The following is a 139,084-nucleotide window of genomic DNA, read 5'->3' on the forward strand; positions in this document are numbered from 1 at the left end:
CCTCATGCATAGCTTTCAGCATGTACTTACAATAACGGAGATCTTTGCACTTCTCTAAAGCTGATCTCAGCCTAAATGGAGGAGGATGTAGGGGAAATGACCACCAAACACATGATACTAAGTATAAAGTGACCTCACCTATCTGCACCGATGTGGAAAACTTCAGAGCTGCTTTCCTGTGTGTTTGCAGCACAGCCTCCGTGGTCAGGCTCAGCTCTGTGCACGTGCTGCCTCTGTCTCACTGCAAACAGCAGCCCCGCTCTCCCCACTCCAACCAGCTGCTGGGGACCATTCAAGTTGCTCACCGAAGAATCATCCCCATGATACAACCCTACTTCAGCCCACAGGGGTGTGACACACGTGTCCGTGTGAGATCAAGCTGCCTGCATTCCCATTCACGATTGTTCCTGTCTCTGCTGCAGATAATCTTGGCTTGGCCACATCCAGTGGGAGCATCTGGACATGTGACACTGTTCAGGGGCCTTAGTCTGTCTCCCTTCACACAGGGGAGGCTGCAGGAGAGGGCAGGGTTTGAAGAGCAGATGTGGACTGTGGCAGAAATGCCACCGTTGGTGCCCCTCTCCAGAGACCTGTCTCAGCCAGCCTGGGAGGCTGGTGTTTCATTCCTCAGGGTGGAGATCTCCCACCTGGTCTACATGACAAAAGCCTGGCGCCTGGGAGGCGGATGCTCTAGTCACCTGGGCAGGGGGGAAAGACCCGGCCCTGCGCGGGCCCAGGTAGCCAGGGATGCTGGGGAGATTGGTCGGCTTGTGGCCAGTATTGGCAGCTTCGATTGGACCGGGCTGCTGAGGTCAGAGAGGTTATTTAAGGGCTCGGTCCAAGAAGAAGGGGCTGTCAGCCATTAGCCATTAGCCATGCGGTCATCCAGGTGAATCTGAGCCTGGCTCTCTCCTCATCACCGCATGCTCCAAGAGTGCCCTGCCTTCAGAGGATACAACAACTACCTCTGGACGATGAGAGTGAGTAAGCTACTAAAGATCCGATTAGATATTTAGTTTCAGTAACTCAGATGCGTTTAAACGGCTACCTCAGCCACCCTGGTTTGCTCTATGGATTCCTTTGATATTCCTGTAAGATTTCTATGATACTGCTCTACCTTTTACCCTGTTTTCACCCTACCCCCTGTAATCAATAAAGTTCTCCTTTGTGACCGGTGTGGGAGACTTATTGAGGGGTGGGTCTAAATTATGCCAAGGAGGCCCCTTAGGTCTGCGGACTAAGGGAGGCTTTCCTAATAAGCCCCTGACTTGGGAAAGTGCCCCAAGTGCTTGTATTGGGTCTAGGACCCATTGGACGATCAGGCCTGTGTTCTCCAAGGTGCGCAGAGCCAGAAGTGAGTCCAGAGCCTTGGGTGGTGGCAGCGGGACCCCAGGCTAGCGGGTGTGCTCCAGGGAAGGGGTCGGCCGGACGGGAGGCACCCCAGGGAGGCACTCGGAGCCTGGAAGGTGGTCGGGCGCGGGGAGGTGGGTGGCTCAATGCAGGAGCGCCCCCTACTGGCCCGCCACACGGACCATGAATAGCCTCACCCTTGAGAGCACCGTCCATTGGCCTAGAAACTCCCTTGGGCTCCTCTATCTTCAGCCTCTTTCTCCCTGCTAGGTTGCAAATAGACGTCACCCTTGTACCTCTGTGAATATATTTATGGCTGCACATGCCAGAGCAAAGAGCTGCCTCTGCCCCTGGTCACACCGCAAATGCTGAGGCTTGTGGCCACAATGGTTTCCGATAGTGGTTTGGGCACCTGTTTAATGTGGACCTGTGGTTGCCAATGGCACAAAAGCATGATGGCCCTGGGGCTTCCCATGCTCTCTAGCCACCCAGGCAGAAGTTCCCAGGCTTTCAAGAGCCTGATCGTGCGGGTGATCCCCAGTGGCAGTGTCTGTGAGTGGGGGACCATCGCAGCTGTCCCCCAGTGTGGCTGCAGCAATGACCTCTGCTTCTCTGCCTGCCTGTGCCCAGCCGAAATGCAAAGCTCAGACCCTCAGAGGAGCAAGGATTTTCTTCAGGACCAGAGACCTTTGGGCACTTCGGGGAGATGCCCAGCACCCAGTCTAGGTAGGGCCTGAAATGGGGAAGCAGCATGGTGTAGCTCTACACGGCATGGGGCAGGGTTATAGGATCCCACACATGGGACACTGCATTGGCTGCATGGGGCTCCCTGCTCACTGCCCCCAAGAGCCGGGCTATGGTCAGGGCTGTGAAAGCCGTGAACCTACCCCTGAGCCGATGCTCCAGGCAGTGGCTTTGTGGAGCAGCAGCACCGGGGCGACAGAGCCTGCTCCAGCCCGGATACCCGAGCAGCTGGCACTGAGGGGCCCCGCTCCCTCCCTGTGCCCAGAGCAGAGAAGATCCCTCCCCTCTCCTCTGCCCAGAGGTGCTCAGCTCAGCATCAGAGCCTGGGCCCAGGGCAGGACGTGAGCATGGGGCTGGCCCAGCTCCCCCACACAGGGGAAGTGGTGGCCATAGCACCTTGCTACTTGAGAGGTTTTACTAGGGGCCACATATCCCCTGAGCTGGGTCTGAGCCATGGGGGCTCCTGGGGACGCAGGAGGCCTGTGCTGGTGGCCAAGGTTTTCCTCTGTGACTAGGGACAGACATTACACATAAACCGGTTTAAGTTATTAGAAACTGGTTTAAACCTGTAACAGAACAGATGTTCAATGCACATAAACTGGTTTGAAAATGCCTGAAACCAGTTTGAGATAAACCTGGTTGAATGTAGTATCAGACTTAACTGATTTGGCTCAAACTGTTTTATGCAATGTGTGTCCCACACTCCTTGCGGGTTTAAGTTCAGTCAGACTCCCCCAGCATCCCAGCATGCTCTCTGGGCTGGGTGGGGCTCTCTGCTCCACAGCAGGGCTGGCCCCTCCCCTCTGCCCCCTGGCTGCAGCTCCGGCAGAGACTTGCAGGCATCGGCAATACCTGCCTGGTTTCCTCCTGCTCTCCCCCTCCCCTCACCACTCTGTTAAGCAGGGATCCCCTGTCCCCTCTGCCTAACACAGATACACAGCATTAGCTAGCAGACCACATGCTGGCTACGGTCCATGCTGTGGCAGACGGCAGTGTCAGCTTAGGGCTGTTTGGAGCTAATCAGAGCGCAGCTGGTTTAATGTCCCTCCATTCCTTCTTTGTTTAAGAAGAGTTTGAACTAATGAGAGAGGCTGTTTGTTTTCTGATGGGGTGATACATGTTGATAACTGAGCTGATAAATGCTCTGTTATCAAGGGGGGTGGGGAACTGCTCCCTAATCCTGCTGGGCCTGGCCACGCCCCCCTCAGATCCGCCCTGTACAAGGGAAGGGAGGGCTGATCTAGCGCCCCCCAGCTTCTAGCCTGAGCCTCTGCTGCATGTCTGGGATGTCTGTGCAGTTACAAAGTGATTCAGCCAAGCCGGGTTAGGCTAACCTGCAAAGATTGAATCAATTCAGGCTCAAGGTTTTTGAATGTCTGTCCCTAGCCTACGTGGGCACCCATCACATCACAGGAACAGCAGAGAGGAGATGATGTGGGGCTGACCCTGACCTATACCTGACCTGTTCTATTATAAACTGAAAACCAGGTGGCCGGGACACAGCTGTCACAGGGCAGCCCTCCCAGGACTGCAGTTCACAGCCATGTCCTCATCTGAAGCAGAAGGGGAGGGACATATGTTGCTATGAGCTCTTTCCAATAGATGTCCTCTGCAGAGCTATCCTGACACGGCTCTGAGATCAGAGCAGGAGAAGGGAACAGGTTCCTCTTCCCAGCAAACCCAGCCTCGCTCAGGAGATGAGCTCTACATACCTGGGTGGGGACTGGGCCCAGACGCTGGCTCTTAGTCCTGGGGTTCCTGCCTGCCCCTTGCTGCCAGGGACATGTTAGGTCCTATTGCAACTGCGTTCAAATGAGCAGCACTGGTATTCAGTGAGTGTAAACATAGTGTAGCATTCATTTGCGCTGTCAGATGGGTGATCAGACCAGCCACCAGCAGGAACAGCGCAGGGTTAAACACAGATCCAAAGAACGTTTCTGTTGTTGTCTTTTTATCCATTGGAAATGCTTGCACTGGTAGGAGTTTTGGGGATGCCAGGCTAAGCTAAGGCACCACAAATGACCTTGGGAGTAGCCTGCATCACTGCTCTGAGTGAGCTGCTAGAAGACACAGGGAGCACAAATCTGATTCAGAGTGAGAAACAGGAGCTGAGCAGGCCAAGGCGGAAACAGGATTCACTTGTACAGCAGAGATAACAAAAGGCAGCTGCACTGAGTGGGGATGAGCTGGAGATACCCAGATGCAGCAGGGAGTGAGTTGTAGAAGCCTGAAATCAGCAGGGCATGAGTGTTACGTGCAGGCCCTTGGCATGGGGACTGCAGTTGGCAAGGGATGAGTGGCGAGGGTCTGGACTTGGCAGAGAGTGAAAAGGGACAGAGACAGAAATACGTTGCTCTGATCCTTACACCCAAGATGTTCTGGATGGGATCCCACATGCTCAGACGTGCTGTGGTGCTTTGCACACAACTTGAGGCTTCCTGATTTTGATTCTTGCTGCTCTTGGCCTGTCTTAGGGCCTCCAGTGGTGTTGGGGGTGTTGGAACATAATGGCTGTTCACCAGCCCTGGGACATGGGTGATCAGACAGCTTGCAGAGCCCAGGAGGCTCAGTTCTGCAATGCTGCCGATGGGGAAGATCCCACCTTGACCAGAGGACTGGCTTAGATGACCTTGTGAGGTCCTATGAGACTAGGCTCCTACGTAACGGAGCCCAAGGCAGGGTGCAAAGTGCTGATCTCACTGCAGCCTGTCCACAGCACAAAGCCCTACGCCAGATCAATGCCTTTATTTCAATCCACCTTGCTCATGTTGCAGGAGCGGGGGCAGCTTTGTTCAGTGGCACCCCCTGAGCTCAGCCCTGCTGCTAACTCCAGGGTCATGGGAGTAGCGCCTCAGAAATGCCTGTTTCAGGATGACTCGGGCACATGCCACCTCCATCCATGACTGTTCAAGGGACCTGATTTGTCAAGGCTGATGGGTCTCCTAAAGAAGGAAATGGGGCTTTCCTGCCTCACCCACGAGGGACATGTGACTTCCAGGTGCCTTCTGAAGGTGTTGCTCTTCTTGCCTGGTTTCTCACGCAGGTCGGAGCTTTTACTCTAACGACGTCAGATGCCACCAATGCCTCTCCCCAAAGAGGCTGCAAACACTCATCTCAGGGCAGGGGTTGCACCCATAAGAAATAGGGGGCTTGAATGGCTGGAACACAGAGCAACAGAATGAGCCTTAAAAGCACCGAAGTGATTTAGGAGCATGGGCGCCCCCAGAGTCAATGGGATTCGAGTTGCTATGACACTTGGGCTGTTCCGAGCAGGACAGTGAAGGAGACGTTTTGCGGCACATTAGCTGCTGGTGTAATGAGTGTTAATGTTCACAGGAACTTGATGCACAGTCAGATGCGGGGAGATGTGCTGCAGATCTGTGCACAGCAAGGCGATGAGGTTAAAGAACCTGCCTTGCACTGCAGCTCTGCACTTAGGCGGCAGCCCTTGGGCTGGAGGGGCTGGATACTCATGGCCATCATGTTCCTTGCCAAGTCCCTGCTTTTCTCATCCTTAGGTAAACTCCCCACATGGCTCTCAGCACCGCACTGCTGAGATTGGTGACATGAATATCCTCAGCAGGATCCTAGCACTGGGATCTGAGCTGAATTTCAAAGGCCTTTTTTTGGCCTTGGAGGTAGCCGTAGAGGTGGTTGGTAGGATGCTGCTTTGAGGCTGCCTGGAAAGCAGAAGTATTAGCAGCAAATGCCTTGTGGTCCTGAGATGTGAGGGGCACCTGTGTCAGTCTGAGACCTGCTTGAAGCTGACGATTGCCCTGTTGTGTTTCCACAGTGTTGGGAGTCCAGTTACATCTGTACCAGCCTCAGCGGTTCCTGGTTGTGGAAGTCGGTGGGACAGCAGAGATCCACTGCTCCTCCGGGGAAAGTGTGGAATGGGGAGGAAAAGTGCACAGGTATCTGAGAAGGACGGGTGAGGCCCCCATGCACATTAAGAAGTGTGCAGATAAGAGAAATGAGAGCAGATTTGCTTGCAAGAATCAGGGATCCAGTACAACACTGGAAATCAGGGACATCCAAAGGAAGGAGTCTGGCATTTATTACTGTGCACATGCAGCCACCGGCTCCTTGACTTTTGGGAGTGGAACCAGGGTGATTGTTGCAGGTAACAAACCATTATATCTGAGTGTCTCATTGCTCACATCCCATTAGAAAATGACAAGAAACTGTAAGAATGTAAAAGAGTAAATTGCTGAAAAGAAGCTGTGTAGTGAGCCTAGTAAAATGTGTTCAGTGTTAGCTGCTGGGGGCAGAGAGAGAACAGGCTATGCAGCGTTTACTCACAGGGGAAACCTGGCAAGTGGTGCAGGGAAGTGCTGGGGTCTCTGTGGGGCTGGTCTGTGCAGCCAGGCTGGGAATGTTTCTCCCTCTGAGCAGGGTGAAAATCCCATTCATTCCCCTGGAACAAGGATCCCAGCCCCACGTGTGCAATGACAAGCTTGTGTGTTGCTTGCCAAGCTGCAGAGCTGGAAGGTTGTTGTTCCTTGGGGGCCTTGTGTTCCCAGCTCCCCCTTATATGATGTGTGTCCCCCTTGCCTGGCATCAGAAGCCGTCACCTCTCAGGCAAAGCAGAGATCAGCAGAGAGGAAGGAAGAGTCAAGGAGTGACGGGAACCACTAGCGTGAGCGATGTGTGTGGCAGGAGGTTGGGTGGAGGGGAAGGGGCAGGCAAGCTGAGGGAGACGGTGTGCTCTGCAGGGCTGATGTTGCTCATTGGCAGACCTCCACCCTCCAGTGTCCATCCCCAGAACAAGCCTTGGACACATGCCGTCTCCAGCCTCTTCCTCTGAGGGACAGTACAGGATCCTGGGGGCAGAGAAGGGATTCGGGAATCCCAGAAACTGCAGCCTGAAGAGTTCATGGGGCAAACAGGGCAGTCTCAGCTCCTGATGTTCCTCTGCTCTCCTCTTCCTCCCCAGCCCCTCGCAGCGGGTGCAGGCAGGAGGCCATGCATTGTATGGCGGTGGCTCTCCTGGTGCTGGTGATGGTCTCTCTGACCTCCCTCTGGATGTGCGGCTGCTCCAGTCCAGGTAACCCATGAGCCCCAGCCCTCCCACAGTCTGGGGACCTCTTGTGGGAGGGGGCAGTGATGCTGGAAGGTGCAGGACTCAGGCCTGCTGATTTCCTCAGCTCCAGGATGCTGCCTGGGGCAGAAACGAGCCCTGGGTGTGGAGCTGTGTGAGCTGCGCTATGGGGCTGCTCAGCAGGGGCAGTGGGCATCCATTCAGGGATGTGGCCCCTGCAGTTCTGCTGAGGGACGATTTACATCTTGGGTCCCTTTGGCCTCTTCTCCCTGCTCTTTGAGGGGCTGACAGGGTGCTAAGACCTGCCGTCAATCCTGTTACCCACCACGTGCAGAATTCCCAGCCATGCAGTGCCTGGGGTCTGGGCAGCCCTAATGGATGCCTGGTTCATGCAAAGAGGTTGCACAGAAATCCTATTAGCAGATAGGGAAGTGCCACCTGCTGCCATGGCCAGCCTGGCACAGACTCGCTCTGGCTGGGATCTGATGCTGCCCCTGCGGTCACACAGGGTCGGGGAGTTTGTGTCCAGCCACAGTGTGATCCCGGCTCTGCTGAAGGACCTGGACTCAGCCCCCGTGGAAGGGAAACAGGGAAAGTCTCGAGCACAAAGGAATCGGGCCTGGAAACCCCCAGCTGGTCCCTGCCGAGCTGCTGCCTCTTGTTCCCTTCACCACTGCTCCGTGGCGTTCGCTGCTTCTTGCTGCCCGGGGATGATCTGCACCAGACCAGCTCCACAGTGCGACTGCAAGGGTGAACTCTGCCCCCGCTCTAGAGATCAAGAGCAGGAGATCCTGACCTCGGGCACCAGGAGGTGGGAGGTTTCCGGCCACGAGACACAGGCAGTGCAGCCGGGGTGACTGCAGTCTGCGGGGAGACGTTGCAGCCCCTGGTGTGTGCAGGGCCAAGGCCCGGGGGGACCCAGGGTTGTGGGGCAGGATGGTGGGAGCCTGCACACGGCATGCATGCTCCCTGTTCGGCCTCACTGGCAGGTAGTGTAAGGCTGACTTCCTGGCCCAATGGTGCCTGTCCCTGTTGTCTAATAAAAACCATGTCCCATCCCTTGTACTGTTTCCCTCATGATAATTTTTGGTTCTGGCCACAAAACGCCGGGTCCAAGATGTGTGAGCTCCTATATACGATTGCCTGCCTGCCCTCCCACCCTCCTCCCCACACACGCTCACGCAATGAGCAGGTGCTTGGCATCACATGTCTCCCTGATGCACGCACGTGTCCCCACACTTTTTATTTCAAGGCTGAACTTTTGAACACAAAAGTCACGCAGGAGCATTTCTGCCGCCGTGGCTCACAGCTGCATATTCTGTCTGCAACACAAGAGGAGAGATCTCTCATCAGTTGTGGGTAGCGCAGCCCGGAGACCCCGGCTGAGCTCAGCGCCCCACAGTACTTGTTGCTGAATGAGCACCGGATAAGGGATTGCACTGCTACCTTAGGGACGTCCAGACACGGGGAGTGGAAGGGGAAACCGAGGCCAACAGAGGGGCCAGGCCTTAGCTGTGATCCCTCAGCTGCTCAGACCCAGAGCCAGAGAGAAGACTCAGGTGTCCTGCCCTGACTGCCAAGGTTGATGTGTCCCATTAGATCACATGGCCCCATCCATTTACCTGCTTCCTGGGAGTTTTTTCAGACTAGGAAATGGCCTGGCCTGGTTTTCCTTTTGCAATAACCCATGCACGGCACTGTATCCTCCCATGGACATGCAGCCACCTCTGGGGTGGACACAGCAGTTCTGCACTGCAAACCCAGCACAATGCTGATAGCAGTGGGGAAGAGGGGAATCAGTGATTACTACGGCGACTCTGCTGAGTTTCTCGAGAGATGACTTGGAGGTACCAGGCTAGGATCAGCCCAGACCCCAGTTCTGAACATCTTTGTGACACAGCTGGAGAAACAGTTACCTCCGGGCTCTGGCGTGGGCGCACATCACTGCCTGGCATTGCCGCTCTCCCTGCTGGAGAAAGCAAAGCAGGGCCCATTAGCGGGATAGGGATGGGGTCGGGGGCTTGACCCTAGTTCTTGCTGTGGCCCTTACCTGTGTGAGGGCACTTGGTGGAGAGCAGGATGAGCACCTGGATCAGCAGGAGGAGGCATACACAGGGCAGCCCCACCCAGTGCGCGACCCAGCAGGGCCCTGCGGGGAGAGGAGACGCTGAGAGCAGGGCACAGAGCCTGTGGCTGGGAGCGGGCGAGGGGCCATTCCCAGAGGCCGTGGTGAGGGGCAGGGGTGATGCCCAGGGACAGACCTCACCTACCCTTTAATGTGGTGCCCAGGTCTTTGGCCACGACAGTGCTGATATTTCTCCCGGTTCCTTCCTCTCTGGCGGTGCAGGTGCAGTGTGTCCCCGTGTCCCACCTCTCCCTGGGGACCATTGTCAGGCTTCCCATGCCTTCCCCCTCCAGGGCTGCTGAGTCCATCTGCCCAGGAGATCCCTCCCCGAGGTCCCAAACTGCTGCTCTCCAGGCCCGAGTCTGCAGGAAGAGCAAGCAGAGCAGGGGGACGGGGTCTGGGAGCTCAGCATCCTCCAGGGGGGAAGGTGCCAGGATGGCAAGGCTGCGCTGGGGGGCATCTGCACGAGAGGGGGAGCATCAAGGCCAGAGGCCATGGGGGGACACGGGCTGTTCCCCAGAGGGCAGCTCATGCCCACCCATCCCCAAGCAGGAGAGCTGAGATGCCCAGGGCTTTGTCTATCCCAGTTTCAACACCAAACCCCTGACGGGACATGGACCCAGGTATTTTTGTCATGGGTTTCTTGTCTCAGTGCCAGCAGCAGCTGCCTGGGGCACAGGTCAGAGGGAGACCTGTTTTTTTGAGAAGAATGTGGGCAGGGGAGACAGAACCCGCCCCCCCCGGCCGCTGCATTGCTGTGTGCCCCTGGAGAGCTATTGGCCATTGTGCCTCAGTTTCCACAACTGCTGGGAGAGCTGGGAAGGAGCAGCACAGCACAGGAGCCCCCGGTGGACATCTCCTAGGTGGATTCCTTCCCGAATCCCAGGGGTTGACCCTGGGGCCCAGCCCACACGGTATCTGCCTTCCTCCCTCCCTTCCCTCTGGGTGTCTGCATGGGGCATGGGGGGAATCACCAGCCAGGGACGGGGGTGCTCGTTCCCTACGACACCGCAGGCAGAGGGGGACACTGCCTGGTGCAGCCTGAATCATGACCTGAACCTTCACACCAGGCCTTTGAGCCCCACGGGCTGGAGGGGAAGTCTGTGGGACAGGAGCTTGAGGGGAGATTTCTCTTTGATGCCCAGCACCCAGCACGGGGGTCTCAGCGGCTGGGATTGTGCAGTTTGGAAATCCCGGCCGTGTCTTTGAGCTCCCACTCTGAGATGGTTGAAATCCTGGGTCTGTTGAATGAGACCCAGAGCCCAGGTCTCCTGCTCCCACCCCCTGCCCGGGGCACTGCCTGGCCCCTGCTGGCCCTGAGCTCACTCCTAGCCTGGAGCTGATGCTCCAAAAGGGGATTTTTGCCTCCTGGACTGACAATTTGTGACCTGTTGGGAACTCACCGGAGACGATCAGCCTGGTCCTGTTCCTGAAGCTCCCGATTATGTATAAATTGAGGGCACAGTAATACACTCCAGAATCCTCCTCCCGTACATCACTGATGACTAGAGAGACCGTTTTGTTTGTGCTGCTCTCTTTCCTTGAGTATCTTCCTTTTGAAGGTAAATATTTACCAGTCTGTACAACCCACTGCAGACTGCTGTCCTGACGCTCTTTGTACCAGGTTACAAGTTCTTCTTCAGGTGAAACAGTGCAGTTCAGCTCCACGGTCTGTCCTGGGGTTGTCCAGATCTCTGCTGGGCTTTGCTGCAGCCACAGCCCCTCTCGGGAAGCCGCCACTACAGAGGAAAGCGCGGTGTATGCATGGGGGCACCAGTGCAGTCAGCTCCCCCGCTGCAACATCCTCATTCACAGCTTTCACTCAAGTGACACTGGTTTATGAACCAGAAAATGACCTGTGATATTTATGGATTGACAGGATTTGGGGTTAGTGGGAAAAGCACACAGGAAAATGACCCTGATGTAAAGAGAAGTAAGATGCAACATAATATTGGAAGATACATTAATAACAGTTAAAATGCAGCAATATAAATTAGATAGGAAAGAAGGGGGAATTTTACTTTATTGAGACCCTTATTCTCTGTGCATGATGCCACAATGTTCCCTGGCTGAGAGTTGTCAGAGAGGAGCCAAATAGTTTTTTTCTTCCTGAGCTGAGGGCTTCACGTTTTCCCCCAATGCAGAGATCTGCTGCAATCTTATCTGCCAGGAGCAAACACAACCACAAATCTCCCCCATTCACGTCACACAGCCCCTTGCCTGCCCCAGAAGCAGCCCTCACACAAGCCCCAAAGGTCTTTTGGGTTCCTCTCAGTCCTTTCTTTCCATACAATTCCTGTGTCCTGGAGGGAAATGAGAACCTAAAACCCCAACAGATTAGAGTGAAAATTGTCCCCATTCCAGCATCCGGGGCAACATCGTCACACCCAGTTGGGACAAGGATCATTTGCTGCGCTGCTCCACTGGTTCTGAACAGGGCTTTTAACCCACACATCATTGTATTACATCTCTCAGGGACTGAAACATATAACTCTCCTGTCTCCCTGTCCCTAGCAGCCCAGCCGGGTGTTTCCATCCTGCCAGGACATCCCTGTGCACACGGGAATTGTTCTTATGTGGGGAGAAAAGACTGTGGAGCTGAAAGACTTACCCTGCAGGGCGAGGAGCAGGATCCCAGCCCAGGGGCAGGACATGGTGTGGTCTCTTCAGCGCTGGGAGGATGCTGTGAGGCTGCTCGATGGGTCTCTTCTTTCTGAAAGCCTGGGCCACATGGGAAGGAGACCTGTTCCTGTCTCAACTTGGAGGGGACACGTCTACAAGAGGAGGGTGCTGGTGGGTGGGACGCTGACCTCCGACACGCTGAGAGATTCAATCCTTACTGCCCCCCAGTTAAGGATATCTGACCAGATGGGCTTTATTGTAAGAAGTATTTCAGCTCCCCCCTGTAGCAAACTAGCCACCCACTGAATCCCATCCTGGTGTTATCTCACCTTGCTGAGATGCTTCCAGCACAATGTAAGCAAGGCCAGGGCCTCTCCATCTGATATCAGTGAATCTTATACAGCCCTATGGGTATACCTGGTGAGGATATAACCTGCACACACCTCTCTGAAGCCCCCACTGAGGAGACCGGTCCCTGTAAGTGCCCGTACACCATGTGTCTGGACATGTGAGCAGGGCTGCGTGGGACCAGGCTGCTGATTTGTGCTGTCCTTGTTCTTTCTTCCCCCCTGATTTGTCCATCTGATGCCATTTGCTGATGCTCTATTTCTATCCTTAATATAAGAAATAATGAGCTTGTTCCCCAGAGCCAGATGTCCTTTTTTGCCATTTAGTCTAAGCTGGTCCTTGCTTTACTGCCGGTCCATTGCATGCGCAAGGGGAGGATGCTGTGGCCAACCTTCCACGGAGCAGATGAATTGGATCGACCAGACTGGGTTTCAGTGAATTGAATTGCACAGGTTGCAGGTGTGTTCAGCATTTCAACATGCAAGGACTTGCCGTGAAACATCCCTCAAGCTGTGCCTGGGACACAAAGGGCTGTGGTGGTTTCCCTCCATCTGAGCTCCTGCTGGAGACACACAGTCATGTCCATGGAGCACCTCCCAGGACAGAGGAGGAACAGCTCCTTCCCTTCCAGTGGGAACCATCTCCGTGGGGCCGTGCACACATGGCCTTGAAAGGAAACCCCCTGCATCAGCTCAGCAACATCCACGGAGTAGTGTCAAGAAGAGTGGTCTTCACACGGTCTCTGACACTTCACCCTGCTCAGGATAACACCCTTATTTCCAGCAGTGATCTGGGGAAACATTTCCCAGTGCTCCCAGGTGACTTAGGAGCCCAGATCCCTTTACCAAATGACTGGGACGTGCTTCATAAATACACCAGTCACTTCTGCCCATGAGACAGAGGCTTGGGAATCACCTGGAAGATTTTCATAGGCTTTCTGTTTTGCTTTCCTCTTCGTTCACCTGATTTTTTCATGGTCTTGTCAGTGCGATGGTGGATTCAAGGTCAGCCTTTGGTTTGGGGGTTGCTTGGGGTATTTTAAGGCAGCGATGGAGGTGAGTGTGGTGAGTGTCCCCGTCACAAGACCTGTGTGATTAATAGCCCTGCATGGCTTTGTGGAGAGAGGTTTTAGTCGCAGCATCTTCCCCAGCTAGGTCCGTACGTGCAGTCTTCAGCATGTACTTAAAGACAAGAACTGAGATCTTTGCCTCTTTCTAAAGCAAATTTCTATCTAAGTGGAGGAGACTGCAGAGGAAATGACCACCAAATATGTGACACTAAATATAAAGTGACCACACACATCCGCACTGAGATGGAATACCTCAGGGCTGCTCTCCTGGGTCTTTGCACCACAGTCTCTGTCTGTGTCCAGGCTCAGCTCTCTGCATCTGGTGCCTCTGTGTGATTGCAAACAGCAGCACTGCTCTCCCCACCCCAACCAGCCACGGGGACTGTTCAAGTGGATTATCCAAGAATCAGCCCCGTGACACAGCCCTCCCAGTCCACAGGGGCTGACACACATGCGTCCATGCGAGATCATGCTGCCTGCATTCCTGTTCATAGTCGTTCCTGTCTCTGCTGCAGATAATCTTGGTTTGGCCATGTCCAGTGGGAGCATCTGGACGTGTGACACTGTTCAGGGGCCTTCTTGTGTCTCCCATCACACAGGGGAGGCTGCAGGGTGGGCACAGACCATGAACAGCTCCCCCTACGAAGCAGTATTCACTGGGTTGGGGTTGGGGTTAGGGACACCCAAAGACAACCCTGGGCTCCTTTGTCTCCAGCCTCTTGCTCCCTGCTGGGTCTCAGACAGATGTTGCTCTTGTGCCTCCACGAACATATTTCTGCTCCACAAACCCAAGGAGAGAGCCATCCCTGCCTGTCGTCACACACAAACACCCAAGTTCGTGGCCAGGATAGTTTGTCATGGTGGTTTGGGCACCTGTTCGAGGCAGATGTCTGGTTGCCAATGGCACAACGGTGTGAGGGCTGCAGTGCTGCCCGCAATCTCCAGCCACCCCAGGCAGGTCCTGGGACTTCACCCCTGGGGATCCCCAGCAGGATTGGGCCCTTGGTGTCTGCTAGTGGGGGGAACATTGCAAGTGTCCCTAGTCCCGCAGCAGCAATGACCTCTGCTCCTCTGCTTGCCTGTGCCCAGCTGGAAATGCAAAGCTCAGACCCTTGGAGGGGAGAGGTTTCCCCTCAGGACCAAACAGCCTCAGGTGCTTTGGGAAGATGCCCAGCGCTCAGTCTAGGCAGGGCCTGACATGGGGAAGCAGTGTGGTGTGGCTGCACCCGGGGTGAGGCAGGGTTATAGGAGCTTGCACTTGGGACCCTGCACTGCTGCATGGGGCTCCCTGCTCACTGATCCCAGAGCTGGGCTGGGACCAGGGTCGTGAGCACTGTGAACCTGCCCCTGGGTCAATGCTCCAGGCAGCGGCTTTGTGGAGCAGCAGCACCAGGACGACAGAGCCTGCTCCAGCCTGGATACCCGAGCAGCTGGCACTGAGGGGCCCCGCTCCCTCCCTGTGCCCAGAGCAGAGAAGATCCCTCCCCTCTCCCCTGCCCAGACGTGCTGAGCTCAGCATCACAGCCTGGGCCCAGGGCAGGACGCAAGCATCAGGCTGGCCCAGCTCCCCCATACAGTGGCAGTGACGTCCAAGATGCCCTGGTCCCTGGGCAGGTTTCCCAGGGGCTGCACATCCCCAAACTGGTCCTGAGCCTCAGGGGCCCCTGTGCTGCTATGCTGGTGGCCCAGGTTTTCCTTTAAGTGGGCACCCATCACTTCACAGGAACAGCAGAGAGGAGATGATGTGGGGTCGGGCTGTAGCTGGCCCACTTTTATTATAAACCGAAAAGCAGGTGGCCAGCATGCAGCAGTCACAGGGCAGCCATCTCGGCACCACAGTTCACAACCACGTCCTCATCTGAAACAGAAGGGGAGGGACACGTGTTGCTGTGAGCTCTTTCCAATAGACATCCTCGGCACCGCTAACCCGCCACGGTGCTGACAGCAGAGCAGGAGGAAGGCACAGGTTCCTCTTCCCCACACACCCAGCCTCGCTCGGGAGATGATCTCTGGGTACTTGGGTGGGGACTGGGCCCAGATGCTGGTTCTCAGCCCTGGGGTCCTTCCCTGCCCCTTGCTCCAGTGCCCTGTTAGGTCCCATTGCAACACGGTTTGAATGAGAGGCACTGGTATCCAGTGACTATGAATGTAGGGTAGCCTTCGTTCGTGCTCTCAGCTGGGTGATCAGGCAAGCCACTATTGGGAACAGCTCAGGGTTAAACACAGATTCAAACTGTGTTTCAGTTCCTCTCCTTATTGTCATTAGAAGTGCTTACACCGGCAGGAGTTTGGGGGATGCCAGGCTAAGCTACAGCTAAGCAAAGGCACTGCAAAGGAGCTTGGCAGTTGCCCACATCACTGCACTGGGTGAGCTGATAAAGGAGACAGGAGCACAAATGCTGCTTCAGAGGAAGAAACAGGAGATGAGCAGCTGAGGAGGAAAATGATAGAATTTGCTGGTGCAGCAGAGATAACAAGAGGCAGCTGCACTGAGCAGGGGGGAGCTGGAGATACCCCGATTCAGGAAGGAGTGAGTGGAAAGCCCCAAACTCAGTGGGCACGAGTTGGAGAAGTCTGAAATCAGCAGGGCAGGAGCATTTGGTGGCTGACCTCCGTGGCAGTGGAAGGGGGCTGCAGTTGGCAAGGGATGAGCGGCAGGTGTCTGTACTTGGTAAAGAGGAGAGAAAAAGGAGAGTGACAGAAATAAGTTGCACTTACCCTTACATCCAGGATGTTCCTAATGGGATCCTGCACACTTGGTTGTGCTGTGGTGTGCTGGACTAGATGACCTTGTGAGGTCCCCTCCAGCCCGGCTTTCCTATGATCTGAGGATCCTGTGCGATGGAGAGCAAGGCAGGGAGCAAAGCGCTGCTCTTCTCACTGCAGCCTGCCCGCAGCACAGAGCCCTACGCCAGATCAGCGCCTTCACGTCCATCCACCTTGCACATGTTGGAGGAGCGGGGGGGCTTTTTTCAGTGGCACCCCCTGAGCTCAGCTCTGCTGCTGCACCCGGGAACGTGGGAGCAACGCATCAGAAGTGCCCGTTTCAGAAAGACTCAGGCACATAGGGACTCCATTCTACCAACACCCATGAGAGTTCAAGGGGTCGGGTTTTTCAAGGCCCTTGGGCCTCCTGAAGAAGAAGCATGTGACTTCCAGGTGTCTTCAGGCACAAAATCATCTGTAAAATGAGGCTCTAACTGACTTCTGCAAACAAACACAAGCCCCAAGCCACAGAGGCATTTCTGAGTGAGTTGTTCATGTTGCCTGGTTTCTCACACAGGTCAGAGCTTTTATTCTGTCAGACACCATGGATGCCTCTCCCCATAGAGGCTGCAAACACTCCTCTTGAGGCTGGGGTTGTACTCATAAGAAATAGGGGGCTTGAATGGCTGAAACACAGAGCAACAGGATCAGCCTTTTAAGCACCTAAGTCAGTGGTTCCCAAACTCTGACAAATTGTGCACCACCAGTTTAAAATGATACAGCCTTAAGTACCACCAGCAAATGTTTTAGTTCAACCTTAAATACCACCAGCAAGTATTTTGCCATATAAAGTAATTATAATGATCTATATGATTTAGGAGCATGGGTGCTCTCAGAGTCCCTGTGGTTTGAGCTGCTAAGATACTTGGGCTCTTCTGAGCAGGCCAGCAAGGGGAGGTGTTTTGTGGCACATTAAATGCTGGTGTAATGAGTGTTAATGTTCACAGGAACTTGATGCACTGGTCAGAAGCAGAGAAATGTGCTGCAGATCTGTGCACAGCAAGGCGATGTGGTTAAAGGACCCCCCTCCCCAGTAGCCACATCCCCATGCTAAGTGCTTCTCCCCAGAAACAACCAGCCCTGAGCCCTTGAACTGCAGCTCTGCACTTAGACAGCAGCCCTTGGGCCAAAGAAGCAGGATACTCGTGGCCATCATGTTCCTCACCAAATCCCTGCTTGTCTTATCCTTAGGTATACCTCCCCCATGGCTCTCAACACCACACTCCTGGGATCAGGGATGCAAACATCCTCATCAGGACACAGTTTGCACTTCTGGGCTCTGGGATGGATTTCAAACGCCTTTTGGGGCCTTGGAGGTAGCTATAGAGGGGGTTGTTAAGCTGCTGTTGTAAGGTTACCTGGAAAGCAAAAGCATTAGCAGAAAATGCCTTGTGGTCCTGAGACATGATGGGCAGCAGCGTCAGCCCGAGACTTGCTTGAAGCTGACAATTGCTCTGTTGCGTTTCCACAGTGTTGGGAGTCCAGTTACATCTGCACCAACCTCAGCAGTTCCTGTTTGTGGAAGTCGGTGGGACAGCAGAGATCCACTGCTCCTCCAGGGGAAGTGTGGAACGGGGAGGAAAAGTGCACTGGTATCTGAGAAGGACGGGTGAAACCCCCATGCACATTAAGAAGTGTGCAGATGAGAGAAATGAGAGCAGATTTGCTTGCAAGAATCAGGGATCCAGTACAACACTGGAAAATCAGGGACATCCAAAGGAAGGAGTCTGGCATTTATTACTGTGCACATGCAGCCACCGGCTCCTTGACTTTTGGGAGTGGAACCAGGGTGATTGTTGCAGGTAACAAACCATTATATCTGAGCGTCTCATTGCTCACGTCCCATTAGAAAATGACAAGAAACTGTAACAATGTAGAAGAGCAAATTGCTGAAAACAAGCTGTGTTTTTCATAGATGTTAGATGTTAGGGTCGGAAGGGACCTCGATAGATCATCGAGTCCAACCCCCTGCATAGGCAGGAAAGAGTGCTGGGTCTAGATGACCCCAGCTAGATGTTTATCTAACCTCCTCTAGAAGACCCCCAAAATAGGGGAGAGCACCACGTCCCTTGGGAGCCCGTTCCAGACCTTGGCCACTCGAACTGTGAAGAAGTTCTTCCTAATGTCCAATCTAAATCTGCTCTCTGCTAGCTTGTGGCCATTATTTCTTGTGACCCCCGGGGGTGCCTTGGTGAATAAAACCTCACCAATTCCCTTCTGTGCCCCCGTGATGAACTTATAGGCAGCCACAAGGTCGCCTCTCAACCTTCTCTTGCGGAGGCTGAAGAGGTCCAGGTTCTCTAGTGTCTCCTCGTAGGGCTTGGTCTGCAGGCCCTTAACCATACGAGTGGCCCTTCTCTGGACCCTCTCCAGGTTATCCGCATCCCTCTTGAAGTGCGGCGCCCAGAATTGCACGCAGTACTCCAACTGCGGTCTGACCAGCGCCCGATAGAGGGGAAGTATCACCTCCTTGGACCTATTCGTCATGCATCTGCTGATGCACGATAAAGTGCCATTGGCTTTTCTGATGGCTTTGTCACACTGCCGACTCATGTTCATCTTGGAGTCCACTAGGACTCCAAGATCCCTTTCCACTTCCGTGCCACCCAGCAGGTCATTCCCTAGGCAGTAGGTGTGCTGGACATTTTTCCTCCCTAGGTGCAGCACTTTGCATTTCTCCTTGTTGAATTGCATTCTGTTGTTTTCTGCCCACTTGTCCAACCTGTCCAGGTCTGCTTGCAGCTGTTCCCTGCCCTCCGGCGTGTCCACTTCTCCCCATAGCTTTGTGTCATCTGCAAACTTGGACAGAGTACATTTGACTCCCTCGTCCAAGTCACTGATGAAGACATTAAAGAGTATCGGTCCAAGGACCGAGCCCTGCGGGACCCCACTGCCCACACCCTTCCAGGTCGAAGCCGACCCATCCACCACGACTCTCTGGGAGTGACCCTCTAGCCAATTCGCCACCCACTGGACTGTGCAGTCATCCACGTCACAGCCTCTTAACTTGTTCACCAGTATGGGGTGGGATACCGTATCGAAGGCCTTCCTGAAGTCTAAGTATACGACATCCACCCCTCCTCCTGTGTCCAGGTGTTTCATAACCTGGTCATAAAAAGAGACTAGATTGGTCAGGCACGATCTGCCTGCCACGAACCCGTGCTGGTTTCCCCTCAGCGTAATTTGTCCTGCCGGGCTCTCATAAATGTGAGCCTTGATAATTTTTTCAAAGACTTTGCCAAGGATGGAGGTGAGACTGACTGGCCTATAGTTACCCAGGTCCTCCTTCCTCCCCTTCTTGAAAATGGGGACCACATTGGCCCTTTTCCAGTCCTCTGGGACTTGGCCCGTGTGCCACGAGCGTTCGAATATTCCCGCCAGTGGCTCTGCAATGATGTCGGCCAGTGCCTTCAGCACCCTCGGATGGAGCTCATGTGGGCCTGCCGACTTAAAGGCATCCAGTTCCTCCAAGTGACTCTGCACCATCTCAGGGTCTACGCATGGCAGTCTGGCACCTTGCTGCTGCCTCTCTACAACCCCAGTGAGAGACCTGTCGTGCCCCTCACTTAGGAACACTGAGGCAAAGAACTCGTTGAGGAGTTCAGCCTTGTCTCCCCTGTCTGTCACCAATTGTTTCTGCCCATTTAGCAGTGGTCCTATTCCTCCCTGGGCCTTCCTTTTACTGCCTATATATCTAAAAAACAATTTCTTGTTGTCCTTTACTTGGGATGCCATCCTCAGCTCCATGGCAGCTTTGGCCCGTCTAACTGCCTCCCTACAAGCACGAGCAGAGGAGGTATATTCATCTTTGGTAATCTCTCCCTGTTTCCACTTTTTATGTGCTCCCCTTTTGTCCCTTAGGCTGCCCTGGATTTCTCTGGTCAGCCAGGGAAGCCTCCTGGCCCCTTTCCCTCTTTTACTTTGCACGGGGATCGTCTCGCTTTGTGCCCGAAGGATCGTTTCCTTAAGGCACAGCCACCCTTCTTGGGCTCCCATCACTTCAAAACTCCTACTCTGCAGTGCGTCCCTGACTAATCACCTGAGTGCATTGAGATCAGCTTTCCTAAAGTCTAGCACTTTCACCCTACTAGTTACCTTACCCACTCGACATCTTATGGTGAATTCTATTATTAGGTGATCACTGTCCCCCAGATGGCTACCAATCTGGAGGTCCCCTACCATGTCATCCCCCGTTGCCAATACCAGATCCAGTATGGCATTCCCCCTAGTGGGACCATGTACCTCCTGTGTCAGGTGGAGGTCCTGTACACAGGTTAGAAACCTGCGTGAGCGGTGGGACTTTGCCATCTGCGTCTCCCAGCAGATGTCCGGGTAGTTTAGGTCCCCCATGACTACCGACTCTCTAGCTTTTATGGTCTCCAAGAGTTGCTTCAGGAGCCCCAAATCTCTTTCTTCCCCTTGATGTGGGGGTCTGTAGCAGACCCCTACCACCAAATCCCTTTCTCCTTGCCCCCCATGTAGCCTAACCCACAATCCTTCTACTTCCTCATCCTTGGATTCCGTCTTGATGAGGGTTGATGTATATTGCTCACTGACATAGAGCTCAACCCTTCCCCCTTTCTTCCCCACCCTGTCCTTTCTGTACAGCCTATAACCCTCAATATGTACCGCCCAGTCATGGGACAAATCCCACCAGGTTTCCTTTAGCCCCACTAAATCATAGGTGTTTAGTGCAAGCAGGAGCGCTAATTCATCCTGCTTGTTCCCCGTGCTCCTAGCATTAGTATATAGGCACTTGAGCCCTGAGACTGGTGCCTTTGCTGCCCCCCCGCTCCGAATCCCAAGGGGCCCCTTATTTCTTACCTTCTCGTTGCTTACCTGTGCCGTAGTGCTGGTCTCCCCATGGCTTTCAGGTTCCCAATGTTCTCTTTCTTCAGGCTGGGCTGTCCTTGTGGGTGCCACATGGTTTGGTGGTCCACAGCTTCCCCCGCCCTCATCTTCCCCTCCCCACAACGAGCCTAGTTTAAAGCCCGCCGGAGGAGATCTGCCAACCTAGAAGAAAACACACGCTTACCTTTGGGGGACAGGTGAAGCCCATCCCAACTGAGCATGTCCCTCGTCGTAATGTGCGGGTCGTTGTTGTCACAACCAAATTAAGTAGTGCCCATGTCACAAACAAATAAAACCATTCAAAACAGTTTTTTTCTGCACTAGGTTAACTAAGGGTTAACAATAATGATAGTAACCGCTTTTTTTTTCTGCGCATGTCAAAAAAAAATTTATAACTGCGACACTAACATAAAATAAAACTTAGCCTTCTGTGCTGTACATAAATCATTATAACTGGTCAGAGAAAACAGGGAGTAACCCTGTGAGATAACACCCTAGCAAAGACCGCTAGCTAATTGGCAATTCTAATTAAATTTATGACGTGGCAAAAAGCAATTGGCTATTACACAAATAAAACCCGTCTTCACTTCCGTGAAGAACGGGAGACCTCCGCGCACACACCTAAAAAACCTCTGAACGTGTGCGTGAGAATAACTGACAAATTGATCACTTGTCAGTCTCCCCCGTCTCGACCTTATCAGACGTAAATCAACGACCTGCCGGCCCGATTTTTTCTCCGTTTATCTGCCCGATAAACTCTTATACAGACCAACCTATGACCTACAAACCTTAAGCTGTAACTAACCAAATATCTCTGACCTCCGCTATTTGCCACCTTGACAGCGTGAGTAAATAATCTTGCTTTGCAACCGATAAGCGTCCGCCTAATTAATTCCACTCCACGCGCCACAAGTACCCGCCTGACAGCCTTCTAAGGCCCCGGACCCTTATCTGCCTGCATGGGAGTCAGGGAGAGCTGCTGGCCGGCTGCCCTGGGTCCCGACAGTTGTCCAGGAAGCCGAAGCCTGCCTCAAGACACCACTGCTGAAGCCGCCAGTTGGTTTCTCGGATGCAGTTCTCATGCCGTCTTCTGCGTCCGGTCACTGGTAGGATGGAAGAGAAAACCACCTGTGCACCGAACTCCCTCAGCACGCCGCCCAGAGCACTGTAGTCCGCCATCAGGTGATCGGGGGTTCTCCTGGCCGCATCATTAGTACCCACATGGACTAGGACCATGGGGTAGTAATCGGTGGGCTTGATCCTGGCCTGGATTACCTCCATCACATCCCAAATCTTTGCTCCGGGCAGGCAGTATACCTCTTGTGCCGAGGGGTCCTGGCGACAGATGGGCCCTTCCGTACCTCCCAGGATGGAGTCGCCTATGACGAGTACTCGTCGCCTCCTCCTCTGGGTCCTCTTGGATCTCTTGACCTGTTCGGAGCGTGAAGAATGTGGTGTTTCTTCCTGCCCAAGGGTTTCCTCCTCCCCTTCCACCTCCTGCAGGGTCGCCAGGGCCTCGTACCTGTTCTCCAGTTGGACTGGAGGAACTGGTACCGGTTCGCTGCGAGCTGCTCCGGTCCTGGAGGTGACCGTCTGCCACTCTGCTGTGGAGGGCACTCCCCGGGCTGCTTCTTCCTTCGGTGCCTGGGCCTGCAGGGAAAGGAAATAAATAACTGTCAGTTTCCTCCTCCGCCTCCCTGCTCCCCCTCAGCCTGCTAACCTCCTCCCGGAGCTCCCTCCCCTGCGCCTCCAGAGCCCTAAGACGGGCACCTGCCGGACAGGTGTGGGGGCCCCCGACCTCTGCCCCCCCCCAGCCCTGCTGGGGATCCCCCGCAGGCCAGGAGGTAGGGGGACATCCGCTCCCCCATGGGCACGGTCTGGGTGGAGGCCTCAGACCAGCCCCAGTTAGCCTTGTCCCCCTGGGCAGAGGCCCTAGCAGCACTCCTCGTAGACACCATTCTGAGCTGCTGTTTGTAGACCTGTGCGGTGTGTACGCCCTACCCTACAGGAGTCCCACTCCTGGCCCTCCCGCCGGCGTGCTCTTACAGAGCGCGCCTGTTTGCACGCTCTTCGCGCTGCGCGGCTCGGGAGCGCGGCTCCCTAGGCTCAGCTATATGGGACCCAGGGGGCTTCCCCTCCGGATCCGGCTCAGCTGCGCCGGGTCCCTCCGCCCCACTTACCTTCGGGGGATCAGCTGTTGCTGCCCCCACTGCCGATTCCTCCTCTGCTGCCGCTGCCGCCTCCGGTCACTCAGTTGGTAAAGGGGCACACGTGCGTGCGGGACACACGTGTGCCTGGCTCCTCTCTTTCCCGCTGCTGGCTCCCGAGTGCCAAGTAAAATGTGTTTTAGCCAAGTAAAATGTGTTCAGCGTTAGCTGCTGGGGGCAGAGCGAGAACGGGCTATGCAGCGTTTACTCACAGGGGAAACCTGGCAAGTGGTGCAGGGAAGTGCTGGGTCTCCGTGGGCGGGGCTGGTCTGCGCAGCCAGGCTGCGAATGTTTCTCCCTCCGAGCCGTGGCAGGGAGTGAGAAGAGTGTGAACTCCCGAAGCTGCTAGTGCTGCCCTGAGAAGGCTGCCTGGCTCTCTCCTGGCTAGGACAGCCGTGCCTTGGGCTGGTTCTTCTCCCCTGCAGCATGGCAGGGGACAGCATGTTTCCTTATTCCTGAGCAGACATTTATCTTGGTTAATCTCTTGGTGACAGACGCACAGCTGTGGCCAGGCTGCAGCTTGGCTCTGTCTCCCCTTAAGCCCTCATTTTCTTTTCTGTCCAGACAGCTTCACCCACAGCAGCTCCGTGCTGCTCCTGGACCCTGTTGCAGGGCAGAACGGAGCCACGGAGCCTGCACATCTGGCCTGTGTGATCCAGGGCGTCTCCAACCTCATTCAGGTGTCCTGGTGCATTTCTGGAGAGGAGCCAACCCAGGGGTTGCCGCACTTGCTGGAAGCCAGTAATGGATCCTTAACACTCATGCATGGCATCAGCATCCCCTGGGTCAGCTGGGCCAGTGGGGCAACCGTCACCTGTGAGGTCACATTCAGTTCATCTGGCAGCAGCATTACCAGACATGCCGTCTATTCTGCATGTGAGTGGTTTTAGAAACTGCCAATAGCACATGAAGTGCATGGGCAAAGCTCTGGCTGCATATCACTGCAGGGTGAAAATCCCGTGGCCAGGCTGTAGCTCAGCTCTGTCTCCCCTTAAGCTCTCGCTTTCTTTTCTACCCAGACAGCTTCATTGACAGCAGCTCCGTGCTGCTCCTGGGCCCTGTTGCAGGGAAGAACGGAGCCACGGAGCCTGCATATCTGGCCTGTGTGATCCAGGGCGTCTCCAGCCTTGTCTGGGTGTCCTAGCACATTCCCGGAGAGGAGCCAGCCCAGGGGCTGCCGCACTCGCTGGAAGCCAGTGATGGGTCCTTAACACTCATGCATGGCATCAGCATCCCCATGGCCAGCTGGGCCAGTGGGGCAACCATCACCTGTGAGGTCACATTCAACTCATCTGGCAGCAGTGTTACCAGACATGCCGTCTATTCTGCACGTGAGTGGTTCCGCATTTGAGGCTAAGACATAAAGTTTGTGCAAAAACCCAGCAATCAGTGGTGCCTCTAATGTGTATAACAGTCGCTGGACGATCGTGTGGTTCTTGCACGCAGGCAGATGTCTCATGACCTGCCCACTGTTTAAAACCACCTTCCCCCAAATTCCCTAAACAAGACAGAGACCATCTTGGAGACCTCTGAGAAGAGTTTAATGATAATATCCAGAGGAGAGGAGATTTAGGAGCCCTTCAATGGATGAGAGGAGCAAGCTGGATACTCCTAGGTCCAGAGGGCCTGTGGGGTGTGGGGAACTCTCCAGTGAGAGTTTTGGAGAAGTTAGAGGATGCCAGGAAAATCCTTTCTCCGGGAACAGGAAGCAGCTCAGTAAGGTGGGAGCATCCCCATTCTCCTCCTGACAAATGGGGCATTGAGGACTGGATACAAGAAATCCCCAGATCTCAGTTAGCAGCTTCCATCCAGAGGTCTCCCAGGGCCTTCCAAGGGTTGGTAGTGCTGGTGCCACTTTGGGGCTGGGGAAAATTGAGGCACAGGCAGAGGCAGTGACCTGCAGGTGAGTGGTGTCACCAGTGACACAGCCCAGCTCCCTCTGGTCCTCTAACCACTGGACCCCACTGCTGCAGAGCGGAGCAAGGCAAGACCTGGGACACCCGTCTTTTGTCTCTCCCTTGTAGCTCCCTCCGCACCCTGCGTCATGCTCCCTGTTGTGGCAGTGGGCAGCGCCCTGCTCTTGTTCACGGTGTCCTTGAGTCTCGTCTGGATCCACTGCCCTCCCAGATGGGGTAAGAAACAGCACATGGCCCCCAGACGCTCCCTGGGCACCACCAGTGGGCTCAGGTGTGCGGGATGACCAGGCTGCAGCCGTCACAGGCCCCAAGGCTTCTCTTATGCCTGGAGTTTTGCTGTGAGCTCTGCCCCGAGGGAGTGATGTAGATAGGCCCCCACCATAGACAGCCTGAGTCCGGGGTCCGTGGCTCACACAGGGCACGGGCCTTTGCACCGAGAACTCCTCGGTGTCCTCAGCCCTATGCACACAGGGACACATCAGTGGAAGAGGAGCTATGACCGCTGTCTCCATTTCAGGATCCCAGCCCAGGAAGCCAGCACGTCACATCTCCCAGGAAAATCAGGTACAGCCCATTACAAACCTTTCCTGTCTGCCTCGGTTGGCCTAACTGTAGGGCCATCATCATCACAGTATATCGCTCACTGACACTGAATTACAAGTTGACAAAAGAGAAGTACAGTTTAAGAGCAAGCGTTATCTTAGCCTGGCTGCTTACAGACTGTGGGACCCTGGTCTAGTCATTTTACCTGCTTCATCCCTGTGTGCTGGGAATGTAAAATAGCAGCTTCAGGGCCTCTTTGGGTCTTGGATGGACCCTGACCAGTGGCTGGCACATAAATAAGCAGGGTACTGGATTTTCTCACATAACAGGCCCCCAAATATAATAGGCATCTTGTTTTAGAACGGCGTCTTGAAGAAATGTTTTCCCCAGATTTATGGCTGCAGCGAGCAGGGCAGAGCCTCCTCTTCGTGCTTCACTAAACCAGGGCTGCAGAGGAAGCCTGGTCTCCGTGGGTGGACCTCTGATCTTGAACAGACTTAAAGAGATGTGACGTAGGAGTGGAGGCCAAGTACCCTAGTACTCTAGAAGACAGTAAATCTGCTCTCAAAGGCTGGGTCACTAGTGCAGTGACTTTGAAAGAGAAGAGATGGTGGTTAACCCCTGTGCAGTGAAGAGCAAACGGCCATGAACTCCCTCAGCTGCCTGAAGAGTAACAGCAGAGCGACTGGGCAGCAGGGAGCGAGGTCGGCCACTTCTATGTTGGGGAGAAGAAGTGGCTTCCCCTCTTAATACCTACACCCCAATCCTTGGCTGGTTTGGTGGGGAAAGGTGCAGGGTGCATGCTAGAAAACACAGTGTTTGCAGAGCACTTCCAGGCATGGATGTGTAAACTGCCTAACAGGGGGTAGAGTCTGCCAGGGCTTCACTGGACCAGGGGAAGTGCCCGTGTGCCTGTGCTTACCCCAGGGTACATGGAGGCCAGACAGGTTTAGCTTAGTCCTGGCTCGCTGAGGGTTAAGGACACTCAGGTAGCTTCCACTTACCACTGTGTGAGGTGGACACACCAGGGGTTACCACAGAATAAACTGGCATAGGAGAGCCCCAACCTCATTTTAACCCACAGGAAATGTTCATGTGTCCTGACTCCAAGAGTCTGCACTGTGTGGTGCTCTGGATCTGGCCCCCAGCTCAAGTCGACGCAGGGGCAGCCCACTGATTTCACTAAACCTTGACAGGGAAAGCAGGAGCATAAGGGACTGGAGGAGATGTTCACTGGGGCTCAGGGAATCCCAGCCCCCTTGCACAGGTGCCTGGGTCCTTTTCCAGTGCTATGAAATGTTGCCGGCAGGATGGACTTATGTACGTGGACCTGGTGTTTGAGCCACCAACCTACCAGGCCCAAAAGCAGTAGGCAGCACAAGGGAAGAATGTGACACCATGAACAGCCTCATCCACGGGCTCCTTCGTGTGGGGATGGCGGTCACTTCTCTGATGATCAGCGTGAGCCATGCCAGCCTCCAAGAAGGCTGTACACGGGGACACGCTCCCTCCTTGTGGGCGTTCAGACTGGACAGGTCAGAAGACCCCAAAGATGAATGTGACTGGGGAGGACATCATTTTCCATCATTGTAGCAAAGACTTCCCAGTAGAACCAGGTGGAACATTTCCCCTATCATGGGACACTTCAACAGAAACTTAAATACTACTTTTTCCCCTCTGAAATTCCTGGCTGCAAACATCCCCTGTGGAGGGACTTCAGGTGGACTCTTGAGCTGTTTGGCAGTCAGAGAACAAGAAACAATCCCCACTGAGATGGGCCCTTTGCCCAGCCCAGAATAAAGTGGGAACCTATCAGTGGCGACGTGTAGGGGGCACATGGTGCATGTGCACCCCTGAGAGCGCTGGTGCACCCCCTGACTGGCCATGCTCACCACTTAGGTGATGGGAAGGGGGGGCAGGCGGGAGTGCTGGTGGCCCCCTGCAAGCACTGGCCGATTGCTGCAGCCACTCCCAGAAGCGGCTGCAGCAATCAGCCACAGTGATCAACCATCGCGGGATCAGCCTGAGCAAGGACAAGGCTGTGTCCCCCATGCTGCGCTCCCACTGCTGCCACGGCCTGGCCCTGCCTCGCACACACGGGGGCTTTGTTCAGTGGCACCCCCTGAGCTCAGCCCTGCGGCTACCTCCAGTAACGTGGAGCAACGCATCAGAAGTGCCCGTCTCAGAAAGACTCAGGCACGTAGGGTCTCCATCGCACCAACATCCGTGAGGGCTCAAGGGGCCTGGTTTTTCAAGGCCCTGGGGTCTCCTGAAGGAGGACATGGGGCTTTCCAGACTCACCCACGAGGATGTGTGACTTCCAGGCACCTTCAAGCACCAAAGCATTTTTCAAATCTGGTTGTAGATGGCTTCTGCAAGCCACAAAAGTGCTTCCAAAGGTGTTGCTCCCGTTGCCTGGTTTCTCACACAGGTCAGAGCTTTGACTTGGATGATGTCAGATGCCAACAACACCCCAACCCAAAGAGGCTGCAGACACTCATATGGGGGGAGTGGGGTGTACCTGTAAGAAATCAGGGGCTTGAAGAGCTTGAACACAGAGCAGCAGGATAAGACTCACAAGCACCTAAGAGATTTAGGACCATGGGTGCTCTTTAGAGTCAATGGGGCTTGAGCCGCTCAGGCACTTCTGGGGCTCTTCTGGGCAGGCCGGCAAGGGGGAGATGATTTGAGGCATGTTAGCTGCTTGTGTAATGAATGAGTGTTAATGCTCAAAGTAACTGTTTGCACCAGTCAGATGCAGGGAAATATGATGCAGATCTGTGCACAGCAAGGTAATGAGGTTAAAAAACTCCCCCTCCCCAGCAGCCACGTCCCTGTCAGCAGTGCTCCTCCCCAGAAACAACCAGCCCTGAGCCCTTGCACTGCAGCTGTGCACTTAGATGGCAGCCCTGGGGCTGGAGGGGCAGGATACTCATGTCCATCATGTTCCTCGCCAAGTCCCTAGTTGTCTCATCCTTAGGTAAACCACCGACACGGCTCTTGGCACTGTGCTGCTGGGATCAGGGACACAAACATCCTCAGCAGGACACAGACTCCGGCGCTGGGCTCAGGGCTGGATTTCAAGTGTCTTTTTGTGGCCTTGGAGGCTGCTGTGGAGCGGGTTGTTACAATGCTGCTGCAAGGCTGCCTGGAAAGCAGAAATGTTAGCAGCAAATGCCTTCGGGTCCTGAGACGTGAGGGGCACCTGTGTCAGCCCGAGACCCGCTGGAAGCTGACGATTGCCCTGTTGTGTTTCCACAGCGTTGGGAGTCCAGTTACATCTGTACCAGCCTCAGCGGTTCCTGGTTGTGGAAGTCGGTGGGACAGCAGAGATCCACTGCTCCTCCAGGGAAGATATGGAAGGGAGACAGTATGTACTGTGGTATGGGAGAAGGGCGGGTAAGGCTCCCACATGCATTAAGGACTGTGCGGATGATAAAAATGTGAGCAAATTTTCTTGCAAGCGTCAGACTCACAGCACATCACTGGTAATCAGGGACATCAAAAGGAATGAGTCTGGCATTTATTACTGTGCATATGACCTCGGCAGCTCATGGACTTTTGGGAAGGGAACCACGGTGATCGTTGGAGGTAACGACCCATTGCTTCTTTCATTAGAAATATCTGAGTGTCTCATTGCTCACGTCCCATTAGAAACTGACAAGAAACTAAGAACGTAGAATTGTAAATTGCTTTTAAAAAGCTGTGTTTTTAGCCAAGCAATATGGGTTCAGTATTAGGTTCTAGAGGCAGAGAGAGAAGGGGCTATGCAGCTTTTTTTTCACAGGGGAAACCTGGCAAGTGGTGCAGGGAAGTGCTGGGTCTCTGTGGGGCCGGTCTGTGCAGCCAGGCTGGGAATGTTTCTCCCTCCGACCCGTGACAGCAGATGAGAATATTTTGAACCCCTGAAGCTGCTAGTGCTGCCTTGAGAAGGCTGCCCAGCTCTCTCCTGGCTACAACGGCATGCATTGGACTGGTTCCTCTCTTCCAGCTCAGCAGGGGATGGCACCTTTCCTTATTCCCCAGTAAACTTTTATCTGGGTTAATCTCTCCATAACAGAGCTGAGCTGCAGCCCAGCCACAGCTGTGGGTCTGTCTGCCGCTGAACTCTTGGCTTCCTTTCTCCCCAGACAGCTTCACAGATAGCAGCTCCGTGCTGCTCCTGGGCCCTGGTGCAGGGGAGAAGGGAGCCACGGAGCCTGCACATCTGGCCTGTGTGATCCGGGGCGTCTCCAACCTCGTCCAGGTGTCCTGGCACATTCCCGGAGAGGAGCCAGCCCAGAGACTGCTGCGCTTGCTGGAAGCCAGTGATGGGTCCTTAACACTCATCCATGGCATCAGCATCCCCTGGGCCAGCTGGGCCAGTGGGGTGATGGTTGTGGCAGAAATGCCACCGTCTGTGCCCCTCTCCAGAGATCTGTCTCTGCCAGTCTGACAGGCTGGTGTTGAATCCCTCAGGGCGGGGATCTCCCTCCCTGGTCTGCATAACAAATGCTCTGGTCACCTGGGCAGGGGGGAAAAAGCCCGGCCCTGCTTAGGGGCCCAGGTAGCCAGGGATGCTTTGTAGATTGGTTGGCTTGTGGCCAGCACTGGCAGCTTCGATTGGACCGGGCTGCTGAGGTCAGAGAGGGGATAAAAAGACCCGGGCCAGGAAGAAGGCAGCCATTAGCCATGCGGTCATCCAGATGAATCTGAACCTGGGAGAGGAGCTTCACCATCTGAACCCGGCTCTCTCCTCATAACTGCATGCTCCAAGAGTGCCCTGCCTCCAGAGGAAACTCCAACCACCTCTGGACGATGCGAGTGAGTAAGCTGCTCGAGATCAGACTAGATATTTAGCTTACAGTAACTCAGATGCGTGTTAAAACGGCTACCTCAGCCACCCTGGTTTGCTCTATGGGATTCCTCTGATATTTCCATGATATTGCTCTACCTTTTACCCTGTTTCCGCCCTACCCCTGTAATCAATAAAGTTCTCCTTTGTGACCGGTGTGGGAGACTTATTGAGGGGTGGGTCTAAATTATGCCGAGGAGGCCCCTTAGGTCTGCGGACTAAGGGAGACTTTCTGAATAAGCCCCAGACTTGGGGAAGTGCCCCAAGTGCCTGTATTGGGTCTAGGACCCATTGGATGATCAGGCCTGTGTTCTCCAAGGTGCGCAGAGCCAGAAGTGAGTCCAGAGCCTTGGATGGTGGCAGCGGGACCCCTAGGCTAGTGGGTGTGCTCCAGGGAAGGGGTCAGCCTGACGGGAGGCACCCCAGGGAGGCACTCGGAGCCTGGAAGGTGGTCGGGCGCAGGGAGGTGGGCGGCTCAACGCAGGAGCGCCCCCTACTGGCCCACCACAATGGTCACCTGTGAGGTGACGTTCAACTCCTCTGGCAGCAGTGTTACCAGACATGCCATGTATTCTGCACGTGAGTGGTTTTTTGCCAGCTCCTAGGACTGAAACTGCCAATAGCTTCTAACTTGCATGGACAAAACTCTGGTTGCATTTCACTGAAGGACAAAAATCCCGTTCATTCCCCAAGGATCCCAGCCCCACGTGTGCTTGTGTGTTGCTTGCCAAGCTGCAGGGCTGGAAGGTTGTTGTTCCTCGGGGGCCTTTCCCCATTACCAGAGACATTCAGGATGGAGGAAAGGCCCTGTGTTCCCAGCACCCCCTTTTATTGTGTGTGGCCCCCTTGCCTGGCATCAGACCCCATCACTTCTTGGGGAAAACAGAAAGCAACAGAGGGGAAGGAAGAGTCCAGGAGTGGTGGCAGCCCCTGGAGTGAGCCACATGTGTGGGGGGCGATGGGCAGGCAGGCTGAGGGGGACAGTGGGCTCTGCAGGACGGATGCTGATCATAGGCAACCCTCCATCCCCCAGTGCCCATACCTAGGAAAATGCCCAGACACACATGGCCTCCTTCCTCCCCCTCTGATGGACGAGACTGGGTCCTGGAGGTGGAGAAGGGGCTTGGGAATCCCAGGAGCTGCAACCTCAAGTGTTCATGGGGCAAACAGGGAAGTCTCAGCTCCTGATGTTCCTCTGTGGTCCCCTTCCTCCCCAGCCCCTCGCAGCTGGTGCCAGCAGGAGGCCGTGCGCTACATGGTGGTGGGTCTCCTGGTGCTGCTGATGGTATCTCTGACCTCCCTCTGGATGTGTAGCTGCTCCAGTCCAGGTAACCCGCACATCCCAGCCCTCCCATGGTCTGGGGACCTCTCAGCTCCACATCCATGAATCCTGAGCCGTGTTCCCAGGCAGCCCTATACTGAGAGCAGCTCGCTGGGTCCTGTCTGCCCAACTCTGCACAATTGCAATCCCTCCCGACTCCCCCCACATCTCTGCAGCAGGGAGCCCCATCTCCAGCCTGGTCTGGGGCAGATCCAGGGAACTGCTGCTTTCCCGGGGCTGAACCCAGCAGGGACAAGATCAAATCTCCTGTATGGACAGGGCCGTACCCAGGCTGGAAGGTGCAAGGGGGATCCCCGCTGCCATTCAGCTGGAGGAGGGGGCAGTGATGCTAGGAGCTGCAGGACTCAGGCCTGCTGATTTCCTTAGCTCCAGGATGCTGCCTGGGACAGAAAGCAGCCCTGCGCGTGGAGCTGTGTGAGCTGCACTATGGGGCTGCTCAATGGGCGTCCATTCAGTGATGTGCATATGTACTGAAGGTGGGTATACATCTTGGGTCACGTTGGCCCCTTCTCCATGAGGGGCTGACAGCGGGGCTAAGACCTCTCGTCAGTCCCCTTACCCGCTGTGCACAGAATTTCCGCTTGTGCGGTTCCTGGGGTCGGTGCAGCCCTAATGGATGCCCAGTTCATGCAAAGTGGTTTCATAGAAATCCTCGCACTCGATGGGAAAGTGCCACCTCCTGCCAAGCCCAGCCCAGCCCAGCACAAACTTGCTATGGCTGGGATCTGATGCTGCCCCTGCGGTCACACAGGGTCAGGGAGTTTGTGCCCAGCCACAGTGTGAGCCTGCCACTGCTGGAGGACCTGGACTCAGCCCCCGTGGAAGGGAAACGGGAAGTCTCGAGCACAAAGGAATCGGGCCTGGAAACCCCCAGCTGGTCCCTGCCGAGCTGCTGCCTCTTGTTCCCTTCACCGCTGCTCCGTGGCGTTCGCTGCTTCTTGCTGCCCGGGGATGATCTGCGCCAGACCAGCTCCACAGTGCGACTGCAAGGGTGAACTCTGCCCCTGCTCTAGGGATCAAGAGGAGGAGATCCTGCCCTCAGGCACCAGGAGGTGGGAGGTTTCCGGCCACGAGTGGCCGGGGTGACTGCAGTCTGTGGGGAGACGTTGCAGCCGGGGGTGGGGGGGGGAGGGCAGGGAGGGAGGGAGGGAGGGAGGGAAGGGCCCAGACCCAAGGGAACTGGGGTGGTGGGGCAGGATGGTGGGCCCCTGCATGGGGCACGCACGCTCCCTGCTCGGCCTCACGGGCGGCCAGTGTGGGGCTGACTTCCTGGCCCAAGGCTGCCTGTCCCTGTTGCCTGATAAACGCCTTGTCCCACCCCATGTACTGTTTCCCTCTCCATAATTTTTGGTTCTTGCCATGAAAAGCAGCATCTCACATGTGTGATCTCCAATGTTTGTTGGCCAGCCTACCCTCTCACCTTGTTCCCCAGACGCTCACACAGTCAGCAGCTGCTTGGCTTCACATGTCCCTCCCTTATGCACACGTGCGGGCCCACAAATTTTATTTGAAGTTTGAACATGTGAACACTTCAGTCACACAGAAGCATTTCTGCCGCCGTGTCTCACAGCTGCATATTCTGTCTGCAACACAAGAGGAGAGATCTCACATCAGTTGTGGGTAGCACAGCCCGGAGACCCCGGCTGAGGTCTGCGCCCCACAGTGCTCGGTGCTGTATGAGCACCGGATAAGGGATTGCACTGCTACCTTAGGGATGTCCAGACACAGGAAGTGGGAGGAGAAACTGAGGCACAGAGAGGGGCTAGGACTTGGCCGTGATCCCCCAGCTGCTCAGACCCTCAGACCCACAGCCAGAAAGAGGGCTCAGGTGTCCTGCCCTGACTGCCAAGGTTGATGTGTCCCATTAGATCACACGACTCCATCCATTCGCCTGCTTCCTGGGACTTTTCTCAGACTCAGAAATACCCTGGCCTGGATTTCCTTTTGCAATACAGGAAACCCTTTTTATTCTCAGGTTCGACATTTGCGATATCAAATATTCGCAAATGCAGAACCCGCATCTTAAATACGCTTACAGGAACTCCTTGGGAGTTCTGCACTTGCTGCGGCTGGGCTCCTGCTGCCGCCAGCACAGCCGTGCCCCCACAGGCGCCAGGGGCACTGCGTTCATGAATACAGTGCCATATTCACGGATTTCACCATTTATAGGGATCTCCAGAATGTATCCCCCATGAATGGTGAGGGTCACCTGTACTGCATGCACAGCGCCGTGTCCCTCCACAGACATGCAGCCACTTCTCGGGTGGACACAGCAGTTCTGTGCCATGAACCCAGCACAGCGCTGACAGCAGTGGGGAAGAGGGGAATCGGTGATTACTTCAGCGACTGCACTGAATTGCTGGAGAGCTGACCTGGAGGGGCCAGGCCAGGATGAGCCCAGACCCCAGTTCTAAGCATCTCTGTGACACAGCTGGAGAAGCAGTTACCTCCGGGCTCTGCCTTGGGTGCACGTCACTCCCCGGTGCTGCCACTGTTCCTGCTGGAGGAAGCAGAGCAGGGGTTATTAGTGCGGCTGGGATGGGGTCGGAGGTTGACCCTAGTGCTTGCTGTGGCTGTTACCTGTGCGGGGGCACCTGGTGGAGAGCAGGATGAGGACCTGGATCAGTAGGAGGAGGCAGACGCAGGGCAGCCCCACCCAGCGCACAACCCAGCAGGGCCCTGTGGGGAGAGGAGACGCTGAGAGCAGGGCACAAAGCATGCAGCTGGGAGCAGGCGAGGCGCTGTTCCCAGAGGCCATGGTGAGGGGCAGGGACAATGCCCAGGGAGCGGCTTCACCTACCCTTCGATGTGATGCCCATTGCCTTGGCTGTGATGGTGCTGACTTTTCTCCCAGTTCCCTGCTCTCTGGTCCAGCACGTGTAGTGTGTCCCCGCGTCCCACCTCTCCTTGGGGACTGTTGTCAGGCTCCAAGCACCTTCCCCATGCAGGGCTCCTGCATCTGCCGGCAGTGTCGACCCCTCCCCAACATCCCAGAGAGGTGCCCCCCAGGCCTGAGCATACGGGGAGAGCAGGCAGAGCAGGGGGATGGTGTCTGGGAGCTCGGTCTCCTCTGTGGGCAAAGGCATCAGGATGGCAAGGCTGGGCTGGGGGGCATCTGCAGGAGAGTGGGAGCATCAGGACCAGAGGGCAGCTAGTGCCCACCCAGCCCTGGCAGGAAAGCTGAGATGCCCGGGGCTTGGTTTACCCCCGTTTCAACACCAAACTGCGGATGGGACATGGCCCCAACTATTTTTGTCTCAGTGGCAGCAGCCCCTGCCTAGGGCACAGGTTACAGAAGGAGACCTGGTCTGGTGGGAACAACGTAAGCCAGGGAGACAGAAAAGCCCCCTGGCCACTGCCTTGCTGAGTGCCCCTGGAGAGCTGTTGGCCGCTCTGCTCTGTGCCTCGGTTTCCCCAATGGCAATAAGAGCTGGGAAGGAGCAGCGCAGCACAGGAGCCACCAGTGGACATCTCCCAGGTGGATTCATTCCCATCTGCTGGGGGGTGGCCCCGGGGCCCAGCCCACATGGTTCCTGCCTCTCTCCCTCCCTTTCCTCTGGGTCTGTGCATTGGGCATCGGGGGGAATCCACAGCAGGGACATGGGGGTGCTTGCTCCCCCCACACCGCAGGCAGAGGGAGATGCTGCCTGGTGCAGCCTGAACCATGACATGAGCCTTTACACCAGGCCCTTGAGCCCCAGAGGCTGGAGCGGGAGTCTGCAGGACAGGAGCTCGGGGGGAGATTTCTCCCTGGTGCCCAGAACCAGCTCCCTGAACTGGGGTCTCGGCTGCTGGGGCTGCAGTTTGGAAATCCTGGCCATGTCTTTGGGCTCCCACGTGGGAGCTGCTGGGAGCTGAGATGGTTGAAATCGTGGGTCCGTTGAGTGAGACCCAGAGCCCAGGTCTCCTGCTCCCACCCCCTGCCCGGGGCACTGCCTGGCCCCTGCCGGCCCTGACCTCACTCCCAGCTTGGAGCTGATGCTGGGGGGGCAGAGTTGTGCAAAAGGGGAATTTTTTTGCCTCCTGTCTCTGGACTGACGATTTGTGACCTGTTGGGAACTCACCAGAAACGATCAGCCTGGTCCTGTTCCTGAAGTTGTTGTCTACATATATATCGAAGGCACAGTAATACACTCCAGAATCCTCCTCCCGTACATCGCTGATGACTAGAGAGATCGCTTTTCCTGAGCTGCTCACTTTACTCGAGTATTTTCGTTCCTCAGGTAAAGATTTAGCATTCTGGGAAACCGACTGCAGACTGCCGTCCCGGCACTCTTTGTACCAGGTTACAAGTTCGTCTGCATCCGAAACAGTGCAGTTCAGCTGCACGGTCTGTCCTGGGGTCGTCCAGATCTCTGCTGGGCTTTGCTGCAGCCTCAGCCGCTTTTGGGAAGCCGCCACTACAGAGGAAAGTGCGGTATATGCATGGGGGGGACCAGTGCACTCAGCTCCCCCGCTGCAACATCCCCGTTTATCCACAGCTTTCACTAAAGTGACACGGTTTTATGAACTCGAAAATGACCTGTGATAGTTACGGATTGACAGGATTTGGGGTTAGTGGGGAAAGCACACAGGAAAATGACCCACACGACCGATGTGAAGAGAAGTAAGATGGAAGATAATATTGGAAGATACATTAATAACAGTTAAAATGCAGCAATGTAAATTAGATAGGAAAGAAGGGGGAATTTTACTTTATTGAGTACTTTATTCTCTGTGCATGGTGCCACAATGTTCCCCGGCTGGGAGTTGCCAGAGAGGAGCCAAATAGTTTTTTTCTTCCTTAGCCCAAGGCTTCACATTTTCCCCCAATGCAGAGATCTGCCTCTCTCTTACCTGCCAGGAGCAAACACAACCACGAATTTCTCCAGTTTGCATCACACAGCCCCTTGCCTGCCCCAGAAGCAGCCCTTGCACAAGCCCCAAAACCCATTTTTGCTCCTTTCAGTCCTCTCTTCCCATACGATTCCTGTGTCCCAGGGAGAAATGACAACTGAAACTCCAACAGGCTGGGCTGAAAATTGTCCCCGTTCCAGTGTCCAGTGCAATATCATCACCCCCAGCTTGGACTGAGCACAGATGAGGATCACTTGCTGCACTGCTGTGCTGTTTCCCAAGGGGTTTTTAACACACACACCATTGTATTACATCCCTCAGAGACTGAAACCTGTAACTCTCCCATCTCTGTCTCTCCCATGCAGCCCAGCCGGGTGTTTCCATCCTGCCAGGACATCCCTGTGCACAAGGGAATTGTTCTTATGTGGGGAGAAAAGACCGTGGAGCTGAAAGACTTACCCTGCAGGGTGAGGAGCAGGATCCCAGCCCAGGGGCAGCACATGGTGTGGTCTCTTCAGTGCTGGGAGGATGCTGTGAGGCTGCTCGATGGGTCTCCTTTTCTGAAAGCCTGGGTCACGTGGGAAGAAGACCTGTTTCCTGTCTCAGCTTGGAGGGGGCATGTCTACAAGAGGAGGGTGCTGGGGGGTGGGACACTGACCTCCGACATGCTGAGAGATGTGATCCTTACCACCCACCGGTCATGAATATCTGACCAGACTGGGATTTATTGCAAGAAGTCTTTCAACTCTCCCCAAAGCAAACCAGCCACCCACTGAATCCCAACCCAGTGTCTCTGACCTCTCTAAGATGCTTCCAGCACAAGGCAGACAAAGCCAGGACCTCTCCAGCCTGCTGTCAGTGATGCTTATACAGCCCTATGGATATACCTGGTGAGGATATAACCCACACACACTTCTCTGAAGCCCCCACTGAGGAGCCAAGTCCCCCTAAGTGTCCGTACAACATGTGTCTGGGCATGTGAGCAGGGCTGTATGGGACCAGGCTGCCGACCTTGGCTGTCCTTGCTCTTCCTTCCCCTCTGCCTCGTCCATCTCATGCTGTTTACTGCTGCTCCATGTCCATCCCTAACATAAAAATTAATGACTGTGAGATCTACCATGGAGCCAGACATCCTTTTTCAACTTTCAGTCTCAGTTGGTCCTTACTTTACTGTAGGTACATTGAATGCACAAGCAAGGATGCGCTGGCCAATCTTCCACGGAGCAGGTGATTTGGATCGACCAGACTGGGTTTCAGTGAATTGAATTGCACAGGTTGCAGGTGTGTTCAGCATCGCGACATGCAAGGACTTGCTGTGAAACATCCCTCGGGCTGTGCCTGGCACACAAAGGGCTGTGGTGGTTTCCCCCCGTCTGAGCTCCTGCTGGAGACACACAGTCATGTCCATGGAGCACCTCCCAGGACAGAGCAGGAACAGCTCCTTCCCTTCCAGTGGGAACCGTCCCCGTGGGGCCGTGCACACACTGCTGAGCTGATGCAGGGGGCTTTCTTTCAAGGCCGCTTCCATGGAGCAGTGACAGGCCGAGTGGCCTTCGCATGGTCTCTGGCACTTCACCCTGCTCAGGATGAACCTTTATTTGCAGCAGAGATTTGGGGAAACATTTAGCAGTGTCCCCAGGTGACTGAGAAGCCTGATCCTCTTTCCAGGTAATTGGGATGTGGTTTATAAATGCACCAGTCACTTCTGCCCACGAGACACAGGCTCAGGAATCATTTGGGAGATTTTTCATTTGCTTTTTCTGTGTTGCTTTCCTCTGTTCACCTGATTCCATGGCTACCTTGTTGGTGTGATGATGGGTTCAGGGTCAGGCTTCGTCTTGGGGGCTGCTTGGGGTGTTTTAGGGCAGAGATGGAGGTGCATGTGGTGAGTGTCCCCATCCCATGAGCTGTGTGATTAACTGCTTCACATTGCTTTGTTTGTGATGAGTGACGTGAGCAGTGCAGTCCCAGGCTCTTGCACATCGCAGTGTGCAGCCGCATGCATCTCCTCCTGCGGCAAGTGGAAAGAGCAGAGAGGGACATGCTTGGAGGTAGCTTCTGGGGGGCCGGGATGAGACCCTCTAGGTGGACCCATCTAGGTGGGATGGATGGTGAAAGGGGTCTTTAAGTCTTTATTTATTCATGAACCTTAACTTAGCAAAGAACAGAAGGAACATTTAAAGACAGATCCAATCCCCTAAAATACACATCAAGACAGATACTTATCTTCTATCAGCAGGGCTCCCTGAACCCACAGCAGTGCCCCCAAGAGTCTTCAGTTCTTTTCTTCTCTTCTTTCAGTCTCTGATGAGTCCTTGTTTCCTTTGTGCTTAACTTTTTGTGTTTCTTCATCTCACTATAATATTTCATAATCTAGCCCAGCTTCTTCCCAAGAGCTCTGCATAATACAAATCTCACTGTCTTGTGCTTTTAAATCTTAAATGTATTCCAAATCTGTTCTTAAGCTTTAGTTCTCGGACCTTGCACTTTCCTTCAGTGTTCAAAAACTTGTCTGCAACCTTCTGGTTTGGAGGCAAGAGAAGATTTTTCTTTGAGCAAATTCCAAACATTACCACCAAATTTCCAATTGAGACAATTTTTTTTCTGCTCCACTGTAGAACATGGACTTGGTAGCACAACTTTCCCATTGCTAAACCTTCCCAAACTTTAAAAAACCAGCTATTGATGATTTTAGGGGTGTGACTTCTTTTGCAGGCGGTGGCTGGTAGAGACCACTGTAGTTGCACAGAAGCCCGCTTGAGCCACAAACACTCACCCATATTGTGATCTGGCCACAGAGCCAGAAAGCAGCAGTGGTGACTTTATTTATGTGTGCATTTTAATTACTATATTAAGCTTGAAAGAAAAAACAACCACCGCATTCTCCCTCCCACCCCAGTTTTAATGCCCCCCCCAGCTCACTTTCACGCCTGTGCCCAGCCTGCTTTTGTGGTCAGTCTTAGTGTGCACTTGCACTGCTGTAGGTCTACATGACTGCTGCGTGACACACTTAGCACTCTGCTCTGTTTTTCCTGTAATGGTGTTTTCTTGAGCTCACTTATCTAGACGGGGTGAGCTGGCGCCCTTTAGCCTTCTCACACACTGAACCACAACCTACAGTAGCAAGGCAAGTCTTCGCGGAGGCCGAATTGGTAATTTCCAGCCCTTAACCAATGCTGGCTTAGCAATTGACTGGGCTCAAAGGGAAAAGGGCCAGCAAAGAAGAGAGGATCCTAGGAAAGGAGGGCCAGAAGAGACCTCACAGGGTCACAGCTAGTCTGGCCCCTGCTCCAGGCAGGATCAGCCCTGACTGAACCATCCAAGCTAAGGGTCCGTCCAACCTGGTCTTGAGCACTTCCAGGGATGGAGACCCCACAGAGTCTCTAGGTGCCTGCTCAGTGCTCGACAACCCTAAAAATCAGAAAGTTCCTCCTCATCTCCAACCCCTGTGTTCCCCACATGGCTTTGTTTGTGGAGATGGCTTTAGTCTCAGCCTCTCCCCCGGCTGGGGCCTGACGCGCAGCCGTCAGCACGGACTTAAAGACAAGAACTGAGATCTTTATCCCTCTCTAAGGCTGATCTCTATCTAAACAGAGGCGGCGGCCGGAAAAACAACGACCAAATATATGGCACTAAATATAAAGTGAGCTCACACATCTGCGCTGACATGGAAAACCTCAGGGCTGCTTGCCTGGGTCTTTGTACCACAGCCTCCGGGGTCAGGCTCAGCTCTCTGCATTTGCTGCCTGTGTCTGATAGCAGACAGCAGCACCGCTCTCCCCACCCCAACCATTCGAGATGCTCACCCAAGAATCAGCCCCTGATACAACCCTGCCCTGGCCCACAGGGCTGTGACATATGCCCATGTGAGATGTAGCTGCCCACGTTCCCATTCACGGTCGTTCCAGTGTCTGGTGCAGCTAGACTTGTTCTGGCCACGTCCAGTGGGAGCATCTCCGCATGTGACAGTGTTGAGGGTCCTTGTCTTGCCTCCCATCACACAGAGGTGGCTGCAGGAGGGGGCAGGGACTGCAAGGTGAGTGCTGACCATGAAGAGCCTCATCCTTGGCTCTTCCATAGGAAAGGGGCCCAGAGATGCCACCAGACTCTTTTGTCTCCTACTTCGTGCTCTCTGCTGGGTTGCAAACAGACGTTGCCCTTCTGCCTGCCCGAATATATTTGTGGCTGCACATGCCCAAGCAAAGAGCCGATCCTGCCCAAGCTTGTGGCCACAATGATTTGTTGTAATGCTTTGGGCACCTGTTTGAGGCAGCTGTCTAGTTGCTAATGACATGAGAGCGTGAAGCCCCTGGCTGCCCGCACTCTCCAGCCATCCCACACAGAGGCCCCTGGGCTTTCAAGGGCCCGATCCTGCAGAGGTTTCCCAGCAGCGGTGTCTATGAGCGGGGAACATTGCAGCTGTCCCCAGTGCGGCTGCAGCAATGACCTCTGCTCCTCCTCCTGCCTGTGAGCAGCTGGAAATGCAAAGCCCAGACCGTCTTAACTAACATCAGCTGTAATAGAGGGGGGAAAAAGGGAAAAAACCCTTCCCTCCAATCACAAAACACAGCCTGGTCTCAGAACATTTTTCTAGGCGTTTATGACTGTTGTTCCTGGTTTTCCCCTGGGATGTTTTGGGGAACAGTTGTTCACCTAGCCCCTGATGCTCACCCGATACATGTGTAAACTGTCTTCAAATCCCCACTAAGTCTTCCCTATGCTAGGCCGAACAGTCCCATATCTGTCAGCCTTTCCTCGCATGGCTTGCTCTTCAGGCCTTTAATCATACGAGTGGCTCTTTCTCTGGCCTCTCTCCAGCTTCTGTAGCCTGGGTACACCCAGGGATGTGCCCTGTCTGCCAGTGGAAGGGGTGGCGGTCAGGCAGAGTGCTGAGAGAGGGGCCTGCCACCTGGGAGCAGTTCCCTCTCCTCTCTACAGAGCCAGGCTGAGACCAAGCACTTAACTACATACAAAATTGATTGCTACAATAAATAAATATATATGTAAGGAACATTAAATATTTACAATAAAATTAACATGTGGCACCACATATTAATTAACCTGCAATCAAGATATTATACCACTTTGAGGGACTACAAGAACATAAACCGGGTGATTCACAGCATATATGATAATTAACCCTCCTGCACAAAATAAGCATTAACCCTTTAACAGGTAAGCCAAGGCATCGACACAATAAACACATATGAGCATCAACCTAGGCAACTCAGGTAAGTTGAGGTAGCAATACCATGGACGTACACAAGCAACAATACAGGTACGTTCCAATAATAGGCAATAAAGACAGATAAACCCGTATGAGTTCCCCTAGGGAGTACCCATAACTATATTAACCTCTGCAATATGAAACAACAACGATCACAAAGTAAGGGGGTGTTTCCTGAGCCCCTCCCCTTTAGGGCCCTGGGATGTGGACATGGCCCCCCCACACTGGAGGAGGGTGGAGGCTGCAGACCTTCCTCTCCCAAGCCCACCTCCCTGTGGGACCCGCTTTCCCAGCAACTCCCGCTCTGAAGCAGCCAAGGCTTGTCTCCTGGTGGCCAATCCCACGAGGGCCTCTCTCCGGTGGTGCCTCTGGCTCTTCTTGATGGCCTGGTGCCCTGCTCTGGGCACCCAGGGAGCTTCCACCAGGGCTGAGCCCTTACTAGCTCCGGTTCCCCGGCCTCACACCGGGGGTCCTTCTCCTTCCCGGGCCCTGCTCTGGGCACTGGGGCTCTTTTAGTTTAATGTGGAGCCACACTGCGGGGCTCCGGTTACTCAGCCTAGAGCCGGGGCTAACATGAGCAGGCTCAAGCTGCTCCCAGGGCCGAGTGTCCTTGTGCCGATCCATGCACCAGGTGGGGCCCGAGCAGCCTCGACCTGCTCCTGTGGTGGGAGAAACCTCCCTAAGGTTCGTTGTCTGGCTGAAATTTGATAGACAGACAACACGGGTAAAGACAGACAGCTGTTTATTTGCTCGAGCAAAGACCATAAAGCCAGCAAAAGGCAAAATGGCCCCCCCTCAAGGGTGAGGCGATCTTTTATACTTATTACAATAAGGCAAGACTTACAGGGTTAACAAAAAAGCAATATTTGGGCGGTGCTTTACAAATCTTTGTAACAGCATATTTCTATTAAGCTGAACTAGCACTTTTTTTTAAAAGCTAAAAGTTAAGTAACAGTAACATTATAATAGGTTAGCAAAACCTTACACAGTAGTAGATACTTCTCAAGGACACAACCACTGCACCCAGAACAATAGCTTCCCTGTCTTATCTTACTTCTTGCTGTAGCTGATTTTTCAGCACACAGACCCAGATCCACTTTTTAACTCAGAAAATGCTTAATACAGTTAAAATGATTACTTGACACAAGCAAAGGCTTAGCTATCATTCTGCCTTGTGGTCAGCTGCATTGCTAGGCCACAGGTCATGCCTTGTATTCAGCTGTAAAGCTAATACTTCTTAATAATCTAAATTATTGTTAACTTAACAGTATGCTATCAGAAAACTATTCTATTTCAGGGTAATAACAAACTTGCTCACCAGAGGTCCTCCCTTTGTTTTAATTTTTCAGAGGGAATTTTGGAACACACTTTTAGGTATTTAACTTCTTGTGGGGTTAGGTTTTGATAATTGATGCTGGATATTTGTATAAACTGACCATTTATTTTTACTTGCCTTTGTATAAACTGTTGTCCTAGAGAGCATAGACACTGAAAACAACATAACAGGCAGACTATAGTTATAACTATTTTAATTATACTTAGCATAAAAGGTCTAAGCCATCCTGTAAGGGAAGAGAACCAGTTAGTAAGCCAGCTAAGAGCTGCATCTTTGGGGATTTTAGCTACATCTTCGGCTTTTTGGATATGGACAGCTGCATCATTGAGGTGGGTTTGTACTATTGTAAAAGAACTGTTAACCCAAACGCAACATTCTGGTCCGATAACCGCACAAGCTCCCCCTTGAGCAGCAAGGAGAAGATCAAGGGCTATATGGTTTTGAATTACCATTTGTCGGAGTTCTTCTTGGGTGTCAGCCGAGGCAGCAACGGCCTTTGAGAGGTCTTTGTGACCTTCGCTGAATTAGTGAGCCATGATTTCTATCACAGCTTGGAGGCATAATGTAAATTTTTTAAGACGCACAGTGCCTATTCCTGGGAGCATACTTGCAAGGGAACACCTGAGTAATACTCCCTTGGTAAGTTGAGCTTTTTGATATTTGTCTGCTATATCACGGCTTTCTTGTAAATCTCTCTTGTTTCGCCACCTGCCCCGTGGAAGGTGCGTGGCGAAGGACGTAGAGGGTTTTAGCAGTGCCGGATAGCAGATACCTTTTCCTTTGGCAGGGATTTTATGGTAGGCATGGGAGCCACAGACCCAGTATTGTCCTTTTAAAGCAGTGAGGTTTGAATACTTAGGAGGTATTTGGCCTCCGTTTCCTAATCCTAGCACCCCGTGTTCACCCTTTGATTTGAAGGAAGGATTTGCAGTTCCATTGAAGAAGCATTGTCCCTGGGAGGTATCAGTGTACAAACAATACCACAAGGTATTATTTAAAGAGGAGATGGGGGTGCAGATAGGATTAGTGCCCTTGGTTAAATTTTTGCTGCTGTAGAAATCATTGTAAGAGCTGCAATAGGTAGGAGTTGCTGTGTTATTATTACGCCAGTCTCCTCCACTTGAACTAGTAAAATAGTAGTGACATATGCTTGTGCCTAAATTAATGCAGTCTGGTACTGAGCAGTTTACATAGAAACACCAATCTCCAACAACAGGCTTTATTAAAAGGAACTCCTGCTGACTTTGGTCCCAAGCTTGGTTATTAGAGGGGTTTAAAAGTGACTCGATGGGGCCCAAGGGGATGGGAGTCATGGAAATTTCTCCTTGGGTGTGGAGAGGAAAATGACTGCACACCCAATAGTCACTTTGGTTTTCTGCTTTAGCGGCTCTCTCAACGTATTGGAGGTACATATTATTATGGGCAACAGTAGGTTTAAGAGTAGTCTTAGCCTGAGGAAACTCTGCAAATTGTCTGAAAACTGGGTGGCTGGGCTTTACACAATATTCTGTTCCATAAGTAAATACCCGAACCTCTGCTGAACAACAGCAATGTGAGGGAGGATACCAGCGGGCAATGTTGACCTTCCTGTCTATATCAGAGAGTTTGATTGAATCACTTATCCAGACAGGAAAACCTCGGGCACCAGGATTAGCACAACTGCAGCAACTGGCAGCTATAGCCGACCCCTGTGAAAGACTTATTTCTCCAGCAAAAAGAAAGATTAGAAATAACATAGTTATAAAAACCATATTATAACAAAATCAGCACAAACAGTATGCACAACCCTGCAGCTCCAATAACTGATCTTCTGGGACATGTTACAGTCTCAAAGTGCTCGGTTTCAGTTGATCCAAAAGTGTCTAGAGGATGCAGTACTTGGAGTTCGGTGCTCCCTGGGCTGGGCAGGACCCCAAAAGGGTGACAGTTTATTAATGGACTTCGGTTAGTTTGAGTTTTATATTATCTAATGGGCTGCAGGTCCAGGAGGTGTTTGTTTTTATTTTTTCGTCTGCTTCTGGCTCACCCTTGTCGCGGTCAGGTGGGCGTGCGGTGCTCCCGCGAAGTCCGCAGTTGTCTTCTTCTGGCTTCCCCTTTTCCAGGTCAGGGAAGCTCGTGTTGGAGCCGATCCTGAGCTCTGGTGAAACTTCTGTCTTCTTTGTACGAGTATAATGAATCTAGTTGTCCTTTTCTGCTACTTTTACGGCGGTGTGGGAGGTGAGGAGGACTTGATATGGTTCTTGCCACTTAGGTTCAAGGGGAGACTGTTTCCAAGTTTTTATATACACCCAGTCTCCAAGCTGGATGCGATGTGCTGGGACATCGGCAGGAAGGGGTTGGCTTAAAGCAGTATACCTATGGAGAGATTTTAACTGAGACTGTAGAGATAAAATATAAGAGGTGAGTCCTTCATCGCCTAAAAGAGAAGAAGTGTGAGCCGGTAGTAAGGGGAAGTGTTGGGGGACAGGGTGTCTAAACAGCAGTTTGTAAGGGCTCAGCTTTAGTTTTCTCCTGGGGGTCGTTTTGATGGACATAAGAGCCAGCGGGAGAATCTTAGTCCATTTTAACCCGCTCTCAGCACATAGCTTTTTAATTTTTGTTTCAGGGTCTGATTCATTCTCTCTACTTGTCCTGAGCTTTCTGGGTGCCAAGGGGTATGGAATTTTTATTCTATTCCTAGGCAGCTGGCCAGTGTTTTGTTTATGTCAGCAGTAAAATGCGATCCTTGATCGCTTTCAATGATATGTGGAGGACAAACCTGGGTATAATTTCATTAAGGAGTATTTTTACTAGTTTTACAACTAGTTTTACTAGTTGTGCTGTAGCTGTTCTGGTGGGGAAGGCTTTTACCCATCCCGTGAGTTGGTCAACAATTACTAGGAGGTTTTTGTACCCATTGTCTTTAGGCATCTCAGCAAAATCTATTTGTAGTCTTTCAAAGGGAGTATAAGCCCAGGGGTGGGCTCCAGGGGGTCCTGATTTTTTTCCTTTGATATTAAACTTTTGCATATACTGCAGTGTTCTAAAAGCCTTTTTGCTTCCTGGTAAACTCCGGTTGCGTAGAACAGCCTGTTAGTGATAGTGGCAAGTTTTTCACAACCTAAATGCTCGCTTTGATGGAGTTGTTGTAGATAGGGTCTAAGGGCTGCTTTAGGTAGCACTATCCTTTCATCTGGCAATCGCCATATTCCATCTTTTTCACAGGTGGCTCCTGACGCTTTCCATTTCTGTTGTTCTAAAGGTGGTGCAGACTTGTACATTTTTGGCTCTAGCAATATTTCCAAATATGCCTTTGACTAAGGAATTTGAGCTTGGAAGGCTAGGGCGGATAGTGGCTGTAAGGCTGCTGTTTGAGCTGCAGCGTCGGCCAGGGCATTGCCTTTTGAGACTTGATCTCCCTTTTTGGTATGGGCTGGGCAATACATTACAGCTATGGCTTTTGGCAACATTATAGCTTGTAGGAGATCACAGACTTGTTTAGCATTTGATATTTTAGTTCCAGAGGCTGTCATAAATCCCCTCTGTTTCCACAATTGTCTAGTGGCACGACAGATTCCAAAGGCATACTTAGAATCAGTCCAAATATTTACAAAGTAGCCCAATGTTAATTGACAAGCTTCTGTAAGGGCAGTAAGTTCAGCCGCCTGTGAGCTCAACTGCCCAGGCAGTGGTTCAGCTTCAAGTACTTCAAATGGAGTTACTACTGCATAACCTGTTCTTCTAACTCCATTGACTAATTTTGAAGAGCCATCTACAAAAAAATCAAGTCAGGGTTGTCTAAGGGTAAGTCACTAAGATCTGCCCTGGGTTTGTATGAAAATGCTGCAACTTGAAGGCAATCGTGGGAGTCTGGTTCCCCGTCGCTGGGTAGAGGTAATAGAGTAGTTGGATTCAGGGTATTGCATCTCTCTATGACAAGGTTTGTAGCCATTAAAAGTGTGGTTTTCTATTTGTTTATTCTCTGATGAGAAAAATGTTGAGTATTTTTTGGAAGAGGAGGGCTACTGTGTGTGGAGCCTTTAGGATAAGGGGGTATCCGAGGACTAATTCCTGGGCTTTTTCAACTATTGTTGCAGCTGCTGCCACTGCATGAAGGCAGCCTACTCCCCCCTTTGCCACTGGATCTAATTGTGCAGAGAAGTAAGCTGCAGGCAGCTTTATGATCTCAAAAGACTGGTTCTTCTGCATCTTTTGGGGTTTTTTTTCTTTTTTTTTTCCCTTCCATTAAAAGTTGTAGTAGCAATGGCTAAGATTTCTGCCATGGATTTACTCTCAACACCCTCAGTGTCATGTTGGAGCTTCTTTTTAATATCTTTGCTAGCCTGACTTATGAATACAAGTCTTAACACAGGCAAAGTGGCAGGTGTCTCGGGGTCCATGTGTCTATACTGACGTATAGCTTTACAGAGTCTTTTAAAGTAGTCTGAAGGGTGTTCTCATCTGAGGTTAAGAGGCTTTTGAGAAGCTGCATGACATCTGACCAGGAGGGGTTATTAGTCATGAAAATGGTTTTGACGTGCCTTAGAACTACTTCGGGATCATCTCTGAGCCTGGGGGTGTTTTCTTGCCAGTTTAAGAGGTCGGTGGTGGAGAATGGAGCGTGTTTCCAGTGACTGATAACTTCTCCACCCTCACCAGGCACAGGGTATTCTCTTAGGGAAGCCAGAAGGCTAGGGGCAGGTACTCATTGTCGGGTACGATTAGCTATGGGAATCGGATCAGTGTTCGGGGAAGTTGAGTCTAGAGAGGGATGCCTTGATCCATCTACAGGCTCAGGACTTGGGTGGTCGCCGGGAGACAATCGGGGTGATGCCTCCCCACGATTTTCCGAGTCCCCTGCCGGCACGGGACTGAACGGATCAGGTGGGATAGGGGGTCTGGGCATGGGTTTATAATCATCATCTGAATATGAAGGTTTTGGGCATTGAAGGGGAGTTAACAAATTCGAGAAAAGTACAGGGGTCGGGGTGACTAAAGGCTTACTAGCAACATTGTCTCATAAATGCCAATAATTCATTAGGCTGAGGCAGAGGTCCTCCAAGATCTTTCATAAGGCAGCCAGGCAATTTGGGTCAAATGATCCATTTTCTGGCCATTGTCTTCCCAAATCTAACTGAGACGTATGAGACGTCTAATTAATTAAACAGAGTTCTGCCATACGAGACTTGGACAGTTCTGCACGTCCCTCCAAATGTTTCCAATTTCTAATCATAAAATCAAGGGGTGAATCAGGAATAGCTTTTCCTTTCCCTAGACCGGAACCCATGATTATATCCAAGCACAAGCAGTCTTATTTCCCTAAGTCCTACCTGCCTAGAAGCTGTTTCGTCCACGTACAACAACCGGTGTTCTTGGACCCCACTGGTTTTCTCCGTGAGGAGGGGCGTCTTGAGTCCGAGACCCTAGTCATTGGCCGTTATAACAGCATTTCTACCTTATATCTGTGTCTTTCGCCTTTCGGCTAGGCTGCTGGCTCTAACAGCGTTTAAAGTAGCAGACGGATACCCTCAAAGACTGCTTCCAGAGACCTCTAGAGGTTAAACCAGAAAACCAGAAACCAGATAGAAACCAAAAACATACCTGACCTGAGGTACTCGCCGGTACCGTTCCTTTACCAGATTTGAGGATCCCGCCTTATTGGTCCTGAGGGGACCATCCACCTCCCGAGACTGACCCAAATAGGTGAATTCACTGTGTGCGCGCTGGGGTGTCAGGGGGTGGAGGTCTCCAAAGGCTCCAAGCTAGATGGGTCCCATCTGGGGTACCAAATTGTGGTGGGAGAAACCTCCCTAAGGTTCGTTGTCTAGCTGTAATTTGATAGACAGACAACACGGGTAAAGACAGACAGCTGTTTATTTGCTTAAGCAAAGACCATAAAGCCAGCAAAAGGCAAAATGGCCCCCCGTAAAGGGTGAGGCGATCTTTTATACTTATTATAATAAGGCAAGACTTATAGGGTTAACAAAAAAGCAATATTTGGACAAATCTTTGTAACAGCATATTTCTATTAAGCTGAACTAGCACTTTTTTTTAAAAGCTAAAAGTTAAGTAACAGTAACATTATAATATGTTAGCAAAACCTTACACAGTAGTAGATACTTCTCAAGGACACAACCACTGCACCCAGAACAATGGCTTCCCTGTCTTATCTTACTTCTTGCTATAGCTGATTTTTCAGCACACAGACACAGATCCACTTTTTAGCTCAGAAAATGCTTAATACAGTTAAAATGATTACTTGACACAAGCAAAGGCTTAGCTATCATTCTGCCTTGTGCTCAGCTGCGTTGCTAGGCCACAGGTCATGCCTTGTATTCAGCTGTAAAGCTAATACTTCTTAATAATCTAAATTATTGTTAACTTAACAGTATGCTATCAGAAAACTATTCTATTTCAGGGTAATAACAAACATGCTCACCACATCCCAGGGCCAGCTCTCCGTGTGCCAGTCTGCACTGGTGGGGCCCTAGCAGCCTCAAGCTGCTTCCAAAGCCAGCTCTCTGTGCATTGATCCATGCACCGTCCTTGGGACCCTGCCTGAGCTCAGGCAGGGTCCCAAGGATGGTCATCACCAGAGCTACTCGCTCCTCACTGTCCCTCACCACGTCTCTCCCCATGCTCCCCTTTTATATGCTTCAGGGGCTCCAGCCCCCAAATTCTCTGGACCTGGCAGAGCGCAGTCTCAAACCAGGGCTAAACCGCTCCTTGCCCCCTCCCTTTGGGGAAAGGGAATGGCCTTGCTTTCCCTGGTTTGCTTCTGATTAGCAGATGGGCTCCACCAATTGCAATTGCAGAATTTCAAGCCAAGGACTCATCCAGAGCTCAAAAGGTAAGTCTACTACACTTCTCCACATCCTTCCTGAAGTGCAGTGCCCAGAACTGGATGCAATACTCCAGCTGTGGCCTCACTAACGCTGAGTAGAGTGGGAGAATAACTTCCTTAGTTTTGGTTGAGATGCATCGGTTGATGCATCTGTGGTATAAAAAAAAAGCAAAGGCCTTAAACTTTGATCGAAAAAAGGTTGTAAAGATCAAACAAAAGGCGTTGTGTAAAAGTGTGGGCTAGGAAAAGAGGAGGAATGTCTGGCCTTGTGGTAATCAGTGGTTACTGAGACAGCAAGAAAGGAGCGTTTTATAATAAAGAAATGAAAATAATGTTTTTGTAACTGTTACTGCAGCTAGGTTTCTAAAAAATGTCACTATATGTTCACGTGAATTGTAGGTGGCTGCTAAAAGGTATATAAGCCTTTTGCTTTAACGTTTAGGGAGGGAGCCCCCTCCAAGCGCATGGTGAATCCATGTCACGTGGGGCCCCTCCTACCGCTGTAGCTCCATCCAGATAAAGCTTCTGCTGACCTGACCCAACAGTTTGCTGCGTGTGTTTTCCACAACACATGCCAGCGTATTGTTTGCTCTGCTCACTGTACATCACACTGGTGGCTCATATTCATTTGATGATCAATTATGACTCCCAGGTCCCTTTTGGATAGCTAGCATAGCACCACCGAGCCTGTCAGTTTGCTGCGTATTTTTCCTTCCCAGATGGAGCACTTTACACTTCTCACTGTTGAACGGCATCTGGTTCTGATCCACCCATTTAACTAATCTGTCTAGGTCTGCCTGGATCGTCAGCTTGGTTGAGCTTTCTTCTTGAGTGTCAGCGAGTTCCCAGAGAGATTCCCATCTCTCTGCCTGGCCAGTTGCTCACATGTTCTCCAAAATGGCTCTCTCCCTCCTCCTGGGCAGTCTTAGTTTATATCGGCCTTTTGACTTTACCTTCCCAGGTCCTATCAGGGCAGGTGTTGTTTGAGGCCAACCAACTGATTAAAAAAGCATCACTGGTGAACTCAGATGTACATCTCTTGAGCCATGTGGTCACTGCTTAGGTCAGTTGAGGGCTCCCTCCTCTCATCAGTCCTGTAGACAGAGCTGGTTTCTTAGCAGCCAGAGTGATAGACACCTGAGATTCAGGGAGGGGGACACAGATGAGCCCCAGGGGGAGGAGGAGGAGGAGGAGGAGGAGGCTGCAGCAGTGTTCATCACAGACCCCACCAGCTACCTTCCGCCAGGCTGACACAGATCCGTCTATTAGTACTCTCTGGGTCTGACCCCGCAGCCAGTTTCCCACCCATCTGACCACTGAACTGTTGAGCCCATAGTCTCCTAGCTTACCTTGAGAGCCTCATGGGACACCAAGTCAAAGACCTCCCAAAAGTCCGAGTAAATGATGTCAGCCTCATCTCCCTTATCCAGGTGCCGAGTAACCTGGTCGTAGAAGGAGATGAGGTCACTCAGACATGGCGTACGCACGACAAAACCATGCTGGCTGTCATTCAGCCTGAATTGGTCTGAGCTGGGCGCGTCTTGGCTATAAATACAGGGGTGCGAGACCCACCCTTTCGCAGTTACGTAGGGGGATGAGTTGCACGTAACACATCACTTCCGGGCAGTTTAGTTGCGCTGGGCTCGTTCCTGTACACACCTGCTCGCTACTGTCCGAAGATACACTAAACCTCTCTGGGTTTTTGCCACTGAACACGAACCTGAGTCATTCTTTAAGCATCGGACCTAGACTCTGGGAGGCTGCCAGCACCTCACGATGTGCTAACTAATGGATGTATTTAGGTGCAAGGTTCCTATGTCCCTTCCCAGGTTTGGCTGCACCATACTACGTGCCTCTCTTCCCTGCTGCGGACGGTTGCACTGATCCTAACACCCAGGATATTCTGGATGGGATCCCACATGCTCAGAGGTGCTGTGGTGCTTTGCACAGAAATGTAGACTGTTTGATTCTTGCTGCTCTTGGCCTGTGTTGGAGGGTAATGACAGTGCACCAGCTCTGGGACACGGGTGATCAAACAGCATGCATAGCCTGAGAGGCTCAGTCCAGCAGTGCTACCTCTAGGACTGAATGGGAATAAATGGGGATGATCCTGCCTTGAGCAGAGGGCTGGACTAGATAACCTTGTGAGGTCTCCTCCAGCATGGCTTTCCTATGACTTCAGGATCCTGCGTAACAGAGTCCAAGGCAGGGAGCAAAGTGCTGATCTCTCGTGGCAGCCTGTGCACAGCACAGAGCCCTACTCCAGGCAGACGTCTTCGCTTCAATCCGCCTTGCTCACGTTGCAGGAGCGGGGGGCTTTGTTCACTGGCACCCCCTGAGCTCAGCCCTGCTGCTGTATTGAGGAACAGGGGAGTCACACATCAGAAGTGCCTGTTCCAGAGTGACTCGGGCATGTGGGGTCTCAGTGCCACTGACATCAGTCAGAGTACAAGGGGCCTAGTTTTTTGAGGCCCTTTGGCTTTTCTGAAGAAGGCGATAGGGCTTTCCATTCTCCCCCAGGAGGGGTGTGTGACATTCAGGTGCCTTCAAGAGCCAAAGCAATTTTAAAGTCTGGCTCTAGCTGGCATCTGCAACCAGACATAAGCCCCAAGCCACAGAGGTGCTTCTTAGGGTGTTGCTCTTGTCTGGTTTCTCCAACAGGTCAGAACTTATGCTCTTACAACAGAAGATGCCACCGATACGTCTCTCCAAAGAGGCCACAGACACTCATCTCAGGGCAGGGGTTGTACCTATAAGAAACTGGGGGCTTGAATGGCTGCAACACAGAGCAGCAGGATCAGCCTCACAAGCACCTAAGTGACTGAGGAGCCTGGGTGCCCTGTACAGTCAATGGCGCTTGAGCTGCTAAGACACTTGGGGTCTTCTGAGCAGGCCAACACAAGAAGATGTTCTGCGGCACTTTAGATGCTGCTGTGATGAGTGTTAATGCTTATAGCAACTTGATTCACCAGTAAGATGCAGGGAAATGCAATACAGACCTGTACACAGCAAAGCAAGGGGGTTGAAGAACCCCCCTCCCCAGCGCCGTCATCCCCACGAAGTGCTCCTCCCTGGAAACAACCAGACCTTGCATGTAGCTCTGCACTTAGACAGCAGCCCTGTGGCTGGAGGGGCAGGATATTCGTGGCCATCATATTCCTTGCCACGTCCCTGTTTGTCTCATCCTCAGGTAAAACCTCCACATGGCTCTCAGCACCCTGTTCCTGGGATCAGGGACATGAACATCCTCAGTGGGACACAGATCCCGGCGCAGGGCTCTGGACTGGATTGCAAATGTCTTTTTGTGGTCTCGGAGGTAGCTGAAGAGGGGATGGTTAGGATGCTGCAGTATGGTCGCCTGGAAAGCAGAAGTATTAAAAGCAAATGCCTTCTGCTCCCAAGATGTGAGGGGCACCTGTGTCAGCCCGAGACCCGCTGGAAGCTGACGATTGCCCTGTTGTGTTTCCACAGTGTTGGGAGTCCAGTCATTTCTGCACCAGCCTCAGCGGTTCCTGGTTGTGGAAGTCGGTGGGGCAGCAGAGATCCCCTGTTCCTCCAGGGAAGATTTGCAAAGGGGAGAATATGTGCAGTGGCATTTGAGAAGGGCTGGTGAGGCCCCCATGTGCATGAAGGTGTGTGCAGTCGATACAAATGGAAGCAAATTTGCTTGCAAGCACCAGATGTACAGCACAACCCTAGAAATCAGAGACATACAAAGGAAAGAGTGTGGAGTATATTACTATGCATATAACCTCAGCAGCTCCTTGGTTTTTGGAACTGGAACCACGGTGATCGTTGGAGGTAACGACCCATTGCTCCTTTCATTAGAGTATCTGAGTGTCTCATTGCTCACGGTCCTTTAGAAACCAACACAAAACTGTAAGAACGTAGAGGAGTAAATTGTTTAAAAGAAGTTGTGTTTTTAGCCAAGTATAATGGGTTCAGCTTTAGCTGCTGGGGGCAGAGAGAGAAGGGGCTATGCAGAGTTTTTTTCCCAGGAGAAACCCAGTATGTGCTGCAGGGAAGTGCTGGGGTCTCCGTGGGGCTGGTCTGTGCAGCCAGGATGGGAACGTTTCTCCCTCCGAGCCATGACGGCAGGTGAGAAGATTGTGAACTCGTGAAGCTGCTAGTGCTGCCGTGGGAAGGCTGCCCGGCTCTCTCCTGGCTAGGACGGCTGTGTGTTGGGCTGGTTCCTCTCTTGCAGCTCGGCAGCAGATGGCATTTTTCCTTATTCCCCAGTAGTCTTCTATCTTGGTTAATCTCTCCTCAACAGACCCACAGCTGTGGCTGGGCTGCAGCTTAGCTCTGTCTGCCCCTGAGCTCTCACCTTCCTTTCTGCCCAGACAGCTTCATTGACAGCGACTCCGTGCTGCTCCTGGGCCCCGTTGCAGGGGAGAACAGAGCCAGGGAGCCTGCACATCTGTCCTGTGTGATCCGGGGCATCTTCAACCTTGTCCAGATGTCCTGGCGCATTCCCGCAGAGGAGCCAGCCCAGGGGCTGTGGCGCACACTGGAAGCCAGTGATGGGTCCTTAACACTCATCCATCACATCAGCATCCCCTGGGCCACCTGGACCAGTGGGGTGACCGTCACCTACGAGGTCACATTCAACTCATCTGGCAGCAGTGTTACCAGACATGCCGTCTATTCTGCATGTGAGTGGTTTGGTACCAGATCTTAGGACTGAAACTTCCGATACCTCCTAAAGCGCATGGGCGAAGCTCTGGCTGCATTTCTGTGAAGGGCAAAAATCCCAGTCATTCCCCTGGAACAAGGATCGCAGCCCCTTATGCAATGACAAGCTTGTGTGTTGCTTGCCAAGCTGCAGAGCTGGAAGGTTGTTGTTCCTCTGGGGCATTTCCCTAATAGCAGAGACACTCAGGAAGGAGGAAAGTCACTGTGTTCCCAGCAGCCCCCTTGTACTGTGTATCCCCTTGTTTGGCATCAGACACCATCGCTTCTTGGGCAAAACAGAGAGCAGCAGGGTGCAAGGAAGAGTCCAGAAGTGGTGGCAGCCCCTGGAGTCGGCAGCGTGTGTGTGTGGGTGAGGGGCAGGCAGGCCGTGGGGGATGGTGGGCTCTGCAGGGCTGATGCCCCCCAGTGCCCATCCCCAGGAAAAGGCCCAGACACACACAGGCTGTAGCCACCTCCTCTGACGGATGAGACTGGGTCCTGGGGGCAGAGAAGGGACTCGGGAATCCCAGGAACTGCAGCCTGAAGAGTTCACGGGGCAAACAGGGCAGTTTCAGCTCCTGACAATCCTCCTCTGTCCCCTTCCTCCCCAGCTGCTTGCAGCGGGTGCAGGCAGGAGGCCGTGCGCTATGTGGTGGTGGGTGCTGTTGATGGAGCAAGGGGGATCCCTGGGGCCATTCAGCTGGGGACGGGGGCAGTGGTGCTAGGAGCTGCAGGACTCAGGCCTGCTGATTTCCTCAGCTCCAGGATGCTGCCTGGGGCAGAAAGCAGCCCTGGGTGTGGAGCTGTGTGAGCTGCGCTAAGGGGCTGCTCAGTGGGCGGCAGCGGGTGTCCATTCAGGGATGCGGCCCCTGCAGGTCTGCTGAGGGAGGATTTACACCTTGGGTCCCTTTGGCCCCATCTCTCTGCAAGTGAGGGGCTGACAGATGTTAAGACCTGCCGTCAATTCCCAACTGTGCAGTGCTTGGGGTCCGGGCAGCCCTAATGGATGCCTGGTTCATGCAAAGAGGTTTCATAGAAATCCTCGCACCCGATAGGAAATGCCACCTGCTGCCATGCCCAGACTGGCACAGACTCGTTCTGGCTGGGATCTGATGATGCCCTTGCGGTCACACAGGGTCAAGGAGTTTGTGCCCAGCCACAGCGTGATCCTGGCACTGCTGAAGGACCCAGACTCAGCCCCCGTGGAAGGAAAACAGGGGAAGTCTCGAGCACAAAGGAATCGGGCCTGGAAACCCCCAGCTGGTCCCTGCCGAGCTGCTGCCTCTTGTTCCCTTCACCGCTGCTCCGTGGCGTTCGCTGCTTCTTGTTGCCTGGGGATGATCTGCGCCAGACCAGGTCCACAGTGCGACTGCAAGGATGAACTCTGCCCCTGCTCTAGAGATCCAGAGCAGGAGATCCCGACCTCGGGCGCCAGGAGGTGGGAGGTTTCCTGCTGCAAGATAGGCAGCGTGGCCAGGGTAACTGCAATCTGTGGGGAGACGTTGCAGCCCCTGGTGTGTGCAGGGCCCAGACCTGGGGGACCCGGGGCGGTGGGGCAGGATGGTGGGAGCTTGCATGGGGCACACACATCTCCTGCTTGGCCTCACTGGTGGCCGGTGTAAGGCTGACTTCCTGGCCCAAAGCTGCTTGTACCTGTTGCCTAATAAACACCATGTCCTGCCCCTGTACTGTTTCCATCCTGATGATTTTTGGTTCTTGCCACTGAAACTCAAGGGCTAAGACTTTGTAGTTTTTCCTAGTTAAATGCAAGGTCTGAGATGTGTGATCATCTATGTCTGATGGCCAGCCTGCCCTCTCACCCTCCTCCCCATACACACTCCGACACGGGGCAGCTCCTTGGCTTCACATGTCTCTCTGTCATGCGCTCACATGTCCCCAAACTTTTTATTTGAAGTGTGAACATGTGAACACATCAGTCATGCAGGAGCATTTCTGCTGCTGTAGCTCACAGCTGCATATTCTGTCTGCAACACAAGAGGAGAGATCTCGCATCAGTTGTGGGTAGCACAGCCCAGAGACCCCGGCTGAGGTCTGTGCCCCACAGTGCTCGGTGCTGTATGAGCACCGGATAAGAGATTGCACTGCTACCTTAGGGAAGTCCAGACACAGGGAGAGGGAAGGGAAATGGAGGCCAACAGAGGGGCCGGGACTTGGCTGTGATCCCTCAGCTGCTTGGAGCCAGAGTCAGAGAGAGGGCTCAGGTGTCCTGCCCTGACTGCTAAGGCTGATGCATCCCATTAGATCACACAGCCCCAACCATTCACCTGCTTCCTGGGACTTTTTTCAGACTCAGTAATGCCCTGGCCGGGATTTTCTTTTGCAATACCCCACGCACGGTGCCATATCTCCCCATGGACATGCAGCTGCCTCTGGGGTGGGACACAGCAGTTCTGTGCCATGAACCCAGCACAGCGCTGACAGCAGCGGGGAAGAGGGGAATCGGTGATTACTGCAGCGACTGCACCGAGTTGCTGGAGAGCTGACCTGGAGGGACCAGGCCAGGATGAGCCCAGACCCCAGCTCTGAGCATCTTTGTGACAGAGCTGAAGGAGCAGATACCTCTGGGCTCTGCCTTGGGTGCACGTTGCTCCCCGGTGCTGCCGCTCTCCCTGCTGAGGAAAGCAAAACAGGGGCTATTAGCGGGGCAGGGATGGGGTCGGGGGCTTGACCCTAGAGCATGCTGTGGCCCTTACCTGTGTGGGGGCACTTGGTGGAGAGCAGGATGAGGACCTGGACCAGCAGGAGGAGGCAGACGCAGGGCAGCCCCACCCAGTGCGTGATCCAGCAGGGCCCTGCGGGGAGAGGACACGCTGAGAGCAGGGCACAGAGCCTGCGGTTGGGAGCGGGCGAGGGGGCATTCGCAGAGGCTGTGGTGAGGGGCAGGGGCGATGCCCAGGGACAGACCTCACCTACCCTTTAATGTGGTGTCCGGGTCCTTGGCCACGACAGTGATGATGTTTCTCCTGGTTCCTTCCTCTCTGGCGATGCAGGTGCAGTGTGTCTTTGTGTCCCACTGCTCCCTGGGGACCATTGTCAGGCTCCACGTGCCTTCCCCCTCCAGGGCTGCTGAGTCCACCTGCCCGGGAGATCCCTCCTCGAGGTCCCAAACTGCTGCTCTCCAGGCCCGAGTCTGCGGGGAGAGCAGGCAGAGCAGGGGGACGGGGTCTGGGAGCTCAGCATCCTCCAGGGGGGAAGGTGCCAGGATGGCAAGGCTGGGCTGGGCGGCATCTGCAGAAAAGCAGGGACATCAGGACCAGAGGCTGTGGAGACACGGGCTGTTCCCCAGAGGTCAGCTCATGCCCACCCGGCCCTGGCAGGATTGCTGAGATGCCCGGGGCTTTGTCTACCCCAGTTTCAACACCAAACCCCTGACGGGACATGAACCCAGGTATTTTTACCAGGGGTTTCTTGTCTCAGTGCCAGCAGCCCCTGCCTAGGGCTCAGGCCACACAGGGAGACCTGGTCTGGTGGGAACAACGTGAGCTGGGGAGACAGACCCCCCTCCCCGGCACAACCACTGCACGGCTGAGTGCCCCTGGGGAGCTAGTGGCCAATCTGCTCCTTGCCTCAGTTTCCCCAACTGCTGGGAGAGCTGGGAAGGAGCAGCGCAGCACAGGAGCCATCAGTGGACATCTCCCAGGTGGATTTACTCCTATCTACCTGAAGGGTGGCCCCGGGGCCCAGCCCACATGGTATCTGCCTTCCTCCCTCCCCTTCCATGGAGCCTGGGGGGAAATGTGCAGCCAGAGACACAGGGGTGCTCCTTCCCTACCACGCACACGGCAGAGGGCGACACTGCCTTGCGCAAGCCTGAACCATGACATGAGCCTTCACACCAGGCCCTTGAGCCTCACAAGCTGCAGGGGGACTCTGTGGGGCAGGAGCTCAGGGGGAGATTTCTCCCTGGTGCCCAGCACCCAGGTCCCTGCACCAGGGTCTCAGCTGCTGGGGCTGCGCAGTTTGGAAATCCTGGCCGTGTCTTTGGGCTCCCACGTGGGAGCTGCTGGGAGCTGAGATGGTTCAAATCCTGGGTCTGTTGAGTGAGACCCAGAGCCCAGGTCTCCTGCTCCCACCCCCTGCCCGGGGCTCTGCCTGGCCCCCGCTGGCCCTGAGCTCACTCCCAGTGTGGAGCAGATGCTGGGGGCAGAGTTGTGCAAAAGGGGAATTTTTTTTACCTGCTTTCTCTGGACTGACAATTTGTGACCTGTTGGGAACTCACCGGAGACGATCAGCCTGGTCCCGCTGGCGAAGCCTGCGAGTATATAGGCAGCGAGGGCGCAGTAATAGACCCCAGAATCCTCCTCCCGTACATCGCTGATGACTAGAGAGAAAGATTTCTCTGTGCTGCTCACTTTACTCGAGTATCTTCCCTGTGCAGGTACATATTTACCAGTCCTGGCAATCCACTGCAGACTGCCGTCCTGATGCTCCCTATACCAGGGTACGTGCAGTTGTTGGTGTGAAACTGTGCAGTTTATCTCCACAGTCTGGCCCAGGGTCGTCCAGATCTCTGCTGGGCTTTGCTGCAGCCACAGCCCCTCTTGGGAAGCCACCACTGCAGAGGAAGGCACAGTGTATGCATGGGGGCACCAGTGCAGCCAGCTCCCCTGCTGCAACATCCTCATTTATTTCTAGTTTTTACTAAGGTGACACAGTTGAATGAAGCAGAAAATGACTTGTGATAGAGCTATGAGGTGACCGGATTTGAGGTTAGTGGGGAAAGCACACAAGAAAATGACCCACTCAACTGATGTGAATAGAAGTAACATGGAACATAATATTGGATGAGACATAAAGAGCAATTGAAATGCAGCAATATCAAGCAGTAAATGAAGAAGGGGGAGTTTTATTTAACTGCAACCCTTATTCTCTGTGCACAGAGCACCAATGATCCCTGGCTGTGAGTTGCCAGAGAGGAATCAAATTGGTTTTTTTTTCCTTATCCCAGGACTTCACATTTTCCCCCTATGCAATGATCTGTTTCTCTCATTTCTGCCAGGAACAAACACGACCACGAATCTCTCCCACTTGCATCACACAGCCCCTCGCCTGCCCCAGAAGCAGCTCTCCCACAAGCCCCAAAAGCCTTTGGACCTCCTTTCAGTCCTTTATTTCCATACAATTGCTGTGTCCCAGGGGAAACAACAAACTGAAACCCCAAGAGGCTGGGCTGAAATGCTGTTCCAGCATCCAGAGCAACATCCTTACACCCAGCTTGGACCACACACAGATGAGGATCATCTGCCGTGCACACACACAAAAGAAGAATCTGCTTACGTTTCCACCCTAGCACTCCTGCAGAGATACGGGATGGTCCCCCTCTGCCGTTCCTGAAATCACCACTAAAAGAATTAAAGTACCTCTTGTTCCCAACATTTTCCTCAAGGTTTTTCCTATCCTTTGCTTCGTGAGATTTCAGCTGCAAACAACCTTCTCCAAAAATAGGTGACATCCCACCTATAAGGCTGGTATAAGGTAAGAGAGGACAAAGTAGAGGCTAAAGAAAAATCTGGTTTGGCACTCACAGTCTGCACTGTTCCCCAAGAGGTGTTTTAACACATACATTATTTTATTACATCTCTCAGAGACTGACACCTGTAACTCTCCCATCTGTCTCTCCCGTGCAGCCCAGCTGGGTGTTTCCATCCTGCCAGGACATCCCTGTGCACAAGGGAATTGTTCTTATGTGGGGAGTAAAGACTGAGGAGCTGAAAGACTTACCCTGCAAGGCGAGGAGCAGGATCCCAGCCCAGGGGCAGCCCATAGTGTGGTCTCTTCAGTGCTGGGAGGATGCTGTGAGGCTGCTCGATGGGTCTCCTTTTCTGAAAGCCTGGGTCACGTGGGAAGGAGACCTGTTTCCTGTCTCAATTTGGAGGGGACATGTCTACAAGAGAAGGGCACTGGTGGGTGGGACACTGACCTCCGACATGCTGAGAGATGTGATCCTTACCACCCACCGGTCATGAATATCTGGCCAGACTGGGGTTTGTTGCAAGAAGTCTTTCAGCTCCCCCCTGTAGCAAACCAGCCACCCACTGAATCCCAACCCAGTGTCTCTGAGCTCGCTGAGATGCTTCCAGCACAAGGCAGACAAAGCCAGGACCTCTCCAGCCTGCTGTCAGTGATGCTTATACAGCCCTATGGATATACCTGGTGAGGATATAACCCACACAAACCCAGACCAGACTGGGGTTTATTGCAAGAAGTCTTTCAGCTCTCCCTATAGCAAAGCAGCCGCCTGCTGAATCCCATCCCAGTGTCCTCTCACCTTGCTGAGATGCTTACTGCAAAGGTGAGGAAGGGTAGGGCCTCTCCACCTGCTATCACTGAATCTTATACAGCTCTGGGGATATACATGGTGAGGATATAACCTGCACACACCTCTCTGAAGCCCCCACTGAGGAGACTGGTCCCTGTAAGTGTCCGTACACCATGTTCTGGGTATGTGAGCAGGGCTGCATGGGACCAGGCTGCCAACCTGGGCTGTCCTTGTTCTTCCTTCCCTTCTTCCTTGTCCATCTCATGCCATTTGCTGATGCTACATTTCTGTCCTTAACATAAAAAATTATGAGTGTGAGACTGAATGATGAAAAAGGACGTCTGGCTCTATGGAACAGTCTAAACTGGCCCTTGCTTTACTGCCAGTCCATTGAATGTGCAAGGGGAGGATGCTCTGGCTAATCTTCCACGGAGCAGGTGGATCAATCAGACTGGACTTCAGCAACTTGAATTGCACAGGTTACAGGTGTGTTCAGCATCTCAACATGCAAGGACCTGCTGTGAAAGCCCCTGGGCTGGAGCATCCCTCGGGCTGTGCCTGGCACACAAAGGGCTGTGGTGGTTTCCCCCCGTCTGAGCTCCTGCTGGAGACACACTCTCATGTCCTTGGGGCACCTCCCAGGACCGAGGAGGAACAGCTCCTTCCCTTCCAGTGGGAACCGTCCCTGTGGGGCCGTGCACACACTGCTGAGCTGATGCAGGGGGTTTCCTTTCAAGGCCACGTCCACGGAGCAGTGACAGGCAGAGTGGCCTTTACATCTGGCACTTCACCCTGATCAGGATAAAACCCTTATTTCTAGGTGCTGAGATCCCTTTGCCAAGCGATGGAGATGTGGTTCATAAATGCACCAGTCACTTCTGCCCATGAGATAGAGGCTTGGGAATCTCTTGGAAGATTTTTCCTTTGCTTTCTCTGTTTTGGTTTCTCCTCCATTCATCTGATATTTTGTGGCCTCATCACTGAGATGGTGGGTTCAGGGTCAGACTTTGTTTTGGGGGCTGTTTGGGGAGTTTTAGGGTAGAGATAGAGGTGAGGGCGGTGAGTGTCCCCATCCCAAGAGCTGTGTGATGAATAGCTCCGCATGGCTTTCTCTTCGCAAGCTGGGGCCTCATGCATAGCTTTCAGCATGTACTTACAAGAACGGAGCTCTTTGCACTTCTCTAAAGCTGTTCTCAGCCTAAATGGAGGAGGATGTAGGGGAAATGACCACCAAACACATAACGCTAAGTATAAGGTGACCTCACATATCCGCACCGATGTGGAAAACTTCAGAGCTGCTTTCCTGTGTGTTTGCAGCACAGCCTCTGTGGTCAGGCTCCTCTCTGTGCATGCGTTGCCTCTGTGTGATTGCAGACAGCAGCACCGCTCTCCCCACCCCAGCCAGCCACTGGGGCCTGTTTGAGCGGCTCACCCAAGGATCAGCCCCGTGACACAACCCCCCGGGCTGACAGGGACTGTGACACACGTGTCCGTGTGAGCTCAAGCTGCCTGAGATCCTGTTCCTGGTTGTTTTTGTCTCTGCTGCGGCCAGTCTTGGCCCAGCCATGTCCAGTGGGAGCATCTGTGCATGTGCCACTGTTCAGGGGCCTTGTCTTTTCTCTCATCCCCCAGGGGAGGCTGCAGGCTGGGCACTGACCATGAAGAGCCTCCCCCTTGGGGTACCGTCTATTGCCTTGGGAGAGGAGCCCAGAGATACCCCTCGGGTCCTTCATTTGGCCCCTTGCTACCTGTTGGGCTGCAGACAGATGCTGCCCTTGTGCCTCTGTGTACATATTTATGGCAACACAACCTGGAGCAAAGGGCCATTCCTGCCCCTCATCATACCACCAATGCCCAAGCTCATGGCCATGATGGTTTGTTGTAATGGGTTGGGTTTGTGTTAGAGGGAGACGTCTGGTTGCCAACGGCTTGAGAGCACAAGGGCCCCGGTGCTGCCAGCGCTCTACAGCCAACCCAGGCAGGAGGTTGCAGTCATTGCAGGGCCCAACCCTGCAGGGGATCCCCAGGGGCAGCGTCTGTGCGTGGGGGACACCACAGCTGTCCCTAGTGTGGCTGCAGCAATGACCTCTGCTTGCCTGTGCCCAGCCAGAAATGCAACGTTCAGACCCTTGGAGGGGGGAGGTCGCCCCTTAGGACAGAACAGCTTTGGGCACTTTGGGGAGATGTCCAGCGCCCAGGCTAGGCAGGGCCCAACATGAGGAACTAGTGTCGTGGTGTGACTGCACATGGGGTGGGGCAGGGTTATAGGAGCCCACACACGGGACCCTGCACTGCTGCATGGGGCTCCCTGCTCACTGCCCCAGAGCCGGGCTGGGGTTGGGGCCATGAGTGCTGTGAACCTGCCCCTGAGCCGATGCTCCAGGCAGTGGCTTTGTGGAGCAGCAGCACCAGGACGACAGAGCCTGCTCCAGCCCGGATACCCGAGCAGCTGGCACCGAGGGGCCCCGCTCCCTCCCCGTGGCCAGAGCAGAGAAGATCCCTCCCCTCTCCCCTGCCCAGACGTGCTCAGCTCAGCATCACAGCCTGGGCCCAGGGCAGGACGTGAGCATGGGGCTGGCCCAGCTCCCGAACGTAGGGGCAGTGATGTCTGTGATGCCCTGGTCCCTAGGTGGGCATCACATGGGGTTGTGCATCCCCTGAGCTAGGCCTGAGCCTTGGGGGCTCCTGGGGACACAGCGGGCTGTACTGGTGGCCCAGGTTTTCCTCTAATTGGACACCCATCACATCAGAGGAACAGCAGAGAGGAGATGACATGAGTTCAGGTTGTAGCCTGCCCGCTTTTATTATAAACCGAAAACCAGGTGGCTAGAGCGTGGCAGTCACAGGGTGGCCATCCTGGGACCGCAGGTCACAGCCACATCATTTGTTTGGAACAGGACAAAGGGAGAGACGTGTGTTGCTATGAGCGCTTTCCAACAGACATCCTGTCTGAGATCGGGACCCCATGTGCGTGGGGCTGTACAGACCCATGGCTCTGATCATTAAGAGTGCCGGGCTAAAGAAGAAAGCAGTGGGGAGGGGAAACTGAGGCTCAGAGAGGGGCCAGTGTCTGTACAGGGACAGGTATCCAGGTTGTGGCCGTATTGGTTTAGAGGAAAAAGCAATCAGGGCTCATGGGAGAGGTGATATCTTTTATTAGACCAACAAGATTTTTGAAAAAAAAATGTTTTCAGTTGCAAGATTTTGGGCACAAACACCCTTAATCAAGCATTAGAGAAAAGACTGTAAACATTTTTTGCAAAAAAACCCCATTTTTTTCTTGCAAAAATTTTTTGGAAAAAAACTTGTTGGTCTAATAAAAGATATCACCTCTACCAGGAGCCCTGATTGCTTTTTCCTCTAGGCCAGTACGGCTAGAACCTGGATATCTGACACATGGAAGATATTGAATTGTAAAAAACTGATTTTTTAAATGAAATCTTCCTAAGTTCCCAAGCAGGAAGCACCTGTGACCACCTCCAACCTGAGATATTGCTGCTGCCTTGGTTCAAAGTAATTTCCATCATAACAGAGTCTCACAAGAGAGCTGAGAGACTCCTTACCAGCTAAGAAGAGCTGCCTACCCAGAGGAGTTTTCCATCTATTGACTCCTCTATGAAATCCTATGAACTATGAACTTTCATTCCTAGCCAGGAAAACTTTTGCAGTCTTTTCTCCAATGCCTGATGAAGAGTGCTTGTGCCCGAAAGCGTGCAATTAAAGACATTTTTTTGCAAAAATCTTGCTGGTCTAATAAAAGATATCACCTCTACCATGAGCCCTAATTGTCTAGAGACAGAGCTCTGGTGTGCTGCCCTCACCCCAGACCCTGTTAGGTGCCAGGATACCCATCTCTTCATCAGCCCTCCCATGACTTAAGATCTTGCATGTGAAATCAGTGCTTTCCATCCCAGTGACAGAGCCACGCAAGACACTTTGCAGCTTTGGATCCTGTTAGCCTCCCCGGGTCAGGGTCTCTGCCCAGCACAGCCCTGGGCTGTGAGGCTGTTGGTGTCTTGGAGATGAAGCCTCTTCCTTCTGTAGGGCACATGGGTCTCAGCCCCTCCTGGCTGGGTGGTGCCGGACCTAAAGAGCAGTTGTGCTGGGGCACAGCACGGGACTTCAGCTATTCTGCTCTGGAGCAATGCAGACATCACACGAATACACCCAGGGCAGTGTGGTGGGTTTCTCCTTGAGCTTGCAATGCTCCAGCAGAGGCATGCCCAGAACTGATGGACCTGCATGGATGTGCAGCCACCTTGGGGGCAGAGCATGGCAGCAGCTCTACACTGTTGGCCCAACACAGCACTGAGAGCAGAGTGGGACAAGGGAATGAATGCCTCTTCCCCTGCACACCCAGCCTCACTTGGGAGATGAGCTCCAGGTACCCAGGTGGGGACTGGGCCCAGACGCTGGTGCTCAACCCTGGGGTCCTCCCTGCCCCTTGCTGCCAGGGCCCTGTTAGGTCCTAGTGCAACATGGTTCAAATGAGCAGTGCTGGTATTCAGTGAGCATAAATGTAGTGTAGCCGTCATTTGTGCTGTCAGCTGGGTGATCAGACCAGCCATCAGCAGGAACAGCGCAGGGTTAATCACAGATCCAAAGAGCGTTTCAGTTCTTCCCCCTATAGCCATTAGAAGAGCTTACCCCTGTGGGAGTTTCACGGATGCCAAGTGAAGCTATAGCTAAAGAAAGTCATTGCAAAGGACCATGGGAGTATGCCACATCATTGCAGGCTGGATGAGCTGCTAAAAGACGCAGGGAGCACGAACACTGCTTCAGAGGAAGAAACAGGAGCTGAGCAAACTGAGGAGGAAAATGATAGAAATTGCTAGTAATGCAGAGATAACCAGAGACAGCTGCACTGAGCAGGGAGGTGGGGAGATACCCGGGTTCTGCAGGGGGCGAGTGGAAAACACTAACCTACGCCTACGCCAGATCAACATCTTCACTTCCATCCACCTTGCTCACGTTGCAGGAGCGGGGGGGGCTTTGTTCAGCAGCACCCCCTGAGCTCAGCCCTGCTGCTGCATCCAGACACGTGGGAGTAGTGAATCAGAAATGCCTGTTTCACACCCTCAGAGTCACGGGCTTGAGTTGCTAAGACACCTGGGCTCTTCTGAGCAGGCCAGCGAGGGGAGATCTTTTGCAGGATATTAGCTGCTGGTGTAATGAGTGTTAATGTTCACAGGAACTTGATGCACTAGTCACATGCAGGGAAACGAGTTATGAATCTCTGCACAGCAAGATGATGTGGTTAAAGGATGCCCTCCCCAGCAGCCACGTTCCTGTGGGAGGTGCTCCTCTCCGGAAATGATCAGCCCCGAGCCCTTGCACTGCAGCTCTGCGCATTGAGGGCAGCCCTCAGGCCGGCAGGTCATCGTGGCCATCATGTTCCTGGCCAAATCCCTGTTTGTCTCATCCTTAGGTAAACCTCCCCCACGGCTCTCAGCACCATGCTCCTGGGATTGGGGACATGAACATCCTCAGCGGGACACAGATCCTAGTGCTGGGCTCTGCGGTGGATTTCAAATGACTCTTTGTGGCCTTGGAGGTAGCTGTAGAGGGGGTTGTTAGGATGCTGCTTTCATCCTGCATGGAAAGCAGATGTCTTAGCAGCAAATGCCTTCTCGTCCTGAGATGTGAGGGGCACCTGTATCAGCCTGAGACCCGCTGGAAGCTGACGATTGCCCTATTGTGTTTCTACAGTGTTGGGAGTCCAGTTACATCTGTACCAGCCTCAGCGGTTCCTGTTTGTGGAAGTCGGTGGGACAGCAGAGATCCACTGCTCCTCCAGGGAAAGTGTGGAATGGGGAGGAAATGTGCACTGGTATCTGAGAAGGACGGGTGAGGCCCCCATGCACTTTAAGAAGTGTGCAGATGAGCAAAATGTGAGCAGATTTGCTTGCAAGCATAAGGGATGCACCACAACACTGGAAATCAGAGTGATCCAGAGGAATGAGTCTGGCATTTATTACTGTGCACATGGATACAGCTCCGCGATGTTTGGGAACGGAACCACGGTGATCGTTGGAGGTAACGACCCATTGCTTCTTTCATTAGAATAGCTGAGTGTCTCATTGCTCACGTCCCATTAGAAAATAACAAGAAACTGTAAGAATGTAGATGAGTAAAGTGCTGAAAAGAAGCTGTGTTTCTATCCAAGTAAAATGGGTTCAGCATTAGCTGCTGGGGTCAACGAGAAAATGGGATATTTAGGGTTTTTCCCAGGGGAAACCTGGCAAGTGGTGCAGGGAAGTGCTGGGGTCTCTGTGGGGCTGGTCTGTGCAGCCAGGCTGGAAATGTTTCTCCCTCCGAGCTGTGAGGGTGGGTGAGAAGATTGTGAACTCCCGAAGGTGCTAGTGCTGCCTTGAGAAGGCTGCCCGGCTCTCTCCTGGCTACGAGGGCCATGCCTTGGGATGGTTCCTCTCTTCCAGTTTGGCAGGTGGCAGCACATATCCTTATTCCCAAACAGACTTATATTGCGGTTAATCTCTTGGGGACAGACCCACAGCTGTGGCTGGCCTGTAGCTCAGCTCTGTCTCCCCTTAAACTCTCTCCTTCCTCTCTGCCCAGACAGCTTCACCGACAGCAGCTCTGTGCTGCTCCTGGGCCCCGTTGCAGGAGAGAACGGAGCCACAGATCCTGCACATCTGGCCTGTGTGATCCGGGGTGTCTCCAACCTGGTCCAGGTGTCCTGGCACGTTCCTGGAGAGGAGCCAGCCCAGGGGCTGCTGCACTCACTGGAAGCCAGTAATGGGTCCTTAACACTCATCCATGGCATCAGCATCCCCTGGACCAGCTGGGCCAGCGGGGCAGCCGTCACCTGCGAGGTCACATTCAACTCCTCTGGCAGCAGCGTTACCAGACATGCCGTCTATTCTGCACGTGAGTGGTTCCACATTTGCACCTAAGACATAACATGCATTCAAAGCTCCAGCAATCACTGGTGCCTCTAATGTGCAGGGGCTGGACAATCGTGTCATTCTTGCATGCAGACAGATGTGCAGGGAATTTGGGAGAAGGTGGTATTAAACAATGCCCTGAGACAAGGTAGACAAGGTAGGCTATGTGGAGACTTCTGAGAGGAGTTAAATGAGATGGCAGAGGACGCTAGGATAATCCTGTCCCCGGGAACAGGAAGCAGCTCAGTAAGGAGGAAGCATCCCTGTTCTCCTCCAGACAGATGGGGAAGTGGGGACTGGATACAAGAAATCCCTAGATCTCAGTCAAGAGCTTCCATCCAGAATCTCTCAGGGTTTTACAAGGCTTGGTAGTGCTGGTGCTGCTTTGGGGCTGGGGTTATTGAGGCACAGGCAGGGCAGTGACCTGCAGGCAATTGGTAGCACCAGAGAGAGAGCCCAGCTTTCCTGGGTCCTCTAACCCCACTGCTGCCTAGTAGAGCAGGTCAAGAGCACCCTATTTCTCCCTTGTAGCTCCTTCCACACCCTGCATCATGCTCCCTGTCGTGGCAGCTGGCAGTGCCGTGCTGCTGGTCACGGTGCCCCTGAGTCTCATCTGGATCTGCTGCCCTCCCAGATGGGGTAAGAAACAGCGCGTGGCCCCTAGACGCTCCCTGGGCATCACCAGTGGGCTCACCTGTACGGGATGACCAGGCTGCAGCCGTCACAGGCCCCCGAGGCTTCTTCTATGCCTGGAGTTTGGCTCCAAGCTCTGCCCCCGGGAGTGATGTAGACAGGCCCCTGTGTAACAAACGGGCGTCCCAGTGCTGATCTCAATATAGGCCTCCTCACTTGTTTCCAGGCTAGCCACCTGCCTGTGTCACCTGCCACTCCTTGATCTTCTGATTAGCTCATATTAATCAGGCTGGAGGCTGCCCTTTACCTGCCCCGATGACAAGGTCCTCTATATACGCTCCGACCTCCCTTTGTCGTGTCCCATGCCTCGCAGATGTTTCCTCCAGCTAGCTAGTACTGGGACCCGAGCTCTGGAGTCTCACGTGTGACTCTCACTCCCCACCGGGACTCGAGGTCGCAGTGCCCTCACACTGGGTTCTCTATGCTGGCCTCACACCCGGCCTTATCACCTTCTCTACACACTGTTCTCCCAACCCTATCGCTGGGCCTACAAGCCCCATCCTCAGGCTCCAGGCTTCAGGTCCCCCTGTCTCAAGGTCACAACCCACCTGGGATGTGAGGGGCAGGGTTTTCAGGTGTCCTTACCTGCCTTTCACTGGGGAGGTAACTGGCCTGGCATTTCTGGAGAGCTACCCCACCACTAGCTCCACCAGGCCATCCTTCTCTAGCCGGGTGCAGTTTGAGGTCATGGCCAGGACTATGGGGCCTCCTCCGTCCCCATAGCCCCAGCCCTGACCTCCAAGATAGTCCAGGCAGCAGCTCAGCCAGATGTTGCCTCCTTTGCTGGTAGCAGCAAACTGCTACCCTCAGTTCAGGGACCCAGCCCTTATATACATCATCTGGGCCCTGTTCCCCAATCAGGCAACTCTGCTTGATTAGCTGTGGGCTGCCTTGTTGCTGTTCAAGTCCCCGACAGTACCAGAGTACAGGGTGCTGTGTTACACCCCACTACAGACAGCCTGAGTCCAGAGTGCGTGGCTCACGCAGGGCACGAGCCTTTGCACCGGGGATTCATTTGTGTGCTCAGTCCTGTGTACATGGGGACACGGCAGTGGAAGAGGAGCTATGACCACTGTCTCCATTTCAGGATCCTGCCCCAGGATGCCAGCACCTCGCATCTCCCATCAAAATCAGGTATGGCCCAATATAAACCTTTGCTGTCTGCCTTGGTGGGCCAGTCTGTGGGTCCATCATCATCACAGCATATCGCTCACTGACACTGAATTATTAACTGACAAAAGAGAAGTGCAGTTCAAAAGCAAGCAGTATCTTAGCCTGGCCGCTTACAGACTGTGGGACCCTGCTTTAGTCCTTTTAAATGCTTTATCCCTGTGTGTCGAAATGGAGCTAACAAGACTTCCTTCCTCCGGGTGTTGGGAATGTCAAATGGTATCTTTAGACCCTCTTTGGGTCTTGGATGGACCCTGATCTGTGGCTGGCACATAACTAAGAAGGGTACTGGATTTTCTCACATAACAGGCCCCCAAATATAATAGGCATCTTGTTTTAGAATGGCATCTTGAAGAAATGTTTTCCCCAGATTTATGGCTGCAGCGAGCAGGGCAGAGCCTCCTCTTCGTGCTTCACTAAACCAGGGCTGCAGAGGAAGCCTGGTCTCCGTGGGTGGACCTCTGATCTTGAACAGACTTAAAGAGATGTGATGTAGGAGTGGAGGCCAAGTACCCTAGTATTCTAGAAGAAAGTAAATCTGCTCTCAGAGGCTGGGTCACTAGTGCAGTGACTTTGAAAGAGAAGAGATGGTGGTTAACCCCTGTGCAGTGAAGAGCAAGGGGCCGTGAACTCCTTCATTGGCCTGAAGAGTAACAGCAGAGCTACTGGGCAGCAGGGAGCGAGATCGGCCACTTCTATGTTGGGGAAGAATCAGCTTCCCCACTTTATACCTACACCCCAATTCTTGGCTGGTTTGGTGGGGAAAGGTGCAGGGTGCATGCTAGAAAACACAGTGTTTGCAGAGCACTTCCAGGCATGGATGTGTGAACTGCTTAACAGGGGGTAGTCTGCCAGGGCTTCACTGGACCAGGGGAAGTGCCCGTGTGCCTGCGCTTACCCCAGGGTACATGGAGGCCAGACAGGTTTAGCTTAGTCCTGGTTCACTGAGGGTTAAGGACCACCAGGCAGCTTCCACTTACCACTGCGCGAGAGCGGACACATAAGGGGTTACCACAGAATAGCTGATGTGTTGGAAAGCCCCAACCTTATTTTAACCCACGGGAGATGTTCACGTCTCCTGACTCCAAGAGCCTGCACTGCATGGTGCTCTGGATCTGGCCCCGAGCTCATTGGGATCAATGCAGGTGCAACCCATTGATTTCACTAAGCCCTGATAGGGAAAGCAGGAGCATAAGGGATCAGAGAGGACTGTCCCTGGGCTCAGGGCATCCCAACCCCCTTGCACAGGTGCTTGCTTCGTTTTCCAATGCTATGAAATGTCTCTGACAGGATGGACTCGTATATGTGGACCTGGCGTTTGAGCCGCCACCTTGCCGCAAGCCCAGAAAGCAGCAGGCAGCACAAGGGAAGAATGTGACGCCATGAACAGCCGCATCCACGGGCTCCTTCATGCGGGGATGGCGGCCACTTCTTTGCTGATCGGCGTGCATCATGGCAGCCACCAAGAAGTCTCCATGGGGGTACATGCTCTCTCTTTGAGGGCGTTCAGACTGGACAGGTCATTAGGCCCCAAAGATGAGCGTGGCTGGGGAGGATGTCGTTTTACATAGTTGTAGCAAAGACTTCCCAGGAGAACTAGGTGGAACATTTCCCCCCATCATGGGACACTTCAACAGAAACATAAATTTCACTTTTTCCCCCTTGAAATTCCCAGCTGCAAACATCCCCTGTGGAGGGACCTCAGGTGGACTCTTGAGCTGTTCAGCAATCAGGGAACAAGAGACAATCCCCAGGGAGCTGGGCCTGTGTCCAGCCCACAATCGGACAGGAAGCTGTGCTGCAGTATCTGTGCTGCGCTCCCACACGAGCTGGGAGGATGCTGCGCTGTGGGTTTAGCACATGCACTCTGAATGCACTCATCCCACGGCCTTTTCCCTGCCATCACTACCTATGCTAACAAGATTCAGCTACTCTGTGCTATGATCCCCCATGCTCTGGCTGTTTGCAGCCTTCTGACCAAAAAAATAAACCCCCCAAATCTTTGTTGCCCAAAAATGCCAGCTTTTCCTTATGGGTGAAAAATTGTTCAGGAAAGATTTTTGGTAAGAAAAATCTAGATGCAATATTTACAATCTCTCTGTGTTGTGGGGGATGCAGTACGTTATAAGGCCAGAAGGACCCAGAATTATGATCCTGAGGTGGGTGTTTCTGGCAGTGGCTTCAGCTTTGAGCTCCCTAGTTGTGGTCTGAGTGGCTTGGTGACCTGTGCTGTGCTCTGAGCTACAAGAACAACCCGCCTGAGGATTTAACCAGCAGCCCAGGCAGGGTTGGTAGCCCCGGATAGCCTCCATACACCACAACTGCACCCAGCTCAAGCTAAGGTGTGCTTTCTGCTTAAGCAGCTTGGTGATCTATGGTCTTGTTCCTGCCCCTGTCAGCAATAGGCAGCCTCATAATGAAGCATCTCTGGACCTGCTGCTAATATGATTTAAAGCCTCTTGATGCCCACCCAGCAGGGCACGGGGTGCAGAGTTAGGGGCAAGTGATTAAACTCCTAGACTAAGCAAGGGGGAATGTGAGTGCAATGTAAAATGATGTTTAGGTATCACAGGGCAGGGTGATGGCCAGAGGCTGTGACTGGTCCACGTGTCCAGTCCACAGCTCATAAAAAGCATAGTCCGTCCCCTAGGTCAGACTGGTGCTGCTGCAAGGGAAATGATTCAGATCCACCATCGGTCAATACCCGACTGCTGGAAGTGGCCCCTCAGGTGTGCAAATGGGGATGTGCAAAGGTGACCCCTGGAGCTCACTCCCAGCCCTGCTGCTCTGTGATTCTCTATGATGCATCTGTGCAGCGATCGGGAAGCAAAAGCAACACTGCACGTGCTTCACACGGAGCAGCTCCCTCCCTTCTGCTCCTCAGTGACTTACGGGGATTGACCAGTATTTTCAAGGAAAGATTTTTTTCCCCCCTTCATTCTGACTTTCAGAAATAAGGTGTGTATCTTCTTCAGGGCATGTTGTACATGAGAACATATGGTCTGTTGTATTGTAGCATAAATGTTACATTGTTGGTATATAAATATATAAAAACAATGATCTATTGTCATCACGATGCAAATGGATGCATGAGGTTGTATCATTACATTGGGAAATCCCTGTATTGACTCTATTGGTAAAGCAGGTGCATGAGTAAAAGGATAAGGCCATGTCCCCTGGCTGCTTCCCACTCATGCCAGGGCCTGGCCCTGCCTTGCACCCGGTCTCCAGGGGCAGCCAATGTGTCTTCATTGTTGCCCTACAGCGGGGCGTTTTATACTTGCAGTTGGACTGGGAATGGCAGCGTCACCACACGGAGAGGGAAGGGCACCCAGCAGGATGGACCTGAGTGAGGATGTGAGGCTTGCAGGCAGCAGGGTCATCGGTGGGCTTTGGCACCTGCTCTGGGTGCCCAGGAGGTGGCATTGGCCTTTGCTGCTCTGTTCCACCTCCCCCAAGACGCCTGAGGCAGGAAACAACCCACGGAGGGAACAGCGCGGGGGCCGCGGGCTCTGAATGTCACAGCATCCTGGGCCAGAAGCCCCTTGGGCAGGGAGCATCGGGTCCCTGCTCAGTGTCTGTGCAGCTCCAGGCACCAGGGAGCTCTGGTTGGAGACTGGGGCTGGCAGGGGCTTCCCTGCAAGTAAACCGGAGTTACTGCTCTAATGAGCATTGCTGTTAATTACTGCTCTTTCCTCCTTTGCACTTTGTCATTACTCCAGTTCCCAGACCAGCCCCTTGCTCCATGTCTGAACCTCCAGACCCAGCTCGCAGGGCCCTGCAGGAAGGGAGCTGGTGCTGATGATGCCACCTCTTAGGCAGGGTCTCCTCACACCCAGCTGGACCCCGGGCCATGGCCCAGCAGCCCTGTGGGTCTCCATCCTCACAGCTCCCTCCCCAGGGCTGGGGCACATCTGGGCCTGGACCTGCTGCCTCAGGGAGGGGGCATGGAGGTGGGCAAGAGCTGGCATGAGACTGTGCCCAACCAGGACCCCGGAGGACAGCAGCTGGCCTAGTCATGAGGTCTCCAAGCATGACACCTGAGCTGGGCAGCACTGTAACAAGGGGGGTGTCCCCTTTGAGGGGTGCTGGGAGCAGCCAGACAGCTGCTGTCCTGTGACATGGTCCCTTGAAGGGAGAAGGGCTCCCTGGGAACAGCAGCTGAGCTGGGGATTGGGACCAGGCGTCCATCAGGCACCTGCCTCCTAACCACGAGAAGAGCCAGCTGGTGGCTTTTCCTGGGAGCTCAGAGCCTGGAGGAGCTTGGGGGAGCGGTGGGTGAGAGGTTGGGAGCCACAGCCCAGCTCCGGAAAGGAGCTTTGCAGTCTCCGAAGCAAGGGAGAATTGGTGAGCCCAGGTGCCGAGGGAAGGAGGAGCCCAGCGGGGAGGTTTGTAGTCGTATCCAGGGGCTGGGCTGGGCTGGGAGGGGAGCTGGGAACATGAAGCCCAGAGCAAGGGTGCACTGGAGCTGACACAGCCCACGTGAGGCCCGGGTGTGCAGCTGAGATGCCCTGCTGAGCTCTCACCCCTGCTCACACCATGACCTGAGCCCTGCACCCCAGGATGGAAGCCACTCACTGCAGCTGGTGCACAGAGCAGCAGGAGATAACAAGTTAAGGATAACAAGAAATTGTTTTTTAGATATATAGGGAGTAAAAGGAAGGCCCAGGGAGGAATAGGACCTCTACTAAATGGGCAGAAGCAATTGGTGATGGACAGGGGGGACAAGGCTGAACTCAACAAGTTCTTTCCCTCAGTGTTCCTAAGCAAGGGGCACGACAAGTCTCTCACTGGGGTTGTAGAGAGGCAGCAGCAAGGTGCCAGACTGCCATGCGTAGACCCTGAGATGGTGCAGAGTCACTTGGAGGAACTGGATGCCTTTAAGTCAGCAGGCCCGGATGAGCTCCATCCGAGGGTGCTGAAGGCACTGGCCACCATCATTGCAGAGCCACTGGTGGGAATATTTGAACGCTCGTGGCGCACAGGCCAAGTCCCGGAGGACTGGAAAAGGGCCAACGTGGTCCCCATTTTCAAGAAGGGGAGGAAGGAGGACCCGGGCAACTATAGGCCAGTCAGTCTCACCTCCATCCTTGGTAAAGTCTTTAAAAAATTATCAAGGCTCACATTTACGAGAGCCCGGCAGGACAAATTATGCTAAGGGGAAACCAGCACGGGTTCGTGGCAGGCAGATCGTGCCTGACTAATCTAGTATCTTTTTATGACCAGGTTATGAAACTCCTGGACACAGGAGGAGGGGTGGATGTTGTATACTTAGACTTCAGGAAGGCCTTCGATACGGTATCCCACCCCATACTGGTGAACAAATTAAGAGGCTGTGACGTGGATGACTACACAGTCTGGTGGGTGGCGAATTAGCTAGAGGGTCGCACCCAGAGAGTCATAGTGGATGGGTCGGTATCGACCTGGAAGGGTGTGGGCAGCGGGGTCCCGCAGGGCTCGGTCCTTGGACCGATAATCTTCAATGTCTTCATCAGTGACTTGGACGTGGGAGTGAAATGTACTCTGTCCAAGTTTGCAGGTGACACAAAACTGTGGGGAGAAGTGGACACGCTGGAGGGTAGGGAACAGCTACAAGCAGACCTGGACAGGTTGGACAAGTGGGCAGAAAACAACAGGATGCAGTTCAACAAGGAGAAATGCAAAGTGCTGCACCTAGGGAGGAAAAATGTCCAGCACACCTACAGCCTAGGGAATGACCTGCTGGGTGGCACGGAAGTGGAAAGAGATCTTGGAGTCCTAGTGGACTCCAAGATGAACATGAGTCGGCAGTGTGACGAAGCCATCAGAAAAGCCAATGGCACTTTATCGTGCATCAGCAGATGCATGACGAATAGGTCCAGGGAGGTGATACTTCCCCTCTATCGGGCGCTGGTCAGACCGCAGTTGGAGTACTGCGTGCAATTCTGGGCGCCGCACTTCAAGAGGGATGCGGATAACCTGGAGAGGGTCCAGAGAAGGGCCACTCGTATGGTTAAGGGCCTGCAGGCCAAGCGCTATGAGGAGAGACTAGAGAAACTGGACCTTTTCAGCCTCCGCAAGAGAAGGTTGAGAGGTGACCTTGTGGCTGCCTATAAGTTCATCACGGGGGCACAGAAGGGAATTGGTGAGGTTTTATTCACCAAGGCGCCCCCGGGGGTTACAAGAAATAATGGCCACAAGCTGGCAGAGAGCAGATTTAGATTGGACATTAGGAAGAACTTCTTCACAGTTCGAGTGGCCAATATCTGGAACGGGCTCCCAAGGGAGGTGGTGCTCTCCCCTACCCTGGGGGTCTTCAAGAGGAGGTTAGATAGGCATCTAGCTGGGGTCATCTAGACCCAGCACTCTTTCCTGCCTATGCAGGGGGTCGGACTCGATGATCTATTGAGGTCCCTTCTGACCCTAGCATCTATGAATCTATGAATCTGTGAGATGCTGGGGCCTTGCAGGGCAGAGGACGGGGAGACCAGGGATGCAGGCCTTACCTCCAAAGTCTGGATAGGTCCTATTGCAACACAGTTCAAATGAGCAGTGCTGGGATTCACTGAGTATAAATGTAGTGTAACCTTCATTCGTGCTGTCAACCAGGTGATCAGAGCAGCGCCAGTAGGAACAGCACAGGTTTAAACACAGATCCAGAGTGTGTTTTTATTCTTCTCTTTTTAGCCATTAGAAGTGCTTACACCTTTGGGAGTTTCAGGGCTGCCGGGGTAAGCTGTAGCTAAGCTAAGGCACCATATAGGATCTTGGGAGTAGCCCACATCACTGCGCTGGGCGAGATAATAAAAGATGCAGTTGTGCAAAAACACTACTTCCAAGTAAGAAACAGGAGCTGAGCAAATGAGGAGGGAAAAGTTAGGACTTGCTAGTACAAGAGGGCAGCTGGACTCATTTGGGAGTGAGTTGGAGACTCTTGAATTGGTCCGGGCTGGGCGCTTCTCAGCTATAAACACAGGGGTGTGAGGCTCACCCTTTTGCAGTCACTTAGGGAGCATCAGCTGTACTTTGCACGTCACTTCCGGGCGGTGTAGCTGAGCCGGGCAGGTTCCTGGACAGACCTGCTCACTACCATCAGAAGAGACAATAAACCTCTCTCAGCTTTTGCCACCAAACTTAATCTTAAGTCATTCTTTCTGAGTGACACCTGGGTGCCAGGAGGCTGGCTTCACCTCACAATGTGCTACTTAATGGATGTATTTAGGTGCAGCATTTCTACGTCCCTTCCCAGGTTTGGCTGGCTGTACCATGCTACATACCTCTCTTCCCTGCTGAGGGTGGCTGCACTAATCCTTACACGCAGGATATTCTGGATGGGATCCCACATGTTCGGATGTGCTGTGGTGCCTTGCACTGAACTTCAGACTTACTGCTTTTCACTCTTGTTGCTCTTGGCCTGTCTTAGGGCCTCCAAAGGCGTTGTGGGTGTTGTAAGGTAATGGCCGTGCACCAGCACTGGAACATCAGCAGTCAAACAGCATGCAGAGCCCGAGACGCTTAGCCCAGCAACACTGCCTTTAGGACTGAATGGGAATGAGTGGGGATGATCCCACCATGCCCGGAAGGCTGGACTAGATAACCTTGTGAGGTCCCCTGCAGCCCCGCTTTCCTATGACATTAGGATCCTGTGTAACAGAGCCTAAGGCAGGGAGCAAAGCACTGCTCTTCTCACTGCAGCCTGCCCACAGCACAGAGCCCTATGCCAGGTAGATGCATTCATTTCCATCCACCTTGCTCATGTTGCAGGAGCTGGAGGTGTGGGGGGTGGGCTTTGTTCAGTGGCATCTCCTGAGCTGAGTCCTGCTGCCACTTCTTGGGAGCAACACATCAGTGGTGTGGTGGGCAAGTAAGGGGCGCTCCTGTGCTGAGCCACCCATCTCGCTGCGCCTGTCCACCTTCCAGGCTCCAAGTGCCTCCCTGGGGCACCTTATGTCTGGCCGACCCTCTTCCTGGAGCACACCTGCAAGCCTGGGGATAACGCTGCCACCACTCAAGAGTCTTGGTCTGTAGGTGGCCCTGTGCCTCTTGAGGTACACAGGCATTATAGACCTGAAGGGTGCTCAACCCACTGCATACACTTGGGGTGCTTCTTCTAGCCTGAAGCACAAAAAGCAGCCTCTTTTGCACAAAGGCACGTCTCTCCCAACAAGTCCACCACACTTGGTATAGTGAAGAACTTTATTGGTGGCAGATGGAAGGCTTGGGGAAAGTTGCAGGATAGAGCAGTATTATAGAATAACAGAGCAAACAGTGGCTAGGTAGCCTTTGATCACACATCTACTTTACAGCAAGATATATATCTAGCTAGGTTTCAGGAGTGTACTCCTTCAGCATCTTGTGCATATGTTTCAGCTCCTCTGTGTCTTCATCATGGCTGCTCTGCCCCACCTCCTGGGTGGTCTTAGCTTATATGGACTTTTTGACATCACCTTTGGGGGCCCCATGAAGGCCAGCAGTTGTTGACTGCTAGCCAACCAATTTGAAAAGCATCCTCACTACCTTGTGGAGTGAACGGGGCTACCCACTCTGCCCCTACCAGGCCATGAGGTCTTTGCCTAGGACAAAAGTGAGGAAGGTCCCCCTCTCACCTGGCCCAGGTCACGTAGGCAGAGCTGATTGCTTAGGGACCGGAGTGATGGACAGGTAAGAAGATAATGATAGACGGGGAAAAAAACTACAGGAAAGAGACTGGGGATGGAAATCCTCCATAGTGCCCGTTTCAAAATGTCTCGGGCACATGAGGTCTGTGTCCCACTGACATCCATGAGAGTTCAAGGGGTCTGATTTTTCAAGGGGCTTGGGTCTCCTGAAGAAGGAGATGGAGATTTCCAAACTCACCCACCAGGCGCATGTGGCTTCCAGATGCCTTCAAGTGCCAAAGCACTTTTAAAATCTGAGTCTACGTGGCTTCTGCACCCAGATGTATGCCCCAAGCCACAGAACACAGCACTCCAGCACCAACGTCTCCTTTTTAGACACGATGATCAGTATCCAGAAGGGTAAAATACAGACCACGTTATACAAGAAACCCACAGACCAACATACATATCTGCACAGAATCAGCAATCACCCCAAGCACACCAAGAAAGCTGTGATATACAGCCAAGCCCTCAGATACCACCAAATTTGCGCTGAGGAGAACACCTGGGATTGCCACCTCTCCAATCTTGCACCCAACAAGGACACTCCTCCAGAGAGAGATTGCACGTCAGAAAGAGCCACCTGGATGCCACGTGAAGAACTGCTTTAGTACAGAAGAAACCCTCCACAAATCACACACTGCTGGTTATAACATATCACCCCTCCCTCGAACCCGTACGGAAAATCCTCAAACAATTGCAACCCATACTAGAAAGAGACCCTACTGCTAAAGAGATCTTCCCAGAACCACCCATCCTAGCCTTCAAACAAGCACTGAACCTCACTAACCTCATCACCAGAAGCAAACTTCCTCAAGCCCAGAACACACCAAAAGGATCCAGACCGTGCCAGGACAAGAAATGCAAAACCTGCCAACACATCTCCACCACCCCCACTATCACTGCACCCCACAACAGAGCCATCAGCATCCCAGGATCTTACAGCTGCACCTCCAGAAATGTAACATACCTCATCCAATGCACCAAATGCCCTGATGGAAAATACGTAGGAGAGACCAAACAACAACTGCGCACCTGAATGAACGCACACCGGACATCTATCAAAGACAAGAATACCCAGTTACTGGTGGGGGCACATTTCTCACAAGAAAACCACTCTCTCTCCAAACTCTCAGTCCTGATCCTCAAAGGGAACTTACAAAACACTTCTCAGAGATGAGCCTATGAACGTAGAGACAAGCCTATGAATGAGCCTACGAATTGTGGACTAAATCTAGACATTGAATTTATGACATGTTATAACCCGTCTGGCATCTGACTCCCCAGATACCTTTCCACTATTTAACTGCTACATTCATCCCCCTTCTCCACCCCACCCCAGCCTATCTCTCACCCACTGACTCCTCAATTCACATCTTCACTGGCTGCCTGTCTTGCAAGCAGCCCAGCCCAGCCTCTGGCTTTTTTACTATTCACTCCATCCAGGAAGAGCACACACCAACTGCAGACCCTTCCTCAGCCTGATAAAGGGTTTTTAAACCCAACAGCTTGCTAAAATTTTTTTTCCAACTATTTGAGTTGGTCTAATAAAAAAATCAGATTCACCCAAAGAATCTTGTCTGCCTATGTCCTTAGACCAACACAGCTATAACCTACACCCCAAGCCACAGAGGGTGTTGCTCTTGTTGCCTGGTTTCTCCAACAGGTCAGAGCTTTTACTCTGATCATGTCAGATGCCACCAATATACCTCCCCAAAGAGGCTGCAAATACTCATCTCGGGTTAGGGGTTGTACCCATAAGAAATCAGGAGCTTGAAGGGCTGGAAGACAGAGCAGCAGGATCAGCCTCACACGCACCTAAGTGACTGAAGAGCACGGGCACCTTTTAGAGTCAATAGGGCTTGAGCTACTAAGACACTTAGAATCAGACAATCATAGAAAATGATGGTCTGAAGGGACCGCAGGACGTCACATCTAGTCCAACCCCCCGCTCAAAGCAGGACCAGCCCCAGCTATGTCATCCCAGCCAAGGCTTTGTGTATCCAGGTTTTGAAAACCCCCAAAATGGAGCTTCCACCACCTCTCTGGATAACCTGTTCCAGTGTTTTACTACCCTCCTAGTGAGAAAATGCCTCCATATCTAACCTAAATGTCCCTTGCTTCAACTTGAGACCTTAGCTCCTTCTTCTGTTATCTGCCACCACTGAGAGCAGTCCAGCTCCATCCTCTTTCAAACACTGCTTCAGGTAGTTGAAGACTGCTTTTAAGTCTCCTCTCAGTCTGTTCTTCTCTAGACTATACTCAGGCTCTTCTGAGCAGGCCAGTGAGGGGAGATGTTTCGCGGCACTTTAGATGCTGCTGTAATGACTGTTAATGCTAATAGCAAATCAATGCACTAGACCGATGCAGGGAAATGTGATGCAGATCTGTGCACAGCAAGGCAATAGGGTTAAAGAACCCCCTCCCCAGCAGCCACGTCCCCGTGGGAGGTGCTCCTCCCCGGAAATGACCAGCCCTGAGCCCTTGCACTGCAGCTCTGCACTTAGACGGCAGCCCTAGGGCTTGAGGGGCAGGATATTCATGGCCAACATGTTCTTTGCCAAGTCCCTGCTTCTCTCATCCTTAGGTAAACCCGCCATATGGCTCTCAGCAATGCACTTCTGTGACTGGGGACAGTAACATCCTCAGCAGGACAGATTTCAGTGCTGGGCTCTGGCTGGATTGCAAATACCTTTTCATGGTGTTGGAGGTAGCTGTAGGGTGGTTGTTATAATGCTGCTGTAAGGCTGCCTGGAAAGCAGAAGTATTAGCAGCATATGCTTTCTAGTCCTGAGACATGAGGAGCATCTGAGCCTGAGACCTGCTGGAAGCTGCTGATTGCCCTGTTGTGTTTCCACAGTGTTGGGAGTCCAGTTACATCTGCACCAGCCTCAGCGGTTCCTGTTTGTGGAAGTTGGTAGGACAGCAGAGATCCACTGCTCCTCCAGCAAGGATTTGGAAGGGAGACAATATGTGCACTGGTATGTGAGAAGGGCTGGCAAGGCTCCAAGGCACATTATGGTGTGTGGAGATACTAAAAATGTGAACAAATATGATTGCAAGTACAAGAGTCACAGCACAACTCTGGAAATCAGGAGCATCCAAAGGAAGGAGTCTGGCATATATTACTGTGCATATAAACAGCCCACCTACTTGACTTTTGGAAATGGAACCACGGTGATCGTAGGAGGTAATGACCCATTGCTTCTTTAGTTACAATAACTGACAAAAACCTGTAAGAGTTAATATGAGTAATTGCTTAAAAGAAGCTGTGTTTTTAGCCAGGAAAAATGGGTTCAGCATTAGCTGCAGGGGGGCAGAGAGAGAATGGGCTATGCAGTCTTTCTTCCCCAGGGGAAATGTAGGAAGAGCTGCAGGGAAGTGCTGGGTCTCTGTGGGGCTGGTCTGTGCAGCCAGGATGTGAATGTTTCTCCCTCCGAGCCCTGACGGCGGGTGAGAAGACTGTGATCTCCCAAAGCTGCTAGTGCTGCCCACAGAAGGCTGCCCGGCTCTCTCCTGGCTAGGATGGCCGTGTGTTGGGCTGGTTCCTTTTTCCCAGCTTGGCCGGGGATGGCACATTTCCTTATCCCCTAATAGACTTTTATCTCAGTTAATCTCTTGATGATGGACCCACAGCTGTGGCCAGGCTGCAGCTCAGCTCTGTCTCCCCTTAAGCTCTCACTTTCTTTTCTGCCCAGACAGCTTCACCAACAGCAGCTCCGTGCTGCTCCTGGGCCCCGTTGCAGGGGAGAACGGAGCCAGGGAGCTTGCACATCTGGCCTGTGTGATCCGGGGCGTCTCCAACCTTGTCCAGGTGTCCTGGCACGTTCCCGGAGAGGAGCCAGCCCAGGGGCTGCCACGCTTACTGGAAGCCAGTGATGGGTCCTTAACACTCATCCATGGCATCAGCATCCCCTGGGCCAGCTGGACCAGCGGGGCGACTGTCACCTGTGAGGTCACATTCAACTTATCTTGCAGCAGCATTACCAGACATGCCGTGTACTCTGCACGTGAGTGGTTACGTGTTTAAGGCTATGATATAACGTATGAGTGAAGCCCCTGCAATCACTTGTGCTTCCAATGTGTATGATAGAAGGTGGACAATCATGTTATGCTTGCAAGCAGGCAGATGTGTAGGGAATTTGGGGGAAAGTGGCCAGAAATAGTTCCTGGGGCATAAGACAAGGCAGAAGCCATCTCAGACACCTCTGTGAAGAGTTTAATGATAATATACAGGGGAGAGAGGAGTTAGGAGCCATTCAGTGGATGAGAGGAGAGGCCTGGATACTTCAAGGGCCAGAGGGGCTGTGGGATGAGGGGAATGGTTCAGGGAGAGTTTTGGAGATGGCAGAGCATGCCAGGAAAATCCTGTCCCAGGGCATGGGCGACTGGTACCACCTTAGTTGGGGGGGGACATGCCCCCTCAGCAACCATCCAGCAACTGTGAGGGGTGGGGGGATTCCCCCACAGCCAATTGTAAGATGACTCATCACTGCGGCTGCTTCTGGGAGCACAACAGCGCTCTACTCTCCGGCCAGTGCTTGCAAGGGTTGGCACTGGTGCTCCCGCCTGCCCCCCCATCCATCATCTAAGCAGTAAACGTGGTTGGTCATGGGGTGCACTGGTGCTCTCAGGGGGTGCACATGCATCCCCATGCACCCCCTACACATCGCCACTGTCCCCAGGAACGGGAAGCAGCTCAGTAAGGAGGGAGCAGCCCCGTTCTTCTTGAGAGAGATGGACTGTGGGGACTGGATACAACAAATCCCCAGATCTTAGTTAGCAGCTTCTATCCAGAAGTCTCTGAGGGCTTTACAAGGACTGGTAATGCTGGCAGTGCTTTGCAGGTTAGGAAATGAGGCATGGTGAGGGGTAGCACTGGGGACACAGAGCAGCTCTCTCTAATCCTGGGACCACTGGACCCTGGTGCTGCAGAGTGGAGCAGGGCAAGACCATTGACATGAGGCTTTTGTCTTTCCCTTGTAGCTCCCTCCACAGCCTGTGTCATGCTCCCTGTCGTGGCAGTGGGTAGTGCCATGCTGCTGTTCACGGTGCCCCTGAGTCTCATCTGGATCTGCTGCCCTCCCAGATGGGGTAAGAAATAGTGCATGGCCCCCAGACGCTCCCTGGGCATCACCAGCGGGCTTGCGGGACGACCAGGCTGCAGCCGTCACAGGCCCCAAGGCTTCTCCTGTGCCTGGAGTTTGGCTCTGAGCTCTGCCCCCGGGGAGCGATGTAGATAGGCCCCCACCACAGACAGCCTGAGCCCGGGGTGTGTGGGTCATGCAGGGCACAAGGCTTTGCACCAGGGATGTATGTGTCCACGTACTCAGCCCTGCGTACAGGGGTGCACGGCAGTGGAAGAGGAGCTATGACCACTGTCTCCATTTCAGGATCCTGGTCCAGGAAGCCAACACCTCGCGTCTCCCAGCAGAATCAGGTACAGCCTATTATGAAGCCTTGCTGTCCACCTTGGTGGGCCTGTCTGTAGGTCCATCTTCATAGCACTTCACTCACTCGCATGGGTTGACTTATTCTGGGAAGTGCAGTTTAAGACCAGGTATTATCTTGGCCTGGCCACTTGCAGGCTGCAGGTCCCTGGTATAGTCATTTTAATTGCTTTATCCCTGTGTGCAGAAGCAAAGCCAACAAGACCTCTTTCCTTTGCGTGTTAGGAATATCAAACGCTAACTTAAGACTCTCTTTTGGTCTTGGATGGACCCTGATCCATGATTATCCTTTAAATAAGTGAGGGGACTGGATTTTCTCACATATAACACACCCCTGAATATAACAGGCACCTCGTGTTTGGTAGGCATCTTAACGTCATGTTTTCCCCAGAGTTGTGGCTGCAGAGACCAGGGACAGAGCCTCCCCTCCCTATTTCACTAACCCCCAACCAGCAAAGGAAGTCTGGTCTCCGTGGGTGGACCTCTAATCCTGAACAGATCTAAAGAGGTGTGAAACAGGAGCAGAGACCAGATGTCCTATCACAGAGCAAAACTGTCCTCAGATGCTAGGTCACTAGCACAGTGACCATGGAAAGGGAGAGATGGTTGTTAATACCTGTGCAGTGAAGAGCAAGGGGCTGTGACCTCCCTCAGCTGCCTGAAGAGGAATAGCAGAGCTACTGGGAAGCAGGGATCAAGGCCGGGCACTTCTATCTTGGGGAAAAGAATCAGCTTCCCCACTTATTACCCGCACCACAGTTCTGGGCTGGCTTGAGGGAAAAGGTGTGTGTTACATGCTAGAAAATGCAGTGTTTGCAGACCACTTAAAGGCATGGATGTGTGAACTGCTTAGTGGGTGATAGAGGCTGGCAGGTCTTCACTGGACCAGGGGAAGTGCCCGTGTGCCTGTGCTTATCCCAGGGTACATGGAAGTCAGACTGGTTTACCTTAGTTCTGGTTTACTGAGGGTTAAGGATACCCAGGCAGCTTCTACTTACCACTGCCTGAGAGTGGACACATGGGGTGGAGGGGAGTATGGGGTTACCATGGACAAGCTGATGTGTAGTAAAGCCCCCATCTTGTTTTAACCCGCAGGAAATGTTCATGTGTTCTGACTCCAGGAGCCTGCACTACATGGGGTGGCGGGCCAGTAGGGGGTGCTCCTGCATTGAGCCACACACCTCACTGCGCCAGACCACCTTCCAGGCTCCGAGTGCCTCCCTGGGAATGCCTCCATCTGGCCAACCCCCTTCCTGGAGCATACTCGCAAGCCTGGGGGTAGCACTGCCACCACCCAGAGGCTGGGCTGATCTTGGACCTGTGCCCCCTGGGAAACATGGGCCTAGTAGTCCTTGAGGGTACTTGACCCACTGCAAAAATGTGGGGTGCTTCCCTCAGCCTGAAGCACAAATAGTGGTCTCCCTTAGTCAGCTGAACCAAGGGGACCCCAAGGCATAATCTAGACCTGCTCCCAATAAGTATGCTATGCTAGGTACAAAGGCGAATGTTATTGGCTACAAGGAGTAGGTTTGGAATAGGGTACAGGGTAGAGCAATATCAGAGAAATACCTTGGAGCAAATAGTGGCATGGCAGCCTTTGATCATGCATCTGTGTTACTGCAAGCTATATATCTAGTTAGATCTCAAGTAGCTTACTCACAAGTATCATCCAGAGGCAGGTAGAAATTTCCTCTGGAGGCAGGCAGTTCATTGATCATGAGTTTCAAGAGAGAGAGCAAGTTACATATGGTCCAGCTTCTCTGAGAGTTTTCATCATGGCTACTGCCCCACCTCCTGGGCAGTCATTCATTTATATAGCCCCAATGACCTCATTTACCTGATCCAATGAAGGCCAGCAACTGTTGGCTGCCAGCAAACCAATTTGAAATCCATCACTGGTTGCCAGGTAGACTGGCAGGTCTCTAGCCCCCTCCAAGTCATGCAAACATTGCTTAGAACAATGGGGAGTTTAAGCCCCAACCCAGGTGTGTGAGGCCAGTCATGTAGGCAGAGGGAGCAGGTTTCCCCCCTCCCTCAGGACTGTATCCTGACTCAGGTTACAACTCAGGGTTACCTGAAGCTGATGGGGCAGAGGTGTTTGCCCTCTGCTGTGACCCTGGTAACCAAATTGTGAGATAGCAGAGTTTGGAGAGAGACAGAGATGGTATCCTACCACACATGGTGCTCTGGGTCAGCCCCCACCTCATTCCAGTTGATGTGGGGGCAGCCCACTGGTTTTACTAAGCCTTGATAGGGAAAGCAGGAGCATAAAAGTCAGGAGTAGACTTTCTTTCACTGGGGCTCAGGGATTTCCCAACCTCCTTGCAGAGGTGCCTTGTTTCTTTTCCAATGCTTTGAAATGTTCCCAGCAGGACGGACTCATATACGCAGACTTAGAGCTTAAGCCACCGACATGCCGCAAGCCCAGAAAGCAGCAGGCAGCAAGAGGGAAGAAAATGACACCATGAACAGCCATATTTTGGGCTCCTTCATGCGGGGATGGTGTTCAGTTCTCCACTGATTGGTGTGAGCCACGCCAGCTGTTAAGAAGGCTCCACGGGGGGAAACGCAGACTGGACAGGTCAGAAGACCCCAAAGATGAGCATGGCTCAGAGTGGGGGACATCATTTTCTATCACTGTAGCAATTAGGTGGAACATTTCCCCCGCATCATGGGACATTTGAAGACAAACCTCAATTTCACTTTTTTTTCCCCTTTAAATTCCCAGCTGTAAATGTCCCCTATGGAGGGACATCACGTGGACTCTTGAGCTGTTCAGCAATCAGGGAACAAGAGACAATCCCCAGGGAGCTGGGCCTGTGTCCAGCCCACAATTGGACAGGAACCTGTTCTGGAGTATCTGTGCTGTGCTCCCACATGAGCTGGGCGGATGCTGTGCTGTGGGTTTCTCACATGCCAGCTACCAGGCTCTGAGCGCACTCATCCCACGGCCTTTTCCCTGCTATCGTTATCTGCACTAACAAGATGCATCTACTCTGTACTACTGTCCACCCCTGCCCTTGGCTGTGTGCACCAGCCTTGTCTCTGTAGCCTTCTGACAAAAAAATAAAACCCCCAAAACTTTGTTGCCCAAAAACGCCAGCTTTTCCTTATGGGTGAAGAAGTGTTCATGGAAGACTTTTGGTAAGAGAATCTAGATGCAACTTTTCTCCATTTTGGGGGATGCAGTACATCATAAGTCCGAAAGGGCCCAGAATTATGATCCAGAGGTGGGTCTTTATGGTAGTGGCTTCAGCTTTGAACTCTCAGCTAGTTGTGGTCTGAGGGTCTGGGTGACCTGTGCTGTGCTCTGAGCTACAAGAACAACCCACCTGAGGATTTAACTAGCTTCTCAGGCAGGGTTTGTAGCCCTGGATGACCTCCATACACCAGAACGGCACCCAGCTCAGGCTCAGGTCTGGCTTGTGCTTCAGCAGCCTGGTGGTCTATGGTTTCATCCCTGCTTCTATCAGCAATAGGCAGCCTCCTAAAGAAGCATTTCTGGACCAGATTCTCAAAGGCATCAAAGCTCCTTGACACCCACCCAGCAGGGCAATGGGGCTCAGAAGCAGGCGCAGTGCTTGAACTCCTAGACCAGGCAAAGGGAGATCTGAACGCGCAGCAACCATGGGGCCTGTGGTCAGTCCTGTCAGTGTCCCTCACACAACATTGATTTTGAATTCTTGCTGAATGTGTCCTCAAAGTGGATGAGCTGCAGGAGTGGGAGGTATCAGGACAGAGAGGCCAATCCCCAAGGCAGCAGTAGTGTTGAAGTGATGTGCATGGCCCTCTGCAAAGGGCAGGGTTTCTGCTCGGATCGGATGCAAGTGTCAGGGCCAGGGAGGCTGCACTGAGCTGCTGAAAGGTGGCTGGACTTCTTGTCTTGCCCAAACAGAGAGCCCCTTCAGGCAACTGCAGGCCAACAGGGCTGCTCCGCTGTTTGCTTTGCAGATCTGAGAGCAACAAAACACCATGTGAGCTGACAATGGAGGGGCCAGAGCCCAGAGCAGAGACCCATGCACATGACAGATCTTGAGCTCAGTGAAGGTCACGTTATGCCAGGCTGCCCGGGTAGTGAGGCCTCACAGTGATCAGGACAAAGGGCCCTGGGACAAGGGTCCCTGGAAGGAGGGTCAGGCCCCACAGGTATCCACACGGGTGCCTACACGGGGGTCACAGCGTCCATGCTCCCATCTGCATGGAGCCAAGTCCTGCAGCTGCACTGTTTCTGGAGCTGGTATTTGGCATGGAGGGGCCGAGTGTGGGGGGAGATCTGGGGGTGTTGGCAGTGGGGCTGGCTGCAGCCCGCATCCATCATAGACTCCTAGAGATGCCATGTGGGAAGGAAGCTCCACTTGCTGCCAGCCACATGTCTTGCTGCAAATGCTCATGTGCGGGTGGAGCTTCATGTGTACCCCCACATGCCTTGCTGTGATGGGGTGAGTAGGCAGCAGTGTGGGTAGTGCTGTAGCCTGCACAGGGGGGCTCAGACTGGCCCCGAGGAGACCTCCCCCTGGGGAGGACAAGATGCCTAAATCCCTGGAAGCTGATGCTGGCAGCAATGAACGGAGGAGGAAGTAAAGGATGGAAATGCAGATGAACCACCAGGGACTCTGTTTTTATTCTTGGGTTCTTATTCACTGCATGATTTGATTTCATTTAAGCATTTCTCTTCTCCCAGTGTCACCTCCTCCCCAAGGTGATTTGCCCTTTGTAGTCTGATCATTTCTCTCTGTTTATAAGCTTGGTGTGCTGCAGTCCTTCCACGACCCCTGACTGAAGTCAGCCTGCTGCTTACGAAAGCTGAGGCCTGATATAGTTAGTTTATAAGATGCAAATCTCCCCTGACTCCTGTCTGGATTGTTTTGGTGCTTCACTACTGTTATGTATGTAATGCAATTAGTCGTGTGACGTTACCATGGCCCAAGGGGTCACACACCTATAAGTGCTTGCCTGGTAATTATGCATTGGATCCCTACCTGGGAAAGTGTTTAATTGGCACAAATGACCTCACCGATGTGTTACGCCTATGAAGAGTTAGTTCCTGCTTCACTAAGATGGAAGCTGCAGAGGAAGCCTCATCTCCAAGGGTGGACCTCTGATCTTGAACTGGTCTAAAGCAATGTGAAATAGGAGCAGAGAACTGATGCCTTAGCACACAGCAAAACTGCCCTTCAAGGCTAGGTCACTAGTGCAGTGACCATGGAAAGGGAGAGATGCATGTTAACCCCTGTGCAGTGAAGAGCAAGGGGCCGTGAACTCCCTCAGCTGCCTGAAGAGGAACAGCACAACTACCATGCAGCAGGGATCAAGGCCGGGTGCTTTGATATTGGGGGAAAATAATAGACACCCCCACTTTATACCCGCCACCCAATTCTCGGCTGGTAGAGGGGATGGGAAAGGTCTTTGTTGCATGCTAGGAAATACAGTATTTGCAGAGGACTTCAAGGCATGGATGTAGAGGCTGGGAGGGATTCACTGGACCAGGGAAAATGCCCTGATGCCTGAGATTATCCAGAGTAATGTGAAAGCCAGACTGGTTTATCTTAGTCCTGGTTCACGGAGGGTTAAGGACACCCAGCCAGCTGTCACTGCATGAGAGTGGACACATGGTGGGTGCGTGTGGGAGGGGGGTTACCACAGAATAAACTGATATATAAGAAAGCCCCCACCTCCTTTTAACCCACAGGAAACGTTCATGTGTCCTGGCTTCAAGAGCCTGCGCTGCATGGTGCTCTGGACCCAAGTTCATTGCAGTCAATTCATGGGCTGCCCATTGATTTCACTAACCCTTGACAGGAAAAACAGGAGCATAATGGACTGGCAGGGACTTTCATTGGTGCTCAGGGAATCCCAGCCCCCTTGTATAAGTGCCTGGTTCCTTTTCCAATGCTATGACATGTTTCCTTTGGGATGGACTCGTATATGCGGACCTGGCATTTGGACTCACCGCAAGCCCAGAACGCCACAGACAGCATGAGAGAAGAACGTAACGCCATAAACAGCCACATCCACGGGTTCTTTCACGCAGGGATGGCAGCCAGTTCTCTGCTGATCAGCGTGAGCCACGTCAGCTGCCAAGAAGTCTCCATGGGGGGTGGCACGCTCTTTCTTTGTGGGTGTTCGGACTGGACAGGTCAAAAGACCCCAAAGATGAGTGTGGCTGTGTGGGGGACATCATTTTCCATCATTGTAGCAAAGACTATAATGATGTAGTCAACCAGGATCTCCTCCAGCAGGCTTTAAACTAGGCTCACTGGGGGAAGGGGATGACGTGGGCGGAGGAAGCCTCAGACAAGCAAGCCAAGCATCACCTGCAGGAGCAGCCCAGCCTAAACCGATGACAAGAGAAACAGGTAATCAGATAAGTGACATGGGCCTGGGTACCACTGAGATTAGGGGGGCAGCCCATTCATCCTCAGGAGGCCTCAAATGCCTCTATACTAATGCCCGCAGCATGGGGAAGAAGCAGGAGGAACTAGTCCTCCTGCTAGCCAGCACCAACCCAGACATAGTGGGGCTCACCGAAATGTGGTGGGACCCAGCACATGACTGGGCAGTGAATATCAAGGGCTACAGGCTCTACAGGAAAGATAGGACAGGTAGGGAGGGTGAGGGTGTGGCGCTCTGTGTCAAGGACCAACACACATCCACAATGTGTATCACTGGGTCAGAGGAGGAGCAAATGGAAGTGCTCTAGGTTAGAGTACAAGGGGATCGGGGAGAGAGGGACTTAACGGTGGGGGTCTACTACAGACCACCCAACCAAGGAGAAGATCGAGACCAGGCATTCTTACGTCAGCTCATGGAGATAGTTAGGTCCAAGGATGTGGTCATCATGGGTGACCTAAACTTTCCAGACATCTGCTGGGAGGAGCAGACAGCCAGGTCTGACCGCTCACGCAGGTTCTTAACTGACATACAGGACCTCCAGCTAACCCAGGAGGTGCACAGCCCCACCAGGGGAGACGCCTTGTTGGATTTGGTCCTGGCCACGGGCGACAACCTGGTACGGGGTCTGCAGGTGCTCGACCACCTGGGCGACAGCAATCATTGTCTGCTGGAATTCACCATCCAGCGCAAGGTGGCAAAAGCCTCCAGCAAGGCAGCAGCCCTTGACTTCAGGAAGGCAGACTTTAATGAGGTAAGAAAACTAGTGGGGGAAGCACTGAGGTCCCAGAGCTGGAGGAAGTTGAGTGTCCAGGAGGAGTGGTCGTTCCTTAAGGAGACGATCCTCCAAGCTCAAAGGGAAGTAATCCCTACATGAATCGAAGGGGGCAAGAGGGCGCAAAGGCCCCCATGGCTCACCAAAAGCATCCAGGAATGTCTCCAAACAAAAAAGGAGGCATACACCTGTTGGAAGGGAGGGGCCATCACAAGAGAGGGCGACACCTCGGTAGCTCGGGAATGTGGGGGGCGGTCAGGAAGGCCAAGGCGGAGATGGGACTGGGACTAGTGACCCAGATCAAGGACAACAAGAAGTCCTTTTTTAAATACATAGGGGGGCAAAAGAAGGTGCCAAGTAACGTGGGGCCTCTGCAGGACATGCTAGGAAATCTGGTCATCTCACCTGACGGTAAAGCTGACATATTCAACAATTTCTTTGCCTCCATATTTCTGAGGAGGGACCTGGATATCTCCCCCACTGGCCCCCCCCGAGGGCCCTGTGGGTGGCACACCCAGGCCTAGGGTTAATGAGGACTTTGTCAGGGAACTTCTGGAGGGACTAGATGTACTTAAATCCGCAGGTCCTGATGATCTCCACCCCAGAGTGCTGAAGGAACTAGCAGGGGTCATTGCGGGACCCCTGGCACAGCTCTACGAGCACTCATGGCGCTCAGGCGATGCACCAGAGGACTGGAAAAGGGCCAATGTGGTCCCCATCTTCAAAAAAAGGGAGGAAGGAGGACCCAGGAAACTATAGGCCCATGAGTCTTACCTCGGTCCTGGGGAAACTTTTCAAAAGAATTATCCTGGCACATGTCCGCGAGGGGCCAGCAGTTGAGGTTATGCTCAGGGGCAACCAGCATGGGCTCATTAGGGGCAGGTCTTGTCAAACCAACCTGGTGGCCTTCTATGACCAGGTCACCAAGTCCTTGGATGCAGGTGTCGCAGTGGATATAGTCTTTCTGGACTTCAGGAAGGCCTTCAACATGGTCTCTCACCCCATTCTCAGTAAGAAACTAGGAGACAGTGGTGTTGCTGCCTACACGGTCAGATGGGTCACTAACTGGCTGGAGGGCCGCACCCAGAGGGTGGTGGTAGATGGGTCTTATTCGACCTGGAGGGATGTGGGCAATGGGGTCCCACAGGACTCGGTCCTCGGGCCCGCACTGTTCAACATCTTCATCAGTGACTTGGGTGAGGGGGTAGAAAGCACCCTGTTCAAGTTCTCAGATGACACTAAGATGTGGGGTGAAGTGGGTATGTTAGCTGGAAGGAAGAGGCTGCAAGCAGATCTGAACAGGTCACAGGAGTGGGCCGATGAGAACAGGATGGGGTTCAACACTAACAAGTGCAAGGTGCTGCACCTGGGGAGGAAGAACCAGCAGCACACCTGCAGGCTGGGGAACTCCCTTCTCGCCAGTGTTGAGACAGAAAAGGATCTTGGAGTTGTCAATGATGCCACAATGAACATGGGCCGACAGTGTGGGGACACGGTCAGGAAGGCCAACCACACCTTGTCATGCATCCACAGATGCATCTCAAGCAGGTCCAAGGAGGTGATCCTCCCCCGCTATGCGACACTGGTCAGGCCGCAGCTGGAGTACTGCGTCCAGTTCTGGGCGCCGCACTTCAGGAGGGATGTGGCCAGCATGGAAAGGGTCTAGAGGAGGGCCACTCGCATGGTCAGGGGGCAGCAGGGCAGGCCCTACGAGGAGAGGCTACGGGACCTGAACCTGTTCAGCCTCCAAAAGAGAAGGCTGAAGGGGGATCTAGTGGCCGTCTACAAACTAGTCAAGGGGGACCAGCAGGCATTGGGAGAGTCCCTGTTCCCCTGAGCAATCCCGGAGTTACAAGAAACAGCGGACACAAGCTAGCGGAGGGTAGTTTCAGGCTAGACATTAGGAAGCGCTATTGCACTGTCAGGGCGGCTAGGACCTGGAACCAACTTTCAAAAGAAGTGGTGCTGGCTTCCACCCTGGGGGTCTTTAAAAGGAGGCTGGACAAACAGCTGACCAGGGTTGTTTGACCCCAGCACTCTTTCCTGCCATGGCAGGGGGTCGGACTAGTTGACCTCCTCAGGTCCCTTCTGACCCGACCAACTATGAAACTACGAAACTTCCCAGTAGAAACATTTCCTCCCCCTCCCTGGCCCCCAACCCCCCACCCCCAAGTCTTAGGACATTTCAACACAAACCTAAATTTCACTTTTCTTCTCCTTGAAATTTGTGGTGCTGCAAACATCCCCTGCGGAGGAACCTCAGGTGAACTCTTGAGCTGTTCGGCAATCAGGGAACAAGAGACGATCCCCAGGGAGCTGGGGCTGTGTCCAGCCCACAATTGGACGGAAACCTGTGCTGGAGTATCTGCGCTGCGCTCTCACATGAGCTAAGAGGATGCGGTGTTTTGGTTTTAGCGCATGCCAGGTACCAGTCTATGAATCCCTCAGACTTTTCCCTACCATCATTACCTGCACTAGCAAAATGTAGTTAGTTCATAGTACAGTCCCCCCTGTCCTTGGCTGTGTGCACAAGCCTGGTCTTTGCAGCCTTCTGACTAAAAAATAAAACTCCAAACACTCTGTTTCCCAAAAATGCCAGTTTTTCCTTGTGGGTGGAAAAGCACTGATGGAAGATTTCTGGTAAGAGAAATCTAGGTGCAATATTTAAAAGAAAGGCCTTACTGTTTCAGAGGGTGCAGCACATTATAAGGCTGAAGGACCCAGAATTATGATCCAGAGGTGGGTCTTTATGGTAGTGGCTTCAGCTTTGAGCTCCCTAGTTGTGGTGTCCCTGGCTGGGTGCCCTGTGCTATGCTCTGAGCTACTAGAACAACCCACCTGAGGATTTAACCAGCTTCCCAGGCAGGGTTTGTAGCCCTGGGAAGGATGACCTCCATTCCCCCAGACCTGCACCCAGCTCAAGCTCAGGTGTGTTTTGTGCTTGAGCAGCTTGGTGATCTATGGTCTCATCCCTGCCACTGTCAGCAATAGGCAGTCGTGTTATGAAGCATCTCTGGACCTGATGTGCACAGCTCTTGCAAAGGGCAGGGTTGATATTGTGACTGCATGCAGGTGTCAGGGCCAGGGAGGCTGCACTGAGCTGCTGAAAGGTCATGGAGGCTGGGCTTGATGTCTGCTCTGCGCAGAGAGTGAGCCCCATCGGGCAACTGCAGAGATGCAGGCAACGGGGTAGCTCCGCTGTTTGCTTTGCAGATCTGACAGTAACAAAATACCCTTTGAGCTGACAATAGGGGTGCTGGAGTTGAAAGCCGCTTGCACATGGCAGGGCTTGAGCTCAGTGATGGTCACTGGATACCAGGCTGCCCTGTCAGTGAGGCTTCACCATGCTCAGGATGAAGGTCTCTGGATGGGGTGGAAGGAGAGTCAGGCCCCACAAGTGTAGCTGTGCCCTCGTGGGCATTGGGGCATCTGTGCTCTCACACGTAAGGACCCCAGTCCTGCAGCTGCACTGGTTTGGAAGCTAGTGCGCAGCATGGAGGGGCCAAGCAGCAGGAGAAGTCTGGCGGTGTCAGTTGTGGTGGTTTCTGCCATCCGCATCCATCACTGACTCCTAGAGATGCTGAGGCGGAAGGGAGCTCCAGAGGTCACATCTGGTCCAGCCCCAGCCTGAGGCTGGATCCATCCTATTCAAGCCATCTCAGACACATCTCTAGTCAACCCCCCAGGAGACACCCCCCACCCCCCAAGTGAAGACCAATGCAGGAAGCTGGTTTTCAGAGCAGGTTGTTTCCCGTGACCTTGCCTGGAGGAGTTGAAGAGGCCTTTCATTTCCCAGCCTTCACCCAGACCAGGGAGCCCCTGTGTGCGGCATGGAGCAGGTCAGGGTGGGAGCAGGGATCCCAGTAGGAAACAGGGCAAGGAGCATAAGGCAGAGAGGCAAATCAGGCAAGGAGCAGAAAGTGGAGTAGAAGATAGGGCAGGAAGTAGAAAACAGAGTAACAGATCAGGCAGGGGAAGGATCGGAGTGGCACTTAGGGAGGGCACAGAGCTAATCCATGTGACTCTGCTGCCCTAGACACTGAAGCAGGTCCTCCGCTGGTGCCCGCTGCCTTAATCAAGAGCTACCCATTGATGACAGGTCAGGATCTGGCCCCCTGAGTTCCTCCCACGGGGGATTTGGCCCATTCCCTTTGCTGCAGCAGGATGAGGGGCAGCCTGGCCCTGTAACTTGGGTCAGAGCAGTTCAGATCCAGCCCTGTTAACTCTGGACCCAACGCACCAGCAGAAAAGCTAAAGAAACCACAAGGCTGTTGTGAGCCTGGGGCTCGGTAAACCACAACCTTGTGGGTGCATTGCCGCGCTCTGGCCATAGCTGCCGCAAGGACGCAGTTGCCTCCTGGTGCAGTGCAGACCTGCTTTTGTGCACCATTTTAAATGCAATTAGCCAGGGCAATGACAGCGCTGTGAGGGGCGCACGTCCCTGCAGTTAGAGAAGCATTTGTGTGTCTGGCTGGGGTTGGAACTGCTGTAAACACCACCCTGTTAGCCAGCCTCATGCCCAATGTGTTACAGAGCAGTACAGTAGCATCTCCGGGGGGGGGGTTTATTGAACTAAACTGGATTTTCTATGCATGTCACAGCGTTGGTACAGAAACTAATCGCAGCCCACCCCTGCGAGCCTCCTGGGCTGCTTGATCCTGTTCATAACACCAGCAGACATCCACACTCAGATCTCCCCGTGCTAAGCCATTCAGCAACTTCAGCATCTTCCTGCTCTCTCTCTGTTTTGACAGCTGCTACTGCTTGTGGCGGCCACGTCTTGCTGAATCAAGGTCCAGTTGTGTTGCAGCTCCTCTCCCATCACATCCCCATATACACACCTGAGGGCTCACTTACGGGTCTTGACCGATGGTCCATCTCAATGGTCTTCATAGAAGACTGCACCAGGCTGGCCCAGGGGATGGACTCTGCTCTTCATGAGCTGTGAGCTGGACACATGGACAAGCCACAGCCTCTGGACATCACCCTGCATCACAGAGCATTCCCCCCACCCCAGGAAGGCAGAATTTAAGCAGCAAACCTGCTTCCTCTAGCACCTGGGTTATAATCAGTCCCTGGGGAGAGGCTCAGACAGGCAAAGCAAACAGTGGAGCTGCCCCATTGCCTGTGTCTCTGTGGTTGCCCAATGGGGCTCACTCTCTTTGCAGAGCAGACATCAAGCCCAGTCTCTGAGACCTTTCAAGATCTCAGTGCAGCCTCCCTGGTCCTGACACCTGCACCCACTCACAGTACAAACCCTGCCCTTTGCACAGGGCCATGCACATCTCACTGCTGATGACCGTAGGATAGGCCCCTGTCCTGATACCTCCTGCTTATGCCGCTCATCTGCTTTCAAGCCACTTGACAGCAAAAATCCAGCATCAATGTTGTCTGAAGGACACTGGCAGAGCTGACTACAGGCCCATGACTTCTGGACAATATTTTGCTTCATACTCAGATCTCCTTCTGCTTGGTCTGGGGGCTCAATCACTAGCATCTACTACTGGGCCCCTTTGCCCTGCTGGGTGGTTATCAAGGGGCTTTGATGCCTGTGAGCATCAGGTCCAAAGATGCTTCATTGTGAGGCTGCCCACTCCTGAAGGATGCAGGGATGAAACCAGAGATCACCAGGCTGCTCAAGCACAGCACGGTTCATCCAGCCAGTCAGAGCACAAGTAGGGAGCTCAAAGCTGAAGACACTGCCATAAAGACCCATGTCTGGATCCAAATTCTGGGCCCTTCTGGTCTCATGACATACTGCATCCTCCAAAATGAAGACAGGCATTTATTTTAAAAATTACATCTAGATTTCTTTCAACAAAAACTTCCAGCAGTGCTTCTCTACCCAAACAGAAAAAAAATAACTTTTTTGGGCAACCAGTCATTGGGGCTCTTATTTTTTGGTCAGAAGGCTGCAAAGACCAAGCTTGTGCACACAGCAAGGGGCACAGGGGGGGGATGCAGCACAGACTAGCTGAATTTCATTAACATGGGTAACGAAGGCAAGAAAAAGGCTATGGGTTGCGTGCATTCAGAGTCTGGCTGTTGGCACATGCTAAATCCACAGCGCAGCATCCTCCCAGCTTGTATGGGAGCGCAGCACAGATACTCCAGCACAGGTTCCCATCCGATTGTGGGCTGGACACAGGCCCCAGCTCACTGGGGATTTTTATCTCCAGTCACATTTTTATCCACACATTTCATAATGTGCATGGGGGCCTCACCTGTCCTTCTCAGATACCAGTGCACATTTCTTCCCCCATCTTCCCTGGAGGAGCAGTGGATCTCTGCTGTCCCACCAACTTCCACAACCAGGAACCGCTGAGGCTGGTGCAGATGTAACTGGACTCCCAACACTGTGGAAACGCAACAGGGCAATCGTCAGCCTTCCAGCAGGCCTCAGGCTGATACAGGTGCCCTCATGTCTCAGGACCAGAAAGCATTTGCTGCTAATACTGGTACTTTCCAGGTAGCCTTACAGCAGCAACCTAACAACCCCCTCTACAGCTACCTCCAAGACCGCAAAAAGGCATTTGCAATCCAGATCAGAGCCCAGTGCTGGGATCTGTGTCCTGCTGAGGATGTTCATGTCCTGATCCCAGCAGCATGGTGCTGAGAGCCACGTGGGGGTTTACCTATGGATGAGACAATCAGGGTCTTGGCCAGGAACATGATGGCCACAAGTATCCTGACCCCCCATCTGAGGGCTACCGTCTAAGAGCTGCAGTGCAAGGGCTTGGGGCTGGTAATTTCCAGGGAGGAGCACCTCTCGTGGGACGTGGCTGCTGGGGAGGGGGTGTTTTTTTAACCCCATCACCTTGCTGTGCACAGATCTACATCTCATTTCCCTGCATCTCACTGGTGCTTTGATTTGCTGCAAGCATTAACACTTGCTACGTTAGCAGCTAACCTGCTGCAAACATTTCCCCTCACTGGCCTGCTAAGAGGAACCCAAGTGTCTTAGTAGCTCAAACCCTACTGACTCTAAAGGACACCCCTGGTCACACATCACTTAGGTGCTTGTGAGACTTATCCTGCTGCTCTGGGTTCCAGCCATACAAGTCCCTGATTTCTTGCAGGGACAACCCTCTCCCCAAGACAAGTGTTTGAAGCCTCTTTCAGAAGAGGCACTGGTGGCATCTGACAGCCTCAGCTCTGACCTGTTGGAGAAACCAGGCACCAAAAGCAACACCTTCTGTGGTTTGGGGCTTCTGTCTGGTTGCAGAAACCAGCTACAGCCAGATTTTAAAGATGTTTTGGTGCTTGAAGGCATCTGGGAGCCACACGCCCCAAATGTGACAATCTCATACAGATATCCCCCCCGGACTAAGGAGCGGACGCACTTACAGGACAAAGGTGTCACTTATATTGGTATGTCAATGGGCCTCATTGACAATGGGGCAATTTTATCCCAGAACAGACTAGCTTCCCAGTGGCATGAGGCTGGGTGTTGTGTGTCTGCCCTCCTAGGCAAATAAACCCCCATGGCACCCTTGAAAGGATCTCAAGGCACCCCAGGGTGCTGCAGCTCCTGGTTGAGAATCCGTGCATGAAAGGATCAATGAGCAGGGGGTGTCTTTGATGCCGTCTGCTGTTTTCAGACCCTGTCTCTTCTCTGAGAGTCACCAGCCATTTTGCACTGGTATAAATGACCTCAGGGGAGGGGGGTGATGGGATCAGCCCCTTTCCATTTCAGGACTCTGAAGGAGACAGCAAAACCTACAGCCCCACTTCACTGACACCCAAGAGCTGTCACAGTGCAGGGCGTACAGGTTGAGGCCACGGCCCTCTGGTCTCATGACCCTTTGGGGAACCTATGTAGTCAGAGGGACTTACCTGTGCGACTCTCAGAGAAGAGACAGGGCCTGAAAACAACAGACGGCATCAAGGACAGCAGCCCCTGCTCATTGATCCTTTCATGCAGGGATTCTCAACCAGGAGCCGCAGCACCCTGGGGTGCCTTGAGATACTTTCAAGGGTGCCATGGGGGCACCATGGAGCATCAGCACTGCTAATTGTGCAGAAACAATTCACAAGAGAAATGAAAAGCTTGTATATAGGATTACAGCATAGCATTAAAACATCCTGCCCTGCTGTGAGCTCTCAGAGATATTTGCAACAGGAGAATTGCTGTAATATTTTTCTGTAGTTAAAAAAGGTGTGAAAAGAAAGAGCTGCTTTTTCCAAGGGGGGCTGGAGTCTAGCTAGGAGAGTGTTGAAATGAAAAGGGCTGAGACCACTGTTTTAGTGGGACTATTTTCGCTGTGACAGTCCATCTTCTCGGCCCACAGCCCCGTGTCTCACATCCCCCCAAGTGGATTTCAGTTCCAAGTGCTCTGAAACTACAGATCAGATCAGAGCCAAGGGCATGTCTGCCACTCGCCTTCAAAGGACAAGCTGTGGGGATAGGACACAGCCCCAGTTGGTGGAGACTGTTCCTAAAGATCAGGAGCGGTCAGAAATGACCGGGAACCTCTGGGTTCGGTTCCCCCTGCTCGAGGAAATGTCCCATGTGCAAATACCTCTGCACCTCCATCCCCCCACAGCTCGTCCCCCAGGGAGGAGTTCACTGCCACGTGATGGAGCCCTTTCGCAGGGGAGCAGACAGCGCCTGGAGCTGACTCTGCAGGACTGTCCTTCTTCAGTCCTTTCTCGAGATGCTGGTCGCTGGATGCCTGCTCGTGTCTGCCCTGGGTAAAACCCCTTCAGTATCACAGCATCAAGCCTCTAGAGGAAGCAGCCTGCCCCTGAGCACATCCCTCATTGTGATGGGAGAAAAACTGAGGCAGATGCTAGAGCGAGTCCTGGGGTTTGACTTGCAGGCATCGGTTTAGCTTGATCCCTGCTGGGTTTGTAGGAGGGGACGGGAGGCTGATGACTATAGCACCTGTTCTCTTTCTGCAGCCTTGGGGACACCGTTATCCCTGCACCAGACTCCACCGGTCCTGTTTGCTGAAGTCGGCGGCACTGCAGAGATCCACTGCTCTCCTGGAGAACCAGTGGAGGGAGGGAAAGGCAAATATTACTGGTACCTGAGAAGGGAAGGGAAGGCACCCACCTGTGTCAGGAAATGCCAGGAAGACAAGAACAAAAGCAGGTTTGCCTGCAAGCTTGACAGACACGGCCTGACCCTGGAAATCTCCAGCATCCAGCACAACGACTCTGGTGTTTACTACTGTGCCATTAGGTGGGGCTTTTACCTGACTTTCGGCAAAGGATCCAGGCTGATAGTTGGAGGTAAGGGAAAAAACTTACTCTGAATGCCTGGCAAAGGAGAGACACAGACAGCTTGGAAAGCCCATTTTGCTGGGAAGTGGGACATGGGCTGAAGGAGAGAGAGGTGCTGGGGAGGGAGGTCCTGAAGGTTTCTAGTGCGTGGGTTGGGGGAGAATTAAATTTAAAAGGCTCTTGGTGGCAGAGACGCCTGGGGTTTTCTTTTAAAATCCTCCTTTATTGACTGTCATGGCCACAATGGATCTGAACCCACGGTCTCAAATGTACCTGGCAAACCTGATCCCTTCCATGGGCAGAATTTTATGCTAAGGGTATCCCCTTCTGTGAGCTGTGACCCCCCAGACCTGGGCAGTTATGCCTGGATCCCTGCACAGGATTCAGAGGAGCACACAAGTCTCCCTGGGAGCCCAGTCAGGCCCTCACATCCCCAGGTGGCTGGCAGCCTCGCTGCATGTGAGACATGGGGGGGATCAGTAAATCCTCTGCTCTGTTCTGCTCAGACAGTTACACCCCCAGTGCCTCCGTGCTGCTTCTCGCTGCGTCTCCCCAGGGGACCGATCTCTCGGGGATGGCTGATCTGGCCTGTCTGGTCCGTGGTGTCTCCAACCCAGTGCACATTGCCTGGACTATTTCTGAGGCTTCTCAGGAACAGCAGCTGACCCGGTCAGTGAAGGGAAAGGACGGAGCCTTAATGCTCATTAATCACATCAGCATCCCCGTGGCCACCTGGGCCAGCGCTGCGGCTGTCACCTGTGAGGTCCGGTTCAACTCCTCCGGCAGCAGTGTTCAGAGAAGCGCCTGGTTCAGGAAACGTGAGTGATCGTGTCTTTGGTTGTGGGTCTCAGAGAGACCTCAGACCTCTAGGACAGGCAGGAGACTCCCAGTAAGAGCCACTTGGCTGCAATTAGAAAGGCAAGGAACTGATGGCCACAGGAAACTGGGACTGGGTGGGATATTATGGACAGGTATTTAGAAGTACAAATGGATGGATGGAGGATGGATGGATGGATGGATGGATGGATGGACGGACAGGGATTGTTGATCGGGGCAGATGCAATGTTGCACAGATGAGCCAACAGAGCGTGTGCAGCCAGCATGCTACAAGGGCACTGATAACCATCCTGGCCTGGGGAGGAGCTGTCGGGAGGGGGTTGAAGGTGAAGGGGGAGGCTGAGAGCAGCCAGAGCTGGAGACAACATAAAGTGCTGAGCAAAAGGCAGTGGAGGTGAGGGGTGGGGTATGGACTGAGCTTGCTGTGCCTGGGTGCCGGGCTGCACAGTGCACAGGTATGACTCTCTCACCCTGACGTATCCTCCGCTCTGATTTTAGGCTCCATTCACAAGTGCATCCCTGCCATCGGTGCCCTGGCTGCATTGGGAGCTCTTACTCTGCTGGTGATACCTGTGAGCTGGCTCTGCCTTCGCCGCTCAGGATGTCGAGGTAGCGCCCAGCATGGGGAAGTCACCTTCTTGGGGGTCACACGGACCCTGACAATCCCCCACTGAGCAGCCCTTCCTGTGACTAGGCTGCACCTGCCCAACTCTGTTCCCGGGGGTTTGAGGGGCTGGCCCAGTGACCTGGGCACACACAGGGGCAGGTGGACAGTGTGATTCCCCTGCCATCTATCCTTATTCTGTAGCTAAAGCTGGCTGGGGCCAAGCTGGTCATGGGGTGGTCATATAAAGCATAGTCCAATCCGCCCTCCCACCCCATGGACCTGACTCTGCAATAAAGGCCTTGTCCCTTCCTCCCTGCCCTGCTGTGGACCGAGGCTCCGCTTGGACTCTGGGTGGCACATCTTCCCCTAGGAGCGTGCGCCCATCTGTCTGTACACGGCAGGGCAGAACAGATGCACTGGAGGGTGTTAGTCTGTAATCTCCCTTTGGGGCAATACCGTGAAAATGGGGCCTCACCAGGATCTTTGTTTGCACCAGGTTTTCGGCCCCAGAGCTCGGCCCCTCCAGGCCCCACGGAGACGCAGGTAGGTCCTTTCAGGAGCCAACGGTGTCTTGGTCCCTTCCTGCGCTGGACTGGTCCAGAAAGTGGGAGTAGGGCCTGCTTCTGTGCCCCATCACTGCCCTGTGCCTCAGTTTCCCTGTCTCTACAACAGGGACAGGCTGGTGAATCTGGGGTGGTTTCTCTCCCTTTCCCCAGCAGGACGGGCTCTGGGGCAGAGCCTGCCTCCCCTTCATGACACGTGGCACCCTGATGCATCAAGTCTAAAGAGTTTGCAGGGCAATTTTTAGTTTAGTTGTTTTAGTGCCTTTGACCCTTTGATTACTTTCCTCTTCTCCCAAATTCCCCTGTGGGATTTCATAAGAGCTGCGGGTGCTCCATGATCTACAGCTGTGCTTACTGACTTTTACTGGAGTGGGGGGAGCTGTTTCTCCTAAATTGAGCCTGACAACATGAGGTCAATTTATATGCAAGGGGGACTTGCAATCCAAACAAAAGGTACATTAAAAACTTCAGTGCTTGGATAATCTCTAGACAGAGAACACATGATTGCATTTGAAAGCCTCGTTCAATTTGCAGTGACAGCCTGTCATTCTCCGTGCTCTTGAAGTCAGACTCCAATGAGATAAAACACCCTCCCACACCAAGGCCGAAGCTATAAGAGCCAAGAGGGAATATCTAAAAAGGCCCATGAAAGCCGATCTGGCTGAGATGTTCCCTTCTGTCCCTGCTGGTATCGTTTTGTAGCATGAGGCCCTGCTTTCTCTGTGGGGGGTTCAGGTTCATGGTCTTGTGTTGTGTGAGTGTTGGTGGTAATTTTGCTAAGAGGCAAGACAACGGATTTGTCTGGGATGGTTTGAATAGGGATGATGTTGCCTCAAGCAGGGCTTGGACTAGGTGTGACCTCTGCAGGCCTCTTCCAGCCCCACGTCTCTGGGACCCTATAAGGCAGCATCTGATTTTGCTACTTGTTGTCAAACAGGACGGCATCCTCTATGCCCAGCTGGACCTCGATTCAGGAAGACGTGGCCACCGCAAGCAGTAGCAGCCGGCAAAAAAGACAGCGAGTGGGTGGATCACAAATGGCTTAGTACGGTGGGATCTGAGTGCGGATGTTTGCTCATGTTTTGAATGGGATTGAGCAGCCTGGGAGGTTTGCAGGACTGAGCTGCAATTGGGTTCTGCACCGAGGCTGTGACATGCATAGAAAACCCGGTTTAGTTCAATAACTCCCCCTGGAGATGCTACTTTATTGTCCTGTAATGAGCTGGGTGTGAGGCTGGCTAATTGGATGGTGTTTATAGCATTTCCAACCCCAGCCAGATGCACAAATGCTTTTTCAACTTGAGGAACATGAACCCCTCTCACAGCACTGTCATTGCTGTGGCTAATTGTATTTAAATGGGAGAAGAAATGACAGCATGTGCCCAGCTGCTCTCAATTGTCCTAACTCCATCTACATCAGCCAGGATTTGGCCCTGAGTCTGAAAATACCTTCAGTCACCATCATGTTGTATCTCTAAGCCTCCTCATGGCCTTTCCATGTCGTGACGCGTTACATATTGTATGTGCACATTAAACTGTTACCTAGACCTGCTCTTACTTGGGAGTTTTCTTCATTTCTTAGATCAGGCTGAGATTTCAAAGAGGGGCAGGAATTCTTGTGGGTGATCTCCTTTATTGGACCAACTACATGGTTGGGGTAGCGATAGACAGCTTTCAGGCATCACAGCACCCTTCAACCAGTCCCTGGGAGACAGGCAGACACAGCACGCTTTGAAGCCAGTGAGATTTTAAAGCCATTGCAGAGGTTTTAGCCAGTCATCTGCCATGCCTCATGAGTAGTCTTTATTATAGATTTCATAGATTTCATAGACATTAGGGCTCGAAGGGACCTCGGAAGATCATCGAGTCCAGCCCCCTGCCCAAAGGGCAGGCAGTCAGCTGGGGTCATAGGATCCCAGCAAGAGAAGCATCCAGTTTGCTCTTGAAGGTGTTCAATGTAGGCGCTTGAACAACCTCCGGTGGCAGGCTGTTCCAGACCTTGGGGGCTCGGACAGTAAAGCAATTCTTCCTTATGTCCAGCCTGAAATGGTCTTGTAGTAGTTTATGACTGTTCGACCTAGTCGTCATCCCTTGGGGCGCTCTAGTGAACAAACGTTCCCCCAGATCCTGGTGTTCACCCCTGATAAACTTATAGGTGGCCATCAGATCACCCCTGAGCCTGCGCTTTTCCAGGCTAAAGAGCCCCAGGGCTCTCAGCCTGTCATCGTAGGGTCTGCTTCCCTGACCTCTGATCATGCGCGTGGCTCTTCTCTGGACTCTCTCAAGCTTCTCCACATCCTTTTTGAATTGTGGAGCCCAAAACTGGATGCAGTACTCTAGCTGCGGCCTCACCAAGGCCAAGTACAGGGGGAGAATGACGTCCCGGGATTTGCTTGAGAAGCATCTGTGGACGCAAGCCAGCGTTTTGGTCGCTTTACTAGCCGCAGCATCGCATTGCAGGCTCATGTTCATCTTGTGGTCAATGATGACCCCCAAGTCTCTTTCTTCCATAGTGCTAGCCAGCGTAGCACTGCCGAGCCTATAAGGATGCTGCAGGTTTTTCTTCCCAAGGTGGAGAACCTTGCATTTATCGGCGTTGAACACCATCAGATTCTCGTCCGCCTACTTGCTGAGCCTGTCCAGGTCAGCCTGGATCGCCCGCCTGTCTTCTGGTGTGGATGCTTTGCCCCAAAGTTTGGTGTCATCGGCGAACTTGGCCAGTCCGCTTCTGACTCCAGTGTCCACATCATTAATGAAGATGTTGAACAGTATGGGTCCAAGGACAGAGCCCTGGGGGACCCCACTGGTCACAGGACACCACGATGAGTGACTTCCATCAATTACTACCCTCTGGGTCCGACCACGGAGCCAATTTTCCAGCCAGTGGATCGTGGAGGACCCAAGGCGACAATTGGCCAGTTTCTCCAAGAGGCGATCATGGGAAACCAGATCAAAGGCTTTTTTGAAGTCAAGATATATGACATCAATCTCTTCTCCCTTGTCCAGGTGATAGGTCACCTGGTCGTAGAAGGAAATGAGATTGGTCAAGCAAGACCTACCCGCGACAAACCCGTGCTGGCTATCCCTTAAGATGTTGGCGTCGGCCAGTCCATTAAGGATGGCCTCTTTAATAAACTTTTCTAAGATCTTCCCCGGGATAGAAGTCAGGCTGATGGGCCTATAGTTAGCCGGATCCACTTTCCTCCCTTTCTTGAAGATAGGCACCACGTTGGCCTTCTTCCAGTCTTCAGGCACTACACCAGAGCGCCAAGAGTTTTCAAAGATCCGCGCTAGAGGCTGGGCTATGATGCTCGCCAGCTCCTTGAGTACCCTGGGGTGAAGATTGTCAGGGCCGGCTGACTTGAAGGTATCCAGCTTCTCAAGATGTTCCTTCATGAAGTCAACATTAATGGAGGGCAGGGGATCACCCTCACCCGGACTTCCCTGTCCCGTAGCGGGCATGGGCGTCCCATGGGACTGATGAAAGACCGACGCAAAGTACCTATTGAATAGGTTGGTTTTTTTCCTGGGCGTCAGTTGTCAGTTGCCCCATCTGGTTCAGCAGGGGTCCAATGTTGCCCCTGCTTTTCCTCCGGCTCCCCACATATCTGAAAAAGGACTTTTTATTGTCCTTGATGCTTGAAGCTAGCTGGAGTTCAGTTGCAGCCTTGGCTTTCCTAGTCAGCTCCCTGCAGGACCGGACCAGTGCAGAATAATCCTCCTTGGAGGTGACTCCCATCCTCCATCCTTTGTAGACCTTTCTTTTTAGCCTCAGGAGGTCTGCTAGGTCCCTGGAGAGCCAGGGGGGCTGCTGTGCCCTCTTGCTGCCTTTCCTCCTCATTTGCAAATTTTTAAATATCATTATAAGGTTATTCAAGGCACTTGATATCTCATGCCTGGCTAGTAAGTCCTCACAGCAAAGTTAATCCATGTTAGACCCTTGTTCTGTTTCCAGCCCCATCTGCATATCACATAAAACCTCACTCCTTTGTGCATGATGGTGCTAGTGACAGGCCCTGGTTGGCAAACCTGGGACAGAGCCCTTGTGCACATGACTGGTTGGTTACTAACCGAATCTCTCTGCAGTGTGGACGCAGGCCAGTGCTGCCACTCACCCCTTGATGGCCTCCAGCCCCTTCCTGCAACTCCCCGTGGTCTGTCTCTCAACTTACTCATCTCCCTACTCCATGCATCCAGACCAGGGGTGGGGAAAATGCAGCCCGTGGGCCAGATGCGGCCCAGCAGGCCATTCCATCTGGCCCGCGGGACCCCTAAAAAATTTAGAAAATTAATACTTATCTGCCCCTGGCTGCCTGTCATGTGGCCCTCGAAGGCTTGCCAAAACTCAGTAAGTGGCCCTCCGCCCAAAATAATTCCCTGCCCCTGATCCAGACTTACCTTCCCCACTAGCCACACGTACCATGAGATGACACCTGAATTCCTTTGAGACATGAATCCATTTCATGGAGCAGGAAAGTCTCCCTGGAGAAGTGCTAATCATTGCAGTTAGACTGGACAAAGCCCTGGATGGGGGTACAAACCCTGGTACCACACAGGTTTCTTCATAGGCATAACACATCGATGATGGCATTTGTGCCAATTAAACAGCTTTCCCAGGTAGGGATCCAATGCATAATTACCAGGCAAGTGCTTATAGGTGTGTGACCCCTTGTGCCGTGGTAACTTCACATGACCAATTGCACTACATGCACAACAGTAGTGAAACACCAAGACAAGCCAGAGCAGAGTCAGGGGAGATTTGCACCTTATAGACTGACTACATCAGGGCTCAGCTTCTATAAGCAGTGAGCTGACTTCAGTCAGATCTCACTGAGGGACTGCAGGACCCTGAACTTCTAAACAGAGAGCAGTGATCAGACTACAAGGTCAAGTTGCCTTGGAGAGGGGGTGACACCAGGGAAAGAGAAAAGGTTAAATGAAATCAAATAATGTGGAGAATAAGAATTTAAAAATAAAGATGGAGCTCCCGGTGGTTTGTCTGCATCTCTGTCATTTATTTAATCTTCTGGGCGTTGCTGTCTGCATCAGCTTTAGGCGTCTTGTCCTCCCCAGGAGGAGGTCCCTCCGGGCCAGTCCTGGCAGTGCACCCCTGCACACTAGGGCTGTGCAAAATTTCACCGGCTGTTTTGTTTCAACGCTGCTTGGACTCGCTTCAAGCTTGAAACAGCAAAATCAAAATGAAACGAAGGGCTTCAAAACAGCCTTGAAACAAAATGAGGGCAGTCGAAACATTTCAAAATTTTCGAAAAATTTTGAGTTTTGAAGCTGAAGCTGAAGCTTGGCGTTCTCACTGGTAGGACAGAGGAGAATACCTCCTGTGCTCCTATCTCCCTCAGCACGCCCCACAGAGCATGGTAGTCCATCATCAGGTGATCAGGGCTTCTCCTGGCCTCATCATTAGTACCCACATGTGTAGGACCATGGGGTAGTAATCGGTGGACTGGATCATGGCCTGGATCATCCCCTTCATGTCCCAAATCTTTGCTCCGGGGAGGCAGTACACCTCGCGTGTTGAGGGGTCCTGCCGACAGATGGGGCCCTCTGTACCTCTCAGGATGGAGTCACCTATGATGATCACTCGACGCTTCCTCCTCCGCGTCTGCTTGGCTCCTTCAACCTGTTTGGAGCGTGAAGAGAGTGGAGTTGCCTCCTCACTGGAGGTTTCCTCCTCTCCTTCCTTCTCCTGCAGTGTTGCCAGGGCCTTGTTCCTGTTATCCAGCCGGACTGGAGGAACTGGTACTGCTTCGCTGCGAGCAGCCCTGGTTCTGGTTGTGACTGTCGGCCACTCAGCAGTGGAGGGCACCTCCCGGGGTGCTTCTTCCTTGTGTGCATGGTCCTGCAGGGAAAGGTCTCAGTGTCGTCCTCAGCTAACAGGCAGCCTTCGACACGTGCTTAAAGATAATAACTGAGACCTTTGCTTCTCTCTAAAACCGATCTGTATCTAAACAGAGGAGGATGCAGGTGAAACAACCACCAAACACACGACGCCAAATATAAAGTGACCTCACACAGCCTCACTGACATGGAAAACCTCAGGGCCGCTCGCCTGGGACTTAGTACCACGGCCTCTGTGGTCAGGCTCAGCTCTCTGCATTTGCTGCCTGTTTGACGGCAGGCAGCAGCACCGCTCTCCCCACCCCAACCAGCCACGGGGACTGTTCAGCTGCATGACACAACCCTTCTGGCCCACAGGGGCTGTGACACACACACGTCCATGTGAGATCAAGCTGCCTGTGTTCCCGTCCCTGGTCCTTCCTGTCTCTGCTGCAAATAATCTTGGCTTGTCCATGTCCAGTGGGAGCATCTGTACATGTGACACTGTTTGGGCACCTTGTTTTGTCTCCCATGACACAGCGGAGGCTGCAGGAGAGGGCAGGGACTGCAAGGTGGGCGCTGACCATGAACAAGGGGAGGGACATGTGTTGCTGTGAACTCTTTCTAATAGACATCCTCTGCTCTGCTAGCCTAACAGCTCTGACAGCAGAGCAGAAGAAGGGAACAGGTTCCTCTTCCCAGCACACCCAGCCTCGCTCGGGAGATGAGCTCTAGGTACCTGGTCAAGAACTAGACCCAGATGTTGGTTCTAGGCCCTGGGGTCCCTCCCTGCCCCTTGCTCCAGTGCCCTATCAGGTCCCATTGCACCATGGTTTGAATGAGCCGCACTGGTATCCAGTTTCTATAAACGTAGGGTAGCCTTCATTTGTGCTCTCAGCTGGGTGATCAGACAAGTCACCAGCTGAAACAGCTCAGGGTTAAACACAGATTCAAAGTGTGTTTCAGTTCCTCTCCTTATAGCCATTACAAATGCTTACACCGGCAGGAGTTTGGGGGATGCCAAGCTAAGCTACAGCTAAGCAAAGGCACTGCAAAGGAGCTTGGCAGTAGCCCACATCACTGCACTGGATGAGCTGATAAAAGAGACAGGAGCACAAATGCTGCTTCAGAGGAAGAAACAGGAGATGAGCAGCTGAGGAGGAAAATGATAGGAATTGCTGGTGCAGCAGAGATAACAAGAGGCAGCTGCACTGAGCCTGGGGGAGCTGGAGACAGGGCTGTCCCTAGGAGGAGCCGAATCAGGGCAACTGTCCCAGGCCCTGTGCTTTGGGGGGCCCCACAGAGCCGGGCAGAGCCACATTGCTGCTGGCTTCACATCTGGCTGCTCAGCACCCCTTCCCCCTGCCAAATCTGCTGCCGGCTTACTCGCATCCGCGGGCTGGGCCCCACACAGGCTGATTTGCCCCGGGCCCCACACCCTGCTTGGGTTGTCTCTGGCTGGAGATACCCAGATTCAGAAAGGAGTGAATGGAAAACCCCAACCTCATTGGGCACGGGTTGGAGAAGCCTGTAGTCGGCAGGGCAGGAGCATTTGGTAGCTGACCTCAGCAGCAGTGGAGGGGGCTGCAGTTGGCAAGGGATGTGCAGCAGGTGTCTGTACGTGGGGGAGAGGAGAGAAAAGGGAGAGACAGAAATCAGCTGCACTTACCCTCACATGCAGGATGGTCTCAATGGGATCCTGCATGCTGGGTGTGCTGAGGTGCGTCCAGGGCACTGGGGTGTTGGATGGTATTGGCCATGCACCAGCCCTGGGACACAGGTGTTCAAACAGCATGCAGAGCCTGACAGGCTCAGTCCAGCAATGCTGTCTATGGGACTGAATGGGAACGAATGGGGATTATCCCACATTGAGCAGAGGGCTGGACTAGATGACCTGGTGAGGTCCCCTCCAGCCTGGCTTAACTATGACCTTAGGATCCTGCGTAATGGAGAGCAAGGCAGGGAGCAAAGCGCTGCTCCCACTGCAGCCTGCCCGCAACACAGAGCCCTACGCCAGATCAGCGCCTTCACATCCATCCACCTTGCTCACATTGCAGGAGCGGGGGGACTTTGTTCAGCAGCACCCCCTGAGCTCAGCCCTGCTGCTGCATCCAGGAACATGGGAGCAACACATCAAAAGTGCCTGTTTCAGAAAGGCTTGGGCACGTAGGGACTCTGTCCTACCAACACCCATGAGAGGGCCAGAAGTGGCTTGGTTGTTCAAGGCCCTTGGGTCTCCTGAGGAAAGAAACGGGGCTTTCCAGACTCATCCACCAGGAGCATGCGACTTCCAGGTGCTTTCAAGCACTAAATCGTCTTTAAAAAAAGGCTCTAGGGGCTTGTGTAGACATAATGAGGGGCATGTGTGCACAACACTTTAAAGCGGGTTAAATGCTTTTGTACCATGTCAATGGTGTTGTTGTTAACGCATGACGGTGGCATATTGTGCATTAATTCCAGCCGCTGTAGCACATTCGGTGGTATAATGCGCCTTAAATGACTTTGGGACTCAGCAAACTAAAACGGCTCCAAGGAGCTGTAGTTCAGTGCCCTACAGCCACAGAGCAAAGTACCAGGCTCCATGTGGCTCACGGACTGTGTGGGCAGCCCATGCAGGCAGCCCAGCAGCAGCCCAGGAAGGCAGGCTCCACCTAAGAAAACAAAAAAAAAGCAGCGAGTCTCTTTTTTTTTCCCTCTCCCTGAAGCCTTCCTACCTGCACGAGCTGCATGTGGACCTAGTCCTTCGGTCCGCGGCTGTGGTGCCCCCCAGGGCCGCCCAAGCCGGGTGCTTGCAGGCAGGAGCCACCTGGGGAGGGCCACCTCTGCCATGGAGGGAAGCACCAGCCCCCCTCCCTCACTCAGACCAAGGACCGCTTTGCCCACCGGCAGCTCACCTTCCCCTCCCTACCGCCAGAGACGCAGGTACGACATGGGTGTACACAACACGGGGGTTTCCTTCACCCTAAACTGGATGCCATTCATGAAGGGTGGCATCCAGTTATGGGCGCCACACTCCAAGAGGGATGTGGACAACCTCAAGGGAGTTCAGAGGAGGCCGCTCGTATGGTTAGGGGCCTGCAGGAAAAACTCTATGAGGAGAGATTGATCTCTCTGGATCTCTTCAGCCTCCACAAGAGAAGGCTGAAAAGGGAACTTGTGGCCACCTACAAATTCATCAGGGCAGGCAGTAAGGAATAGGAGATGCTCTGTTTACCCTTGGAGTAACTAGGAACAACGGTCACAAACTGAGGGAGAGCAGATTTAGGCTAGACATCAGGAAGAACTTCGGTACGGGTTGCCAGAATCTGGAATGGGCTTCCCAGGGAGGTGGTGCTCTCCCCTACCTTGGCGGTCTTCAACAGGAGACTGGACATGCACCTGGCCAGGGTCATCTGACCCCAGCGCTCTTCCCTGCCCAGGGAAGGGCTCGGACTGGATGATCTGCTAAGGTCCCTTCCAGCCCAAACATCTACGAATCTATGAATCTAAATTGGAGCAGTGTATTAAAAAACCCACCGCTTCAATTTAGGGTCCCCATTTCCTCTACACATGAAAACAAATGCAAGCCCCAAGCCAGAGAGGCACTTCTGAGCATGTTGCTCTTGTTGCTTGGTTTCTTGCACAGGTCAGAGCTTTGACTCTGACACATCAGACACCACGGACGCCTCTCCCCAAAGAGGCTGCAAACACTCATCTTGAGGAGGCTGGGATTGTACACATAGGAAATAGGGGGCTTGAATGTCTGGAACATGGAGAAGCAGGACTAGCCTTTTAAACACCTAAGACATGATTTAGGAGCATGGGTGCACTCAGAGTCTCTGCGGTTTGGGTTGTTAATGTTGACTTGACATGCGCCAGATCAATGCTCAGGATCGCAATATCGCAGTTAGGCAGGAGGGCATGGTGCAAAATTATATACACACAAAATATTCATGGAAAAATTATTGGTCCGCACACATATCCATACATAAGCATACACTCGGGCAGCTGCGTGTTGGTGCTTGGAGGTACTTGGGGTGCTTGGTGACTAGGAGAGAGAGAGGGATTCTGGGAGCAGAGCAGGGAGTGGAGCCGGGAGCGGGGTGAAGAGCCAGGAGGGGAGGGAAGCTGCAGGCTTAGGCGAGAGAGGACGGGATGGGGATCAGAGGCAGCAGAGAAATGGGTGTTGGAGGCGTCAGAGAAATGGGGGTGTTGGAGGTGGCAGAGAGAGAGAGAGAGAGAGAGAGAAGGGATGAAGATCAGAGGGGCAGGGAGCAGAGATTGGAGCAGGGCTGGGACCTCAGTAAGACCAAATCCAATTCAGGGTTTCAAATAACAGGTTTATTAGACAGAAAAGGGGTAACACAATATTTGGATTGCAAACTATTGGTTTCTGCACACACACTTACACTCACACACTCACGCAATGGTAGCAGGGGAGAAACAGCTTAGTAGAGAGATTGAAGTCAAGGGGTACAGAAACAGAGCTCAGGTCCCTTGTTTGGAGGGAAGATGTGGGTGATAGCTACCTATCCAGGCAGAGATCAATCGTCGATGGCCAGTCGGGGTCTTCTCCAGCAAGACGTTGTCCAGAGGAGGGGGCGCCGGTAGGGCCTGTGAGTGGATAGGTGGCATGTTGTAGTGCTGGTCCGGATGGAGAGGGTGTCCCGAGGAGGTTACACTCTACCACCCCTTTCATAGGGGTGGGCTACCTGTGACTCCAATGGGGAGGATGTGCCCAGTCCTGCTCAGGTGAAGACGTGCAGTTCCAGGTTCCTCATTGTCCGGTGGGATAAAATGGTGGAGTTGCTGGTTTCTATTCTGTTCTTTGTTTCCATATTACTGGTTTCTTGGAGGAACTTTATCTTCCAAATATTGGGTTTTGTCTCTGGTTCTGGGCATAGCTCTGTGGTTTCAGGGAGAGTCAATGCAAGGCCCTGGTAGGGTCATTAAGTTGATGGTCAGGTCATTCAGCAGGAGCTATTTTCAGGCCTGCTACCATTATGTCTCAAGCACACTCATTCACTCTCATTCACCCAGGAACCAATTTACGTGGGAGGGGTAGGTGTGAGTCACAGTTACAACACAATTACAATAGGGTCTGCCCGGGCAGGGGACACAAAATGGAGACTTGACAAGGCAAGATAGAGACTTGACATTACTTTGGCTAACTTACAGACACAGGCCTAAATCATACACTATCAATATAAAACAGTAAAAATCAATACAAACATAATAGGAATACAATATAAACCAATACAAATCAATACCAAAATAACAGGGCACTATTTACAATGATACACGAACAATATAAAAGGTGCTTGTTATAGTAATGGAATACAAGAGCTTATCCTATGTTTTAGCTTAACTATGACTTATCATAAATACTTATAAGGGATAGAGAGGGCAGAGAGAAAATCAGAAACAGTTGGGGAAGGGAATGTATTTTTAAATTAAAGAAAAAAGAAAAACTAGGGTTTTGCTAGCCTAAGACACTATCGCTTTTCTGAGCCAGCCAGTGAGGGGGGATGTTTTGGGGCATGTTAGCTCCTGGTGTAATGAGTGTTAGTATTCACAGGAACTTGATGCAATGGTCAGATGCAGGGAGACATGTTGCAGTTCTGTGCACAGCAAGGCGATGTGACTAAAGGACCACCCCCCTCCTCAGTAGCCACATCCCCGTGAGAGGTGCTCCTCCCCAGAAACAACCAGCCCCGAGCCCTTGCATACAGCCCTGCACTTAGGCGGCAGCCCTTGGGCCAAAGAAGCAGGATACTCATGGCCATCATGTTCCTCGCCAAGTCCCTGCTTGTCTCATCTCTAGGTAAACCTCCCCCATGGCTCTCAGCACTGTGCTCCTGGGATCGTGGATGAAGACATCCTCAGCAGGACACAGATTCCAGCACTGGGCTCTGGGCTGGATTTCAAAGGCTTTTTTGTGGTCTTGGAGGTAGCTATAGAAGGGGTTGTTAGTGTGTTGCTTTAGGGCTGCCTGGAAAGCAGAAGAATCAGCAGCTAATGCCTTCTGGTCCCAAGACATGAGGGGCACCTGTGTCAGCCCGAGACCTGCTGGAAGCTGACAATAGCCCTGTTGTGTTTCCACAGTGTTGGGAGTCCAGTTACATCTGTACCAGCCTCAGCGGTTCCTGTTTGTGGAAGTCGGTGGGACAGCCGAGATCCACTGCTCCTCCAGGAAAGATTTGGATGGGGGAGCAAATGTGCGCTGGTATCTGAGAAGGGCGGGTGAGGCCCCCACACACATGAAAGACTGTACAAATGGTAAAAATGTGAGCAAATTTGCTTGCAAGCATCAGAGATACAGCACAACACTGGAAATCAGGGACATCCAAAGGAATGAGTCTGGCATTTATTACTGTGCACGTGCAGTCACTGGCTCTATGATATTTGGGAACGGAACCACGGTGATCATTGGAGGTAATGACCCATTGCTTCTTTAATTAGAATAGCTGAGTGTCTCATTGCTCACTTCCATTAGAAACCAACAAGAAACCTTAAGAATGTAGAAAAGTAAATTGCTGAAAAGAAGCTGTGTTTTTAGCCAAGTAAAATGTGTTCAGCGTTAGCTGCTGGGGGCAGAGAGAGAACAGGCTATGCAGCGTTTACTCACAGGGGAAACCTGGCAAGTGGTGCAGGGAAGTGCTGGGTCTCTGTGGGGCTGGTCTGTGCAGCCAGGCTGGGAATGTTTCTCCCTCTGAGCCCTGACGGCGGGTGAGAAGATTGTGAACTCCCAAAGCTGCTAGTGCTGCCTTGAGAAGACTGCCCGGCTCTCTCCTGGCTAGGTTGGCCGTGCCTTGGACTGGTTCCTCTCTTTCAGCTTGGCAAGGAGCGGCACATGTCCTTATTCTCCAGCAGACTTTTATCTTGCTTAATTTCTTGGTGACAGACCCACAGCTGTGGCCAGGCTGCAGCTCAGCTCTGTCTCCCCTTAAGCTCTCAGTTTCTTTTCTGACCAGACAGCTTCACCAACAGCAGCTCCGTGCTGCTCCTGGGCCCTGGTGCAGGGGAGAATGGAGCCATGGACCCTGCACATCTGGCCTGTGTGATCCGGGGCGTCTCCAACCTCGTCTGGGTGTCCTGGCACGTTCCCGGAGAGGAGCCAGCCCAGGGGCTGCCACGCTTGCTGGAAGCCAGTGATGGGTCCTTAACACTCATCCATGACATCAGCATCCCCTGGGCCAGCTGGACCAGCGGGGCGACCGTCACCTGTGAGGTCACATTCAACTCATCTGGCAGCAGTGTTACCAGACATGCCGTCTATTCTGCATGTGAGTGGTTCTACATTTTCAGCTAAGACATTATGTTGGTCCAAATCCATAGCAATCACTGGTGTCTCTAATATGCATGACAGTGTCTGGACGACCATGTCATTCTTGCATGCAGGCAGATGTGCAGGAAATTTGGGGGAAGGTGGCGTTAAACAGTGCCAAGGCATGAGACAAGGTAGAGACCATCTTGGAGACCTCTGAGAAGAGTTAAATGATAATATTCAGGGAAGAGGGGACTTAGGAGCCCTTCAATGAATGAAAGGAGTGTGCTGGCTACTCCAAGGTCCAGAGGGGCTGTGGGGTGAGGGGAATGGTCCAGGGAGAGTTGTGGAGACAGACGGGCAGCAGGGACTGGATACAAGAAATCCCCAGATCTCAGTTAGCAGCTTCCATCCAGAGGTCTCCCAGGGCCTTACAAGGGTTGGTAGTGCTGGTACCACTTCGGGGCTGGGGAAAACTGAGGCACAGGCAGGGCAGTGACCTGCAGGTGAGTGGTGTCACCAGTGACACAGCCCAGCTCTCTCTGGTCCTCTAACCACTGGACCCAACTGCTGCAGAGCAGAGCAGGGCAAGAGCAGTGACATGAGGCTTTTGTCTCTCCCTTGTAGCTCCCTCCGCACCCTGCGTCATGCTCCCTGTCGTGGCAGTGGGCAGTGCCCTGCTGCTGGTCACGGTGCCCCTGAGTCTCATCTGGATCCACTGCCCTCCCAGATGGGGTAAGAAACAGTTGGTGGCCCCCAGATGGTCCCTGGGCATCACCAGTGGGCTCACCTGTGCAGGACGACCAGGCTGCAGCCATCACAGGCCCCAAGGCTTGTCCTGTGCCTGGAGTTTGGCTCTGAGCTCTGCCCCTGGGGAGTGATGTAGACAGGCCCCCACCACAGATAGCCTGAGCCCGGGGTGTGTGGCTCATGCAGGGCACGAGGCTTTGCACCGAGGACTCATCCTTGCGTTCAGCCCTGTGTACATGGGGACACGGCAGTGGAAGAGGAGCTATGACCGCTGTCTCCATTTCAGGTTCCCGGCCCAGGGAAGCAGCACCTCACATCTCCCAGGAAAATCAGGTACAGCCATTTAGAAACCCTTGCTGTCTGCCTCGGTGGGCCTGTCTGTGGGTCCATCAGCATATTTCTCGCTGACACTGAATTACTAACTGATGAAAGGGAAGCACAGTCTAAGGGCAAGCATTATCCTAGCTTGGTCGCTTACAGACTGCAGGACCCTGGTTTAGTCATTTTACCTGCTTTGTCCCTGTTTGTAGAAGTGGGGCTAACAAGACCTCCTTCCTCCGGGTGCTGGGAATGTCAAATGGCAGCTTCAGACCCTCTTTGGGTCTTGGATGGACCCTGACCAGTGGCTGGCACATAAATAAGCAGGGTACTGGATTTCCTCACATAACAGGCCCCCAAATCTAATAGGCATCTTGTTTTTGAATGGTGTCTTGAAGAAATGTTTTCCCCAGATTTATGGCTACAGAGCAGGGCAGAGCCTCTTCTTCGTGCTTCACTAAAACCAGGGCTGCAGAGGAAGCCTGGTCTCCGTGGGTGTACCTCTGATCTTAATCAGACTTAAAGAGATTCATAGATTCATAGATGTTAGGGTCAGAAGGGACCTCAATAGATCATCAAGTCCGACCCCCTGCATAAGCAGGAAAGAGTGCTGGGTCTAGATGACCCCAGCTAGATACTCGTTTAACCTCCTCTTGAAGACCCCCAGGGTAGGGGAGAGCACCACCTCCCTTGGGAGCCCGTTCCAGACCTTGGCCACTCGAACTGTGAAGAAGTTCTTCCTTATGTCCAGTCTAAATCTGCTCTCTGCTAGCTTGTGGCCATTGTTTCTTGTAACCCCCGGGGGCGCCTTGGTGAATAAATCCTCACCAATTCCCTTCTGTGCCCCCGTGATGAACTTATAGGCAGCTACAAGGTCACCTCTCAACCTTATCTTGCAGAGACTGAAAAGGTCCAGTTTCTCTAGCCTCTCCTCGTAGGGCTTGGTCTGCAGGCCCTTGACCATACGAGTTGCTCTTCGCTGTACCCTCTCCAGGTTATCCGCATCCTTCTTGAAGTGTGGCGCCCAGAATTGCACACAGTACTCCAACTGCGGTCTGACCAACGCCCGATAGAGGGGAAGTATCACCTCCCTGGACCTATTCGTCATGCATCTGCTGATGCACGATAAAGTGCCATTGGCTTTTCTGATGGCTTCGTCACACTGCCGGCTCATGTTCAACTTGGAGTCCACTAGGACTCCAAGATCCCTTTCCACCTCTGTGCCACCCAGCAGGTCATTCCCTAGGCTGTAGGTGTGCTGGATATTTTTCCTCCCTAGGTGCAGCACTTTGCATTTCTCCTTGTTGAACTGCATCCTGTTGTTTTCTGCCCACTTGTCCAGCGTATCCAGGTCTGCCTGCAGCTGTTCCCTGCCCTCCGGCGTGTCCACTTCTCCCCATAGCTTTGTGTCATCTCCAAACTTGGACAGAGTACACTTCACTCCCTCGTCCAAGTCGCTGATGAAGACATTAAAGAGTATCGGTCCAAGGACCGAACTCTGCGGGACCCCACTGCCCACACCCTTCCAGGTCGAGACCGACCCATCTACCACAACTCTTTGGGTGCGACCCTCTAGCCAATTCACCACCCACCGGACTGTGCAGTCATCCACATCACAGCCTCTTAACTTGTTCACCAGTATGGGGTGGGATACCGTATCGAAGGCCTTCCTGAAGTCCAAGTATATGACATCCACCCCTCCTCCTGTGTCCAGGCGTTTCGTAACCTGGTCATAGAAAGAGACTAGGTTGGTCAGGCACGATCTGCCCGCCACAAACCCATGCTGGTTTCCCCTCAGCATAATTTGTCTTGCCGGGCTCTCACAAATGTGAGCCTTGATCATTTTTTCAAATACTTTACCAAGGATGGAGGTGAGACTGACCGGCCTATAGTTGCCCGGGTCCTCCTTCCTCCCCTTTTTGAAAATGGGGACCACGTTAGCCCTTTTCCAGTCCTCCGGGACTTGGCCTGTGCGCCACGAGCATTCGAATATTCCCGCCAGTGGCTCTGCAATGATGTCGGCCAGTGCCTTCAGCACCCTCGGATGGAGCCCATCCGGGCCTGCCGATTTAAAGGCATCCAGTTCTTCCAAATAGATGTGAAATAGGAGCAGAGACAAGGTACCCTAGTACTCTAGCAGGCAGTAAATCTGCCCTCAAAGGCTGGGTCACTAGTGCAGTGACTTTGAAAGAGAAGAGATGGTGGTTAACCCCTGTGCAGTGAAGAGCAAGGGGCCGTGAACTCCTTCATTGGCCTGAAGAGTAACAGCAGAGCTACTGGGCAGCAGGGGGCTAGGCCAGGCGCTTTTATGTTGGGGAGAAGAATTGGCTTCCCCTCTTAATATCTACACCCCGATTCTGGGCTGGTTTGGGGGAAAAAAGTGTGTATTGCATGCTAGAAAATACAGTGTTTGCAGAGTACTTCAAGGCATGGATGTAGAGGCTGTGAGGGCTTCACTGGACAAGGGAAAATATCTTGGTTCATCCAGGGGTAAGTGAAAGCCAGACTGGTTTATCTTAGTCCTGGTTCACTGAGGGTTAAGGACACCCAGGCAGCTTCCACTTACCACTGCCTGAGAGTGGACACATGGGGGGGGATACCACAGAGTATACTGATATATAGGAAAGCCCCCACCTCCTTTTAACTCACAGGAAATGTTCATGTTACCTGGCTTCAAGAGCCAGCACTGCATAGCGCTCTGGATCTGGCCCCCACCTTATTGGAGTCAATGCAAGGGCTGCCCAGTGATTTCACTAACCCTTGATATGGAAAGCAGGAGCATAGGGGCTGGGGGAGACTTTCACTGGGGCTCAGGGAATCCCAACCCCCCTGCACAGGAGCCTTGTTCCTTTTCCAATGCTATGAAATGTTCCCGGCAGGACGGACTCATATACACAGAGCTGGCATTTAAGCCGCTGACTCCCCACAAACCAAGATAGCACGAGGGAAGAACGTGACTCCCTGAACAGCCACATCCACGGGGTCCTTCATGCAGGGATGGCGGCCACTTCTCTGCTAATCGGCGTGAACCACACCAGCCGCCAAGAAGGCTCCACGGGGGACACACTCTCCCCTTGCGGGCATTCAGACTGGGCGGGTCAGAGCTTGGCTGGGGGGACATCAGTTTCCGTTGTTGTAGTAAAGACTCCCCAGGAGAACCGGGTGGAACGTTTCCCATCATGGGACATTTCAACAGAAACACAAATCTCACTTTTCCCCCCCTGAAAATCCCAGCTGCAAACATCCCCTGCGGATAGACATCAGGTGGACTTTTGAGCTGTTCTGCAGTCAGAGACAAGAGACAATCCCCAGGGAGCTGGGGCCTGTGTCCAGCCCACAATCGGACGGGAAGCTGTGCTGCAGGATCTGTGCTGCGCTCTCACACGAGCTGGGAGGATGCTGCGCTGCGGGTTTAGCATGTGCCAACAGCCAGGCTCTGAATGCACTCATCCCACGGCCGTTTCCCTGCCATCATTAACCCGCACTAGCAAGATCCACCTACTCTGTGCTATGTTCCCCCATGCCTTGGCTTTGTGCACCAGCCTTGTTTTAGCAGCGTGCTGACCAAAAAATAAAACCCCCAAAACTTTGTTGCCCAAATGTACCATATTTTCCTTGTCAGTGGAGAAGGATTGATGGAAGATTTTTGGTAAGAAAAATCTAGATGCAATATTTACAATAAATGTTTCCTGTGGGGTGCAGTATGTCATAAGGCCAGAACGACCCAACATTATGATCCAGAGGTGGGGCTTTATGGCAGGGGCTTCAGCTTTGAGCTCCCTACTTGTGGTGTGAGTGGCTGGGTGTCCTGTGCTGTGCTCTGAGCTACTAGAACGACCCACCTGAGGATTTAACCAGCTTTCCAGGTAGGGTTTGTATCCGTGGATGTCCTCCATGCACCAGACCTGCAGCCGACTCAAGCTCAGGTGTGCTTTGTGCTTCAGCTGCCTGGTGATCTATGGTCTCATCCCTGCCTCTGTCAGCAATGGGCAGCCTCCAAGTGAAGCATCTTTGGACCTGATGCTCATCGGCCCTGATACCCACCAAGAAGGGCAATGGGGCCTGGAAGCAGGTGCAAGTGATTGAAGTCCCAGACCAAGCAAGAGGAGATCTGAATTCAATGCAAAATGATATCTAGAAATCACAGGGCAAGGTGATGTCCAGAGGCTGTGGCTGGTCCATGTGTCTGGCCCACAGATCATAAAGAGCATAGTCCTTCTAGCCAGCCTGGTGCAGCTGCAATGGAGACCATTTAGATGTACCAGTGGCCAATACATGGCTGCTGGAAGTGACCCCTCAGATGTGTATGTGGGGATGTGACAGGGGAGGTGCTCTGCCTGCTGTCTCTCTTCATCGCAGCACTCGGGTCCAGGAGCGCAGCCCCTCTGGCCTCCTGGGAGGAGCATGTACAGCCCCACTGTGACCCATCACTGTCATCCTGGAGCTGTCTACCCCTTCACTGCCTTACTGTACTTGGTAACCAAACAGGCTGATCCCCAAGGGGTGGTTGGGTGAGAACTGTGCCTCAGTTTCTAGGCAGGGGGGTAGCCAGGAGTCTGACTGATGCCCTTGCGTGTCACTTCCCTCCTCCGTGCCTTGGTTTCCCCATGCGCAAAGGAGAGCGCATCCCGCTGCACAAGGGTGCCTGGAGGTTTCACACATGACCATTTCTGACCCTGCTCCCCCAGGGCCATGGCTGCTCCTTCCTCCTTTACTGGGAGCAGGGAATATTCCCAGGACCTCAATAAATGAAGGATCGTGTCTGCAAAGGGCTTTAGCGCTCTCCACTGACAGCTGCTCTGGGCCTGATCCATGGTGCAGTGAAGCAAGTGGAAGACACCCTTGATTTCTGTGTCCTTTGCATCTAGCCAACAAGAGCCAATATTTGCCACAAACAGCTTTAAACCCAAAATGGCCATGGTGATATCCATCTCACCACCACACAAACCTAGTCAGGGCTTTATCACACTCAATATACCACATTTCCTCATGTACAGCACTCTTAACAGATTTGCCTGTCACTTTGAGGTGTGCTCATTTATCAGGGGTACATTTCTGGGGTCTCTAATTCTATCAGTGTGCTGCTTGTGTTACTTGTGTTTCTATACGGAGCTGTATCTCTCCCTTCTGCAAGTCCCCACCCCCAATGAAGTTATCTTGCAGGACTCAGGTTCAATGTGGCTGGGTTCCTCCAACCACCGAATCAGTCAAACACATGTACGCACATACACACACAGATTAACAGGACATGCCTGAGCCAGGCCGGGTTATTCAGCATTGACAGGCTAACACCCTCATGTGCCTTGAACTCAGTTCATCACTTATTTCAGCAGGACAATAATAAATGCAGTTAGACACACATACGCACACGCTAACAGAGTACGTCTGACAGGCTGGGTCCGATCAGTACTTTCAGCTGACCCTCATGCACCTCAAAACTCAGCACGTCGCAATCTCTTGCCACAATGGTCCTAGTAGCAACTCCCTTGGTGAGCCCACTGTAGTGTTGGGCATTACAGGGATCTTTGGCTTAGGTAAAAGAAGCGTTGCTGCAGAGCAAATGGGGAGGTTAAGGGGAAGGAAAAGTAAGTGAGGTTCAGAGACAGAGAGAATATAGCAACCAGCTTGACCATAAGAGTTATTTATTGCGAGGTATATGAACTTATGATGATACCAGTAGTGATAACCATACAAGAGAGACAAATAGAACAGTTACGATATTACATAGTTTTAATTCGGTATTTGGGGAAGTCTAGCTCAAGTTTGATTAGCAAAAGTCAGGCTTAGAAAGCTGTGCCTGGAGCAAGAGAGTAAAAGTGAAGTTCCTGGAGTCAGAGACAGAGAGAGAGCTGGGCTCTCACCACTCCATGAAGCTTGAACCAGTCGTTCCCAGGTGTTTGTAGGAGCTGGCAGACAGGCAGAGCCCTCAGCACGATCAATGGAGGGATCCAGGCAAGAAGGGAGTGGGACTGGTGCAGCTTTTGGATCCAAGCCCCGGGACAGAAACTTGTTTGTAGAGAATGACCAATGGCTCAAGGGAGACACTAGGTTTCTTTATGGGTGAAGGATGGCTCACATGCTGGATAATAGGAACTGGTCACTCCTAGCTACGGGTGGCATTATTCTGAGCGAGCTCACAGTACAGACAGGCAGATTCAATGTTGTGGGTACCAATAACGGGGTCATTGCTGGAATTGGTCTGATAACTGCTGAACTGGGTGTGCGTAGAAGTGGGCTGATTAGCGTTTGGAGCAGGGATCCCCTATCATGCCATGCTCCTCTGCTTCTCTGGTCCCAGAGTTCAGTGCGGTCCTTGCCTTGGCACCTGTTCTCCATCCTGAACGCTAATGAAACTGCATTCCCGTCCCATCTCCCATTTAAATGAGTTATCATCCAGTTTCATTTTGAATGCAGATGAGACCAGGGGAGTTGCTTCATTCTTATCACCCTTGTCTGGAGGTCTTTAGATGTGTCTCCCACTGTATCTTCATTGTCTTTGGTAAGTCCTTCCTCTAATCCAGGGGCGGGCAATTATTTTGGGCGGAGGGCTGCTTACTGAGTTTCAGCAAGCCATCAAGGGCCACATGACAGGCAGCCCAGGGCAGGTTAATACTAATTTTCTAACTGTTTTAGGGGCCGCGTGGCTGGATAAAATGGCCTGGTGGGCCGCATCCAGTCCCTGGGCCACATTTTGCTCGCCCCTGCCTAATCAGTTCTTGTTCAGGCAGAGGTGGGGAGGGGGTGAGTCCTCAGGCTGCATCCTGTGCCAGGGTTCCCGAAGCACACAGAGCTGAGAGGTAACAGCACACCCCTCCCCACAAGAAACCAGCTGCTGGAAATTGGCCTGTGTGTTACCAGGAAGGAAATACAGTAATACCAGTGTAACGATGCTTTGGGCAGGGCTGATCCTGCCTCAGGCAGGGGTGGACTAGATGTGACCCCTAGAGGTCCCTTCCAGCCCCGCTTCTCTGTGATTCTCTATGATGCATCTGTGCAGGGGTCGGGAAGCAAAAGCAACGCTGCATGTGCTGCACGTGCTGCCCTCCCTTTTGCTCCTCACTGACTTACAGGGATTGACCAGTATTTTCAAGGAAAGATTTTTTTCCCCACTTCATTCTGACTTTTAGAAATATGGTGTGTATTTGGGGCATGTTGTACATGAGAACATATGGTCTGTTGTATTGTAGAATATATGTAACATTGTTGGTATATAAATATGTAAGAACAATGATCTATTGTCATATGGATGCAAATGGATGCGTGAGGTTCATAGCTCCATAGAGTCATAGATGTTTGGGTCAGAAGGGACCTCACTAGGTCGTCGAGTGCGACCCCCTGCCCTGGGCAGGAAAAAGCGCTGGGGTCAGACACTGCTTGTCCAGTCTCCTCTTGAAGACCCACAAAGTAGGGGAGAGCACCGGCTCCCTTGGAAGCTGATTCCAGATTTGGGCGACCCTTATTGTGAAGAAGTTTTTTCTAATGTCCAACCTAAATTTGCCTTGATACTCATAAATCTGCTCTCTGTCTTCCTAATTACTCCAGGTTGTATCATTACATTGGGAAATCCCCATATTGACTCTATTGGTAAAGTAGGCACACGAGCAAGGACAAGGCCGGGTCCCCATGCTCCCACTCCTGCCATGACCTAGCCTTGCCTTGCACCCAGTCCCCAGGGGCAGCCAAGGTGAGTTCATGGTTGTCTCACATTGGGGAGTATTTTATGTGCAGCTGGATTGAAACTGGCAGCGTCACTGTGGGGACAGGGAGCAGCACCCAGCAGGAGGGACGTGAGCAGGGATGTGATTCCTGCAGAGAGCAGGGCTGGCCGTTGGCTCCAGTGCCTACTGTGGGTGCCTGGGAGCCTGTCCTGTTGGGACTCACCCAAGACGCCCGAGGCAGGAAACAACCCGCGGAGGGAATAACGCAGGGGCCATGAGCTCTGCATGTCACGGCATCCTGGGCCAGAAGCTCCTTGGGCAGGGAGCATCGGGTCCCTGCTCGGTGTCTGTGCAGCTCCAGGCACCAGGGAGCTCTGGTTGGAGACTGGGGCTGGCAGGGGCTTCCCTGCAAATAAACCAGAGTTACTGCTGTAACAAGCGCTGCTGTTAATTACTGCTCTTTCCTCCTTTGCACTTTGTTATTTCTCCAGTTCTCAGACCTGCCCCTCGCTCTGTGTCTGAAGGGAGCTGGTGCTGATGGAGCCATCTCTTAGGCAGGGTCTCCTCACACCCAGTCTCCATCCCCACAGCTCCCTCCCCAGGCTGGGGCACATCTGGGCCTGGACCTGCTGCCTTGGGGAGGGGCACGGAGGTGGGCAAGAGCTGGCATGAGACTGTGCCCAACCAGGACCCTGGGGGACAGCAGCTGGCCTAGTCATGAGGTCTCCAAACATGACACCTGAGCTGGGCGGCACTGTAACAAGGGGGTGTCCCCTTTGAGGGGTGCTGGGAGCAGCCAGACAGCTGCTGTCCTGTGACATGGTCCCTTGAAGGGAGAAGGGCTCCCTGGGAACAGCAGCTGAGCTGGGGATTGGGACCAGGCGTCCATCAGGCACCTGCCTCCTAACCACGAGAAGAGCCAGCTGGTGGCTTTTCCTGGGAGCTCAGAGCCTGGAGGAGCTTGGGGGAGCGGTGGATGAGAGGTTGGGAGCCACAGCCCAGCTCTGGAAAGGAGCTTTGCAGTCTCCAAAGCAAGGAAGTATTGGTGAGCCCAGGTGCCCAGAAAGGAGGAGCCCAGCGGGGAGGTTCATAGTCGTATCCAGGGGCTGGGCTGGGCTGGGAGGGGAGCTGGGAACATGAAGCCCAGAGCAAGGGTGCACTGGAGCTGACACAGCCCACGTGAGCCCCGGGTGTGCAGCCGAGATGCCCTGCTGAGCTCTCACCCCTGCTCACACCATGACCTGAGCCCTGCACTGCAGGATGAAAGCCGCCTGCTGCAGCCGGTGCACAGAGCAGCAGGAGATGCTGGCGCCTCACAGGGCAGAGGAGGGGGAGACCACGGATGCAAAATTTGCCTCCAAAGTCGAGTTAGTTCCTATTGCAACACGGTCTCAATAAGCAGTGCTGGTATTCATTGAGTATAAACGTAGCATAGCCTTCATTCGTGCTCTCAGCCAGGTGATCCAAGCAGTCGACGGCAGGAGCAGCACAGGGTTGAATACAGATCCAAAGTGCATCTCTCTTCTGCGCTTGTTAGCCATTAGATGTGTTGAGGAGGAAATTCAGGCCTGGGCTCATGGAGATTGGTGCTAAGTAGGTTGGGCTGTGAACTCCACCCAACACCCCCGCACCCGGGCTCTGGTGCCCTGTGGGGTCTCCAGTCCTTTGGTGTCTCCTGCATTGTGATCCTCACTGAGGTAGCAAGGGCTGGCTCCCCAGTCCGTTCCCCTTGGGGTTTGCTTTGTACATAAGCCAGCAGCCCTCTGCTTTCCTCTCGTGAGTATTACCCATCCCATCCTCTCCAATCCTATACCTTTTGGGTGTTGTTCTGGGTGCAGGTTACTCCTTCCCCCATAAAAGGTGGAAGGTACGCCACCCTTAAGCGCTAGTTGGAGACAGACTGCCATTGGAAACCCAGAGACGGTGACTGTAGTTTAATTAAATATTCTCCCTCCTCGTAATAAAGTTTGGCCACCCCTTTGTCCACATTTGGATTGTTAGGTAGATACAATTAGAACAGGATGAGTAGTAGTCATTAATTAAATAAGAATAGGTCTATTAGTAATGTTTCGTTAGTATTTATATTGAAATAGTGTGTTTTTAACTGTTCTACTTACCTGCTTAGCTTATTACTTGTGTGGTTTCTCTTTAATAAACTGTTTAATTTGTATCAGTTTACAACCTGTGTGAATGTGCTTATTAATCACAGCCCACAAATTGCCAGGTTACCTAGGTGGTGACTAGACATGCCTTGATTCACCTGTTAACTGACCCAGGGTCAAAAACCACTGCTCGTAGCACAGAGCCCTACACCAGGCAGACGCCTTCACTTCCACCCCCCTTGCTCACGTTGGAGGAGCAGGGGGCCTTTGTTCAGTGGCACCCCCTGAGCTCAGCCCTGCGGCTACCTCCAGTAACGTGGAGCAACGCATCAGAAGTGCCCGTCTCAGAAAGACTCAGGCACGTAGGGTCTCCATCGCACCAACATCCGTGAGGGCTCAAGGGGCCTGGTTTTTCAAGGCCCTGGGGTCTCCTGAAGGAGGACATGGGGCTTTCCAGACTCACCCATGAGGGGGGGGGTGTCTCCCAGGCACCTTCAAGCACCAAAGCATTTTTCAAATCTGGTTGTAGATGGCTTCTGCAAGCCACAAAAGTGCTTCCAAAGGTGTTGCTCCCGTTGCCTGGTTTCTCTCACAGGTCAGAGCTTTGACTCAGATGATGTCAGATGCCAACAACACCCCAACCCAAAGAGGCTGCAAACGCTTATATGGGGGGAGTGGGGTGTACCTGTAAGAAATCAGGGGCTTGAAGAGCTTGAACACAGAGCAGCAGGATAAGACTCACAAGCACCTAAGAGATTTAGGAACATGGGTGCTCTTTAGAGTCAATGGGGCTTGAGCCGCTCAGGCACTTCTTGGGCTCTTCTGGGCAGGCCGGCAAGGGGGAGATGTTTTGAGGCATGTTAGCTGCTTGTGTAATGAATGTGTGTTAATGCTCAAAGTAACTGTTTGCACCAGTCAGATGCAAGGACATGTGATGCAAATCTGAATCAGGGAAATGTGATGCACAACAAGGTAATGGGTTTAAAAAACTCCCCCTCCCCAGCAGCCACGTCCCCGTGGGAGGTGCTTCTCCCAGGAAACAATCAGCCCTGAGCTCTAGCACTGCAGCTCTGCACTTAGACAGCAGCCCTAGGGCTGGAGGGACAGGACAGTCATGGCCATCATACTCCTCGCCAAGTCCCTGATTGTCTTATCCATAGGTAAACCCCCGACGCGGCTCTCAGCACCGTGCTTCTGGCATTGGAGACATGAACATCCTCAGCAGGACACAGATCCCAGCACTGGGCTCAGGGCTGGATTTCAAATGCCTTTTTGTGGTCTTGGAGGTAGCTGTAGAGGCGGTTGTTAGGATGCTGCTGCAAGGCTGCCTGGAAAGCAGAAATGTTAGCAGCAAATGCCTTCTGGTCCTGAGACGTGAGGGGCACCTGTGTCAGCCCGAGACCCGCTGGAAGCTGACAATTGCCCTGTTGTGTTTCCACAGTGTTGGGAGTCCAGTTACATCTGTACCAGCCTCAGCGGTTCCTGTTTGTGGAAGTCGGTGGGACAGCAGAGATCCACTGCTCCTCCAGGGAAGATATGGAAGGGAGACAGTATGTACTGTGGTATGTGAGAAGAGTGGGTAAGGCTCCCACGTGCATTAAGGACTGTGTGGACGATAAAAATGTGAGCAAATTTTCTTGCAAGCATCAGACTCGCAGCACATCACTGATAATCAGGGACAGCGAAAGGAATGAGTCTGGCATTTATTACTGTGCATATGACCTTGGCAGCTCATGGACTTTTGGGAACGGAACCACGGTGATCGTTGGAGGTAACGACCCATTGCTTCTTTCATTAGAAATATCAAAATGTCTCTTTGCTCACGTTCCAATAGAAACCAGTGAGAGACTGTAAGAACGTAGAAGAGTAAATTGCTCAAAAGAAACTGTGATTTTAGCCAAGTAAAATGGGTTCAGTGTTAGTTGCTGGGTGCAGAGAGAGAATGGGTTATGCACCTTTTTCCCCCAAGGGAAACCTGGCAAGTGGTGCAGGGAAGTGCTGGGTCTCTGTGGGGCTGGTCTGTGCAGCCAGGCTGGGAATGTTTCTCCCTCAGAGCCGTGACGGCGGGTGAGAAGATTGTGAACTCCCGAAGCTGTAGCGCTGCCCTGAGAAGGCTGCCTGGCTCTCTCCTGACTAGGACAGCCAGGGGATGGCACCTTTCTTTATTCCCCAGGACACTTTTATATCGGTTAATCTCTCAGTGTTGGATCCACAGCTGTGGCCAGGCTATAGTTCATCTCTGTCTCTCCATGAATTTTTGGCTTGCTTTGTCCCCAGACAGCTTCACCCACAGCAGCTCCATGCCGCTTCTGGCCCCTGTTACAGGGCAGAATGGAGCCACGGAGCCTGCACATCTGGCCTGTGTGATCCAGGGTATCTCCAACCTCGTCTGGGTGTCCTGGCACGTTCCCGGAGAGGAGCCAGCCCAGGGTCTGCCACGCTTGTTGGAAGCCCATGATGGGTCCTTAACACTCATCCATGGCATCAGCATCCCCTGGGCCAGCTGGGCCAGTGGGGCAGCCGTCATCTGCCAGGTCACATTCAACTCATCTGGCAGCAGCGTTACCAGACGTGCCACATATAAACGTGAGTGGTTTCACATTTGAGGCTAAAAAATAACATGCATGCAAAGCCCCTGCAATCACTCATGCCTGTAAATGTGCATGGCGGATGCTGGATGATTAAGTTGTGCTTGCAAGTAGGCAGATCTTCAGGGAATTTGGGTAAGGTATTGTGAATCAGTGCCCAGGTGATGAGACAAGGTCTCAGAGGCCTCTGCAAAGAGTGGATAGACGATATCCAGGGAAGAGGGGAATTCTGAGCCGCTCAAGGGAGGAGAGGAGCATGCTGGATACTACAAGGGACGGAGCAGGTGGGGGTGAGGGGAACGGTGCAGGAGAGGTTTAGAGATGGCAGAGGATGCCAGGAAAATCCTGTCCCTAGGAACAGCAAGCAGCTCAGTAAGGAGTGAGCAGCTGCATTGTCCTTGAGACAGATAGACTGTGGGGACTGGATTCAAGAAATCCCTCAATTAACAGCTTTCGTCCAGAGGGCTTCCAGGGCTTTAAAAGGGCTGGCAATGCTGGTGCTGCTTTGCGGGTGGGTAAACTAAGGCACAAGGAGGGGCAGCAATTTGCAAGTGAGCAGTGCCAAGGACAAGACCAGTTCTCTTTGGTCCTCCAACCACTGGACCTGGCTGCTGCAGAGTAAAGCAGGGCAAAAGCACTGATGTGAAGCTTTTGTATCTAAGTTGCAGCTCGCTCCGCACCCTGCGTCATGCTCCCTGTCGTGGCAGTGGGCAGTGCCCTGCTGCTGGTCACGGTGCCTGAGTCTCATCTGGATCCACTGCCCTCCCAGATGGGGTAAGAAACAGCGCGTGGCCCCCAGACGCTCCCTGGGCATCCCCAGTGGGCTCACCTTTGTGGAACGACCAGGCTGCAGCCATCACAGGCCCCAAGGCTTGTCCTGTGCCTGGAGTTTGGCTCTGAGCTCTGCCTCCGGGGAGTGATGTAGACAGGCCCCCACCACAGACAGCCTGAGCCCAGGGTATGTGGCTCACACAGGGCATCAGCCTTTGCACTGGGGACTTGCCCATGTGCTCAGTCCTTTGTACACGGGCACATGGCAATGGAAAAGGAGCTATAACTACTGTCTCCATTTCAGGATCCCAGCCCAGGAAGCCAGCACCTTGCATCTCCCAGGGAAATCAGGTATGGCCTATTACAAACCCTTCGTGTCCTCCTCAATGAGCGTGTCTGTGGGTGCTTCCTCACAGCATAGCACGCACTCGCATTGTGTGGTTGATTGACAAGGGTTTGGGAGCAAGTGTTACTTATCCTGGCCGCTTATGGATTGTGGGACCCTGGCATAGTAATTCTAACTGCTTTATTCTTGTGTTTAGATGCAGAGCTAACAAATCATCTTCCCTGTGTTGCTGGGAAGGTCAAATGGTAGCTTCAGATCCTCTTTGTGTCTTGGATGCACCCAGATCAGTGCTTGGCACTGAAATAATACAGGATACTGGGCTTTCTCACATATAACACATCCATAATGTAATAGGCACCTTGTGTTTGAAAGGCATCTTGAAGAAATTTCCCCCACCTCGAATTATAGCTGTGGGGAGCAGGGACAGAGCCTCCTCTTCCTGCTTCACTAAAACCTGAGCTGCAGGTGAAGCCTGGTCTCCGTGGGTGGACCTCTGATCTTGAACAGGTCTAAAGAGGTGTGAAATAGGAGCAGGGACCAGATGCCCTAGCACACAGCAACACTGCCCTGGCTCACTAGTGCAGTGACCATGGAAAAGGAGACATGATTGTTAACCCCTGTGCAGTGAAGAGCAAGGGGCCGTGACCTCCTCCATCGGCCTGAAGAGTAATAGCAGAGCTGCTGTGCAGCAGGGAGTGAGGCTGGGTGCTTCAATCTTGGGCAAAAGCATCGGCTTCCCCATTTAATATTCACAGCCCAATTCTGGGCTGGTTTTGGGGGAAAAGCTGTGTGCCGAGAGCTAGAAAACAGAGCGTATTCAGAGCACTTCAAGGCATGGATGTGTGAATTTGTTAGTAGGGGTAGAGGCTGGCAGGGCTTCACTGGACCAGGGGAAGTGCCTGTGTGCCTATGCTTATCCCAGGGTATGTGAACCAGATGGGTTTAGCTTAGTCCTGGTTCACTGAGGCAGCTTCCACTTCCTGCTGTGTAAGGGTGGACACACAGGGGGTTACCACAGACTAGCTGATGTGTCAGAAAGCCCCCACCTCCTTTTCACCCATAGGAAATGTTCATGTGTCCTGACTCCAAGAGCCTGCCCTGCCCCCAGCCCGTTGCTATCGATGTAGGGGCATCCTGTTAAATTCACTACTAGAGAAAGCCTTGATGGGGAAAGCAGGAGCATAAAAGATCAGAAGGGATTGTCACTGGGGCTCAGGGAATCCCAGCCCCCCGCACAGGTGCCTGGTTCATTTTCCAATGCTATGAAATGTTGCCAACAGGACGGACTCATATACGTGGACCTGGAGTTAGACCTGCTGACTAACCGCAAGCCCAGAAAGCCGCAGGCAGCACGAGTGAAGAACGTGATGCCATGAAGGTCACATCCACGGGCTCCTTCATGCAGGGATGGCGGCCGCTTCTCTGCTGATCGATGTGAGTCACGCCAGCCGCCAAGAAGCCTCTGCAGGGGGACACGCTCTCTCCTTGTGGGCGTTCAGACTGGCCAGGTAGAAGACCCCAAAGATGAGCGTGGCTGGGGAGGACATCGTTTTCCATCATTGTTGCAAAGACTTCCCCATAACACTGGGTGGAACATTTCCCCCCATCATGGGACACTTCAACAGAAACCTAAGTTTAACTTTTTTCCACCCTGAAATTCGTGGCTGCACACGTCCCCTGTGGAGGGACCTCAGGTGGACTCTTGAGCTGTACGGCTATCAGAGAACAAGAGACAATCCCCAGGGAGCTGGGCCTGTGTCCAGCCCACAATCGGACGAGAACCTGTGCTGCAGTATCTGTGCTGCGCTCCCACATGAGCTGGGAGGATGCTGCGCTGCGGGTTTAGCACATGCCAGCTACCAGGCTTTGAATGCTCATCTCAGTGCCTGTTCCTTGCTGTTGTTACCTGTGCTAACAAGCTTCATCTACTCCATGCTACCGTCCCCCTGCCCTTGGCTGTGTGAACAAGCCTTGTCTTTCAACCTTCTGACCAAAAAATAAAACATCCCATGTTTCATTGCCCAAAAATGCCAGTTTTTCCTAGTGGGTGGAGAAGCATTGATGAAAGACTTTTGGTAAGAGAAATCTGGATGCAATATTTCAAATAAACACCTCTGTCCACTTTGGGGGATGCAGTATGTCACGAGGCTGGAGGGGACCAGAATTATGATCCAGAGGTGGACTTTGCTGCCAAGTGGCTTAAAATGGATAAAGTGTATATTCAGCAGGTATCAGGACAGAGAGGTTGACCCGCAGGCAGAGGTGATGTGCTTGGCCCTGTGCAAAGGGCAGGGTTTGTGCTGTGGCTGGGTGCAGGTGTCAGGGCCAGGGAGGCTGCACTGAGCTGCTGAAGGGTCACAGAAGCTGGGCTGGATGTCTGCTCTGTGCAGAAAATGAGCTCTGTTTGGGCAAGTGCAGAGACACAGGCAATGGGGTGGCTCTGCTGTTAGCTTTGTGGCTCTGAGAGCCACAAAATACCCGGGCAGATGACAATAGAGGGGCCAAAGCTGGGAGCCTTCCACGTGGCAGGCCTTGAGAGTGGTGGTCCCTGGATGCCAGGCTGCTGGGGCAGTGAGGCCTCACAGAGCTCAGGATGAATGTCCCTGGATGCAATGAAAGAAAGGTGCGTACCACAGATATAGCTGTGCCCATGCCAGGATCAGGGCATCTGTGCTCCCATATGTGTGCAGCCCAGTCATGCAGCCACACTGATCTCACCCCAGTGCTCGGCATGGAGGGGCCAAGCAAGGGGATAGGTCTGGGGTGTCAACGGTGGGGTGCCAACGGTGGGGGTAGCTGCAGTCCGCATCCATGATAGACTCCTAGAAACGTTGGGTGGGAAGGGAGCTATTGAGGTCGCATCTAGTCCAGCCCTTTGCCTGAGACAGGATTAGTCCCATTCAAACCAGCCCAGATATCTTTTATCAACCAGCTCAGGAAGCCGGTTTGCAGCTCCCTCCAGCAGGTCAGCAACTGCCTTTGCTCTCTGCCTCCCTGATTTCCACCCGCTGGGGCCATCTGGTGCCGCTCAGTGCCCATCCATCCTGTGCCCAGCATCACCCCTTGTTTGCCATTCACCCTTTGCCTGAACTCACTCACTGCCAGCCACATGGCTTGCTGCAAATGTTCATGTGTGGGTGAAGCTTTACGTGTGCGCCCTCCCCGGCCCCCCTCGCTGGAATGGGGTGAGTAAGAAGTGGCGCGGTGATTAGGGCTGTCACCTGCAGGGCAGGCTCAGACTGCCTGGGGAGACTGTGCCTTGCGGAGGAGAAGAGGCCTTAATCTCCATGAGCTGATGCTGACAGCAATGAAAAGAGGAAGAAGTAAATAACACAGAGGCAGACAAACCATGGGGGACTCCATCTTTATTCTTGGATTCTTATTCACCACATTATTTGATTTCATTTAAGCTTTTCTCTTCCCCGCGTGTCACCCCTTCCCCAAGGTGTCTTGCCCTTTGTAGTCTGATCATTGCTCTCTGTTTAGAAGCTCAGCATCCTACACCCCCTCCATGACAGCTGATTGAAGTCAGCCTGTTGCTTAGGGGAGCTGAACTCTGATGTAGTTGGTCTATGAGGTGCAAATCTCCCCTGCCTCTAGGCTGGCTTGTCTTTGTGCTTTGCTCCTGTTGATCACATAGTGCTATCAGTCATGTGAAGTTACCATGGCCCAAGGGGTCACACGCCTATAAGCACTTGCCTGGTAATTATGCATTGGATCCATACCTGGGAAAGCTGTTTAATTGGCACAAATGTTGGAGGTCTAGAGATAGAAGATGATGGTGACTGAAGGTAGTTTCATACTCAGGGCCAAATCCTGGCTGATGTAGATGGAGTTAGGACAACTGAGAGCGGCTGGGCACATGCTGCCATTTCTGCTCCCATTTAAATGCAATTAGCCAGGGCAATGACAGCGCTGTGAGGGGCTCATGTCCCTGAAGTTGAAAAAGCATTTGTGCATCTGGCTGGGGTTGGATCTGCTATAAACACCATCCAATTAGCCAGCCTCACACCCAACACATTACAGAGCAATAGAGTAACATCTCCAGGGGGAGTTATTGAACTAAACGGGGTTTTCTGTGCATGTTACAGCCTCGATGCAGAACCCAATTGCAGCCCAGTCCTGCGAACCTCCCAGGCTGCTGGGTCCCATTCAAAACACCAGCAAATGTCCACACTCAGATCCCCAATTTGGGATCTACCCACTCTCTCTCTCTCACCAGCTTCTACTGCTTGCAGTGGCCACGTGGTCCTGAATCAAGGTCCAGTTGGGCATAGATGAGGCCGTTCCCTTGACAACACGTAGCAAAACGAGCTGTTGCCTCGCAGGGCATGTCCAGACGAGCACACACGTGCCTCTAGCTCTGCCTCAAACCCCTTTGAGGTGGGGTAAGAAGCACATGCAGAAATGAAAAAAAGGGGAGAACATTAGACCCCTGGATATCCAGGGGTCTAAAAAAAAGCGGGGCAACCGGAGGCTGGGTTCTCCAGGGAGACGCTGGGGCTGCCAGAGCATCCCTGGGGCTGGCCCTGGCCCTGGCCCTGGTGCTGAAACGCGCGGCCGGCCAGGCTGCATGTCGGCACCAGGGCTCCAGTGGTGGTAAGGGGCCGGGGGGGCTGGAGGAGGGGGAGGGGACCATGGGGGGGACCCCTGCTGGCCCCGCCCATTCTCCCAGCCCCCCCCCCCGCTCCCTGCCCTGCCTGGCCCCTCCCCCTGCCAGCCCCCCAGACTTCCCCTCCGATCCCTGCCCAGCCAGGTCCTGATGCCCTTGGGGCCCCTCTGCGGCCTGGCCGGGCCAGCCCCATGGCAGCAGGACCCAGTGCAGCATGCAATCCCTACATGCCAGGCCCAGCTGGGTCCTGCCAGGCCTGGCACTGCTCCTGCCGCCTGGCTGGCCTGGCTGGGCGGCCGAGGGCCCCGAGGGTGGCAGGTCCTGCCACCAAGGGCCCAGCCTGGCTGGGCAGCAGAGAGGCCCCTGGACCCGGCTGGGCTTGGCATGCAGTCCCCATGTGCCATGCTGGGTCCTGCCACCAAGGGTCCGGCCCAGCCGGGCAGCAGATGATCCCCAGGGCTGGCAGGACCTGGCTGTGTCTGGCATGCTGTCCCCGCGTGCCGCACTGGGCTCTGCCAGCATGACTTGGCCCAGCCAGATGGCAGAGAGGCCCCAGGACTGGCAGGACCCAGTTGGGCCTGGCACACAGTGGCCGCATGCCACGCCAGGTCCTGCTGCCATGGTTCGAGCACTCCACTCCTGGTGCTGCTCCTAAAGGTAAGTTATGAGCCCTGAGAAGGGGGGCTGTGGCCCTCCAGGGTGCCTGGGACCCTGGCTGGGGGGCTGTGGCCCTGTGGGGGATAGGGGCTGTGGCCCTCCAGGGAGAGCTGTGGGGGGGCATACCATGTGCTGGGGGGGTGCACCCTGTGGGGGCTAGGGGACCCACCCCTACGGAGCAGCTCCCCCACAAGGTCCCCCATACCCACAGTCCCCCCAGCAATCACCCCATACCTACCCACACACCAACCCACATCCCTCCACATGCACACCCGCCTTCCCCCACACCCCTTCCCACCCCCTTCCTGCAAACACCACATCCCCCCATCACACACCCATCACGTATGAAGAAAACCAAAAGCACACATCAACACATATAGGTATTTAGAATTAATTTTATCATGATCATAGAGATACTAGTAGGCTTCCACATCGCTTTAACATTGTAAAAATACCAATAAAGCATTGCCCAACTGATTGCTTGCTCTCTCTCTCTCTTTCTCAAATGAGGCCCATTGATATTTTGGGGTAAGTCACACCCATGTGCTGTAAGTGTGCCAAGTCACTAGTTTGGGGGAGGTAAACTGGTATGAGCATCTCATGCCAGGGGACTTGCAGGTGCCTTCAAGTGACAAAGCACCTTTAAAATCTGGCTCTAGCTGCTTCTCCAACCAGACATAAGTCCCAAGCCACAGAGGTGCTTCACAGGATATTTCTCTTGTTGCCTGTATTTTTCAACAGGTCAGAGCTTTTACTCAGATAACATCAGATGCCATCAATGCTTCTCCCCAAAGAGGCTGCAAACACTCATCTCCAAGCGGGGGATGTACCCGTAAGAAATCGGGGCTTGAATGGCTGGAACACAGAGCAGCAGGATCAACCTCACAAGCACCGAAGTGATTTAGGGGCATGGGCACCCTTCAAAGAAAATGGATCCTGGGTTGGTAGGACACTTGGGATCTTCTGAGTAGGCCAGCAAGGGGAGATGTTTTGCGGCACTTTAGCTGCTGGTGTAGCGAGTGTTAATGCTTATAGCAAATTGAACCACAGGTCAGATGCAGGGAAATGCGATGCAGATCTGTGCACACCAAGACGATGAGGCTAAAACCCCGCTCCCCAGAAACCACGTCCCCGTGGGAGGTGCTCCTCCCCGGAAATGACCAGCCCTGAGCCCTTGCACTGCAGCTCTGCACTTAGACGGCAGCCCTGGGCCGGAGGGGCTGGATACTCGTGGCCATCATGTTCCTCGTCAAGTCCCTGTTTCTCTCATGCTTAGGTAAGCCCCCCACACGGCTCTCAGCACCGTGCTCCTGGGATTAGGGACACGAAGTACCTCAGCAGGACACAGATCGCAGTGCTGGGCTCTGTTGTGTTTCCACAGCGTTGGGAGTCCAGTTACATCTGCACCAGCCTCAGTGGTTCCTGGTTGTGGAAGTCGGTGGGACAGCAGAGATCCACTGCTCCTCCAGCAAGGACATGGAAGGGGGAACAAAATTGCAGTGGTATCTGAGAAGGGTGGGTGAGGCTCCCATATTAATTAAAAAGTGCAAGGAGCAAAATGAGAGCAGATTTGCTTGCAAGTATCAGAAACCCAACGCAACACTCGAAATCAAGAATATCCAAAGGAAGGACTCTGGCATTTATTACTGTGCATTTGTAGCCAGCAGCAACTTGACGTTTGGGAAGGGAACCACAGTGACTGTTGGAGGTAATGAACCATTGCTTCTTTAACTAGAATATCTGAGTGTCTCATTGCTCACATTCAGTTAGAAACCAACAAGAAACTGTAAGAACGTAGAAGAGTAAATAGCTTAAATGAAGCTGTGTTTTTAGCCAGGTAAAATGGGTTCAGTGTTAGCTGCTGGAGGCAGAGAGAGAACGGGTTATGAAGTATTTTTCCACAGGGCAAACCTGGCAAGTGGTGCAGGGAAGTGCTGGGTCTCTGTGGGGCTGGTCTGTGCAGCCAGGATAGAAATGTTTCTCCCTCCGAGCCATGATGGTGGGTGAGGGGATTGTGATCTCCTGAAGCTGCTAGTGCTGCCCTGAGGAGGCTGCCCGGCTCTCTCCTGGCTAGGACGGCTGTGTGTTGGGCTGGTTCCTCTCTTCCAGCTCGGCAGCAGATGGCACGTTTCCTTATTCCCCAGTAGACTTTTATCTCGGTTAAACTCTTGGTGACAGACTCACAGCTGTGGCTGGGCTGCAGCTCGGGTCTGTCTGAGCTCTCACCTTCCTTTCTGCCCAGACAGCTTCACCGACAACAGCTCCGTGCTGCTCCTGGGCCCTGGTGCAGGGGAGAACGGAGCCACAGATCCTGCACATCTGGCCTGTGTGATCCGGGGTGTCTCCAACCTGGTCCAGGTGTCCTGGCACGTTCCTGGAGAGGAGCCAGCCCAGGGGCTGCTGCACTCACTGGAAGCCAGTAATGGGTCCTTAACACTCATCCATCACATCAGCATCCCCTGGGCCAGCTGGGCCAGTGGGGCAACCATCACCTGCGAGGTCACATTCAACTCATCTGGCAGCAGCGTTACCAGACATGCCGTCTATTCTGCATGTGAGTGGTTGTTTGAGGCAAAGACTTAACCTACATTTGAAGCCCCACGATCACTGATGCCTCTAGCATGCATGACAGTGGCTGGATGATTGTATCATGCTTGCATGCAGACAGATGTGCAGGGAATTGGGGGAAGGTGGCATAAAACAGTGCCCAGATCATGAGACAAGGCAGTAGCCTTCTTGGAGACCTCTGCAACTAGTTAAATGACAATATCCATGGGAGAGGGGACTTATAGGAGGGTGCTGGATACTCTGAAGGATGGAGGGGCTGTGGGGTAAGGGGAACACTCCAGCAAGCAGCTCATTAAGGACAGACGGGGCAGTGGGGATTGGATATAAGAAATCCCTAGATCTCAGTTTGCAGCTTCCATCTACAGGTCTCCCAGGGCTTTACAAGGGCTGTTAGTACCAGCACTGTTTTTTGGGTGTGAAAACTGGGGCACAGGGAGGGTATTGACATGCAGCAGGTGAGTGGCAGCACCAGGGACAGAGCCCAGCTCTCTATGGTCCTCCAGCCTCTGGGCCCACTGCTACACAGGGAGCAGGGCAAGAGCAGTGATGCAAGGTTTTTGTCTCTCCCTTGTAGCTCCCTCTGCACCCTGCGTCATGCTCCCTGTCGTGGCAGTGGGCAGTGCTGTGCTGCTGTTCACGGTGTCCCTGAGTCTCATCTGGATCCACTGCCCATCCCGATGGGGTAAGAAACAGCGCGTGGCCCCCAGACGCTCCCTGGGCATCACCAGTGGGCTCACCTTTGCGGAACGACAAGGCTGAAGCCATCACAGGCCCCAAGGCTTGTCCTGTGCCTGGAGTTTGGCTCTGAGCTCTACCCCTGGGAAGTGATGTAGACAGGCCCCCGCCACAGACAGCCTGAGCCTGGGGTGTGTAGCTCATGCAGGGCATGAGGCTTTGCACCAGGGACTCACCTGTGTGCTCAGCCCTGCGTTCATGGGGACACAGCAGTGGAAGAGGAGCTATGACCACCATCTCCATTTCAGGATCCCGGCCCAGAAAAAGAGCACCTCGCATCTCCCAGCAGAATCAGGTATGGCCCATTACAAACCCTTGCTGTCCACCTCGGTGGGTCTGTCTGTGGGTCCATCCTCGCAGCACATCAGTCATGTGCACTGAATGATTGACTGAGAGGGAGGAATTGCAGTTTAAGAGCAAGCGTTATCCTAGCCTGGTTGCTTGCACATTGCGGGACCCTGGTCTAGTCTTTTAACAGCTCCATCACTGTGTGCTTCAAAACAGAGCCATGACGGCAGGTGAGGGGAAATTTGCAGGCTCCCTGCCCTGGGCTGTGTCTACAAATAGATTTGAAGCCCAAATAGATTTCATAGATGTCAGTTGGTTGCAGAGCTAACAAAACCTCCTTCCCCTGGGTGCTGGGAAAGGTCAAATGGCAGCTTCAGACCCTCTTTGTGTCTTGCATTGACCCTCAGCAATGGCTGGCACTG

At 53.1% G+C, this 139,084-nt stretch overlaps 7 protein-coding genes across 8 annotated transcripts; 6 read left to right on the top strand and 1 right to left on the bottom strand.

The window, feature by feature from the left end:
- The first annotated feature begins 28,438 nt into the window (after positions 1-28,438).
- LOC132245739 (immunoglobulin lambda-1 light chain-like) lies at positions 28,439-32,864 on the top strand. 2 transcript variants are annotated; one of them, XR_009457458.1, is made up of 5 exons: positions 28,439-28,562; positions 28,844-29,173; positions 29,713-30,385; positions 31,634-31,744; positions 32,510-32,864. XR_009457458.1 is itself a non-coding variant. In XM_059718593.1 (3 exons), exons 1-3 carry the CDS (start codon positions 28,517-28,519, stop codon positions 30,015-30,017), a joined length of 681 nt encoding a protein of 226 aa, XP_059574576.1. In that variant the 5' UTR covers positions 28,439-28,516; the 3' UTR covers positions 30,018-30,568. The 2 variants fall into 2 exon arrangements, 1 of the variants encoding a protein (XP_059574576.1); XM_059718593.1 differs by lacking the exons at positions 31,634-31,744; positions 32,510-32,864 and having other exon boundaries at positions 29,713-30,568.
- A 381-nt stretch (positions 32,865-33,245) lies between these two features.
- Positions 33,246-37,184, bottom strand: LOC106738278 (uncharacterized). The gene is made up of 6 exons (XM_019477348.2): positions 37,054-37,184; positions 35,823-36,158; positions 34,559-34,873; positions 34,339-34,437; positions 34,206-34,258; positions 33,246-33,341 (listed from the first exon to the last, which is right to left on the bottom strand). The coding sequence occupies exons 1-6, from the start codon at positions 37,094-37,096 to the stop codon at positions 33,294-33,296; spliced, it is 894 nt and encodes a 297-aa protein (XP_019332893.1). The 5' UTR covers positions 37,097-37,184; the 3' UTR covers positions 33,246-33,293.
- Positions 37,185-43,012: 5,828 nt separating this feature from the next.
- Positions 43,013-72,762, top strand: LOC109280587 (uncharacterized). Its single transcript, XM_059718285.1, has 6 exons — positions 43,013-43,796; positions 66,644-66,970; positions 67,511-67,822; positions 68,371-68,478; positions 69,620-69,666; positions 70,993-72,762. Exons 2-6 carry the CDS (start codon positions 66,793-66,795, stop codon positions 71,086-71,088), a joined length of 741 nt encoding a protein of 246 aa, XP_059574268.1. The 5' UTR covers positions 43,013-43,796; positions 66,644-66,792; the 3' UTR covers positions 71,089-72,762.
- An 8,084-nt stretch (positions 72,763-80,846) lies between these two features.
- Positions 80,847-86,852, top strand: LOC109280591 (immunoglobulin lambda-1 light chain-like). The gene is made up of 6 exons (XM_059718337.1): positions 80,847-80,925; positions 81,199-81,528; positions 82,037-82,348; positions 83,325-83,432; positions 83,732-83,778; positions 86,161-86,852. The coding sequence occupies exons 1-6, from the start codon at positions 80,880-80,882 to the stop codon at positions 86,254-86,256; spliced, it is 939 nt and encodes a 312-aa protein (XP_059574320.1). The 5' UTR covers positions 80,847-80,879; the 3' UTR covers positions 86,257-86,852.
- A 12,707-nt stretch (positions 86,853-99,559) lies between these two features.
- On the top strand, positions 99,560-103,740 carry LOC109280589 (uncharacterized). Its single transcript, XM_059718221.1, has 6 exons — positions 99,560-99,647; positions 99,858-100,190; positions 100,688-100,999; positions 101,517-101,627; positions 102,122-102,168; positions 103,126-103,740. Exons 1-6 carry the CDS (start codon positions 99,611-99,613, stop codon positions 103,186-103,188), a joined length of 903 nt encoding a protein of 300 aa, XP_059574204.1. The 5' UTR covers positions 99,560-99,610; the 3' UTR covers positions 103,189-103,740.
- Positions 103,741-127,440: 23,700 nt separating this feature from the next.
- LOC132245614 (immunoglobulin alpha-2 heavy chain-like) lies at positions 127,441-131,817 on the top strand. The gene is made up of 5 exons (XM_059718269.1): positions 127,441-127,868; positions 128,375-128,683; positions 129,348-129,459; positions 129,761-129,807; positions 131,083-131,817. Exons 1-5 carry the CDS (start codon positions 127,634-127,636, stop codon positions 131,124-131,126), a joined length of 747 nt encoding a protein of 248 aa, XP_059574252.1. The 5' UTR covers positions 127,441-127,633; the 3' UTR covers positions 131,127-131,817.
- Positions 131,818-135,010: 3,193 nt separating this feature from the next.
- Positions 135,011-138,398, top strand: LOC106737841 (immunoglobulin kappa light chain). Its single transcript, XM_059719087.1, has 4 exons — positions 135,011-135,071; positions 136,453-136,779; positions 137,314-137,625; positions 138,253-138,398. The coding sequence occupies exons 1-4, from the start codon at positions 135,011-135,013 to the stop codon at positions 138,396-138,398; spliced, it is 846 nt and encodes a 281-aa protein (XP_059575070.1).
- Positions 138,399-139,084: the final 686 nt, after the last annotated feature.

Source organism: Alligator mississippiensis, chromosome 15 (assembly GCF_030867095.1).
Source record: "Alligator mississippiensis isolate rAllMis1 chromosome 15, rAllMis1, whole genome shotgun sequence".
Classification (NCBI taxonomy): domain Eukaryota; kingdom Metazoa; phylum Chordata; order Crocodylia; family Alligatoridae; genus Alligator; species Alligator mississippiensis.

Bases quoted from the DNA above. Each gene is read 5' to 3' on its own strand.
- LOC109280589 (XM_059718221.1), top strand. From the start codon at position 99,611: ATGCTGGTCGCTGGATGCCTGCTCGTGTCTGCCCTGG. The intron at 100,191-100,687 runs GTAAGGGAAAAA...TGTTCTGCTCAG, and splicing joins ATCCAGGCTGATAGTTGGAG to ACAGTTACACCCCCAGTGCC. The intron at 101,000-101,516 runs GTGAGTGATCGT...CTCTGATTTTAG, and splicing joins AAGCGCCTGGTTCAGGAAAC to GCTCCATTCACAAGTGCATC.
- LOC106738278 (XM_019477348.2), bottom strand. From the start codon at position 37,096: ATGTGCTGCCCCTGGGCTGGGATCCTGCTCCTCACCCTGCAGG. The intron at 34,438-34,558 runs GTAGGTGAAGCC...CTCTCCCCACAG, and splicing joins AATGGGCATCACATCGAAGG to GGCCCTGCTGGGTTGTGCGC. The intron at 34,259-34,338 runs GTAACAGCCACA...TGCTTCCTCCAG, and splicing joins CACCAGGTGCCCCCGCACAG to CAGGAACAGTGGCAGCACCG.
- LOC106737841 (XM_059719087.1), top strand. From the start codon at position 135,011: ATGCCACGCCAGGTCCTGCTGCCATGGTTCGAGCACTCCACTCCTGGT. The intron at 135,072-136,452 runs GTAAGTTATGAG...GTGTTTCCACAG, and splicing joins TCCTGGTGCTGCTCCTAAAG to CGTTGGGAGTCCAGTTACAT. The intron at 136,780-137,313 runs GTAATGAACCAT...CTTTCTGCCCAG, and splicing joins AACCACAGTGACTGTTGGAG to ACAGCTTCACCGACAACAGC.
- LOC109280587 (XM_059718285.1), top strand. From the start codon at position 66,793: ATGCACTTTAAGAAGTGTGCAGATGAGCAAAATGTGAGCAGATTTGCT. The intron at 67,823-68,370 runs GTGAGTGGTTCC...TCTCCCTTGTAG, and splicing joins ACATGCCGTCTATTCTGCAC to CTCCTTCCACACCCTGCATC. The intron at 69,667-70,992 runs GTATGGCCCAAT...TGTCTCTGACAG, and splicing joins GCATCTCCCATCAAAATCAG to GATGGACTCGTATATGTGGA.
- LOC132245614 (XM_059718269.1), top strand. From the start codon at position 127,634: ATGGAAGGGAGACAGTATGTACTGTGGTATGTGAGAAGAGTGGGTAAG. The intron at 127,869-128,374 runs GTAACGACCCAT...CTTTGTCCCCAG, and splicing joins AACCACGGTGATCGTTGGAG to ACAGCTTCACCCACAGCAGC. The intron at 128,684-129,347 runs GTGAGTGGTTTC...TTTGTATCTAAG, and splicing joins CAGACGTGCCACATATAAAC to TTGCAGCTCGCTCCGCACCC.
- LOC132245739 (XM_059718593.1), top strand. From the start codon at position 28,517: ATGTCCATCATGTTCCTCGCCAAGTCCCTAGTTGTCTCATCCTTAG. The intron at 28,563-28,843 runs GTAAACCACCGA...GTGTTTCCACAG, and splicing joins CCTAGTTGTCTCATCCTTAG to CGTTGGGAGTCCAGTTACAT. The intron at 29,174-29,712 runs GTAACGACCCAT...CTTTCTCCCCAG, and splicing joins AACCACGGTGATCGTTGGAG to ACAGCTTCACAGATAGCAGC.
- LOC109280591 (XM_059718337.1), top strand. From the start codon at position 80,880: ATGGCCAACATGTTCTTTGCCAAGTCCCTGCTTCTCTCATCCTTAG. The intron at 80,926-81,198 runs GTAAACCCGCCA...GTGTTTCCACAG, and splicing joins CCTGCTTCTCTCATCCTTAG to TGTTGGGAGTCCAGTTACAT. The intron at 81,529-82,036 runs GTAATGACCCAT...TTTTCTGCCCAG, and splicing joins AACCACGGTGATCGTAGGAG to ACAGCTTCACCAACAGCAGC.